The sequence below is a fragment of the Pseudochaenichthys georgianus genome, chromosome 21, assembly GCF_902827115.2.
Source record: "Pseudochaenichthys georgianus chromosome 21, fPseGeo1.2, whole genome shotgun sequence".
In the NCBI taxonomy this organism is placed as follows: domain Eukaryota; kingdom Metazoa; phylum Chordata; class Actinopteri; order Perciformes; family Channichthyidae; genus Pseudochaenichthys; species Pseudochaenichthys georgianus.
Window position 1 is genome coordinate 29687277 of NC_047523.1, and position 120747 is coordinate 29808023.

The window sequence follows — 120747 nt, forward strand, 5'->3', positions numbered from 1 at the left end:
GGTTTGCCGATGTCCACTTTGCATGTGAGTGGAGGAAATTCATAAATGAGCTCCGATGTTTAATATGCTGAAGAAAACCCAAAAATGTTGGCATAATGATTAAAATCAAAATGGAAATGTGGCTAATGAAGAATAAACTTGAAGATGCTGTATTTCTAGAAGAGATTTTGTGGACATTTTAACCATGATGGAGACGAGACAGAGCCTTGATACAACCAAAACACGACACAGCCTATCCGGGGAGAGATATCCAGACAGATGGCTTTTAGGTGTGGACGCCCAATATAACAGTTTATAAATAAAACAGTTGGCCTGTTAAATGTTATTTTCCAAATTATTTTCTCTAGTCAGCCACTGTTGCATCTTTTTCTGCGTGACAAAAACGAAATAATCTTAGCACTTCTGGACTGAACACTATTCTTGCACTCTGGTGCTGTCTTGTCATCGTTGTCCCTCGACATGCTTTTTCTTTCTTGACAGTCAAGCTCTCTCCGTCTCTGGGTTGTTATTTTGGTTTGGTTTCTCCCCTAAGGCCAGGCTTATCAGACAGACCCTGAAGTATTGACGCCAAAATCCCAGTCTAGTTTCTATGCTCTTCCCAGCAGGTGGCTGCACACACACACACCAACACACTCACACACATACACACTCACACACAGAGATTTCAATGGTGAAGTCCTAAGGGATAACAGTGAAGGAAAAACACAAAAAATAATACCACTCCTGCCTTGGCTCATATGGAATTAAAGAGCTTTCTGTCTTCTGTTTCAGATTCCTCTATCACCTGCAGCCATCCTACCAACAAGACAGATTTTTAGCCTGTGGTCCATCACAGCAGGCACACACACACACACACACACACACACACACACACACACACACACACACACACACACACACACACACACACACACACACACACACACACACACACACACACACACACACACACACACACACACACACACACACACACCACACACCACACACCACACACCACACACCACACACACACTGCAGATGTCACCGCTGGGCTGATGAACATGTATGGCTTCTGGGTCTATAGATCAGATATAATTACATTCACAGTAAACATGCGACAAAATATATTTGTAATGCTTAACACACAGCCGCTTCAATACAGCAAGACAACAGTAAAGTGTAGCAGGATAATGGAACACACTTATAAAACATCGGTTCACAACATTAGACACTCAATGTGAATTAAATTCTCAGTCATCAAAGAGTGACAATCTGAAAGTCAAAGGCAGTATTGTACACTGAATACATTTCACAATTCAAGAAGATTAATCATTTCTGACTGGTATAAGTTCTTGTCATAAATTGTGAAAGAAACATAACAATAAATAAAGCATTGCTTTCCCCACTGTACATGCGGTTTACATGTGTTGTAAAATGCATCTGAGGAAGAGCAGCAGATGGTCGTTTCATGTCCTGATAGCATCTTCCTCAGTGTTCAGACCTGAAGACAAAATCCAGGAGACCTATGGGAGATAGTCAGGCAGAGATATAAAAAATACAAACTAACTACCTGTGGCATTTATTCAAATGGAAGACAGATAGAGGGGCAGCTGAGAGTTGAGATAAGGAGAGTCCATGTGGAGTGGGTTTTGGTGTCCTGAACACCTCGGTGTGTTGGTGGACATTCAGAGGACCACTGTCAGCTTTCGGTTCTCATGTAGGGTAAAGCATGACAGACAAAGTTTCAGTATGAATCAAATCTAAAATATTTATGATTTATATATAACTATATATTTAAGGTAAATACAATAACTGATACTGTCTAATTTTATGATCATGGATTGTATTGTCATTTGGTTTACACATGCAGGGCACCGTTAAAAATGAATTATGAAAACCCATATGCCTCAAATGTTTGTTTTCCTTTGTGCTGAAAAGCACATTTTATCATGTTTATTTATTAAAATAAAAGGTGCACATATTATGCCTGCTTTACTGTACATCAGATTGTTTGCATTGTCATTGTTATCATGTTAGCAGGAAGACATATTGTCTGCATGAAAACCAATATATTAATCAGCCATTATTCTTTACCATCCTCTAACTCTGAACTAAAGCATTTGACGTTATCCCTTCCAATGATCCTTTTACAAAATGCAGACACACTAAAAAGGCATCGGGGAGAAAATCAAATGCCAGCTTCAAACAAAGCTATGATAAGAAACGGAACGCATGAGAGATGGGCGGATTGACAGACGGATGGGAAGATGGAGGATAGATGGAGAAGGAGATGGAGATGGAGTACAGACAGGAGGTGAGGAGGCGGAAAGCAGTTTGAGAACTTCCTTAACTGCGTGTTTCAGAGGGGCAACTGGGCATGTGTGTTCGTGTTGTGTATCTCCATGTGGAAAGCTCATAAATAGTGTAAATGTGTGTATGTGTGTGTGTATGTGTGTATGTGCGTGTGTGGGTGGTTGGAAACAGTATGAGTGTTGAGGATTCTGGTTCAGACATTTTGAGAAAATCACCAGAAGCACAAAGTAAAAAAACTGCAGTCTCAGGAAACATGCGACAGGATTTTAAACTAAAATGCTGCTTTTTTCACAGCACACACTCTGGCTGGTTTCTGCATCACATGACCTTCATTGTAGAGGGAAGCAAAGTCTTCCAGTAACATGATGTCATCTCTGAATAAAACATGTTGGAGTCGAGCAAGAGTTCTCTGTTGGAGGAATGATCTCATCGTTTTACAGGAAAAATCTTCTGAGCTCAAAAAGATTTAAAAGCCATGGTGTCATCGCACCATATCACATCAGATCTGAAAATAAACTGTGCTTTCATTTAAGATGTGCGCTTGGATGTGACTCATAACACATCATCAAAGATTATCTAGTGCTAAATAGCTCCAGCAAATATCTAAATGTCATGTTCCCCTGTTTGCAATCATTACGCCCGCATTAAGCTAATGGACTCCAGCTTCATATTGATCAGAAGAAAAATAACATATTTCCTAAATTATTTCCAAAATATTCCTTTAAAGCACAAATTAGTTTGTTTCCCCTCTCCTAAAGCTACATGAACTCTCTTTGAGGTTTGCAAATATCAACAGCTGGGAGGAAATAAGGGGATCTTTTTTTGGTGCGTAATTTCATTTAATTCATTTTGTTCCATGTGAACTGAAATAGCAAGACTTTTCAAAGCATGTTTTTACGTGGTTTTGGCTGTAGGATCTTTGTACCTTGTTTGATTGTCTGCTTGCCAGTGCCGAACACACACACACACACACACACACACACACACACACACACACACACACACACACACACACACACACACACACACACACACACACACACACACACACACACACACACACACACACACACACACACACACACTCACACTCACAGAAATGCAATAATGACCATGCGCACAATGTGCAGCCAGCACAAGAATAGCAGCATATAATTATCCGTGAGTTACGTTAAATCAAACCCAAGGCTAGGCTAACGCACCCCGTCCAAACCACCAACAAAGGTAAATAAATATAGAAAATATTAAAAGAACCCTGAAACCAGGCCATCTAACACTTGAACCTGTTCAATCAATTTCACTGCTGATCATTTTAGTCAAGCAATCAAACTAATGAGAGCAAAGAGGAGAAATTAAACATGCAGTAATTACAGGAGAACATCAGAACCTCCTGCTACACACCCCGGGCACAGGAAGTGACACGTGAGAGAGCAGCACTCGTTAATTACTATCGACCCTCCACCGCCGTCCCAACAGGCGTCAGCCGCAGTCGCTCACCATGCTAAAATAATTAATGCTGTCGCCGTCATCCCCGGTCCCTGTAGCCATGGCGATGAGAAGATTTCCCCTCCGGGTATCCCCCCCGGTTGTCAAGCAGCAGTTAACCAATGAGGAGTCCGTGCGTGAGTGTGTGTATGTGTGTGTGTGATAGAATATACATTTCAGTAGTGTAGCTTTTAAGCTGCAGGTGGAACGGTGTAATAAGGTTATATGTCTTTCGAATGATACATCCTGTGACTTGTATCAAGTAAGATTCAACTTTAATCAACAAAATACAAATAAAGTTTAATAAAGTCAAACCTCGGACATTGGAGAAATCAATGGCTTTGGTTTCCAAGAGTATTTTTGCCTTTTGAACAATGGATCCACAAAACTCAAAGCAGAGAAACATGATTGGTTTGATGAGTTACTATGGGATGTATATGGACGAATACGACAGCCAAAATCTAAACCAGAGTAAAAAGCTAGTAGACAAAAACAAAATATATTAAATGAAGCGTTAAATGTAGATTGCCTTAGATAATTTGACCGCTTTCTGTCTTTATATAATCACCATAAAACCTGAAAACTGAAGGTGTCTCAACCTTCAGCCATTGAATTTCTTGAACATCAACACATGTGTTTGTGCACAGTAAACACCCTAAGTGCCACTCAGCACCATTAAGTTCAGAGCTGATGTGTTTTTCTTTTATAAGAGGCTGCAGTTGCTGTGAAGGTCCTGAAGCAGATATCACTGTTGAATAACAGGCAGCTGATCAAATCTGAGTTACAGTCGAGATGAAAAATAGATATGACAGATCCTTTTACTTTGCACAGTATGACTACAAGTAATTTTGTAATCACGTAAAAAGGAAAAATGTTTCGGGGCATTTAGTATTTAACTACTCTTTCATTTTTAATTTCCTTCAGTCTTAACCTTAAACAGAGTCAAAACGTAAATGATGTTTAATCTATGTGCATTCCTTCAGTATATAAGCGTTCACAATGTGTGTAACCTGGCTAAGAACAAAGATAATACTTCACCAGTTTTCCGGATGTAGTTCGGAGGCTTCTGTGTCAGTAATGCACCGTTGTGTTCTTGTAGAATATGTCATTCAGAAACCATAGCTGTAAATTAGCCGTTGTAACATCCTAACATCTTTTGTTTTCAGACTCCACAAGATTTTAAAACTTGCTGCAAAGATTTTCTACCATTTAGTGATGAGAGCATCCGTGAGGACCAATGCTGAGTGACTACATTTGGGCCACAGTTAGTGCTCTAGTTCAACCAACCATGTTGGATGGGTGGAGGTCAGGCCTCTGTGCAGACCAATGTTCTTCCTCAACAAAAATATGTATGTATGGACTTGGCTACGGGCATGCAGGCATTGATAATTAGAAAAATGAGAGGGAAAAAAACCTAACTGTGAAGTTGAAAGCACACTGTAATCGAAACTCGTTTGTATTGTAACTCAACTGGAAGTGCAAACAACAGAAACAGTGTTCTACAAAATGTACACAGCATGTCCTACAGTCCAACATATTGATTTGGACAGAAAGGTATTGTGACATTTAGAGCTGCTTTACTTTCATGTGCAGCACTTGTTCTGCCTGTGATCATCTTGCTCTGTTTCAGGTCACATTGATTTGTGTTTCTGTTCTCCACAGTAATCTCCTACACTCCCCACATGTCTGAGCCGTCCTTTTCCTCTTCTGGCATATCTGTCTACTGTGTTGGCCTTTATGGAATCGCAATGAATATAAAAGCAAACAATGTGTGACTTGAAATGCACTTGAAAAGGATTACTGAACACTTGACATTTCTGTGTGTGTGTGTGTGTGTGTGTGTGTGTGTGTGTGTGTGTGTGTGTGTGTGTGTGTGTGTGTGTGTGTGTGTGTGTGTGTGTGTGTGTGTGTGTGTGTGTGTGTGTGTCCTGGTGGTCCTCTGTTTCCTGTTGGACCCTCTAATCCTTTTAAATCAGCTTTGTTAATCCCACTTTCTTCTCACAGCTGCTGTGGCTTCATGCAGGCATACAAGAATCCCTGCTACTGTGCACAGAGCTGCATGTTCTGCCCGCTTCAAAGGAACACAGCATTCTTGGTAATTTACTTGTTTGCTCGTTTGCAGGATTAAGATTAGAGTATTGATATGTGTTTCCTTTGCATCCAGTCCAGAGATAGGTTCAGAAATACTAAACCCATTAACATTAGGCGAGAGGTTCACCATGGAGTCAAGAATGGATCATGATCATGTTATTCCGATTTTGGGGGAAATGTCATGGAAAACACGTTTGTTGCCTAAATGTACCTTGAATGTCTTTAAAAATGCATAAGGTCGACGTGTAGAGTAACATTCCTAAATGTTAAAACGATGATTAGCTAAACAAAGATGTTACACAGCTAGAGATAAAAGGAAGGATGCGAGATACAAAAGCAGCACCACTACTCCCCTGCATTACCACTGGGATTTCTTTTTTGTTTTGCAAATTTGCCCTTTTTCTCCTTCACCTAATCTCTCTCAAATATTCTCTTTAACTCTCCCACAACTCCCCTTCCCAAAGACCTGTTTATAGAGGCAGTCTTTGAACCCTGACAGTCTTTATAGTTCAGAGGCTGTGAGGTGGCAGCTGCTAATGTCAATGCTAATGACTCTTTCCAAACCTGGTGAGCGCTCAACACTCCTCTGCACTGCCAGCTCTCAGGGGCCGAGGTGCCAACAGACCTGGATTTTAGTTTTAGAGAAGTTACACGGGTTGAAGGTTTTGGGGAGGCTCTATGAATGTATTCATAAAAAACAAATCAGCCCTTAGTCGCTATGCTTTCGAGTTTCTGCAGAAGTGACTAGAGAGGCTGCATTCTTCAGCTAGCATGTCAAAACCAAATTAGCATCCGGAAGCCCCAGGGACACAAACACTGGGAAGCCCCTGTTTCCCCGCTAAAGAAAACCTCAGTAGTGACACAAAGCTGCAGGGAGAAAGAGAGACAGAGCATAATGAGGACTGCTCTTATACAGAGTGTCTGCAGCTGTTTCTTCCTTCAGGCTCCTCCTCTTCCTTCAAAGGATGCCCTCTGTCCTGAAGAGGGCTGAAGGTCAGCTGAACCTGCATGTCCTCCCAAATTCAACAGTACATAAAGAATTCAACAGCATCGTCATGAAGCTTTCTGAAAAGAATCACATGAGGGTGGAGTGATCATGTCAGGGTGGGGCACAAAGGAGAGGTAGGTTTAGAGTAGATGTCACCAATGAAAGAAGTAGAAGAAATCAGAGTTGTTCACCGTTCCCCTAATTACATACTGTAGCTGCCAGCCCTTTCATGCAGCAGACATTCAAGGTAGTCCTTCGCCAAGATCATGGTGTGATTTATTTTGTTGTTTTTTTCCAATTCTGGGAACAATAAGCTTTAGGGCTTTCAGACGTCACATTGGTTGATATTTGTTTTTGTATTCTGCACAATGAAAGGTCAACTACATTCGACGTCAAAGTTAAAGATGATTGAACTTTGAGTAAAGTGGCCAAGTATAACGTTTGAGTGGTGCAAAATGCCCAAGGTATCACTGCCTTGATGTTCAACGTTGCTACTTTCTGCATTGGAAAGCAAAGACAAATGCAAGCACACGTCATATCTGATCACGTCTTGAGGGCAGAGACAAAACCCAATACTTTCTGAATGCCTTGATAGCCATCATTGGTTTAAGGATAGAGGCCTTACCTGAACTACTGATCTACTGAAGCATCATCTCTGGGGTCATGTTGGGTGGTTGCGTAGGCCCGGCATCCTCCGTTTACTCTGCAATGGTTTCAGTTCACGGCTTAACAATCAAATACAAACTGAAAGACTAATCTAAAATGATTCATGGGCGATGGCTCTCATTCACAGACTTCATTTACCCACCCAGCTCCTATTCGATTAGACCCACCTTCTGGATGTTTGACAAACATCAATGACAAATGAGAACCGTTGAACGATTTCTGATTGCTACTACATAAATATGAAAGTATCCAAAAAGGCGAATTACTTATGTCAGCCTGAGTCCATCTTCCAACTCTCAAATCTACTGCTCTGAACTGAAGGTAATTATTAATGCTATACAGCTTCAATTTAGCCCAAAGTACTGCTAACATGCTTCTTTGATGGTTACTGAGGCGTTAGATTGTCTTCCAGTTGAACAAAAACACTGTATTTGTGTAATTGCTCGAGATAATCTTCTCGATATTGCAGCTATACTGTAACCTAATTGCACACTAATGACATTGCGGCATTGTGATTGGATAAAGGAGTCTTATATTAAATACAGACATTTTTTGTATCACTCTCAACAGTTTCCTAATCCATGTGTCTTCACATTAAGCAAACAGGTAAGTGACACATTATCATCTATCATTTTCTCATTGTCATTTACTTCTCGGAAGGAAAATAATAACGACTTCTCTGTCCATGGAGTTTTCCATTCAAACTTTTATCATCAGTTTCAAATGCTGTGTTACTGGTGTCTTTTGGTTCTTGTTTTGAATTCAACTAAACAACCCTGGCGCATTTCAGACTCAAATGTATCTTCAGTCAATTTATGCCGAGATGTAACCTAGTTTTCTATTCCCCTGTTAACTCTACTGTTCTTCACAATTAGCGTCCAACACTAACTGGCTCTTAGTAAGCAATTAGCGTCCTCTTCCACAATAAAACACTTTTGTAATACCTCCCTCCCATCTGAAAAATACATAACACATCAAAGCGATTCAATTATTTGCCCACAAAACACAAAACAGAGATTATAATATTAAACGAATGAAGATGCAATAAACAGCTGAGCTCAGATGAGTTCATTACAAACAAGCTGGAGTTACAAGGAATATGCCAAGTGAAAACAGTATCACTGCTTCTCAATGACACACATTTGATGTATTCTTAAGGTTTAACAAATCAGTTTTAATGCTTATCCTTCCTCGTAACATATTCGTAGAGCTGTATTTTCAATATTTTGAGCAAGTGCTTGCTAGCAACAAGTCATTTTCTGTCTTGCCATTGTCGGTGCATTGCATCACTCATTTTCACTTGACCATCACCAACTACAAATAATCAGAATTAAGTGAAACTATCAGAAATCATTTGTATTGCATCGCTTTCATGCATCTGCACGTTAATGGGAGCATGCACGATACAGACGAAACAGATGACAACTTATATATGCATTGGTCTTAATCTCTATCGTCCAGAAACAAGAATGTACGTATGTCTCTATTTTGGCTTAATATAGCACAACAGTTGGACCTGAACTCCCGATTATAGTTTCTGAATAAGGATTTGATCATACATGGCAAGCTTTTAATAGCTCTTATGGAAGGATGGGGTTTTTTTTTTTTGCAGTGGCTCTTCCAGGAAAAATAGTCAGAGTGAGACAGCAGCCTCACACAACGTTTTTATATTCAGATGAGAGAGAAAGAAGAGACACTTGTTCACTGCTAATATAGCCCACGGGCCATGTATTTTTCAGACAGCGCGGGCTCGTGCCCTGCTCATTAACAGCCAGAGAGACATGATATTAACATGGAAAATAAAAGTTATTGGTTATTACAGTGTTTGAAGGCTGGTTAACTAAGAGAAAAATGTCAACAGATTCTCAGCCTAGGGGCGGACAACCCAGTTCAAAAGCCACCATCTTTTTATCCTCCAGTGCAAAACTCAAACACAGAAACACTAGGCAGTTGCATAGCAATTAGAGCAAGAATGAATCAATACCTCCTAGGATGTGACACAGTGAAAAGGTCTCCTTTCACAAAAGCAACGCAGTATTAAGCTCGGTAAGATGATGGAACTCTGGCTTGGTTATCATGCTTCAGGCAATCTAGACGATCAGTGTCAATGCGCTTTTTAGACGGATGCACTGTACTGTATGTTTCATGCAACTGACTGGGGTTTAGGTCCTGCATTAAAACACTGATTTTTAAAGTATTGAGCAATCACAAACTTTAACAATGTCATCTTTGTCTCACCTTAATGAGCTCTTAACTTTAATATTGTTGCAATGTGCATATGATCAATGAGAATAACCAACATTCAAATCAATAATTGAGCGTTTTTTGGGGCACCCCATACTTTTCCAGTGTCGTTCAGTGTTTTGTTTGTGATTTTTACATTTTTGAGGGGTGTTCAAAACATAATCGACTTTTAAATTGGTTTAATGGAGAAAATGAAATGCTTGAAGGTACAATTTCCAAAAAGGCTTTAACTTTGAAAATACTCAGGACTGTCACAACAGTTTTTTCAGTCCTGTTTGTAATTGCCCTTTCTACCTTTTCTTAGTCTGTCCACCCAACCATTTCCCCAGGTCCTTTCATCTCTATTAGACTTTACTGCCATTCTCTACCGGTGCAGTAAATGCACCTGAAGTCACCTCCTCCTGCCCACCTGTCTTATTTCTCTCAGAACCCCAGCTCTTTCTCCCCAGTAAGTTGCTGGATGGTCTCTGTTGCGGTGCCTTGCTTTTGAGCCATCTGTACCTGAACCTGTATCTCTTCCTGAACTCTTGTCCATGCATGCCTGCCTTTCTGTGAGCATATTTGTTCTTCTTCAATAAATCACCAAAGTGTACATGCACACCTCCAATTTATGCATTTTGGTTTATACCCTGTTGCCAATCTTTGACCTGCCTGAGAAACCACATCAAACTGTAGATAAATTGTAACACAAATGTTGAGTGATTTATTCTTGTTTACCTTTGGTTGATAAGTCTGAGAAACTTTGAAGTTCAAACTTCAATCCGAGTGAAATAGCTGCTTTTCTCTGTGCCACAGCCTCATTATGTGTTTTCTGCTAAAGGTGCGACAGTTTGTCAGTTAATGTGACTGAAAGCGTTGACAATAAATTGGGTTTTGCAATGGCATATATATTTCATATTTTTTCACTGACTTTTTTGAACCACATTTAAAGTCTTATACAAAAACATGTTTCCTTTGTTGATCATGTGACTCCTCAGCCCTCACAGCACAACATGTGACAGACACTGTGGTTAATGTGGGAATGGGAAAGCTATACATTTTTGTAAAAACAGGAAATCTAACTTTCTATGACTTTATAACAAAACTGACATAAACAGACAAATGCATACAGACATGGTCACTGCATTGCTCAGTTTGAAGGGTCTACATGTATAGATAGTGTTGTGATCTGATTGAGAGAGTGTACCTAATGTAAAAGAGTCAAAGTATATATAATAATGTCTTATTAGGGTTAGGGGTTTGCTTGTGATTGAGCATTTCTGCATTGTGATGTAGCTCATTTTAGTTGGGTGAACACTTGTGTGGCCTCTGCAAACAGCTTTCATACACAGCTGAGAAGAACAGCAAAGGTCTGAAAATAATGATCACCCTCTCCATACAGGCCACATTAGCATCATAATAACCCTTAGGATATGTGTACTGTGTGTGTGTGTGTGTGTGTGTGTGTGTGTGTGTGTGTGTGTGTGTGTGTGTGTGTGTGTGTGTGTGTGTGTGTGTGTGTGTGTGTGTGTGTGTGTGTGTGTGTGTGTGTGTGTGTGTGTGTGTGTGTGTGTGTGTGTGTGTGTGTGTGTGTGTGTGTGTGAGCCAGGGTTGGAGGGGAAAAGGGTCAAACTCCTTATCTCCTCCCTCTCTCTCTCTCCCTCTCTCTCTCTCTCTCTCTCTCTCTCTCTCTCTCTCTCTCTCTCTCTCTCTCTCTCTCTCTGTCCTTTCCTAATCTATATCTCTCAATCTTCTAGACAGATCCAGATCTAGTATCTATCTCCCGGCAAAAATGTAAAATACAAAGACATTTATAAAGCACTCTTTTCCCTTTTGGTTTTTCCCCCTCTCTTTCTGGTATTTCATAAAGAAATCTCATACATTTAATTCAATTCTGATATACAATATTACTTGATGTGATGTATGCTGATAATTGTAATTGAACAAAAGTTGTTTAAAAGTGTGATTGCAACATACGAGTAGGGGCCCTGGTAAAGATTTTCTCATCCCTTGTGTTGGCATTATTGTGTATATTTTTGCAACAATCAAAACATCACAACTGCTCTTTATATCCCCTTCCAGTTACTACCTAGAGTGGACTGAACCACTAGTGTGGAGGTTTACAGTGTATCTACATTCAAGCAGTGATAACGTCTAAACGAATATGTACATTTAATCCAATTCTGTTCACAAATAACAAAGCTAGTAAACAGCTAAATGTAAATGTAATCCCCAAATTCAGAAAAATAAATGTAATCAAACACAGGCATTATGTATGACCCCCTCAAACACGATGGAGAGCCCTGCACAGACGTTTGCCTCGTGACCAGAAAACATCTTAATAACAAGGTGAGACAACACAACCCTGTTAGCCTTGTATTAGCTTGAATGTAGCTTGGTTGATGAGTTTAGCATGCGATCAAACAGAATATCGTTGAAATGTTTGTGGTGCTTTCCTTATGGTTTGTGCTGTGTGTAGAACTGACAGTATTCCTGTCTTGCTTTAGGGTAAACATTAAAACAAACATAACGTGAAAAACAACAGTTAATGATAAATAATTGAGTCTGTGGTTTATTTAGAATGTTTCTTTTCCTCCAATTCTCCCTCCTCGTATTCCTTCTTGTATTTTAAAAGTTATTTACCATTTTAAACCCTAATTCACAATGGGTTACATTTAATCCATTTTAGAACCTGAAATGTTGTGCAAATGTCTTTTGTTGCTTAGATATTTTGTAATTTCCCTCTTTAACATTTCAAAATGTTCTGTTCCTACAGTTCCTGAGATGTCCTCACACCACGTTGTTGATGATTCAAGTCAAGCAGCATGACAACTTGTATATGCGTTGGATCATTAAAAGTCAGGTAAAGTTTAAGAGACTCAATTTATTTTATTTTATTGATTGATTCCCATCGACTCCAAATAAATGATATTCGCTAAGTTTTAAGTCAGGATACAGCTTGAAAAGGTCCTGCAATGTTTTCTATCTTACTCTTTTTTGCTATAGAGTTCAGGTGCATAAGAGTTGCAATTTATATGCATAAATAATAACAGCAAAGCTCCCATAACATTTTGTCCATTGTTTTAGAAATTGTATTCATGCGTCTTCCCCAACCAATCTGGGTATTCTTAAAAACAACGAGAGTCAGAATATGTCTCAGTTGCTGAACCTTCTCCCGTTTTGGTTTTGAGTGATTACACCATCCCTCTCTATCGAACACAGTCTCATACATTCATAGACACAGACACACACACACACTCACTCACACACACATAGTCAGCAGGGGATGTCAGTGTCTCTCTAATAGTGTGATGAACTGTCCTTGTGTGTCTGACAGCTTCCTTGCTGTCAGTAAATACAGGATTTATGGAGTACAGTAACTGGCCTGAGGCACTGCAGTATACAGTATATATGTGTGTGTGTGTGTGTGTGTGTGTGTGTGTGTGTGTGTGTGTGTGTGTGTGTGTGTGTGTGTGTGTGTGTGTGTGTGTGTGTGTGTGTGTGTGTGTGTGTGTGTGTGTGTGTGTGTGTGTGTGTGTGTGTGTGTGTGTGTGTGTGTGTGTGTGTGTGTCCTCACACTCCAACTCTCTACATTATGGACAGCTATGGACTGAGTGGATTACATTCAGCTATGGAGGATTGGAAAGGAGAGGCAGAGTCTGGCAGTCAGGGAGCTTTTAAAGACGCCCAGACATTTGGGAAACATGCTGGTTTTTTCCATACCCCGAGTCAGACGCGAAAACGTATATCAGTTCCATCTGTTTGTTCTGTACTTAGAGCACCAGGATGTGTTAAGCCGCATGTCACAAAAGAAACTTCAGCATATCAGTCCACTATTTATTTGTTTCGCTGCAACTGGAGCTTGTAATTGAATCTGAAATGATTGAATTGTCATTTGGCTTTGACTATCTAAACTAGTGTTTCTATAAAACATTTTGAGCATCCAGCAATTTAGTTATTTCCAAATATTCGAGGAAACTCATCCTTGATGGTGTGGATTTGGTCAATCTTGCCAAAATGTTGCATTAATCCTCCTTGAATACTCAACAATCGCATGTTTTTATTAGTTCAATTCTCAATATGTAAAGATGATTAAACCGTTTGTAGTCATGTAACTTTACCCTTATGTGCATTGTGTTGCATTGTGATATGTTCTGTAATGTCAATGCAACATGTTCAATATATCCACCGATAACCTTAGTGGTGCAAGATGCCTACACTGGCAGGCCTACATACAGCATTTTGTGGTAGCATTTTAAAGGGCTTTTCATGAAAAGTAGGAGGATGAAGAAATGATACCTTTTTATTGTAACTGTGCTGTTACAGTGAAATGTTGTTTGGAGCAAGCGTGCAGATGGCTAATTGAGAATAAACATAGTAAGGACTATAGGATATCAAAATAAAGAGTATATACACAGCGTCAAAGTGACCAGAGGCGGAAGAAAGTGGAGCCAGTTGTGCAGTGAGTTATTGCATACAAAAGATTAATGCATTTGAGGAGGGAGGGGGGTGAGGTAATAAATAAAGAGACAAAGGAAATATGAGAAAAGAAAGGATGCATTGTAGGTGCAGTAATTTCTTGTTCTGTATAGGCTTATGGATTTTACAATGGTAAGTGTATGAGTATCTGAGATCAATCAAGCTCATTCCGATATACAAATATGTCTACATCTTTACTAAAACAATAACAGCATTCTTTAACACCTAAATCTGACTTCAAAATACATTACATGTAGACGTACTCTGTATATTTGATACACAGTCACCTAAAAGCGTTGACACATCTGCATTTTCTTAACTGTACTGACGATTTATCTTCAAAAATTAAATGGTTGATGTCTGTTGTCCACGGTGCATGAGCGATGGGACATTTGAGCAGACCATCGCCTGCAAACTCACATGAAAGCTAACTGCAGTTTACTCCCATTCACCCAATGTCATTTTTAAGCCTATCCAAGTAGAATTTAAAGTAAGTGTGTTTGTGTGTGTCCATCTATCTTCCCTCCTCTCTCCTCCCTCCAGTTTTAAGCCCAGTGCTGAGCCACTAATGGAGGACAAGCCTGTTAGAGCAACAAGCCACGCTTTACTAGCAGCACACCAGGGACACACACACAAATACATATATACACACAGAGAAACTCACACAGACAGACAAAAAGCTCACATGTATTCTTGCAAAAAGATAACACACAGAAATGCACCAAAATCAGAAGACACGCACACAGATGAAAACAACAAGCATTGAGCTCCATCATAGGCAAATATAACACACACACACACACTCACACACACACACTCACATACACGCCAGACGATAAACACAGCCACATGCATCCCAGTAGAGTATACCACCATAGCAACAGCCCGCAAACAGCTAATCTATTCAGTGATGCAGCAGTCGTCTCTCAGCGTGAGCACAGCCTCCAATTATACCTTCATTTGTTTGTCAGTGGTTTTGAAGTCGACATGAAAACCAGCAGAACGGCAGCTCCTGTTTTAGAAGTGCATCAGACTTAAGGGCCATTTCTCAGACATCATACAACGTGGCTTGATTTTTTGGAACAAAAAAGAGGGATTGCATTGTTGAGTCTCAAATGTTGTACCAGGAACCCTGAAGGCGGCTGCACTCTGTGTGACAACAGTATTCTTGCAGCAGGTTTATTGCATGTGAGGGTCTGATGAAGTCCTGGTCCCAGTATGTGTCAGACTGTACAGTTTTTACATGACACATGACACATTGTGCTTTGGATGTATCGTGAGGGGCCCTATGAGAACTGAATTCAAATATCTCCCTTCATACAGCTGCATAGCTTCCATGTTTTGAAATTGCAAAAGAGAAATCACTGCATCCATTTGTCATCATTAGTTTGTTTAGTATATGTTGATTTTAGTAGATGTAAGGTTAGAATTTAGTCCTACATTTCTGCCAATTTAGACAAAGCTCTGAATTGTCCATCTGAGAACATGTGAAGTGCTTTCGATTGACACACACATTTCACCTCCAGTCATCTGACAATAATCATTTGAAGTGAGGTAGTCCAACATTGCAGATTTCCTTTAAATGCAGTACAACCATCCTTGGATGTAGATTTAAAGCTTGCATGATAACTGCCTTGATATGGGCTGTTTTTCAGGGGGGAAACAATAAGTATTTGGTTATATTTATTTTAGATGTTTAAGAGAACAGAAATAGGACGGAGAACAGAGTAAAGGAGGTAGGAAATGTGAGGAAGGAAGGAGGGTCTTAGAGACACAGCAGTGTGTTAACGGGAGCCAAGCATGGAGAATTGGACTGGATTATCCGCCTGTGCGATTTCAATACACAAACGCAGGCGTATATAACCATGCTTAATAAGTGTCGGGCTAATGCATTGTATAATCTCCTCTAAATTAATATGTTAGACACAATTGCCTGGTAATTAATTCTTGTCACAGCATATCCAAATAAGAAGATTTATTCAGTTCTGTCAATCACAAAAACCCTGGAGCCTGAGGCAGATTATTGCCCAGCACGTCAGCCGGTGTAGGGTTGATGATGTGTGGTGTATGTCTGTTTGTATGAAAATCTATTTCCAGGGCTTAACGAGGGCTGGTCATCAAAGCGAAGGTCATTTTGAAGACGGGATGAAGGGAGAGGGAGCAGCCTTTTTGTTTTACGATTTCATAAAGAACATAATGCCTCCACGGACTCTTTAACCGTCCACCATCTACCCACCACTCGGTTAAATAGCTTCTCCTTTACCGCAGTTCCCTTTCTCCGTACATACTTCCGAGGATTCCCTTTAGGTGAAGTTGCAGCTACATTCCCACAATCCACACAAAGATTAAAGCATGAAGATCCACACTAATTCGTTTTATTTCTGAAGTGTGAGTGAATTGTGCCCTCTATCAGTGCAATTAATGACCAGTGATGGATGGACAGTACAAACAAAGATACTGTGTATGCAGTTTTTGAATATATTATCCAAAATACCACAGTTAACTTTGCATTTATGGTTTATATATCATCCCGCTACATTCTGCTTACACAGTGGATGCACTATATGATACCTATTGGTTATGCATGCTCATGTATTTAAGGACAATCTCTAAACGGTCCACTGTATGACATGTTTGTATCATACATGTATCATGATGTCACACTTTTCAGATAAAATAGAGAATCCCCCGCTATCAGCATTGATTCCCATCGCCAAACATGGTTTTGTTTGACAATGCTTTGCAAGACCAAGAGGACATAAGGGATTATTAACAGGATCGAAGGGACCACATAAACATACAGTATATATGTATACAGATATATACATTCAGATTCACTATTGGCTTATGATACTGGTTTGAAAATATGCACACTAACACACACAGGCCTGCAGGCTTGTGGTTTTTCTTTATTAAAAACTAGAAAGCGCAATTAGCTGCAGAATATACTTAACCCTATATCGCTCCCTCAGCTCGAGGATATATTGCTTCTTCCTTTCATTATTAAAAACATCACAGGCATGAGAGGAGGAGGGGATCAGACAGGAGATATCACAGCGACATGTTTAGCAAGTGGAGGTTGGGAATGTGTGTAAGTCAATGGTAGAAAGGCAGGTGTTCCATTTTTTTTGAATGGGAGATGAGATGCTTTTTCTCTTTACGCTGTGTGTGAGTATTTTGTGAAGATACGGAGACACATTGTGATTAGTGTTTAGAAGATCGTTTTACCTTAGGGGTAAACCTTAGGGATTCCATGGCAGTGGAAGAAGTATTCAAAACACTATAAAACGAACTACAAAAGTCCTTTTAAAATACTACCTATATAAAAAGTACAGAAGCATTGGCAATACAATCTACTTTACTCTAAAAGGTACTCCAAATGCAGTGTGGCCCATTTTAAGTATTCTATTGTATTACTAAATCATAATGAGCTGTAAATATGAAAGTGGTACTTGAAAATCATAACCTATTCGGTCAGTGGGTCCTTACTTTTAACTACTTTTTATACTGTTGGGTAGTTTAAATACAATACATAGTAATAGTAAATGTAAAGTAAAAAGTACAGCATTTGTAATTGATTTCCTAAATGTGTGAATATAAAGCAGTGTAATTAGAAACTTTAGTACAAGCACCTCAAAAGTTTACAATACTTAATGACATTTACTCACCTACTTTGAACCACTGATTTATTTCAACTGTTATAGTATATTTAATATAATATTTTGTTATATATATATTTTATTTGTGGTATTGCTATATAAATATATTTGATTTGATCATCAATCAGTTCATGGTTGATTTGCTGTGTTAGTAAGCATTTCAATTAACTGACAAATAGGCCAAAGACAGAGTTGTGTTATTTCATTATTTTATCCGAGTCAGTGGAAACAAGTTTTCATGACCGACGCACTGAACCAGAATGTGAAGGTGAAAACAAACCTTTGACCTTTATGAGAGCACATGCAGAAGCCACAGGATGTAACATACTAATAAATGACCCAAATAAACAATATTTCTGTTGTGTTCCATTGCTACAGCTACTGTGCTGTTCTGTACTGTACTGACCCAGTTTCCGGTGATATTCTGAGCTCTTTGGTCCACCGTGTTGCTCATGGTTCACAGCGTGTGGTTTCACCTCCGGTTCTCTTGAAGCAGACAGAAATGTTCTGCTGCATCCTGAAGTCCAGCTCAGTGATCCCGCTGTGACTCTCGCAGCAGAACACGGTTTCTGTGTCCTCTCCTCCTGCCGGGCCAAAGAGAGGGAGGACGTTTGTGTATTGTTTGGTGTGTTGTCCGCCTGGACTCAGGGTTGCGTGCACTCCACGTGTGTGATGTAGTTGTCTGGAGGCAGGAGACAGCTTTAGCCTCTGGGCCCGCTTCAAGGTCCTTCTCAGCTCAGTAGCTCCAGTTTTCTGTCCTACAAACTTTTTTAGACCAGCTCTGACTTGAACTATGACCTGCATTTTTATTTGTATGCCATGCCAAGCCCCAAGGAACAACGCTGGGTTGTAAAAACATTGACAATAGGATATGATATGTTTACAAAATGTAAGGAAAGAAAGTAGCTAAACTTGATGTTTTTATGAATATATCGATTTTTTTGTTGGAATGTGAGGCAGGGATACACATTTTGAATGTTGTAGGATTTAATAATTAAAACATTCTCACTCATTCTTGCCCAGTTGTTGTTGATAGTCTGCAGATAACATTACAGTCTGCTTGGGTAAAGGAGAGTCATAGACGGCCTTCTTATTCAGATGCTGACTGTCTTTCTTAATTATTTAAAGTACTTAATAATTTTAAGCATGCATGGAAGATTTATAACTAGAATAGAAATGTGTTTTGTCCTCAGTCCTTCAATATGTGCTTCTTTTGGAGTGTAAAGACTGAAAAAGGTGCCAGTGGTTGGGGATAGTTGTTGCCTGTTGGGTTATTGAGTTTCAGATCAACTTAAGATCTGTTGGATCTGCAGCAGTATCCTCATAAAGCAGCATGAGGAAGTCATGCTTTCATGAATATCTGCCACCATTGTGACTACAAAACCCTCTGAACACCTCAGAAGTCTTCAGTCAGTTTCCCGTATATTGTATCTAAACACTCTTTCACTGTTGGTTTACTCAAGATGGAATTAATTGACGAATGTGAAAAACTGAAACTTTCACAAAGCCTGAGGCTCTGCACCAGCCAGTGGAGCTGAAGAAGGCTCCAGGGGGTGCAGTTGTACGTGTGGAAGATTAAAAAAACTGATGTAGTTGCATCTGCACAGAAACTGCAGCAGACAGTGACCAGAAACCTGGATACGATGTTTACAGGCTTTGGTTTGTTTCTGAGGAAACAGGATGAGGGCTTGAGTTTCTGGAGATAGGACATACAAAGTATTATGTCAATATATCGTTTCCTCTTTGCCTATATATTCTTGAACAGTAAAAAACGACATAGTCATCCTTATTTCAAGTTTAACCATCCTAGAGTTTCAGCCCTGATGGTGAAATAATTTGCCTCTTTTTTTACCCTTACTTTCCTTTCTCTCTCCATGCAGTTCTTCTCTGTGCCAAAACAACACAACAGAGTGATACGATTACAACACTCAGTGTGTGTGGAGCTGGGCTGAGATGCCCAGATTTGAAAAGGTTGTGTGCTATACACACACACACACACACACACACACACACACACACACACACACACACACACACACACACACACACACACACACACACACACACACACACACACACACACACACACACACACACACACACACACACACACACAGCTTTTATATGTGCTGCTCTTATGGTGATCAGTGGATTGAGCCAGAAACTGAAAACGTGACATTACTCTGGAGATCCATTAAGTGTGAAGTTCTTCCATCCTCCTAATCCTCTTTGTGTTGTTTACATTTGTTCACAACCTTTATTTGCTAAAACAGAGACAGAGAATGGTGGAAAAAGCCAGAGTTTAGGTTAACATTTAAAAAATTGATGTCAAAGTGGTTATGGCAGTTGTTGTAGTAGTATAAGTGTAATATAAGTTGTTGTTGTAGTGCTGGTAGGGATTTACCCTAAATTATAGGAACAAAGCATAATAATTATTGTTTTGTATTTAAATGTGAATCTCACAAAGATGTTGCATGTGAGTGTGTTAAGAGCCTCTTACAGGCACTCAGTAGTTGTATTGATCCATACTTCTCCAACCATCCACCCCCACAACACACACACACACACACACACACACACACACACACACACACACACACACACACACACACACACACACACACACACACACACACACACACACACACACACACACACACACACACACACACACACACACACACACACACACACACACCACACACACACACACACACACACACACACACACACACACACACGAACAGACACATTTTCGCTATCTACTCCCTCCTCCTTCCTCTCTTCCTTCCTCTGTTCCTCCAGTGGCAGACAGAGCTGTAAAAATCAATGCGTAAAATGTCCTGAAACAGCCGATCTAGAAGCCATCTGGCACTTGGAGTCCTCAGAGACCAGCAGTACGTCCCCTGAGGGCACGAGACACACGAAGAAGAAGAAGCTGACATGGGGGAGAGGAAGAAGCCCAGGCATACAACAACACAAAGAAAGTGTTAACTCAATAACAGGCAAATTGTCAGTGGGCTACACATCACTGGCAGTTACATAAGAGTTAAGTTACATGCAGCTTATAGTAAGAGTTAAACCTATTTAGCATGTAGCCAGATTCGGATTCAAATAAGCAATAGGCATGGGCAAGAAAAAACAAACTAAATAATGAACTATCCAAAAACAAGTTCTTATGTTCTTCCCAGACATATAAGGTGACGCAGCTTTACTTTTGAATAACATCCCCTCCTTCAGTGGAAGCGTTTTGTTCCTTGACAAAACAAAGTGCCAGCATGCTTCACTCTCTTGTCAACATTTGAACAGTAGCCTATTGTTTCTTTCAGTTTCAAGTTTTTGACCTTTAATCATTGCGTCCTCATTAATCCAATGAATGTAATTTGTAAGAGCTCGATGTGTTCTAGGTTCATGTCAGGCTTATTAATAGTGTCAGAGGTGGAGGTAGGTTTCAAGGAAGAACAGTGGGACTGAAAAGTGGACTCTACGAACAAAAGAAGCAAGCAAGCATGAAACAAATGGAAAGAAAAGAAAATACATGAAAGAATGACAGCAAGTGTAAAGAATGAAGAAGTGAAAGTAGAGTACAGGAGGACATAATCAATGAGTAAAAAGAAAGATGGGATGCAAGACAAGGAAAGACAGATGCCAAGATATAAAGAAGACAAGTAATAGGGAGCAGACAATAAGAAAGTGTGAGGGTGAGCAACAAAGAAGCTTCAGGCTCAATCATCTTCTATGAATTTAGGAATGCTGCTTTAATGCAACTCGGCAGCACTTCAAAAGTTTAGAGAGCCGGTTGGAAATAATGTCTGCCATCTGATCCTATAAAAGGTTTTATGATCCGCTATAACAAACCAAACAGAGGAAACATCCTGTCTGACTGTCCTCTGAGTTCAGGTTCAGGCAGTCATGTTGGTATTGGAGAACAACTCAGTGAACCTAAAAATCCCTGACACCAAACCAAATGTTCCAAAAGCAAAAAAAAACTGAGTGAGGTTATTTCAAACTGTTTCTTTTACTTCATTTAAGGCAGTGCTGACATTTTTGAAGCTGTGTGTACCTTCAAAAAAAGTGTATAACCGCATTGCACAGACATAAATGTGTCTATTACAGGGCTGGTCAGCAACAGTCAGTGAGTTGTTCATGTACTTAGGAAACAAATAAGCTGCAGTCTCTCAACTCTGATGGATGACTGTCAGGGCAAAAGAGCTTCACTGAGTATACATATGTAAACGTTATGTTAACTGTGTGTGAAAAACTTGGAATAGACTGTTATCTTGGCAGGTTTCTTATATTAAAGATGGAACATGACTGACATCAATATTTGTTTTTCTTATTTACCAAAGGTGATATGATTATAGCTGTATTAGCCATTTTTGAATGATCTCATTTCAAACTGGCAGTAGTGTTCACAAGTCACAGTTTCCATAGTTTCACATCTTGAGTCATTTCCTGTAATACGGTCATCATTAGCAGAGCTCGAATATATATATATATATATATATATAGTAGCCTATATGGTGCATATTAGTTTATTCAGAGACATTTGGCAACAGTGAATTCAATTGCAGATAATACATGCACTCATGGAATGTAACTATAGGTACATTTACGCAAGTACTTAAGTACAAACTTAAGTATTTCTTATTCTATGCACTTTTATACACATACATTTCAGAGGCGAATATAGTATTTTTTACTTTGATAACATTAGTAAGGTGCACATTCTTAATACAAAATATAAAGTGCCAAATATAGTATGCTGTGTTACAAAGTAGCTACAATTATTCCATCCTTACTTTTAGCAACATTAAAGTGGTAATGATTATATTCAAGTCTGCTGAAATACGCAATTCAAAAAGGAGTAGGTTTACTTTTAGTATTTAAAGTATATTTTCAAGTTTTATATATTTATAGTTTTACTTCAGTAATATTTTAATGCATGACTTTTACTTGTGATATTATGTAAGTCTTACTCCACTGCTGAATGAATACATATTTATTATGGGGCTTTCGAAAATGCTAATGAAAGTGGATTTACGTGTAGAGAACAAAAGGAGGATAAACTGTTGTAAAGTGAACAGGTGGGAGGATCGTGTTGAGCTCTTCCCTCCTCCACTGCATCCCTGTTCTCCGCACAGACACCACATGGAAACCACATGGAGGAGTAGCTGTGGTGAAGCTGTCACACCTCAGAAAAACAACACAGCATCTTTTCTCCGACATCAATGCTGCTGCTTCTGCCGCTCAGCTGTTCATTTCAGCACATTATTAGGCATTTTAACATCTTTTTGTCGCGTTTTCCACGAAGCAGCCGCGCTCGCGGTTTCCTCTCCGCTCGTGCAGCCTGTAGTGACTGAGCGGAATGCTGTCGGTTTTATATAGGCCTCTAAAAATAACTCACCCCTCTTCGCCATGTTCCGCCGGACTGACAGCGTCCTGCAGCCAATAGCGTCCCTGAATTCCTGGAAACCCCGCCCACTCCCTCAGTCTCAGCGCCTCCTTAATTGGACGCTAGTGACATCATCAACCCTATTTACCTTATTAGGTCACGCATGAAATTGACTGACAGGTGGCTCCTCCCCTGCCTCCCTCCCCTCTCGCGCCGTTCGCCTGGATTGCAGCGCGGTCCAGTCTGCTGCTGGAGGAGCAAACCTGGCAACCTGGCAGTTTGTACGGAGACCGATTGGCAATCTGGCAATGCGGAAATAGATCTGGCACCCCCGAGCACGGACTGAGGAGAGAGGCGTGACAGAGCGAGTGTAAGAGGAGCGGGGTTTGCATTTAGAAAGATAAAATATCCAACTATTTCTTTCCGGTTAGCTTTTTTTGTTTCTTAATTAAAGTGCTCAGGTGCGCTCTTCTGCACCAGCTGGGATTTTTCCAGCGTTTGTTTTTCAACCTGACAAGTCTGAGAAGAAGGAAAGAAGAAGTGCGCGTTTCATCGTTTGGATTCCGGACTTCTTTACTGACTTTTCCTTTTCTGCGTCAAGCATGGATGTTTTGGCGAATTACAGTATTTTCCAGGAACTCCAACTCGTTCATGACACTGGTTATTTCTCTGCGATGCCTTCCCTGGAGGAGAACTGGCAGCAGGTCAGATATGATGCGTTTTCTTTCTTTTCCGGGAAATTGAAGGGGGTTTAACTGGGATGAAATACTATGTGTGAGCTTGTTGGTGTTTTCAGTGTTTTGCATCACTAGAGCGCTCCGGAGCGCCAGCAGCAGCCCCGTGTAGTTGCGTTAGTTTTTTTTTCGCTCAGATCGCGCACGGCAAGGTCCGCTGACAGGAGAACACACACACACACACACACACACACACACACACACACACACACACACACACACACACACACACACACACACACACACACACACACACACACACACACACACACACACACACACACACACACACACAAACACACACACACGGAGGAGGAGGAGGAGGAGGAGGAGGAGGAGGAGGAGGAGGAGGAGGAGGAGGAGAGAGGAGAGAGGGGAGAGAGAGAGAGAGAGAGAGAGAGAGAGAGAGAGAACACAGACAGAGCTTTATACAATAATGGTACTAAATAATGGACAAACAGTATTTTAAAATGCTTAAAAACGACCCATACGAGCGAATTATCCCTTAGATGTACCTTAAACCTACTTAGGGCTTAATTAAACCTCTTAATCATTAATGTAAAAGCATGAGCATGACGTTGTGAAATCCCCCATGATGATATTCAGATTGAAAAAAAAAGGTTTTAAATGCTGCAGGAAAAACTGAAAAAGCTAAAAGAAAAAATAGCTTTTTCTTAAATATTGACATTTTGGAGATAAGAGGTTTAGGGCTTCACTTGGGTATGTTAAGGATCAAACCTGTTTCTCCACTTACTTATCCCATACATATTTATGGTATTGGTAATATGAATGGCTTTTTGATTAAACTCAGAACATCCAGGTGGTCAATCTGAAAATGATGCTTCCTTTTACCAGGGGAGACAGACATGTAGGGCTCCACGTTGATCTGATAAGAAGCACATTTCAGCTGTTTTACCCCTTTAAGTGTCTTATTTGTTGTCGGATATTTTACCTTAACATTAATATCAGAACTTTAAGGTGGTTGTGGTTGAAATACTTGGCTCTCTTTTAACTTTCCATCAACGTTTTTGTCCTGTTGTATTGAACGGAGAGAGACTTGATGCTGCATTTAATTGACAGTTGAGACTCTGAGCTGATAGAAGGTGAAAGTGGTGAGTGAGTGAATTTGTATTTCAGTCTGAGCTGATCATGGAGGACGCCGCTTTTAGTGTGACTGATCAGATCGATAGACTGGTCAGTCAGCCTGGTTTGCACACACACACACACACACACACACACACACACACACACACACACACACACACACACACACACACACACACACACACACACACACACACACACACCCAATGGCGATGGAAGATGGACACATGCTTAATAGCTAGTGACGTGTTCTTAAATAATATATCCACATCTGCCACTGTTTGTTTGCAGATAATCCCACTGAATTATGCATTATCAGCCACTATAGAGCACATATAGACTGAGCATGAGCGCCCACAGTCTTCTAACCTTTATCTGACATATCAAATATTTACTGTACTTGTAAAATAGATTAAAGGAAAAATATGTTGATTTTCTTTGTACCCCAGATGACCACGTGGTCTTTTGGTGGTTTGTGTGAATAAAACATACCCTTTCTCTGAGTAGAGTAAAGGTTTCACAACCTGAATGAGGAGTTAATGCAGGATTTATGCTCAAAATACATAATCATTTAATAACAGAGAATCAGGCGATACACATATTTGCCCTCAAGTTCCTCTCCTTGAACTTGAGAAATCGAAGCTGTTGTAAGCTATATTCAGCCTTGTGTGTGTGAGTGTGTGTTGCCACCTTTATATGCCATTTCATGTGTTTATAGACCTGATGAAGCCAAGACTGCATATCTGCTCTCTGACTGTCTTACTGACACAAATTCCTACTGCCTCTTCCTATTTTTAGTGGACAACAGCACATAGTTTCATCCCTTGTAACCCATTTTTCCCATCTGTAATCATATTGTTAAATGATTGAGAGGTTCCATAGAGTTTTAGGTTTAGATGTCACGTCTTATTTTCCACAGAATTGCTGGATAAGCTGTTTCAATGGATGCCTACAGGAATGTAGAGCTGGAGGGGGGGGGGGGGGAGTAATTCCACTCAGTTCATCCGCAGTTTTATTTACAGAAAAGAGTTGTACATATTCAGCCTAATACATAGACTGTTGAACTAAAAAGAGAGTACACTGTAAGGTGTCGTTTGAAAGCTATGTGACACCAGATTTGTGCCACTAATGCCAAAAGTGAATGAAAGCACATGTTTTTTGTGAGTGACTTTGTCGTTTATTTGGATCCCCATCAGTTGTTTACATGACAAATACTAGTGGCAATAAAAGGTATCGGGGAGAAATTTAAAACTGTCTTCTTGATGGGGAATCCTGGCATTTCTATGAATGCTTCGTGTGTTATAAATAATAAGATGAGCTAAACTATTCATGTGCACAGATTGAAGCACGAAGACGGTGTTGTTCCTTGTTTTTTTGGATAGCATTTTTCCTTTGCTTACTAAGCTAAGCTAAGCTCACGACATCATGGACCTGTCTTAAAAAAAAACGTCATATATATTCCACCTTTCAAATATTTGAAATCCTATGTGGGAGATTGTTTTTTTTTATTTTTTAAAGATGAGCTCAGTTTTTCTGGATGGAAAATGCTGTTATTGTGGATGGAAGGCCAAAGCTGATGAAACGACGTTCTGTCAATTGTATCCGCACTAGTGGGGACAATCTCTGAGAGAGGAGAGATACACACACACAGAAACACGTGCACAAACACACACACACACACACACACACACACACACACACACACACACACACACACACACACACACACACACATACTGAGACTAGGCACACACACCCACACTTTTTCCACTTGTGGTTCTTCTGTCTCCCTCTATTCCGTCATTCACTCCAACACACACACACACACACACACACACACACACACACACACACACACACACACACACACACACACACACACACACACACACACACACACACACACACACACACACACACACACACACACACACACACACACACACACACACACACACACACACACACACACCACACACACACACACCAATCTCTCTGTTTCGCCTGTCTATCAGCCTTGTTGCCTCTGACAGTATGAGCCCACATTCTGCATATAATTGCTGTGTCTATGCAGGTCTGGAATGATGTTATGGGCTTTGTGTGTGTGTGTGTGTGTGTGTGTGTGTGTGTGTGTGTGTGTGTGTGTGTGTGTGTGTGTGTGTGTGTGTGTGTGTGTGTGTGTGTGTGTGTGTGTGTGTGTGTGTGTGTGTGTGTGTGTGTGTGTGTGTGTGTGTGTGTGTGTGTGTGTGTGTGTGTGTGTGTGTGTGTCCAAGGAAAAAATGGCAAACCCAGACTTCCCAATTAGATATAATCAATTTATTTCAAAGCAGAGCCATGCCAAAATTGGATGAGCAAGAGGGAATAAGTGACAACTAAGGGTTTTTGGTAAATGAAAGCTGGAGCAGAGGTTTAGGCTTTGTGTGGCTGTTGTGAATACAAATGAGCATGAGCAGACTCCCACAATACAGTAAATGGAGACAACATGCAGGTAACCATCCTCATTGAGATGCCTAACGGTACTTGGATACTAACTGATTCCCTCACAGTGTCTGTCTCATCCTGCCTCATGGTTTATGTACTCTGTGTCTGTAGTTCTTTTCAAGCTGATTGATTTATAAATGTGGTGTCGTTACAGCACTATGCTAGAGCTCCTGTGTTACTGATATACAGTGTCTCCATTAGTCCTGACAAGCCTGCAACCTATAGCCCTGCATCTTCCTCTCTAGGGCACACCCTTAGTATTCTGCACATTCAACCATTGCATGTGCTTCAACCCTCACATGTAGAAATACTCACATATCTCACCAATAAATACTATGTTCAACATTAAATCATCCAATTCAGAACCAGCTAAAAGCCCAGGACACAATTAAGATATGGCCCCTCGGGCAGAGCTTATTCTCAGGTTGTGTATCGCCCCTAAAAGGTGCATTATTTAAAACCTTAACTCTTTCTTACACTGTACTTTACCTACACTGCGAGATAACTCAGGCTGAGCGTTTGACCTATGGACCTGCTGGAGTATGCTACACAGGCTGGGAGGAAATACTGCCATATGGCTTAAACCTAGGTCAACACATCCCATCAGGCTTTTTAATGCAGCAAATTATTTAAATGTCTTGTACTTGTGTAATCCACATTCTCCACTTGCAGACTTCTAAAGACAGGATACACATTACCATAGTGTATTGCAAAGTTATGGATAAAGTTAGCACTGACTCCTCAATGCTTCCTGTGGAGATGGTTTCTTTGATGGATTTAAAGAGGGGTTTAGTTGATTGAGTTTGTGTTAAACGTTGGTTACCCGTTGCCCTAGTCACTAGTGCAAAGACTGCTGCATAAACCTATCTCTTTCTCTCTCCCTGTGGCTTGAAGCTGGCTCTGGGAAGTTTGACAAGATAATGAATTGCCATGTATGCGGCAGTTTTTCACATTTCACAGCCCAGTAACTCTGTATGTAGGGAAGGGGGGATAAGTGGAGGAAAGAATGAGGGAGAAATAAAACACCAGTAGACACAATACACGAGGTAAGAAGCATACATGCAGGTCAAAGTTTGTCAGCAAAGAGCATACTTGTTTTAACTCCATCTTCCTCTTGTCTCTCTCACCATCCGTCCTGTGTCACCACAGACACACACTGTTGTGAAATTGTCTGTGGTGCACAGCTGCTTCCTCATAGTCATAGCAGATGAGAAAAAGAGGAAGAGATAGAAAAAAACAAAGGAGTGGAGAGGAAATGAGGACAGAGATGACAGTGACACAAGGAGAGAAGGACAGTGAGGTGAAGAAAGGATAGCTGCTGATTATGAAATGAAAAAAACACAACCAATCTCATCATGTGCTGAAACATTGCACCAATCAGTAGGAAAGTGTATTAAAGAAAATGAATGGGAGCAACTTTATTATCCTTTCAAATTGAACGATACTGTTGCAATGAATTGGCTGCTTTTCTTATACCGTGTAATCTGTTTGCCTTTTCAGACTCGATTGCTCACTTAACCTGAATATGGAAGCGTAGGATATCAACACTTTGTTCTGTAGTGAAATACCTCAATAATAACATGAATTGCAATGACATTAGATACAAACCCAGGTCTTTGTTCCTTTAATGATCAAATCGAATGACTTTGGAAACTCTGACTTCTTGTCTCTTGTCACCAGTAGGTCAAAGCTTCCACTCGTCCAACACTAATGACTCATTGCTGCACTTTCTGCAGACTACCAAGAATCAACCAGATTAGTGGAAATCCAGCCTTAAGCAGATGTTTTATTAATACGTGAAAACTGGTGCATTGCTCCTTAGCTGAATCAATTGTATAACGGCCCGTCCACACAGCGGCGTGCGTTGACGCTTCACCATTCACTTTGAATGGGGTGACGTCACTTTTAGCCGAAATGCATCGTGGGAAGCGACGCGGAGCGTAGCTGGCGTGGCTCGCTGCAAAAGTTGAGCAATGTTCAACTTTTGACGCCTCGGTAGAAGCGTCAGCCAATCGTATCATATGCCAGTACAAGCTCTAGCCAATCAAACCGCTGCTTGTGTGTCAGGGGCGGGAGATTCATGTGATTGGTTGTTGGTCGAGTTTCAGACACGCCCGCCGGCAAGCGTCAGCGCACGCCGCTGTGTGGACGGGCCGTAAGTGTTTATATCAATGTTATTTAGATGTACAGTAATAGCCAGCAATAGATGTCTTGTTTTTCAAAGTGGGATACATTGTAGCTGTCATAAATGAACCATAACAACAACTTTGAATTACAGCTACAGTATGACATGGTTTTAACCTCTCAGCTTGCAGTGTCATTGTGAACTGAACTGGCCCGGCTCGTGTTGATCAGCAGAACTTCTGGCCTGCCTGGTGTCAGTCCTGTGATTGACTGGCACCTCGTCCAGTGTGACCTGCCTCTTGCCCGCTGCATGCTGGGACTGACAGCAGCCCACTGTGATCTGAACAAAGCTGAACAGAACATTGATGGACGGTTGTCTCAAAGTTGATCCCAAAGCACATCATCGAGAGCTATTTTAGTATTTAGTGCTTTTAAGTTTGGAATTATATAACTTGCTGTTCTACTCTAAATGTAGAGTTAAAAATAATACAAACAACCTCTTGTGCTGTACAGTGGTGATCACTTTGTTGTTGGGAGTGGCAGATGGTTGACAGGTGGGGGTTCTCAAGTGGGCACCTTGCTTCCTCAGTGTCGTTGATTAGCTCACTACCTCTCTGGGGGGCTCAAAGGTGGATTGAGGCCACACAACCTGTCTGAGGTTTCTTATTTTCTTTCAAGTAGAAGAAGCAAAACCAATGTTTTCAACTTAAAGATTCTGTATTCCAGCTACACTGTCTTTCTTCTTCTATAACATGTATACCATTCCTAAATATGTAGATATTACAGTCATGTGACAACCACAATTGAAGCAAGACAGAATAAAGTGTTTGTAGGTGTAAAACAAGTCAGATTTGTAAAAAGATAAGCCCTTAGGCACAAACATGTCTGAGCTGGTGCCAATATTCTCCTCACCATGAGCTGCTCTAATCACCGCATTCATTCCTTTTCTTTCATATCGTTCCCTCAAACACACAGTTTATTGTCTTCTCCTCATAATTTGAAATCACTCGAGTAAAACACACACACACTCGCCAGAGAACCCATAATTCAGTAAGTGAATAAGGCACTCAGTCTACGGTGGCAGAGATTAGATAAGAAAGTGAGCAGTCAGACTGCCGCAGCAGAACAAATGAACTGCACTCGTGATGGAGAGAGCTTATACTGTGAAAGCCAGAGCCCTGATCTTTCAAGATGAGTGGGTTTTTTTTATGGAGGGCAGCTCTCCAGAACTATTCACCATGGAGCCCGATTACTACAGTTTATGAGGAGATTTACCCATTAATCTCCCCATGCTTCAAGCACACTGTGGATATCGGCTATTGTGTAGACTTTCTGTATCAATAAGCAATGTATTAGGGGAACGTTTAGGAAATATGCTTGTCTGCTGTATTACTTGCTGTCAAATAGGAAAACTGATATCAGTTTTATGTCTGTGGCCTGAGTAGAGGTAGGTGTTTAGCCGAGCTCAGCAAAGACTGTGAGCAGGAAGGACTGCTGTCACAGCTGCAGTGAGGCTGGCATTAGGACTCAGTCCCCGCAGCATTTCAGACCACAATCTGTTCATTGCAATAGAACTGCTGCAAACACTGGACTTGCTTGCACTTGTAAAGTAAATCCCTTTTTCTTTTTTTAATACATTTTAAATAATTAAAATGTAATACCTTTTTGGCTGTTGGTCGAAAGAGCAAGACATTTTGAAAAGTCAACTTAGGCACTAAGATGTTTCAATTTCACTATCTTTTTGTGCTAACCAGCTGGAAAGTCGGAACAAATGGAAGCAGTGCTTGCAGTTCAAATTAAGACAGCAACTGATAGTCCAAATAAGTTCCCTTAAATGAATAGTGCTAACTTTTTAGTGACAGAGAGCGTGTGTAGTCACTCATGCAATATGTGTGTGATGTGCAAAATAAGTGTGCTGTTACAACTGCAGCTGATTGCACCAGTTCTACACTCTCCCATTGATTGCAAGACACCGATTGGAGATGAAAAGCTATTTGATGTTATCCTTTAGGTGCTTAGATTCTATAATGGGAAGCTCTGGAATGACCAATTCAGTCAAGTATGTTTGACTGAATGGATACAGGCTCTATCTAGGCCTATCTTTTATTTATAACTCTGTATTTACTATTATGGTACCGGATTTGCTGGTCAAACACACTTGTGTGCAGGAAGTTATTTCAAAACAGAACAGCTGACAGTGTTTGAATGTATTCTTTGTTTATCAAGAGAAATCCTCCTGGTGATCACATGCTGAGCTGTGGTGACACACACACACACACACACACACACACACACACACACATACACACAGGTGTCTTGTGTTGTCTGCGTGTGTGTCTCTACATCCTGCTGAGCCAGTGTTTGCAGACCGATTGGCTCTGGGATTAAGCCTTGTGACCTGGCCTCCATCCAGCCCTCTCTTTCCCTCGTCCCTCTCTCTCTCTGTGTCTATTTATTTTCTTCTCCCTTTCTCCCCCTCCCTCTCTGCCCCCTGTTATCCCCCTCACATCCTTCTGTTTATGCGCATTTTGAATTTAGAAAACTGAAGGAAAGGAATTGAACAAAAGCCCAAATATAGCAAAAAGTTTCTGCTGTGGTCTGAGGTGGAAAAACTGATGCATCAGCAAAGACGAGACGAAGAAGAAAAAACACATTTTGCAAAAAAACAATGAAATTGTAAGACCATGCTTCCTTTTCACATTCTTCTTCTTCTCTTTTATTACTTCCAGAGGAAGAAGAATATCAATCAAGCCGACAAAGTCATGATCTGTTAAAATAATTCATGATATCAAGAATATCAGCGGCGTCAGCATGCCATGCAGAGCCAGGAAAGTCACTGTGACTCTTTTCAAACAGTTATAATCTCCAAGAAAAATCCCAGCAGCTGTTAATGAGCACACTGATTCAAATTTAAATTTGCAGACCTCTTTTTATGAAATTGTATAAAAACATTGCCACATCTAGTCGAATATACACCCTCTTCCTGTCTCTTTAGTTCTTAGCTCATGTGCTGAACCAACAGCTAACAGGGCAATCAAGTGTGTGTGTGTGTGTGTGTGTGTGTGTGTGTGTGTGTGTGTGTGTGTGTGTGTGTGTGTGTGTGTGTGTGTGTGTGTGTGTGTGTGTGTGTAGTAGCTTGGAAAGGCCTACAGTTGGCAGTACACAATCTAGGTTACACACACAGACATTTGTCGCTGTTTTCACCAAGATCTAGTAGACTGCTGCAAAAAATTAATTACACCTTGCATAGTTTTGCTTTAAGTCTAGTATAAGGTAAGTTAGTCATATTTAAGTCCACCAGAATTTCATTAAATGATTGATGTAACCTTCTGAAACCTCTCAGAATGAGAGCATGGCTTCATGTTTGGGTTAACTGTGTGTAGCGGGCGATCACAAGGGTAACACACAATGCAACTGTTTCCATAACCCCTAAATGCTCCCAAACATTTTCCTTGTAACTGACATTGTAATTGTGCCAAACGTTTTGCCTTTTGAATCTGTTTCCAAAGGCTGTAAACAAAGGCGAGCAGCTTGAACTCCCTTTAGATGGAGCTTGTGTTTTTCAGCAGAGGAAGTCAAGACGACAGGAAGACGCCATTAACCTTTTTCAACAATGGTGAATTATTCTCTGCCTTTTCAGTGTTGCCGCTCTTCAGTGTTCACGGGGTCTGACATCAGGTACAACTTTCAAAAGTGGAAACAACAACTCATTTTATTGTCAACATTAACATGTCATCACAGTAGAGACTACTAAATGTCAACCTGCAATAATGTTAAGTCTGTGTTTGTATGTGTGTGTGGAGACGGTACAAGTGACAGAGTTGCAGTGAGGATGAAGCCTGCCAGCGTGCGTGTGTGTGTGTGTGTGTGTGTGTGTGTGTGTGTGTGTGTGTGTGTGTGTGTGTGTGTGTGTGTGTGTGTGTGTGTGTGTGTGTGTGTGTGTGTGTGTGTGTGTGTGTGTGTGTGTGTGTGTGTGTGTGTGTGTGTGTGTGTGTGTGTGTGTGTGTGTGTGTGTGTGTGTGTGTGTGTGTGTGTGTGTGTGTGTGTGTGTGTGTGTGTGGAGAGAGGGACACAGTAAATGGGTCACATGCAGTGGAGAAGGATGACCTTGGGAATTTGTCCTGTTTTTCTTTATGAGTCTGCTGCCGCTGTTCTTTGTCTCAGAGACAGAAGGAGGTAGAGAAACAATGTCAGAGAACTAAGAGTCGACATTTAAAGCTAGATTTCTTGAGCATTCTTTTTCAGTAATTAAAATGGGTTTCTTCTCAAAACCAGAAAGGTTTGTACTGTAACATCAGAATGTTCCTTAAGAGTTCCTTGTGGAGTTTTGGACCGTCTAAGTCACACTCACTGATATGTGTTGAAATGACATGATATGCAGGATACATGAGGACTGGTCGGACATTTTGAAAGTTTTGCCCTCAAAAGATGGCTCTGCACATACTTAGTTTATAAACCAAATGTGTATTCAAATTCAAAAACTCTTTTGAATACTATAGCAGCAGCTTTGCATTCTCCTGCAACATTTGCTGCTGTCACGTTATGCTTTCATGTGTTTCATCCAGCTCTCATTGGCTTGATCAACCTAATCTGATGACTGGACATCAAACGAAAAACTAAAGCAGCTGCACGGCCAGAAATGTTAAATGTCTTAGTCACTAATTGAATCCACATTATTTAATTTCCTGTAATTTCCCGCTTTAGCATTAAGTGATCTGAGTCATGGTTTTGGAATGGACTGAAATAGGTACTTACTGCCTAACTTTTCTAATCACTAATGTCATTATACCACCCAATATTCATTCAGAATATTATAGTATTACATATAAACTACTGTTGTATTTCATCTTTGAGTTGGGGTAATCACTTTCCAGGTCACCATTTTGTCGTAGTTGCAAGTTATACAAGTATTTTTAAATAAGGCCAGCTGTGAGCTGCTGTACTGTATGGTTGTGGTGTCTGGCCCGGCAGTGCCATGCCATACTGGGAGAAGTGGGTCGTCAGCTATTTTAATCCACAATGTTGCCAGCAATACCTGAGGGAATAGACCAGTGCTTTGTGTTTGTAGATAAATGTGCTGCCAGTCTATTTGCACATGTACACAGACGTAGAGAACGGCAGTGTGTGTCTGAGAGTAAAAGAGCGGACTAGAAAGAGAGTCCACAATAATACATGTTAAATGTTAAATTATGTCAGGATTTTCATTTTGGTTAAATCTTCTTTTTCAGTTTTAGTTGTCAAAACACATCCTTGTGCATTGCAGCACTTTTCTGTTATTCTGACAAAAAACAGGCAGAAAATATTTGTTTTTCGCATCTTACAACCATTCCTCTGCTTCTGTGTCTCTGATTTGGTGTGGTCGAGTAGCTGACCAAATAGTACATGTGTTGATATTAACGTACTGTATCTTTTGGACGTTTTTATTGCCAGATGATTACACAAATAAAACGTAGTGATTCAATTGGGGGTCATAAATGCTACCTGTTAACCAAGGCTAGTTTCTTGGCTGCTGCATTGAGGCCCTGGAGCAACTCGTTTTTTTAATACGTTGCAGGTGGAGAAGCATAAAAAAAAGAAATGGTATCATTGATTGTATTTTAAAGATGGCACCTTGATATATGACCAGCAATTGCAGAGAAAGTAGAGTTTGATTAGACAACTGTGAAAATCAAATCAAAGGCCTTTACTCTCACATTTATTTTAGGTATAAAATACCCCACCCCCTACTACTGTTGTGCTACTACTACTACTACTACTACTACTACTACTACTACTACTACTACTACTACTACTACTACTACTACTACTACTAGTCCCTATCCCATGCAACTTTGAAAGGTGTCTTGACAGTTTGTATAATGCTACTTTGTGGATGACGGCAGGATTGAGTGTATTTACGTATTTTTGACCCATTCGCTCAGTATGGTTCAAACATATTGTAAGTAAATCTTTCAACTTCAACTGAAATGACTAGTTGGTTAATACATTGGTCTATTGACAGAAATATACAACTGTTAGATAATAGATGAATCGTTCCAGTCTTTCTTCGTGCAAAAATACGTGTGTGATTCATTTGATGGGAAGACTATAGCTGAATTTCTGTGTCTTTTTCATTGACAACTTCACATCTCTGAATTATGACCTTTCATTGAGAAAATGAGCAGTCAAAATGTTTGGTCGATATTTGATAACTAAAATGACAAATAATATTTGTAACTCTATTATGATTCAGTTTGCATGGATAGTTGCCCCCGGTTACAGCATGGAACCAGGCCCCCCCCCCCCCTCTGGAGGAGAGCCTGGAGGGAAGAAAATAAGATGTTTTTTCTGATTTGTGCACATTAGTGTGGACAAAGCAAACTTCACTTAGATGCCAATTGTCGACGTGTGTGTGTGTGTGTGTGTGTGTGTGTGTGTGCGCGTGTGTGTGTGTGTGTGTGTGTGTGTGTGTGTGTGTGTGTGTATGTGTGTGTCTCGTTCGTGTGTGTGTGTGTATCTCTGTGCGTTCGTGTGTGCATGTGTGGAGGGGGGGATGAAGCGCGGCATTTGAATTATTTAAGGATGAACTGCAGGACACAGCAAAGTGGAGAAAGAGAGGGTGTTTCTCTCTTACCCCCAAGACAATTTCTAATACACACACACACACACACACACACACACACACACACACACACACACACACACACACACACACACACACACACACACACACACACACACGGGCATGTATGAGTCATGCGTCCACCCGCCATGCTTTCCAGCAAGGCCAATGAGATCAGTGGCTTCCTCAAAACACAAAGACCTCTGGAGATAAAGAAGAACGAGAGAGAAAGAGAGATAGAGACCCTGGTGTAAAAAAAAGGTGTTATGACAGTATAAACCTCCCTGAAGTCACACACACACACACACACACACACACACACACACACACACACACACACACACACACACACACACACACACACACACACACACACACATATTGTGCATCTACCCTTTTTAAGGCTCTCCATTGACTCCATTTTATGCTGTTTGTCTTTTGATCCTTATAAATGTTTTTTATGACGATATCTAAAATCTTTCAAGTCACAACAGTTGATATTGTTCAATGTGATTAAGATGATTTAAAGTGCAATGATGCATTTGCCTCATACGTCTGTGATTACTGTTTCTTGAGAAAAGTTCTATCACATGTGGATCCTGCATTGTATTGATTATTGCGTGTCAGCGTACAGAGTATAATAACTCATTTGATTATCATGATTTACATTAGTCTATTCCAAACAGTAACATGAGTGAATTTAATGAGTGGAATATAAAAGAGGCATCAGCTGCTGGCGTGTCTTAATGGATTGACCCTTTCTATATATATGTGTGTGTGTGTGTGTGTGTGTGTGTGTGTGTGTGTGTGTGTGTGTGTGTGTGTGTGTGTGTGTGTGTGTGTGTGTGTGTGTGTGTGTGTGTGTGTGTGTGTGTGTGTGTGTGTGTGTGTGTGTGTGTGTGTGTGTGTGTGTGTGTGTGTGTGTGTGTGTGTGTGTGTGTGTGTGTGTGTGTGTGTGTGTGTTTTGTAGGTGGGTGGGTGTTTTTGTGTATTTTGTGGGTGGGTGTGTGATGGTGTGGAGGAGGGAGGATGTGAGGGATGAGGTCATTGTGTAGTGTGAGCATGCGTGACTGTATATGTGAAACAAAGGCCTGGGACTGTGTGTGTATAAGTGATGACTTCACTCTTTATGCATTTATTTATGAACAGTGTTGCATATTAAACTATGTGTGTGTGTGTGTGTGTGTGTGTGTGTGTGTGTGTGTGTGTGTGTGTGTGTGTGTGTGTGTGTGTGTGTGTGTGTGTGTGTGTGTGTGTGTGTGTGTGTGTGTGTGTGTGTGTGTGTGTGTGTGTGTGTGTGTGTGTGTGTGTGTGTGTGTGTCACATTCTAAGTGAAACACTGAAGAGAGAATTTCATTTTCTAGTCAGTATAGTCAGTATTTAGGAAACACTCACAACTTGAGCTAGGTTTAAGGGACAGTCAAACCCTATTAAAACATCCTAATATTTAAAAAAAAGTAAGACATATGTTTGATATTATGTTTCCATTACAGTCAACTGTCAAACATTGGCCAGGGGAAATTTGAAATATATTAGTTTTGAAATAATTATAACATGCATCTGTCTTAAAAGTAAGTGGAAAGCCTGTTTATATTTGTTGTTAAGCATCTAATGGGACAATTCAGCCGCTCATGGTGAGTTGTAGTACTTTGTAAAATATGTTCATTCAGATTTCCAGCTGAGCTTGGCTGAAGTGTTGATTTAAATCTTCTCTATCTCTGCTTTCCTTTGGTCCGTAAACTGCCTCATCGGCCGGTCAGCGGTGTTGTTGACTCTCTGCCTCTGATCCACATCAGCAGCTCCTCTGAACACTCTCCTTGTTAGCTCTGCTTTTATTAAGGTGCAGAAAGAAGCTTCAGGAAGCAATCACATTATAAAATACCAGGGTCCTTTTTTCTTGGATGGGTTAGAGCAGGGGTTCTCAAAGTGCGGCCCGCGGGCCAATGGTGGCCCTCGGAAAATGTTTCTGGTGGCCCGCGATAGTTAATGTGACACGCTGAAATGCATGCGTTATATTTTAATCCTCCATGGTTCGTATCTAGTAAGAATTAGAATGAAATTTAAGAATGGTAAAACTGCACCCCCTGGGTTGTCATTCCTAAATTATGAATGACAGCTTGTGGAAAGTTTGCTAGACTACTGGTTGCATGGCAACTAGGCATCTCGCGAGTTGCGGTTAAGCGGAAAATCTGTTGTAAATGATCAGAATCAGAAACGGGAGTTAGCTAGCGATTTTAGCTAGTCACTGTCTGTAGATAATCCAACTTTGTGTCCTCTGCAAGTTCTTAATGTATACTGTATGTATAATTGGTTAGTACAATAAAGAAAGGATTTGTTTTGGAATTATTTTGTGTTCCGTTTTTTCTTGGGCGGCCCTCAATCTAATATTGGGTACCTAAATTGGCCCTCACTCATCAAAACTTTGAGAACCCCTGGGTTAGAGGTTCTCCACAAAGCTATAATGACTCAAAGAAGTCTCGCTCAAAGGATCTGTGTAGGATCAACTGAGCACAGTACAGGAAACAGACATTTGAATTATATTTTATCTTAAAAAATCAACTGCGCTTTCTTAGAGTTCTGCCCTTTGTGCCATCTCATGTGCTGTAGTGCATGCAGAGATACCGTGATCATTTCTTTTAGTCTTTTGATAATTGCGTAATGGCGACCAACAGTGCCAATAACAACCTGAAAACACTTCCTCATGCTCCTTAATTGGTGAAAGTTGGAAGTCCACTATATAAGCTAAAGAAACATATATCAATGCTGGATATATTGCATGTCATTGTTCCACCACTGGCCCGGCCACACTGTTCTCCACATCTTCTACACGTGACAGTCAGGCATCTTGATTTAAACAGCAAACTCACTTCAGTGTTGGAGTGCAGCATCCAAAAGGATAGAGCACAGATCAATGGTGGTGGACAGGGCTGCAGAGGAGATGGTGCACTGCAGGTGCACGAGGCATGGAAAATCCCCAAATGAATGCCAGACTGACATCAATGTGAATCCTCTTAATTGTCACAGAGACATTTACCTGCCCTCGGATTTGTTTTGTTTTTAAACATTGCGCTTGATCTGGACCGAATGCCTGAAGTGTTTCCATCCAAGAGTAACCGTCAGGGCTGAGTCCGTTTGAAAACGCTTAGTGTTGACAATATCAGAGATTTATTCTATAGCTTCGAGACGTGATGTTACAGTATAATGTTATATGTTCTATGTTCTGACAGAGAGAGTACACAATCTGAGCATCCTGACACACACACACGAACACACACACACACACACACACACACACACACACACACACACACACACACACACACGAACACACACACTGTCACATAGTTGATGATGTGACCTCACAGAGGAAAGGTGGCGATGCTCTACTTCTGCACTGTTATTGCTGGCTGAGTGCACCAGACTGTCGTGTGTGTGTGTGTGTGTGTGTGTGTGTGTGTGTGTGTGTGTGTGTGTGTGTGTGTGTGTGTGTGTGTGTGTGTGTGTGTGTGTGTGTGTTCTCTTTTGTTCTGCCCTTTCTCCTCCCATCTATCGTTACGTCTTTGTTTCAGTGTTGTTCATCATGCCGACTGCTATTCTTTGGCCCTCATCGCTCTGAGTGATGAAGATTAGCCTGGCACATGACACACACACACACACACACACACACACACACACACACACACACACACACACACACACACACACACACACACACACAATCCAGAGTCTTATAACAAGCTGTTAACCCCCGTTTATAAGTGTGGCCTTTGAATCAGCTTGGTGAAAGGGAGTGTAATCCCTGCCGGACGATTTAAGGTAATCTCCATATCCTGATTAGATTACACACACACACACACACGCACGCACACACACACACACACACACACACACACACACACACACACACACACACACACACACACACACACGTTGTCTGTAAAGGACTATAATGGACTGTTTCAAACCAAATTCTACAGAAATTAACATATGTCCTTTTTTTCTTTCATCTCTGCATTTGATTTATTTTTACCTCTCTCTGTGCTTTTAGTTTTTTCCGAGTTTTGTATCTTTTTTTCCTTCATGATCGCACTGTCAGGATTCTCTATGAAGACTAACATTGATGTCTTTGTTGGACTTTTGCCTTTATGTTTTAGTAACTGACAGCACAGCGAGAACTTCATCAATGCTTTTATCTGACACAATCTGCTTTATTTTTAGACATTTATTTTTACAACGTCCATATTCACCCATTTATTTATTTTTGGGGAAAACTGTTTACACTTTCACAACCTTTAAGAACTAGCAAGCTCAAGCCATATTTTACACATTAACTAGGGTGCCTGCAAAGAGGGTCTGTATGCAGCCCAAAGGTTATGATTATGGTGCTTAACAGGCAGCAGACTGTACGTGCCAGTAAACGTGCAAACACATCAGTATATACAGAGACCCAGCAAGTATAAACAGAACCGTATCTGTGTCCATCTTTGGACAATATTTGCAGCTTTGCCCAGAAGACCTATAACAACTGTTCTTATTTAGGCTGCATACTGACAATAGCTCTGCGCCAAAACATAGACATGTGATGCTGTTTCTCACTGTTTAAGCACAGAGGTGGTCTCAACGGAGAGACTTTACCGGTGCTCTAATTTGCATAGATATTTCTTGTTAATTTGTGCAAAGTGTAAAGCTGCCAAATGCAGTATAGTTACTGTATATGGTCAAACATCAATTGTTCAAATCAGTTGGGTCAACACTGTGGTTAAAGGTTAATAGACGTTTTATTATAACTCTAATGTATTTATTTGCTGTGGTTGTTAAATGTAATCTACTCCCATCTGTTCTCGATATAATATATAATCACCAGTCTGTCAATTGTTTGTGCTGTGACCTCCACGCATGGAACTACTGACTCCAGTGAGCAGTGGGGAGGCTGTTGTTTGCACACTAGCCAACTGCTGACACACACACACCACACACACACACACACACACACACACACACACACACACACACACACACACACACACACACACACACACACACACACACACACACACACACACACACACACACACACACACACCACACACACACACACACACACACAGACAGACAGACCCAGCAATCATTACATGAATGTATTCTTCAGACTGCAGGCTGTCAGCAATATACCAGGAATACATCAGGGGGTAAAAGTCAGCATGTGTGCTGTAGTATGCAGTCTGTTCTCTCTCTCACACACACACACACACACACACACACACACACACACACACACACACACACACACACACACACACACACACACACACACACACACACACACACACACACACACACACACACACACACACACACACACACACACACACACACAGAGCACCATGGTGCTGACATCATATATAAACACCATCATCATGCAGAACATCACTTAACAGCTTGTGGTGTCTGTTTGTGTTTGGGGTGATGTGTGGGTGATAAAATCAAGCTTGTTGTTCAGAGTAGCAGCCATCTCAACTCAACGATCGTCACCAACAATAGCCTCATTTAAGTGCATGAGAAATGGGCGATGAGTGACAGTTCACCTAATGACTGCTGTGTTTGATAACAAGCTCTCTGCCAGTGTGGAAGTGAAAACAGGAAGTTGGAGCTGAAATGGAAAAATGATTAATAACATGTTGTATTTACTTATTGGGGGTTTCATATGCATGCTAAAAAATACTTTTAAGTAATTATTCTCTGATGCGTCGGTTGAGTAAAGTAATCTTAATTTACTGATGTAAATGTTACATTTCTCTGAATAGGACCATCATTATTGAACTATGACAGGTGGTGTGAATACTCATGCTCCTCAGAGGATAAACCCCAATGATCTGATAACCTCCTAACCTTGCATGTAGTGCCATCGTCATGTCAAATTCTTCTTCTTTAATCAATGATATGAAAGGATTGATTTCCAAGCTAAATCATAAAAAAAACATTTGGTACATTATTTGAAAAAGACATTGCATGAGAGAGTTTACAGTAGTTCTGTTATAGTAGATATTATGTAAATGGTATACCTCATAAGAACTGAAATTACACCATTTGTTCTTTTGGTTCTTCCCCTTATTACAGTAAACACGTACTGCAGTATGATTGTTGTCTGTTCACATTGAGAATTCTTTGAATGTACTGCCCAGTGTTTCCCATTTGTCTTAACTCCATAGTACTTTCCAAGTAACAACTCACCTTGTTTTCAAAGCATGTCCTCCTGTTTGTGGACAGAGCATACTGTAAGTGGAGCACCAGTAGCATAACTAGCTTATCTACCCGAACCTAGTATCCACTAACTCTTCCTCTCTGGGAGCAGTGGCACGGTACGGACACAGAATCAGGGTAACAATGTTAAGCTTTGGTATATGTAGCACTGGTTCTGCCCTCTGACAGTATCTGCAGGCTTCAGATGGCAGAGAGTGATGCTTCTACTTCTTCTCCGTGACACCAACACAAAATAAAAAATGTCCGTGAACTCGGTCACGCAATGCGGGCCGCCCTGCAGGACCCTCCACAGGGGGGCGGGACGGTAAAGGCCATGCTCAACACAGCTTGACTGACCTTAAACAGGCTTCTACCTCATCTGTCTCTCTCTCACACACACACACACACACACACACACACACACACACACACACACACACACACACACACACACACACACACACACACACACACACACACACACACACACACACAGAGAGTTATGGATGGCTTGTCATATTGTCACACGCCGTAGAAAATGCAGCAGTAATATCAGCATTTCCCAGATTGAAAGGATCCTAAGCATGCTACCTGCTGACAGCAGCTGATACTGAAGTACAACTCACCTCAGTCCACAAAGCACAAGTATAAAAGTAATCAAATGTACATTTGCATACTTATCATGATTGCACCAGCTGCCATGCACACACTGCGGTATGTCTTTCATACACCTAAATAAAGCCAGAAGCCCCCTGTGGATCTGCAGGAAAGATATAGCGTGTGAGTGTGCGTTTGAGTGCACGCACATTCACATGCACGCTATCTCCTCTCTGGCTAGTTGGCAGAAATGCAGTCTCATATCTCAGCATTAACATAATGTTCTACTCCACTGGGTGCATTGGGTTTAGTGCAGTGTTGTGCAGCAAGGCTGGTGGAAACAGAAATCACACTATCATTTCTTCATCTTAATGTTTTAAAATGTGTTTATTTGATGTACACAAAGTATGTGCTGTGATCATGATAATTTCCTTTGAACATATTACCATATAAGCATTTGCATTAAAGAAAACACTCAGGCAGCAGCTTGGTTCTCTGAGCTTTCACTTTCTCTAAAGAGAATCAATTTCGCATATTTCTGAGACATTATCTAATGCAGCTCTTATGAAGCTAAAATGCTATCGTTGCTTTTTTCCTCCAATTCCCCACTATTTACATCTTCTGTAGTTTAAACCGCTCAGACTCTGATGCTTCCCTTAGATCTCCACTGTAGTTCTGCCCTATAGTTATATATAAACAAGTATTGCATGTATTTAGTTATTAATATGCTGGGTATACAATAAAATATGAACCCTTTTAATAGTTTTCTCCAAAGATCATCCAGGATTTCTTATAGAAACAGAGTGGATTTAAAAAACCATTGTTAAATAATGCATTAAGATTATTTGTATGTGTCAGTTGTGACCACAGGTCATTTCAATTATTCATAAGATGACATCAACATTGAACAATTGTTTTGTTTGTGTTTTTTTTCCAGATTATAACTCGAATCCACTAAATGGTCAAGTGGTATTTTAAATACATTTTGGAAGTAACCCAGATTCACTTTATGATAATGATGATGTAAATGTGCTAATTTGCATGCGCTGTCTGTCCCGTGCTACAACACCATCAAATATTTGTTGAAATGGTGCTCCTTTTAGTGGTTAAGAAAATATAGTGTGTATATATTAATCTTTTATTCAGTGTTCATTTAACCCTTTGTGGGTTCTTTGAGAGTCACACGGTTTCTTTTGACTTATTTACAAAGGATTAGCATTCTGTAAATGTACCTGAGTCCCTAAGAGGAGGCCACATGTATCCATCCATTCTGTCTGTGGATAAATGGAAGGATTGAATCTGACATTTTGTCAACATTAGATATGTAACGCCAGCAGGTGGTTATGATAAAAAAACAATTGAGTTTTTAAAAATGAAACTATGAAGCCATGTGGAAACTGTTCGGTAGCCATACTACTGGGAATAAAAGATGATATTGATAAATGAATTTCCGGCTCCAAGACGTTCCCCAAAGCAATATTGCTGAACTTGTAAACGGTGGGGCAGCACGGATTGATTGGTACCAAATTCAGAGCCACAGGGCAGATTTCAGACCTGGTCCCAGAGTGTCTCGGCCCTGACAGACAGGGGAGGGGACAAATGAGACTGTGTCAATATTGAAACAGGCTAATGGGCTAATGAATGTGGAGAGTTCTGCCTAATGTTCCCAACAGAGCTCCTAGCAAAAACCATTAAAAGCACTTTTATATGACTAGACAGGCACAATGCAGTAACTCGATTTATGGGGTACTTTCATGGTCAATTAGGAAGGGAGAGAGAGGAGAGAGGCCTGATAGGGGAGGTTAGTGTGTGTGTGTGTGTGTGTGTGTGTGTGTGTGTGTGTGTGTGTGTGTGTGTGTGTGTGTGTGTGGTGTGTGTGTGTGTGTGTGGTGTGTTGTGTGTGTTTGTGTGTGTGTGTGTGTGTGTTGTGCACGCGGTGTGTGTGTGTGTGTGTGGTGTGTGTGTGTGGTGTGTGTGTGTGTGTGTGTGTGTGTGTGTGTTAGTGTGTGTGTGTAGTGTGTGTGTGTGTGAGTGTGTGTGTGTGTGTGTGTGTGTGTGTGGTGTGGTGTGTGTGTGTGTGTGTGTGCGTGTCCGCGCTTTCGCCAGACTTCTGCTGTTGTTGTCGCATATTGTCCTGACATCTTGCTATTGTTTTCTCACTTCGTCCTCAGCATGTGGAGTGAACAACTGCTCAATAAACATGCAGACATTTAAACATCCTGTTTAGACAATCTGTCATGTGGAATGGCGGACATATTGACTGATTGTGATAAAAGAATAATATCATTTTAAAAATAGTGACATGGGGAATCGTCCAGACCTCCGTATGTCAGACTGAATAATAAAGTTGGACCTTATTTTCCCTATGGACCCGTTTCAATCACCTTCTTGATTAACTTTTACAACAACGGCTCACTGCGCCTGTGGCCGAATGTCCTTTTATCAAAAAAGAAATTCCAGATAACTCCACCCTTGAGGGTCTTAATTCAAAGGACAAAGATCAGACGTGCAGAGGAGAAGTCGGCCGCTTCCATCGCACGTAAGCGACACAAAGGAGTGTTTCTGTTGAACTGGTCTGAAGATGTTTATTCTGCATCTGCGCAAGTGATTCATATTTATACGTGATTTGCTTTTAATGAGAACGGTATTAAACCTTAATTTGACCAACTATAAATTATAAAAGTTTAAGCTGAAGCTACCAGAGCCAGGTTGTAAAGATTAGCAATATCCAGCAGCTAGCCGTAAAATGAATCCAGGAATGTTTGGCAGGTGGATGTTTACGTTGTCACCCCCGTTGGCTTTTCCACTTATTCAAACCATAACAAACAAACCATATTGACCCTAAACGTTGTTAACCTAGTCTCCATGTGCTTGGTCCGCTCTATGTTGAGATAATGCCGTTAGCTGTATGGTGTATGATGCTCGACTGCAGACCATGTCTCGTCTCAACAGTTGAGCAGGGTTATCTACGATTGGGAAGCTGAGCTAATAACAATATTTCATAATTTTCTCACTCTATTTTTTCCATCCCCTCAAAGGTCAGTGCAGTTGAACTCTCGAAATAGGTCAAATTGACTTTATCAACACCGGCAAATCCACCAATCACAGTTGAAATGAAGATTACGGTCCTGCAATTTAGCCTTTACGCTGGAGGGAAAGCCTTCTATTGGTGTGGCAGCATTTCAGACAGATTGGTTCAATAATTAGCGTGACTCCTGATCTATACAAACATGTTGTGGAATCTGCATTATGGGCATTAAGGAAATAAAACATGTTAATTGACTCACTAGATGACCTATGCTCCACAGAGAGCTTCAGTGAGTCCTTTGGACCCTCAGTTGTGACAGCTGTGAATTCATTCCGATATTTGATCTGAGGTGTTTTGTGGAGATCATGTGATGCATCTAAAAAAAACAAAAAAAAAAAAAAAACACATTGTGTCATGTATATATTTTAATTGTAGGGAGCTGCTATTAGCCAGGAACACTTTCTACACACAGCTTCAGTCCCAAAATGTCGATATCAGACCCTCAAATCCTGAACCTGAAATTCATTCTTCAGTAGAGGTGCACTCAGACATATTCTCTAGCTCAAACATACTGCTCTCTGTTTCTCACACGCAGACACACTACACCTCTCCAACTCTCTCTGTGTTGCGTTACTGTAGTTTCCCTCAGAGAGTAGCTGCGGCAGAGTCAGTGGAGGATATTTTTAGTTTGCAAAGAGAAGCGAGTCAGGTACTACAGTTGCCCTCCTCTGATACATTCAGAGGAAAACCAGGTTTGAATGAAATGGTTGGAGCATCAGTTCAATGTGCTGCCCTAAAGACTCAATGAACCTTAGGGTGGGAATTATTTTATAGATCTGCCATACTGACGTTTTGTAAGTCTGAAAGCTACGCAGAAACGCTTGATGTGTTGACTCTCGGTGGTTAAAATACCAAACATATTGTGGTGGCTTTTTATTTAATGATGATAAAAGAAAATGTTTCATGCATCTTTAACTATACTACACAATAATGGAGTAGCATTTGTTTCAAAAATCAACACACAAGTCTCCTCTCAAAGCACATTTATCTGTTTTTACTGTTACATAAATTATGACAACATTAAGTATTTACAATATCAAACTCCAAGTTGTTATGGCTGAAGATTTGAACAGACTTCCCCAAGAGGAAAGCACTAACAAGAATATTTCTGCTGCCAGTGTGTTAATGATGTGCGCCATGTGAAGGAAACGTTTCATTTATTTATAACACAACATTTTTAGTCTAGTGTTAGATTTTGTGCTGCGATTTCACTGGGGAGGCGTCATGGTTTTGTTTTGAAATTGTTGTTATTTAAGGAGATTTTATAAACACAGATTTTTGACAACTCAATCACAACAGTCATGACATTTGGAAACACAATGCTGTGGTTCGAGCATTAAGAACCATTTTCTCATACTCATATGTTTACGTATTGGAACAACCTGGCATGATCTATTGCATTTACAATGGAAAACCTAAAGGAAAGGGATTGTTTTTTAATGGTATTTGTTATGTCTGACTGACATGGGGGGGGAGGGACCCTGCCTCATGACCATATCACTGCTCCATAGTCGGTTGAAAGCTTGACAAAATAACAAACAAATTGAAATACAAAACTACAGTATATTGTTTGGCTTATATATATATATATGAATCGTTTTTCTGAACAGTAAGGGCCCTTTAAAACAATTGCAGCTATAACACTCATTGCCTGCAGGTTCTACATGAACGTCTCCATCCTTATTGTTGTTTTTACTATTCATTTACTCTCTGGTAGCCGGTGCAGGTTGGCATACGGTATAGTATGTTGAGAAAATCCAAAGCCTGTGAAATGCGAATGAGTGACTTTGTGAATTACTGCTGGTTCACTGAGGTGTTTCATCCTAGCTTAACGTCATGATGTTATTTTAAGTTCTTGCCATTCCTTGTCCTCTATCAGTGACCTCATGGGGTTTTATCAAACCACTTTGCACAAGTGTCTCTTTCCCGCTCCTGTTTACTTTAATGTGAGTTTCAGAGTCAATGGTTTTCCTAAAGTCAAGTGTTTAACATTCACCTTCACTGGCTGTTGTGTGAATGAAAGTGAACAAAAGCACTTGAAGTGAAACCACTCGGTGTTTCAAGTATCTCAAATACACTCCGACTGATAGAGACTGTATTTACATGAGTAGAAAAACAATGACGAGATTTATTGTAACGCTTTACTCTCACATTAGATAAGACGTTGTTTAATGATCCCTGTGGGGCAATAGAGTCGCTGCAGCAGAATACTGACAACAATAGATCATGAATAAGAATGTAGTTAATGGGGGGAGTAATTATATCACGATAAACTACACCAACAAGCCACAAGTCTCAGATGGTTATGACAAAGCGTTTTGGAACAGATTATTTGAAATATTACAGAAATAATTTGTGAAATAGGACTCCTGTGTGGACTCACTGCTCTTAGGATAAAAACGAATGAAAGCAATACAAGTTCAAGTGGCACTTAAGAGGCACTACACATTTATAGAAAATACCTATCCGTGTATAGGCTGATTTAAAGTTTAGATGTGTGTGTGTGTGTGTGTGTGTGTGTGTGTGTGTGTGTGTGTGTGTGTGTGTGTGTGTGTGTGTGTGTGTGTGTGTGTGTGTGTGTGGTGTGGTGTGTGTGTGTGTGTGTGTGTGTGTGTGTGTGTGTGTGTGTGTGTGTGTGTGTGTGTGTGTGTGTGTGTGTGTGTGTGTGTGTGTGTGTGTCCTATGTATATGCACTGTCTAGATGTGATGTGTGGACAGCAAGCCCATCATTTTTCCAGGCTAGACAAATGCCTCATGGTGGAGGACATGCCGTCCGAAATGACAAATGACCGGCAGACACAGACAGAGAGAGGAGCTTCATTAACAGACAGCACAGCACACAGAGGAACAGATGATTCTGCCACAGATTTCAATCCCTCCATCTTGGCCAATTAATGAAAAAAAGCTAGGACACACACACACACACACACACACACACACACACACACACACACACACACACACACACACACACACACACACACACAAAGGAGGACAAAGAGAGCGAGAATGGCCATAAGCCTGGTTAAGCATTATTAAATTATTCCTCAAATTAAAAGGTTGTACCTGCCTTGTCCTTTTAGAGCGGTGTGTGTGTGTTTGGGTACATGTGAGTGATTAAGCTGTTAATTAATTTTATGTCCTCGTATTTAATAAGCGTGGACAGTGAAGATGGAGTGTCTGGTGATGTGCAAGTCGTGTGTGAGTGTGTCTGCGTGTGTGTTCTGGATAATGTCTGTTTTGTCTGAGGGGGAGAAAGAGAGGAAAAGCAAATGCATTACAAATCACTGAATGATTAATTGGAAATATTAATTCACAAATGTATTATAATATAAAGACTGTTTAAGCGCGATGGAGTCATATGATGTTTATTGTTCTGATCATTCAGTCATTGAGCTAAAGTAACAGCTGTTGACAGTCTGACTGAAACGGTAACAGGACAAGTTCGCCTCCATAGTTTTAATTCAAGTAAGGCAACCGGATGCATTTTATCTTCAATTTACTTAATTGTGGAACCTGTTTGCAGGAGTGTGAAAAGGAAACCAGTGACAGTTACTGTTAACCTTTCTAGAAATCATTATCTGGATCTACCTGAGACGAAGACAATTATATTTTTGGGTTACGTAGCCCAAGGGTTTGTTAATTAACCATACTAAAGTGACTACTTGATGCCTTAGCTGATTCACTGAGACGTGATAACAAGAGATGAATATAAATAAAGGGAAGGAGGGAAAGAGAAAGGTGAAAAAAGTGAATGAGAAGAAGTAAGAGGAGCAGCTGACCTTTGCTTTGTAAATGAGGAAGGAGGAAGTTAAATGTGTGCCACTAAGAGAAAAGACAGGAGTGTTTATAGAGGTGAGAGGGAGGAGGGTGCTCACAGGCATGACGAGAAAGAAGATGGAGGCAGAGCAGCCACACAGCAGGAGAGTCTGAGTGCTCTCCTCCATCAGAGACTGTTAATTAAAATTTCATTGGCTGAGGCTGGAGGTCGGAGGTGATGCTGTGTGTGTGTGTGTGTGTGTGTGTGTGTGTGTGTGTGTGTGTGTGTGTGTGTGTGTGTGTGTGTGTGTGTGTGTGGTGTGTGTGTGTGTGTGTGTGTGTGTGTGTGTGTGTGTGTGTGTGTGTGTGTGTGTGTGTGTGTGTGTGTTTGTGTGTGCACGTGAGCAATAAAAGCTCAGAGCCTCTCCTCTTCATGCACTCACTCACTCCTGTACGCTCGCTCTCATTGGCTAATTATCTTCCTTTGTCTCCTGAGCGCACTGCTTTCTAATGAGCTACTTGCTTTTAGTTACTATTACTATAGTCACCAGTTTAATTAGCTGTACAGAACGACTACCCCATTTATTCTGCTTTACTTCTGAACTCGGGCTGTGCAAATGCTCAGAAATGTACGCTTTTGAGTTAAATCGTATAGCTTTTACCATGGTTAGACAATTCATTATTCTCATTTACAGAATTTTTTCTATTGTGAAAACAGGAAATATCTGATCCTATGTACAAAATATATTAAAAGTATAGCCTTTATTTGTATAGCACTTTTTATGTTTTCATGGCATATATAAAAAGTCAACCCAAAAGCAGCAACAATTTCCACAAATACAAAAATAATAATAATATATGGGGTAAACCGATACAACTTAAACCAGCAACATACAATCAGGCACAAATCTTATTACACATGAAATGCCAATTTCTTCTAAACCTAGTGTCAGACTTTTGATCATTGATCAGACTCACAAAGCCATGCTAGACTTGTGTTTGCGCTCTGGTCATTTATTGTTAATATGTGTTAGCATGATGCCATTTGAGAAACTAAATAACTATTAGTTACAGTAATTGAACACAGATAGCTAAATTACTGATTGAAATACTTTTGTTTTGCGACCCAGACAGAGGCATGTTCCTTTTTTCCAGACTAATAGAGATGTCTCCTCGTTCCTCTAGCAGGTCTCATCTCCATTAACCTCTTTTATTGAAGCCTCCACCTGCTTTTCAAATCAAACCCCTCAGGACTCTCCTCTGTTTGTGGCGCTGCTTTTTCAATTAACTCTGAGTGAGAGGATACCTGAACACACTGTCGGCACACACAGGTGTCGGCTCTGTCACTGTGACAATGTTGTGCTGTGTGTCTGTGTCACTGCAAAGGATGTCATACAAAACTGATTGATTGGGTGTGTGTGTGTGTGTGTGTGTGTGTGTGTGTGTGTGTGTGTGTGTGTGTGTGTGTGTGTGTGTGTGTGTGTGTGGTGTGTGTGTGTGGTGTGTGTGTGTGTGTGTGTGTGTGTGTGTGTGTGTGTGTGTGTGTGTGTGTGTGTGTGTGTGTGTGTGTGTGTGTGTGTGTGTGTGTGTGTGTGTGTGTGTGTGTGTGTGTGTGTGAGAGCTTTATGGGTTTCCATTGTTCATTCTTCACTGATTTTGAAAACCCAACAAGTCAGAAGACTGGTTTGTTTAACATAAATAGGGTTGGATGTGTACTGTATACTTCACTTCCCGTGACAAAAATGCAACCTGAAGTTCGATTTGAAAAGATAAAACAAGATTTTCATTAAGCTTATCCAGATGTCTATCATTTACATGTTTCTCACCAGACCCATGCGGCTAAAGGGATTTTCTTCATGCAGGCAGACTTCGCTGTGTAAACTAGTGAGGATAAAAACACTGATGCGTTAAAGCTGAACGGTTAACAGACTGCGCTGTTAGCCTGCAGTTTGGTTGAGTTGAGCTCAGAGTTATCTTGACTGTGCATCATTCTGTTTCTCTTGCATTGTTTATTTGATGGTTTTATTGATTCACAAACATTCAAGCGGAAAAGGATAGCTGATCATTGATGAGATGGGTTTGTCTGTGAAGTGGGTTTTTCTCTCCATTCAAACATCATCTTTTTGCAAAGTATTGTTGATTTGTACCTTTTCAACCAGGGTGAAGGATAAATATTGTCCCAGTATGTTCAGGTTCAGTCAACAAAAGACAGAACCAATTAATAGAATTTAGCAAAAATAGCGATCCCCACTACAAACTTGTTATACAATTTTGTCTTAAGGATATTTCAAATGTCAACTGTTGTCAAGATGTTTTTGGCTGCCATACTATTAATTGGCTGAGGTATGACCTTTCAGATTCAATCAGTTAAACAACTTTCTTAACCACATAAGAGCATTGCAATGTTGAAAGGCTTGTATTGAAAGCCGAGGAAGGTCCAGATGCTCTCCGTCCAGCAGAGAGATGTTGGCGTCTTACCGCAGCTGGCTGTGTCGTGCAGGCATGAGGCAGTGCGTGTCTCCAAAATGGCAGCTGTCCATAAGCAAGCTGGGGTTCGGCCTCCATGAAAGGTGTGCTACCCATCCCTGTCCATATATGTTTGTATACAATGATATTCTAGACCATGCTGTGCTTCTAAGATAACATAAAGAAATGTTTTCTGGGGAAAAACTTGTAATGTTTACACAGAGCAACAATCTCAACCCCATCCAACAACACTGGGATGAACGGGAACACCGACCGTGAGTCAGAGTTTATCGCCCAACATCAGAGTTTGCCACACTAATGCTCTTGTGGCTGAATGGGAGCAAATCCGTGCTGAAACCAGAGGGTGGAGGCTGATAAGGCAGCACATACGTGTCCAAGGTTTTGAAACGACATAACAGCAACAGAGCTGGCCGTTTGGGTTTCACCAGCATCTGTCTCTAAAGCCGAAGAACTACTGTAACTGCACTATGAACATAATAAAAGCAAACAGATGCTTCAGCACTCGCCTCAAGTTCAGAAACATGTTATACTGTTTTCCCAAGGGTGTTGGATTTATCGCCATACGTGCTTCATAGATTTAAGCATTCACTTCTTTCCCTAATAAAACAAGAAGCCACGAGTCAGATAAAAGTATTCTTAATTATAATTCATCTTGAGATTATCTGGTGGGGAAGACATTTTGATTTAAAACATTGGAGGCAGCATCAATCCTCGGATCCTTCAGAGATTCAGACTTTAACTATCAGCTAAATATATTTGAAGAGGGATTCTACACCACGTGGATAAGGAGGATATTAGATTGATGTGCTTTGGTTTAAGGTCAATGCATCCTGTTTTGTGTAATTTTAATCCGATTGCAAGATGTGATCATTGTGAATTCGCTCAGATGCTGCTTCAGTGCCTCAAACAGCATCTTCACAGGAAGCTTCACGCAAACTGCACTTCAGTTTGGAACAAAGCCCCAAACACACATCCGCTCTGCAGCACTGCTGTTTGCTCAGACATAAAGAGGCAGCTCTCTGCCAATGCCACCAGTTAGATATCGTACGCATGAGGCATCGCATATTCACACGCATCAGTTAAAAGTCATTATGCCCTTCTCACTCTTACTAACACACACAACCGCCGTGTACACAGCCGCATCAGCAAATTAGCAGAATAAAGAGCCTCTTTCTGCCTTTTCCTTTGAGTGGCTAATTAGCCATCAGAGCCCGCTGTGTGGAGAGAACGAGATCCATCAAGAGGTAGAGCTTCAAAGAGCAGTTTATGGAAGCCAAAGTACTTTAATTAGGACCTGTTTGTATGGGAAAGCGAGGGAAAAAAACATAATTTAAAGCCAAAAGCTGTATCATATAGAGGGAAAATAAACAGTCTCTAATGCACACGCAGATACAGAGAGACAGGAACAAACTAAAAGGATAAGAGTCGAGGAGATGAGATCCTCACACAGAGGATTTCTACAGCAGAGACGGGAAACGGAGTCTTCATTTACTCAAACATCAGTTTTGTCTTGTAGTCATTGAGGACGTTTATAATCAGCTATATTTAGGATGAATGAGAATAATGAGAGGAATATATACTGGAGTGTTGTGTCCTGTATGTGTCGGATTTAATTGCAGTAACATTCACTTACATGAATGCGATTAATGAAGACCTGTCACAACACGTCCACACAAGGAAAACACTGTGTTGCCTCTTTAAACCAATTATCAACATATAACATAAGTACATTAAACAACTGATAGCCATTTTATTTGAACTATACAGTAGCAAGAAAAGGCAAAACATAACCATAATATGACTCCAATCGATTATTCTTTGAGTGTAAAATATGTAGTTTGTATTCAGTAAAAATCCCTATTTGACTTTTTAAATACTTAAACACACAGTGAGTTGAAGTGAAAACATAGGTGAGCAATCAAATTGTATATTTAAAACGGCCATTGTCATTGTCCACATGGGCCTCTGTATTTAAAGGGGACCTATCATGCAAAATGCACTTTTTGATGTCTTTTATACATAAATATGTGTCCCCGGTGTGTCGGGGAACTCATGAAGCGTCAGAAAATAAAACCATCTCTTTTCCTCCGTACCCAAATCTCGGGGCTACAACGGAGCTGATCCAGATTTGCGTGCGATATGACGTAATATCGGAAATGTGGACCCACGGCCCTATCAGAAAGTTGCTATCAGAAGCAATGCCTGACTGTTTTGGACGTAACATGGTCGGTGTTTACATTAGCATCGCTAACACTCAGAGCTAACCTGTACTGGAGAGCATGTGTGTGAAGAAGCAGGAAATAAAAAGGAAATAATCCTTGATCATCCATGATATGGCGTTTCATCACGGCAGTGTTTAGTTTGAACAGTAGCTGCCGGGTCCCGCATGAGCTCAGCCCCCTCCTTTTTTATTTATCAATTATTTAATTTTTTTAAAGCTTCATACCCAAAATCAGCACTTTTGAAACAGGAAGTGAAATAGAGGGATATGAGGCATGGCTAGAATGGGTGATCTGTTTGGTATTTTGAGCAAAACACTTCAGGGACATGTTTTTTATATATTTGTATATATCTGAGACCTATCCTATTGCCTAAAAATAGCATGACAGGTGACCTTTAAATTTCGTGAGCAAGCTGATCCATCAGGCTTGGACAGTTTTCAGTTCATTCTTACTGTTCAACAACATGTGAGGTAAACTGATGGTGATGCAAGTAACTTTTGACAAGCAGGTAGGTGATCGTTTTAGGTCGACACATTTTATTTTCAGAATTGTGATTTTACTAGTATTACTACTCAGTTCTGTGGTGGTCTCTACTCAACGCCATAAACATAATGATGTGACTCCCTGTTGTCTTTGTCTGGTGAAGCTGTTCATTGTGTATGTCCGGGCCATGGATTCTGTTTTTCATTGGAAAAACATAGCAACCATTCTGGAAATATCTGACTTGTTCTAAGCTGTAAACCTGAATTGAAGCAGATCATTAAAGGAAGTGTCACTTTACACAATCACGCTAATGGCTTAATTTCACCATTGTCCTAATACGAATGTTGGTAATAGTCAAATAACTGTGTGCTGCATGCAAACACAGGCGGAGTATCTCCTGCTGAACCCACTTCAGTCTGTTTGCTGAGCGCCGTCCTCGATGATCTTTTGTCTGTCAAAAGCTCTTAGCGCTTCCATCAAGAGCCCTCTGCTCTCTGCATTCATTATTAATGGACCTCAGCAGGCACAGAACACACACACACACACACACACACACACACACACACACACACACACACACACACACACACACACACACACACACACACACACACACACACACTCACACGGAGGCAGGACCTGCACATCACCAGAAGCTATTTTAGTCGCAATACTAAATCAAACGTTAAAAATATAAAGTGAAAGAAGCATTCATTCAGGGAACAGAGAATGCAGAAGAACAAAATGGATCCATTGTTTTTCTATCTTCAGTTATGTGTAGAATAGATGATCATATCAAATACAGAAACAAAAATAAAGTAACCATATTGACATTTAGAGCTTTCAATGTTTTTCAAAGTGTGACATGCAATGGTCAACCACAGCTGACTTCACCTTAGTAGACACACAGCATTTGCTTTTGACCTTGTTTGACATTGACCTACAACAATGTTACATAATTAAATCAAGCAAGATTGAAAACCATGAAATGAACACTGTCGAGATAATTGTGTGAAATGAGTACTCTAACTGCAACTACAGAAACCAATTTTCTCTGTACATGTGAGCTGTCATATATGAACACAGAGTAACAGCCTTTATTGATGATGGATTTCTCACACAGATTAAACAATATACACTAGTACCCTATACAGTAAATTAGTACATTTAGGAAGAGAAAACTGGTTTTACACTGCAAATGCATACATTGTAAAATACATTTTTGCACACTTTTAAAGCTTTAGATTTACAGTATTGCCATTCTAATCGTTTTTGCCCCTATTTTTCACCCCAATTAGTGTTGTATGAAATACTAAAGGTACTAAACAGTACCCATCATCTTCAGTGGCTGTGGAGGATTTGCCAGCCAGTGAAATTATAGCTTTGGCATATTCTGAACACCTCTTCGTTGCAATCAGGAACACAACACTGCACCTCATGTGACATTCACATCAAATAATACAGAGTGTAATTAAGAAAAGCCAAAGGGGAGAACATTTTCCCTTCAGACTCTCAGAGATAAATGTGAGTAGGTGAAATTGGGAATTTCTAGCAGCTACAGAAATGTCAACATACTGCGACAGTTAAACCCAGTTGAAATCTATTGTTAACAGGAATACAGTTAATTCCGCTAATTAAAAGTGAATGCATTATATATTTGTGGGTTTGCTTGTTAGTGAACAAATCTTTTGATAAAAACAGCTAATTAAGTCTCATACTACAAATCTTCAAATAAAGTCTAATTGTATTTAAAAGTTGGAATACCAGGAGGTTTTCCCGTCCCATCTTTCCAAAGATTGAATATAGTTATTTATTCATAATTTCTTAGTTTTATAGAACTCTTACCCCTAACTGCAGCCTCTAGTCGACTTCTTTCGTAAAAGTGTTGTATTTACTAACTTATACCTCTCGTTTTCTGTTGGTGGTCAAGATTATTTATTTGTTTTTAATGATGTTTTAAGTAGAGTTTGTGAATCAAGCGTTGAGGAGTTGTAGAAGAAAGTCAAGAAGCAGAGTAAATTATTACTATGGTTATTTATGGGATTGAGTGTAACTGGCCCTCTGTGTGTGTGTATTCGTATGTGTGTGTGTGTTTGTGTTTTTCACTGTGACCTTTCTACATATGGTGTGGGACTGAACAGGGGGACAGGAGGTGAGCCCTACACATGCTATCAGTCTGAGCTGTTAGCCAACTGACACACACACATACACACACTCACGCTGCAGGCCATACATGTCATTGTTACCTGATATTCATGGTGTGTAGGAGAAGCAGACGCAGGAGAAGGTCATACATGCGATGTCAGAGGCGATGCGTTCACTGCCAGTCGTGGGTTTGATTGCCGCTCGTTCCTCTTCCACAGCCTCAGGCTCTCTCTACCCTCTGTCCCCCCCCGCCCACCTCCAACAATCCTCAGCATCAGTCCAGCCCCCGCCAGGAGACACACAGACCTTTCTATTTTAGATTTCTAGTCCAAGTGAAAACAATGGTTCATTGTGCCGTCAGAAACACCAACAGAGTTTACTGTATCAAAGAGAGCCGATATCCATGATGATGAATAATCTATATAACACATACAGTACAATGTATTACTCCATTGAGCCGGGAAAGTACTGGAATAGTTTAGATAGAAGAAATAAAGATTTATAACTCCACATTCATCTCCATAAATATGTTTCTTGTGTTGTGCGCGCAGCAACAAAACAAATCATTCAAGATAAAAATGTAATCTCGCAAAACCCTAAATTCAGGGCAAGAACTGCTTCAACTATATATCATAGTATTCCTCGGGGTGACCTTTACGTCCTCAGAGTATCTTGTAGCTGTGTCAGCCAGATGGCCAAGTTACCCAGATGTAGGGCTGCTCGATTATGGCAAAAATCATAATCTCGATTATTTGGGTCAATAATTGTAATTACGATTATTAAATACGATTATTCATTGACTTTGAAAACATCCATTTATTGGAGAAAAAAAATGTGAAGATAGACATTTGTGAGATATTAGTTATATCTCACAAATGTCAACAATTAACCAGTTATATCATATAACTGGTGTCTGTGTTTGTATGGAATAAGACAAAGCAAGTGAGCCTTAAGTGTAGTTTATTTTAAGGGCAAGAATGCGTATGCATGCTCTAACTATTGTTTTTTTTGTAAGTTAGTGTTTTAGTTAAATGTATATTCTGAACCACTGATTGGGAACAAAAACTAGTTTTAATAACGATTAGCTGGAGATTTACATCTGCATCCACATTATACAACAAAATTAAATGAGAACTTTGATTTGATTTCCTTTAGGATTTGTAGCTGATTAAACCACGTGTGTTTGTTCTGTTGGGTTTGCAATAGCCCTGGGACTGTTCTTTAGTCGATTCTGCAGATAAATGTACTTTAAAATATAGCAATGAATGATGAAAGACTTACAGCCGTGGTAAAATAAAGCTGTTTAATTTATTCTGCAGATATCCTGATGTCTGATTATCTCCATTATTGGTTTATAGATCCATTAGCAGTGACTGATCTAATTTAAACAGAGATATAATAACCTCCTTGAGCACGCTTGACGCTTAGATATTGTATTACACACAACAATTACTCAAAGGAATATGAATGCGAACACATCAAAGCAGCAATCTGGAGGTTTTCCTCACAGCACTATCCGCTCTGTAAAGACATTGTTACTTGGCGTCATCTCTGCTTCTGTACATGTTTGATTCTCATTTTCAAGTTTCCTTATGAAGCAGTGTCACCCCCCCAAAGAGATATCTTAGATTTGTATTCATATGCAAACTAGCATCCTGAGGAAAAAATACATTCTTTTAAAGGGAAGAAGAAAGGGACTAAAGGAGGGAGAGGGTAGTTCATCTTATCACCACTCAACAGATGTTCAGACCAAATGTGTTGGTTTGCCTGTCTCGTCGTCACTGAGGCTGAGCAGAAGCAAAGCTCCAGCGCTGGCTGCTCTGAATGCACCAAGTCATCCAGCTGCTGCTAAGGAAAAATACAACATTTCTATACTGGCTCTAATTTGCTCTGATGTGGAAGGAGCCAAAGGATCAGGATGAGAACCCTCAGCTGCCAAAAGCCTTTGGCCACACAGAAGAAAATTAATTCAATTTCAAGCAGATACAGTGAAGGCAGGGTGGTGCTCGAGCCAGGTAGCTTGAAAAAATAGCTGAGTGGACATTTACAGAGCTGTGGACTGGGCCTGCTGTCTTTTTCCCTCTCTGTCCTGAGAAAAACAAAGCATCACAAAAACTCAGACGGGATTGCTATGAACTCTTCAGTGTTTTTACTCTGGGTTTTCCCTTGACTCTCTTCCTGGTATTCATTTTAAACTGAAATGTAATTTAAAACCGAGAAGATCAAGATCATTTAAGTTTTGGATGCTCTTTAATTTTTGAGATTGTTCGGTAGTATAATGACAGTTATCTTGAAGAGTACTGTGTCTCTGAGCTGGAACAACTACACTTTTAATTTGACTGATTCACTATGCTTCAGAGTGCTACCTTGTGCAGAGTAGTGACATTCATATTTTGAGGTCATTTAGTTGTTTCTATCTCCGAGCACAGCTGTCGGAAATGTGGTTGTCAAATCACGTCAATTATCTTCCCAAAGTGTTCAATGGTGCTCTGTACTGTGAATTATCCTGTTGGCCACTTGTTGAGTCAGCTGCATATTGTTGTTGACAGCTTTTGCCAGACAACTGGAATCTAAGCTTTGATCAGGAAAAGTCACAGAGAGAATCAAGCAGCTGCACTCTGTATCCGGTTTAATTTGTTTAGTAATGGCATTTCAAGGTCAGACTTTACGTATGACAGTTGGTCGCGTTAATGAGGTTTGGAGAAGATGTCTTTTCAGTTCATAAACTAGTGTTCATTATGGGAACACTCAAGTGTATCCACACATAAAAAAATCCACCGGGTATTTCTTTAGGGAATAGGAAGCAGATGATGGTTTAGAAACGTTTTATGCAGTTTAATTCAACCCTCTTTATGGGAACATCGGTCAGCATCTTCATTGAAGGATGCAATTACATCAAGGAAAATATGTTGGAAATTGGAGTTAACCATGTATTTAACTATAGATTATAGATATATAGTTGTGTGTTTAATGATTAATTCTGGGAATATAACTAACACTGCTGCTCGGATATCTGATTTCCCACCATCTGGTTTGCATCTGTTCTTTGTAAAACCTTCTAAACTATCACATAGTAGCTCACATTGTAGCATTTAATAAGGCTGATTCTCAGTTAACATTTTATATCAAACAGCTGTTATTGTGTCTCTGTTTATTATGATCAGCTATAACAGATACGTGTCTTACTTTCCCTGTGTGAGAGGGAGGACTGGTATCCGAAAAAGCCAAGTGTTGCAGATGTGAGAGATCAAAGCTGGAGCTGGATCTAACAAACAGTTCTGTGTACCTCAAAGGTCTGTTGGTAGTTCAAGAGGAGGGCAGTAATTACGGAAGACATAACAAGTTTTGAGGGGAAGGCTGTAGCCTCTCGGTCAGAAAAGTAGGTTAGTGAACTTAAGGTTTCTGGCTCAAATCCTTTGAGGTAGTGTGGCGGTGCCCTTGACCAAGACACTGAAGCCCCTCACTGTGTAGATGCTGCTCTACTGCCAACATCTGGAATTGTAGCTGCACAGATGTCTCTGTTTTCTCTGGATAAAGGTTGAATAAACAATTATGGAAATACCTGCTTATTTCCCCTTGTTTCTCTTTCCTCTTCTTCCCCTTGGTTACCTTGTTTGACTTTTCCTTCGTCGTCGTGCTCTCCTTCCTTGCGCTATCTTGTGATATAACTTCTATGGCTGGTTGATTTGGGTGAGCAGTGGGACACAGGCAAGGCCTCCACAGTTCAGGGCTCCGGAGAGCTTGTTCCGGCAGCAGAAATCAATCACGGACTAAATCCCTCCTCTCATAGGACTGCCATGTGCCAGGTGACATGGTCAACAGCTGCAGAGAAATATAAAGCCTGCAGCGGGTATTTGAATTTAAATAGAGTAAACAGCTCTGAAGAGGCTGCAGTCTGGAGAAAACACCTGAATACACTGATAACAGAACTCACTTTATTGTTGATTTGTTTAAGCATATACCAATTTAGATACATATAGACGTTTGAACAAACAAGACGTGAGACTTTGACATGGGGATTGCCCTTTTTGTGCCAGTTCTCACAAACATTTGACATTTTTTAATCATGACCGTTGTCTTTTTTCTGGTCTATGGGTGACTATGAATTGTTTGAGAAGCAAACGGCTACAATCAGAAACCCTGGAAAGTCATTGAAAGTCATACAAAGAGGAATGATAGAAGAGTGATGTACAGTGTTAAACTTACAGTGTGAAGTTTAATAACATGACCTTCTTTGCAAATTAAAATCTGAGCAGTAATAATAACAAATCATCCCACATACTAGTTTGTACATACAGAACAAAGGTGTACTGATATCGGAGAACTATAGAAAATAGCAGAAAGCGAGGCCAAAACGAAATGGGGTTGAAGTTGCGGTGAGGCTTTAGAAGTAAACAGTTGACATGATTGTATTAGAAGACTGAAGTCCTGTTTAACCAAATGATTGTATATCAGTTGTCAACCAGTCGCAGATAGCTAATATTGAGCTATTTACCTCACTTGTGACCAAAGGCCATTTAAATAGTCGTAATACAGCCTCCTGTGAATAGAGATTGTGTGAGTTGTAAAACGTAAACACCAGGTGTGAAGTGTATTTATGTCTGACTCTTGTTTCTATGTGCTTCCTTATCTTGCAGACATGTCTAGAGTTGGAGCGATATCTACAGACGGAGCCCAAGCGGCTCTCGGAGATCTTCGACGAGGAGCTGGACTGTCTCTTAATGCCGAACTTCATGCAGGGTGGGGACAGCGACGAGGAGCTGATGGACCCGCTCCTCCCCAGCCTCCCAGACCAGCCCAGTCCGCCCCCTCTCCTGTTAACCCTTCCCAAGGTCCAGGCCAAAATCCTCCACGTGGCCAGCAAGACCCAAGGCGAGGCAGGAACTGAAACCCTCTCACCGAAGGACCAAGTCCTGGCAGGAGTCAGTGCCGCACAGCTCAGCGCTGCGGTGACCTCCCTAACACCGCCTTCGTCACCAGAGCTCGGTCGCCACCTCGTCAAACCCACACAAACACTGACTGCGACGGCAGACGGCACACTAACGCTCAAATTTGTGGCGAAGAAGGTAGGGTTAGGAGCAGCTAAACTGGTGGCAGCACGAGCGTTACCATCGCCGCCGAGCCGAGGAGGAGCCCTCAGCGACGGAGAGCAGGGAGGAGGAGGAAGTCTGGGAGGAGACATACCAGAGAACAAGAAGAGAGTCCACCGGTGCCAGTTTAATGGCTGCAGGAAGGTTTACACCAAGAGCTCCCATCTGAAGGCACATCAGAGGACTCACACAGGTAAGGCCTCCATTACAATTACCTTCAATGTACTTTATAATCATCATTTCAGCTGAGGAGTCCATCACGTTGGATTTGAAATGAAAAGATGATTATGAGGTTCCAGTGCTGACATTAAGCAAACATTTGACTAATTCACTTTGATATCGAGGGAGGATTACAGGATTTATAGCCCTTTGTATTCAGCAGACCCTTTTGATCGAATTTGTCAGTCAGCAACCAATTCAAGAAACCAGTATGGCTTTCAAAAGTATTTTTCCAATTGCTAGCATTAATCATTTTTGGAAAATTACGCTGCCCCCATGTGCAATCTGCGTTAAGGATGGTGTGAAATTGGCCCCGTGTCCCCCAGATTTAAGGACAAAGCAGCAGGGCAACATATAACATACTTGGTTGTCCAAGTGAGCCACATGACCTCAATCAAACTGATTCTGTGTGTCACCGCTGAAGACCAGACTCCCGGCAGCAGAGCCCTGAAACATGAAGCAAAGCTGTCTGTAATGCAGGCCTGACAGAGCGTCAGCTGGGAAAATACCAAGTGTCTGATGATATCTGTGAGACTTGAAAACAAATATTGAAGATAATGACCTTATTCTACTTATCCTAAAACCCTAAAACGTGCGTACCCTCAGCATTTTAACCTCATGTTCAATTTCAAACCCAATGTGCTGAACCAGAACCAACACAAAGAAAATCATCATTATAGCATTGTTGAATGATGATGTGCCCAAGCTTCAATTAAGGATGTATCATATAACACATGTACATCACAAAAAAGGTACATTGTGCTTGTTGAAATTATCAAGAAAACCTCTATTTGACTTTTTAAAAACACATTATGACCTCTCTTCCATTTATTTTGCTTCTGATATGATCCTCTGGATTTACTCATTTCCTCATGAGCCTTGGTATTTCAGGGCCAAAAGGCTTTGTCTCAGTAATCGCCTGATGATTGATAGACTGGTACTAAATGACATTGGCAATTCAGCTGTGTCCAACTGGGTCAGACATGCAGCTTTAGCTTCTAACTACTGCTGCCCTGTCGGTGACCCTCAGACAGAACACACACCAGGCTAATGTGTCCGGGGGCTGTTTGCTGTGAGCGCTCAAAAATCTGGGCATGTGGAGAAGGGCTCTGGATGGATGTGGAAACATGCGTGAAGAGTGATTTGACTGTTGCAAATGTTGATGAAGTGCTGATTTGCTTGAGTTTAAACAGCATCAAGTAACCTGAACTCAGCCTGAGGTTTACTTGACAAGGATCAGCCTTATGTGTTTCTCTGATCGCATTGCTCACAACACATGGGAATTGAACATATTGCATTGGTATACCAAGCAGAAGAAGATTTTAGAAAACCTTTTCAGCTGATTTCCCCAGTTGACACACCACAGTGGAGTTGAGTTCAGGAAAGCCCCGCATTTCGACTAAAATAATGCAGACGGATTTGTTAGTAAGCGTGGTATTATTTCTCAATATCATTGATGAACAGATCCATACGTTTGAATCTAATCAGATGTCAAAACACAAAAAAGTGTTTTACAATACTAAGAAGGATCTGTGGAGAGATGTTACAAAGATAATCACTATCATCATTGATGACGGTAGAAATATTGCATGCATTTATAGGCAGCGCCAGAGCCTGCTGTGTCAGCTGTGTTAAAACAGTGGTCTGATTACAATCAATGAAGAGGCTGCTTCCTATGTCAGTGCACAGTCTGCTGCACCTGACTTTAAAAGTAAGTTCGTGTTTTTAGGAGAACTGAACATGACTTGTTTTGATGTTGTGCGAAATCAATCAAGACACCATAGAATCGAAACTCTCTGGATTTACTTTTTAGCGGTTATCATTTTGGAGTTTGTTTTCCATTTGATTGTCATTAAGAGCTTCAAGTGACAGGTGCTAGTGTATCACATATTTTCCTTACTTTCCAATACATTATTTGATTTGTTTTCCAATCAAAATGCTCTCTGGATGGAACATGATTTAGCCTGTGTAACTGAGGCTCAATCCATCAGTTATCTACAGCAGGAGGTAGACCTGTACCACCTGAAGCTAACATTATTCAACTTTAGCTTCAACAGCAGGGTCATTTACTGTATCTTGAGTGGTTCATGGCCTCCAGTTGTCCTCATCCAGTGTTAGCAGTTTCCTTGCTGTTCGTCAGGATTACAGAACATAGCCTGCAGACCCTCTACTGTATTAATACGGGAAACCTTGGCATCATTAATCCAGCGTGTTACAGGCTTTTATGATCCCAGCGACCGTTGCATGGCTTTAAGTATAGCATTACATTTCCGGGCAGCACCTAGCATGGCCGGGGGAACCCACAGCTAGAGCTTTAGTATAGCTAATCCAGAATTGAGCAGCTGGATTTGTGGTAGCGTCGCCGCGAGCTGCAATATCTTTAATCTTCTGGTTATTTTACAGTCGAGTCATGCTAACGAACGATGGGCATTTAAAGGCAGAATCCTTCACTGACAAAAAAAAAGACACCCTGGAGACACTACAGCTTGTGTGTGTGTGTGTGGGTGTTGCGTGTGCTTTTGTGTGTGTGCTCGTGGTATGAATGTGGGGGCGGTGTATTCCCTCCCGATGTGTTCACTACAAGCGCAGCACTGTGGTTTAATTAGCTTAATCCTCTTTTTGGGTTATTATGACCATAAATCATTGAACATACATGTAGGGAGGGATTAACGTAGCATAGACTACAGGGAGGAGCAACTGCAGAAAGCCTGCACAGCATCAATGCACTTACTGCCACATAGTTCACACCAGAGGCCATTAGAAACATCATTACACCGAGCACTGTCAGGAGTTTACTGTTCATGTGCAGCAATTGCACATAATGCGGGTAATAATAATCCTCTGTTCATATCCAAAACAATCTTTGTGAGCTGTAGCTATGATTGGAAGTTTATTTTCTCGCACTTGTTTATTTTCCTGTTTAGGAAAATGGGATTGTTATAACATTAATAGATGTACATATTAATTCAGTAAATCTCCAAAAACCAAGTCTGTTCTGAGCCGGAGCCCGACTTTTCTTCTCTCTATTTGTTTGAAAGTCTGTATCAGTCTGTGATATCTTATAAAGGCCTGGAGGGTACAATGTGGCACAAATGTCCACTTGTACTCAATAATTGTACTTATTCTATTTTTCTGTTAAAAGGTCACAGGGAAAGGTCAATGTGACTTCACGACTGTCCCATTCTTGTTTGATATTTTTGATATTTGATATACTTTATTAATCCCCGTGGGGAAATTGTTTCTCTGCATTTGACCCATCCTGTGTTAGGAGCAGTGTGCTGCCATTTTGAACGGCGCCCCGGTGTCTTGCCGGGACTTGAACTGGTGACAGTTGCCAAACCAAGTCCCTATCGACTTCGCCACCACCGCCCCAACAATCTATCTCAGGAAAATATTGAAGGAATACTTCAAATGTGGCTCAAACATCCACTTAGACTCAAGGATGAACTGTTTAGATCAAGTTAATCAAAGGTCAAGGTCACTGACAAATCCCACACAATGATTTAGCCATAACGATCCATATACTGCTTATGACAACCGTCACACAAAAGATAAACGGGGGGTTTTTAGACTGACATGGACTTAAATGGCAACTTGACTGGAGGATTCATACAACAACGAGGCAGTACGTTGTTCTCTTTAAACATGAGATGGATAGTAATTTAATCTTCCTGATAATCAATAAGCAGGATAAAACAATATTATATAGCAACTAGAAAAATATAAAGCAACTGAGATACCAGAACAATGAACCGTTTTAAAGGAGTGTAACAGTAGTGTCTTGTACTTAAACAAATGTTATTTTTCCTGATACCTGATACAATATTTTGACAACACATTGCAGATCACAGCTCAAATGCGTGGAGCTGCTGTCAGATGATGATGTGCAAATAATCAGAGACAAAGCAGATGAATAAGACAGAGACATGCTTAGAAGAGGAAAATACTAAGACTGGAGACAGGTTGGAATCTGCTACCCTAGCTCCTTTTGTGAAAAAATACACCTTCCAACAACTCCATAAACAGGCTGTCTGCTAGTGTAATAGTTGAGTGGCATTTCAGACAAAACAGAGGAAAACCCAAAACAACAAAACTGACATTCACCATCCATCAAGTGTGTTACAATTTTGACGTAAATACCCAGCATAGCGTTAATGGTGCAATACAATCCAAATGTTTTTACTATAAGATTCCTCATGAAAAGCAATTGTTGTAATAGATTTAAGTACAAAGTTACAGAAGGATCAATCTCTTCTATATTTGAAAATAAACCAGCTTTGTTACAACCACATATTTTCTACATTAAACTGTATCGAACACAAAAAACATGTCTAGTAAAATGTTTCCTAATAAAAAAAAACACCAGACGTCTCAGCTAGAACTTGATTGAAGAAACATTCTCCAAACAATTAAATTGGCCACATTTAAATTAAAACCAGCAAAGGATTTTAGTTGATGTATAGTTGTTGGACATTTTTTAAGACCAGAAGCACTTTCCAGCAGCTGTTAAACCTCTGATAGGTCACAGTGTTGGATGACATTTAAAAGCATTCTTTGACATTTAGGGTTTGCAAAGAAAAATGAAAACCTTTTTGAGAAACATGACTGATTTATATAGCACTCAGTTTTATTGTATTCCTCCAGTAAACGTGTGCACGCGTTTTGGTTCATTAACAGTTCTTGACCTACAAATCATGGATAATTTACTGTGTATGTCTTTGTATTAAACCAGGCGGCCATCAGTTTCCATTTAATTCTATATGGTTTGAAAATCAATTAACACTACGATAACATTGAAGCTGAAATGGCTTGAGTTGTATACTTCGAGCGATAGAACTATTAACAAAGCACTTATATACTAATAAAGGACTGGCTTATCTAAAGCCAGTTGAGTAGCACTTGAAATGTTTTAGCTCTATGAAGCCTGATGTACTTATATGATTCTGTTTTCTTCAAGTTTATATTTTGTTGGTCGAATGCACTTATTGTAAGTCGCTTTGGATAAAAGCGTCAGCTAAATGCAATGTAATATTTTATCATGAGAGAACAATGGTTTTGATTTTTGTAATAATTAGATTAGGTACATATTTAAATGACTGCACTGAATTACCTCACAGTGATAATGACATTTTGACAATAATTAATGCAGGTTTCTTGGTCACGTTAAAGGTTTATTTAGCTGAAGAAAGTTTCAGGTTTGGGATGTAGAACAAAACAAAAACATTGAAATCAGACACATCGTTTTCAAAATGGCTTTATGTGTACAATTATATAAAGATTGTACAATTATTTCATATATAGTTCATAGGTTAAAATAGAAACAAATAAAAACCCAGCTAGAGGTTGACTTCCTGAAACCTGAACCCCCCCCTCAGCAGGTGCCACAGCCTCATGAGGATTGAGGAAAAACCCTGCTAACCCAAGACCTCCACTCACATATAAACCTCCACACACCCCTCTACTAAACCAACCTCCAACCTGCTCTCTCTCACTCTCTCCCACTTGCTCATTCACTTTGGGTTGCCAAGCAACTGCATCACACTCCTCCATAATTGGTTGGTGCCTGGTTGATTGTCCATGCCTGTTAATCTCTCTCTCTCGCTCTCTCTCTCACACACACACACACACACACATTCTCGCCCACCCCCACCACCCTTCTCTCTTTCTCTCAGTTGCTAGGTGACTTTATCACGCATCCTTGCCTTGCCGTGCTATAATTGGCTGGCGTCATGGTTGCTGTGGCGTCAGGTCTGAGCTGGCCTTGCTTCATTCCTCTAACTGTGTGTGTGTGTGTGTGTGTGTGTGTGTGTGTGTGTGTGTGTGTGTGTGTGTGTGTGTGTGTGTGTGTGTGTGTGTGTGTGTGTGTGTGTGTGTGTGTGTGTGTGTGTGTGTGTGTGTGTGTGTGTGTGTGTGTGTGTGTGTGTGTGTGTGTGTGTGTGTGTGTGTGTGTGTGTGTGTGTGTGTGTGTGTGTGTGTGTGTGTGTGTCTGCGTGTGTTATAGCATGTATGTGTGAATGTTTGAGGGGGGTCCTATTGAAGGAAGATGGGGTTCTGTGGCCAATTACTGAAGACGAGTGTGAAACGGCCGCCTGTCTGGCACCTGCGCCCCCACTCATACCCCATATCACACACACTGACACACACAGGCAGGTTGAGAGTGTAGCTTTTCTCAAACAGGATAAGCTGCCAAGTGGTTTGCTATTGTATGTTGAAAATATTGGTCCTGTATTCAGTCCTGAGCCTCTGAGGAGTGAGTAGGAGGATTCACACATTCAGATACTGCTGCTGAAGACTCAACATGGAGGCTTTTTAGTTCGTTACAGAACTAGAAGAAAATCTGTTCAGAATCCAAAAAAAAGTAAAGCTCTACTAGAGAATTGGGGGCCTTGCTGTTGTACCTTCTCAGTTGGGTAGCTTGCCAATTCTTTGCTTTAAATGTACCGGGGAAAAAGTGTGGCAGTCTAAGTGTCTTAATTCATGTCTTTTAAAGGCCTTTCTTGAGGTGAATTAGAAATAACAGAAGTAGAGAAATACCAATTAAATCCATTAGACCATTAGAGCCCAACCGAAAACATCAGCAGGCCAATCAGTCTGGTAGAAATACATGTTTGAGTAACAGCAAAGTATGAATGTGTGGCTCTCAAATGATATTGACTAGACTTGAGTTACTCACAGTATCAACAGTATGGTTCATTTTTCAAGTGTACATTTCTAGCTCAGACATATCCGATCTGGTTCAGCCAAAAAAGAGAGAATGGGAACCACTCTTTATGATTCTCAAGTATTGAGATTGAGTATTGGGTCTAAGGATAGAGGGTGTCGTTTTTCTCATACTGATATTCTGAACAAACTGTGCTGTTGTATTTGCTGTAAAGTGTCTCTACTGTAGGCTATTTTTATTATATGTACAGCACTTTGGCTCGACCAAAAATCGTTTATAAATGTGCTATAAATAAAACTTGATTTGATTTGATGTTGGACTTAAAGATCCAGTGTTAGTTGGACTCTATTGATAGTCCATCCTAACAGGTTCAATGTACTTGTCCTGGTCGTGCTTATAGTGCCAATACAGCATGTACTGTTTGGCTGCATAAACACTTTCTCCAGTAAGATCCCAAAGATCTTCCTCTAAGTCCATCCTTATCCTCCAAAGTGAGTCTTATTTGGTGTTTAGACCACTGCAACTGGTTCCTCTTATTATTATTTTTTACATGTGCAGTTTTACTACCAAAACAGACTTGTGTAGAGAATATTTCAGCTATTAAAAGACCAATAAAGGAAAAACTTGATGACAAAACCCATGGAAAAGCCAGTGATAGAGGCTAGCTTGGAGAGGTCTTGCACCCCAAAACATTCGAGACTGTGGGTGAGGTGGCAGAGGAAAGTGTGTCTCCAAAAAATCACAATGACGGGACATCGACAAAACCCAGATCCCTGTTGGGGAAATCAGAAACCGACAGCACAAGATTTGACTGGAGAATTTGAATATGCAAATCCAGGAGAGCATAGCTCAGGATCCTAAAATAATTAATTCAATCCGAGAACGAGTGCGTCACCTTGCACGTTGTCTGTGTGGTTAAAAAACTGCTCAGATCAAAGAGACATAGGAAGTGATGGGAAATAAAGGGAGAGAGGGCGTCACTCACAGTTGGATGTTCCTGTAGCACATCATCTTTTACCTGTCGTTGCATCACCTTGCTGTCAGAGCTGCTCTCAGCTCAGATTTAAGTCCATGTGAAGGTGTTCTTCTACAGCTTTGGTTATTCTGGCACGATTATTCAAGAAGGAAAAGCAATCTCACACTTGTTGGTATGGGATGGAGAAGTTATTCCCGTGCTATGGTTGAGGGAATTATAGGTAAACAGCACAAAAAGATAAATTGGAAGCTCAATCTGCATTGAAAGTTGTATTTAAATAAATAAATAAGTATATTCTATCAGGTGTCAAGAAGATGCCTTTTTGGTGTTACCAAAACAGTTCAGATTGGCAACAAAAATGTCTTCCAAACACAGAAACACATTTCAGTCGAGCTACAAGGAACAGCACTCGGCTTCAAAGCCAGATTTTGAAATGGCCCAAATGTGTAATTCCAACATTCGGGTAAGCACATGATGCCATAGGGGTGTAAAATACTTTTCCCTATGGGCTTACATTGGGTCCAAGTAAATCCATTTTCGAGTATTGACATTTTAAAAGTGATTCTTTCAAACATTTGGTGAATACAGATCATTAGAGTGCTTGCTCTACAGGCCCCATGGATGTGGAAATCCCTGTAATATATCACTTGGTAGTCGAGACATTTTAGCACCACTGAGCTACTTCCATAGGAATGAGCAGGAGCCCAGCTCTCTATCTAATTATCTTTATAAATACATAAATACATGATATCAGTTGTACAGCCATACTCAGTGAGTTCAACAGTAGACCTGGTTGAATCTCTGAAAAATCTTTTTGGGTTGCAATGCAGAGAACTGGACCCAGGTTGTACTTAAATAAAATGAGTTTTGTGGCAGGGTTGAGTTTCATTTTCATTTTCAATCCTGATTAAAAATGGAGGCACTTGTGACACATCTTTTTTTATTGTATCCAATTCTGTTTCCATCACAATGTGGAATACTTCAACATTTCCACATTAGTTCCACTTTGTTTTCGACTGTTCTGAGTTTGTGTTTGTCTCCTTAAGAAGATGTGTGTGTGTGCTGTGATGGCAGTGGAGGGGCTGCTGGGACATCTGGCTAACTGACTGTTAACTGCTGTATCACTCCCCATTAAGAATCATTTAGACCCCAATTATGGTTACCACCCCCCAGTTCACACACACTCACACACAAGGGGTCTGCAGTGATGTTTGGCCAGATTTAAAGTGTGCTGTGGTTCAACTTTGCAGCAAAAGCTTTGCAAAATCAGCCAGCTACACTTGGCTTCGGCCAGTCCAATATGTGCACACTACTGGTAGATTACTTTGTAATGTAGGCAAACAAGTTCATCCTACTGTTTTGTTGTCAAGATAGAGGATAATATTAGGTTGTTGTTGTTGTTGCTGCTGCTCTACCAATTTAAGACTAGAAATGTTTTGGCTTAAGTTTATATTAACAATTTTTCAAACCCAACGTATTCAAATTAGTACAAATGAACTCGTCCAAATTCAAATTAAACACACCAGCTATATGCACAAACGAGGTTGTGGCAGAAAATACATTTATTTGTTAAAGACTCTGAACTGGAGGGTGTTGAATGTGTAGCACTATCCCACAGTACAGTGTTGCAGTATAATACATCATATAATATAATATGAGTTGTGTTTTCATAGATCTGTTAACTTATATATTCTTAAATTCAGTTCTAATATAGTCTTACTTTTTAGGTTAGTATATGATTTTCCTGATTTATTTGCTCATCTCACATATAGACCTCAGAGAGAAATGCACTCTTGAACAGGCAGTCAGACATCATCACGTCCCATCTGAAGACAGTCTGCTCCCACACACACACACACACACACACACACACACACACACACACACACACACACACACACACACACACACACACACACACACACACACCTCTAGCTAGAAGACACACACACGCACACACAGCTGGAAGGCTTTCTATCACGGAGAGATAACTACAGGCTGAGAACAATACACCATCTCTACTCCCATCTGGTGAAGTGGGGGATGAAACTTCATTTACATTTCAGATCCCACCACCTCAGGGTGTGTGTGTGGCTGTGTGTGTGTGTGTGAGGGGAGGGGGCGTTCTGATAGCGTGAACAAAACGAGATTCATTTCAGGGTGAATTTAGGATTGTGAATTAACACGCCGCAGTGCTGAAAGACTTCATTTACAACTAATTGAGTATATTGGCTCATTGAAATGGCTGTTGCGTTAAAGATGGTCTGCCTGCCCGGCCCCTGGGCTGTGTGTGTGTCTGGAAAAAGCCAGGGGTGGTTATATTTATATTAGTGAACAGCTGTAGTTGACACGTGTGAAATTAGATGTAGAAATTATAATAAAATGTGACACCTTCTCCTCTCTCTCTTTCTCTCTCTCAGGTGAGAAGCCCTATAAGTGCTCATGGGAGGGCTGTGAATGGCGTTTTGCCCGCAGTGACGAGTTGACACGACACTACCGCAAACACACCGGAGCGAAGCCATTCAAGTGCAACCACTGCGACAGGTAAACACACAGGCATCAACAGAAACTGTGAGAAACATGTAGTGAACTTTACATTTGTGGGACATTGGTGCCCTTTATCTGTCATTTTTAAACCTGCATTTGTTCTCAAGTAGAAGTAGAAAACATTTGTCATTGGCCTTTTTCACAGAAAACGGACTTGTCACAGCAGGAGAAGCTCAGGTGTGAATAATGCAATTTACGAGGGTGCTTCAGTTCAGGGTCCTGGTTTTGTCCGTGACGGCTAATTGGACACTAATGATTATTAATGTTATTTGTAACACCTGTGCACTTTAGTCCAAAGGTCTACTGTGAAGAAGGCCTTTATTTTCAATTACGTCATTAAAATATTTTAAGAAAAAGAAATGGAAATGTCCATCCGAATTCTCCACATCCCAGGGTGAAGTCTTTACCCTTTATCTTCTAAATAAACGTTTAAAACGTTTATAAGATAAGATAGAACACATGAAAAGAAAAGAGAAGTGTACAAAATTGGATTCTACAGGATTCAGGACTTTTGGAGACTAAATACTGAATGTGAGTCCCTTGTGAAATTTAGAAGAGATGTGATCATTTTTTCTTAAACTCATTTCCTCCTGCAGCAGCTGTGCAGGAGGATCTAAGGGGATTTCTTATCTGGACTCCTGAGAAATAAAGGTTCAAGACTGTAGCTTGTAGTGCAGTCAATTTAATGATAAGAAAAGTTATTATCTAAATGAAGTTCCTAATGGATTCCCGTTTTCCTGCAGCCATAGGAATGCATGTAAATGTTATTTAGATATGGGCTTATTATTAGCTTGCTAGTCATGTTGTCCTGCCAGTGGAGGAACATTTTACTTATTGATCTTCTGTCAATCTGTTTTTTCACTGCAACACAACGCAGTTTGACCTCTGTGTAAAACAAAGGTAGAAAAAAGGATGAAGGGTTGTGTGTTTCAAAATGAAAGCAAACTAATCTCCTTATGGACAAAAGCCAGGGAAGTATGTATGCGTGTGTGTATTGTGTGCGCGTGTGCGCGCTTACTCATGCCCCTTTGCTGGCAGTTAAATGGATTCTGGCTATTGGCAGACTGGTCGCAGCTAATTGAGTGGCACCAGATGCCAGCTCCACTTTAACATAAACACTCTGTGAGAGTGTGTGTGTGTGTGTGTGTGTGTGTGTGTGTGTGTGTGTGTGTGTGTGTGTGTGTGTGTGTGTGTGTGTGTGTGTGTGTGTGTGTGTGTGTGTGTGTGTGTGTGTGTGTGTGTGTGTGTGTGTGTGTGTGTGTGTGTGTGTGTGTGTGTGTGTGTGTGTGTGTGTGTGTGTGTGTGTGTGTGTGTGTGTGTGTGTGTGTGTGTGTGTGCCTGCACTACGTTTCTGATGAGCAACACACACACATGCACATACACACACACACACACACACACGCACGCACACACAGACACGCGTTTGCCCTAGAGGCAGTGTAATTGGCTGTTGTGGATTCCCTCTAGTTCGGGTTTTAGACATAAAACCCTCCAGAAACCTGCTGGAAGCTTCTAATCCTGGCTGAGAGCTGGGACTGTATTAGCTCCTTCTTGGCACACACACACACACACACACACACAGATGCACAGTGTGTAGAGACCCACACACACTTGTGCATGCAGAACGCAGAGACGTTTGCAAAGTCATACATGAGCATCTAAAGGTCCAGACAAAACAATGACACACTTAAATACACAATGACACAGATACAGGCTGTGTTATATTTGAGGCTCTGCGTACATCAAAGTCTGTATTGTAATCTGAAAGAGTATCAAAGTGGAAGAAGTTATTTTAGGCTTCAGCGTTTTATTTTCATGTTTTCGATTGACAGTGTTGGTGGCAGTGTTTTATCTCTATCACACATCTTCCCTTCATCAGAAGACTGTGACTCTTAAGATGTATTCCTACTAGAGCTGCAAGATTAGTGCACATTTTTTATAATCTATTAATTGTTTCAATCAGTTGAATTTTCATTCAGAAATGGCAATAATGTATATTTCAGTCTCTCAAATATGAAACTTCCAACGTTTTGTTGTTTAAATTATGTTTAACTTAATATCTTTGTGTTTTCGATTCTCAAACGATTAAAGACCTCATCTTGGATTTTGAGGAGCTCGATGGATCATTTTCACAATTTTCAGACATGTTATAGACATGAACTAGCATTGAAGAGATAAAACCAGAGGAACTTTTTCAGAGCAACATCAAAGCAGTCTCTGACAATATTAATGCTACTAGCTGCAATTCAAAATACTTGCTGTCTAAAATCTTTAGTCTCATTTCACACATTTCCAATATTTCCCTCTAGGTTTGTTAATTCTTGAATTACAAAGTGGATGGAAACACAATTAACACAGCCAGGATGTACCTCACTTTTTACAGTAGAACACACACACATACACACACATCTGTGGTGGGTGGAGCCCAACAAATATTACCATGAGAATAGCAAAAAGTGGCCGCCATGGAGAGGTTAACATTAGATAGACTGTTCAATATGACACAATTTCTCCTGGGGAAACACACACACACACACACACACACACACACACACACACACACACACACACACACACACACACACACACACACACATACACACACACTGCAGTCTGTCATTAATCCTGCCTAATCAAGCGGGGACCCCCCGATGTTTCCATGGAGCCGGGAGGAGGAGGAGTGATGAGGAGGAGGACAAAAAGAAGTGAGGAGGAGGAGAAGGGAGAGTTTTGGGAAGGAAGAGTGGAGGATGGGAAGGAAGGAGGAGTGGGATTGGGGGGGGGTCAGGGTGGTACCAGCTGGTCCCAACGGTGACACAGTAACTGGCATGGCCATCTGTCCAGCCACACACACACACACACACACACACACACACACACACACACACACACACACACACACACACACACACACACAGGTGTACAGTAGGTACCACATGGTCAGCATAGGGTTGAGGAAAAACCAAAATATATTTCACAGAGAACAGAAATGAGAGCAAAGGTCAACTGAACTGCACACACCATTCTCATTGTAATGCTTTGAAATCTGAATCTTTCGTTAAACCCTTAGGCACCAAGGATAATGAGTAACATTATGAAGAATAAAGTACTTCCAAAAGATGGTGCTGTTATGAGCTTTCAGTTTTATTTGAGACCACCAGAGGAGAGGGGGGAGGTTTTTAACCACCACTAAAATACATTTGGTGTGTCAGATGATTTCTCTGTAGCTTCAATCAGGCGGATAATGTCACATGTGTAATGAAAGTGTACATGCAGATAATAGCAGCTTTCTTGAGAGTATTTCAAGGTTTTAATAATAATTTCATCCTGCTTGTCAGAGATCTCCTTTCAGTTGAATTCATGAGGAAACGTATCATTATCATTTTGCAGTGAAAGCTCCAAAAAGGGTTGTAAATGTTAATTTTGTCTTTAAGTTTCAGCTTTTTGACTTGTTACCTTATTTTCCTGGCTTGTTGCAGTCTAAACAATGGGGTTTCCTGAGGGAAACAGTAGAAGCATCTGTGAGACAGCAAATTGTGCTGCAGCGTGAAAAAAAATTCTATTGTACTTTTGGGTTTTCAGCTCTGTCTCTGGATAAAGACACACACACACACACACACACACACACACACACACACACACACACACACACACACACATGGAATAGCCTTGATTGATTAATAATGAATAAAGGCCCCTGGCAAATTTAATTTTTTATTTCTCATTTTATTCTTGCCCACATTTTGTTTGGCCTCTCCTTTAGTCATATAATTTGTGATTCATTTTATTGGTCCTGTTCAGTTTAATGTTCTCACAATGGGGTCATAAAATTAAAATACTTGTGAAACTGCGACTCTTATATTACACATCCCCAGCACCTGATTTTATTTCTCCCACACCAGGTGCAGTCACTGCTGAGTTAAATGGCCCGGCATTAGAGAGTACTGCCAGACTGTCTGCATTAGTGTCCATGTTCACGATGCATATCTAATTAGTTTCTACAATAGTATTCTTCTCGGAGCTTGAGGACTGACTACCGAGCGGTGGAGGTCTGGCTGTGATCTATGGTCGTGTTTGAGTCAAAATCACTGAGCCTGAGTTAGCCCATATGCGTCTATGTCTGAGTTTCACTTTGTGACATAATAAAGTAAGACTATTACTCAACTATCTTCAATCACTTTATTTAAGATCAAGTGGTTAAAAAAGCGTTCCTGTTCTCTGCCATAACACTGTGTGTGTTAATCCATGAACACTATTATTCGTGTGGAAATTATACTTTACGCTTTCCAATAGGCTCGGTTAAATATGACTTTATAGAAATGTATAGCAGCCATTGCAGACTACTTTTCAGGAAGTGTCTCACTTGATATCAAATAAAAAAAATACTTAAGGGAATGTCTATATTTGTGTCACCCGAGGACAAACTGACACGGCTAGCTAGTTTGTTGTGTTAGCATTTAATGCTCAAGTTAGCAAGCCATATCATTAAACTTCATCAATAGCGGTTCAATGTTGTTTGACCCAAAGTGCTAGAAAAACATTGCAAAGACAGTTGTGATTTTCCTGATAAATATTTGTGTTACAAGGTCTGTTTTGGTATCTTCGGCAAACCTTGGCTAGTTAGCTTATGTAGCTAACACATGCATCACTGGACATTCAGCTTTCCAACCACCAGAATGCCAACTCTCTTTGAAGTTGACACCACATGGAAATACTGAATTAATATTCACTACTGTTTAAGGTTAGAGGGGCCTGGGATTAAGAATATTACCCAAAAAATAAACAAAGCCAGTGGGTATGACAAAGGGGGAAATTCACACAATAGCCAGTGACATTGATCAACAAGAATTGCTCTATTTATCACTTTGTGCAAATCTCCAACAAACTGTAATGTCTTTGTAAATGTATTCATACTGTGAATTATATACTATTATGTAACTAAGCTGTTTCTCTTTATCAACAGTGTCCTATTGTACTTTTCAAGCATTTATTCAGATTCCTCTAAAGATTCCATATCTCTTATTTACACTATTTTTCATACATAGTTTGGATGTTAGATTTCTGACATGATCTCTCTGGTCTCTCTGCAGGTGTTTCTCTCGGTCGGACCACCTGGCTCTGCACATGAAGAGGCACATCTGAGGGCAGAAGAAAAAGGAGTGGGAGAGGGGAAGAAGCACGAGGAGGAAGAGATAGGAGGAGAGAGGGATGGGCAGTGGAGCTACCAACCGCCTGCCTCATTCACCCCCTCCATAAACCAGTCCGAAACAACGACGCCTGCAGGGCATCCATCTGAGGGGGCCGTAAAGATCAAACGGACTGCAGGCCCTCTCATTGGAGATGGGGATAGGAGGAATACGAGGAGTAGCTAGATTGTTGTTTTTCTTTAAAATTACACACTCGCACACTTGCAATAGTGAACACGCAACACACTCGTCTTTGAATGCATCATCCCGGTAAATCCCAGTTGCTCTCATGTGGCTCTGGAGGCTTGGACACTGCCAAACCAACATAAACTTAACTTGCTTATTTAAACATTACTTCGCATTTTTTCTTTTTATGTAGTCAGCGTGTTCAAACCATAAAGTCACTTTAGGTGAGGAGATAGTTCAGTGGAGAAACTTAAAATATCCATGTAGTCAGTTCTTCGTGTTTTACCGGCTTTTAAAATCATATACTCAACTTTCTTGTTTGTTTTGTGTTTCTCATACACGAAACATAAGAAACCATCATCTGCCGCAGTCAGCTTCAGTAATCTATGTGAAGAAAACAACAACAAACAACAAATCTGCAGGAGAGAGACTGTACGGATTGACTATAGCTGACAATCGAACCCAGGGCTCGTCTGGGTGTTTTGGTGCACCCTTGGGACCTGGTCAGCGGGTGCTGCCACAGCTCTCAGGCTCTCCTCCAGTGGGTGTTTGCTTCTCTCACCTTCACTGAGACGCCTGCCGCCTCCGCAGGCCATCTGACAGAAATGCGCAGCGACACTTTCTTCCCTTTTTTTCTACTTAGAGGATGATAATTCTTCTTATTGTTGTTATTACAAACAATGACACTTTGTTATTTTCTCTCTTGGAGAAAATGTCTTAAAACTCACTGAATTGCTTTTGAGAAAAAAAAAACTGAAAAACTAAGAAGACTTCAACAGAATGTGTGGGATGAGAAGGGGAGGGTTGTTGGTCTTTTAATCCCCGTGTGCACCGGCTCTGCTTCTGCCAACTGTGAGCAACCAGTGGATGAACAAAAAAAATACAATCACACCTACTCTCGGAAAAGGGATTTGTATTTTTTGGACTAAAATAAATGCAGAGAGCAGAGAGGTCTTCATTTTGTATGCCTCTCTTTCTGCCTGTGATTAACTCCAGCTGAAATACAAAACCCTTGCATTACGCTTTGTGGTCTTGCACTCTACCGGAGTGAGGCAGAGAACTCGCTTGGAACCCATTTTTCTTATTTCTTCGCTTTTTGTTCATTCTGAAAATCATCCTGGAGCGCTTTCACAGACTCTGAGATTTCATCTTTCCGGCGGCACTGCAGGGCATGAACGTAGGATGAGGAGCTGCATTTCAGTAACTCACGTGGGACTTAAGACACAAACCACCCTTTGTGTGGTGGTGCCGAATAGAGACGGTCACCTCAGCCCAGTCAAATTTGCCTGTTTTCGTATCCATTGACTGCACTGAATTTTTTTCTATGTTATCTGTGCTTTTTTTCTACAGCTAAAAAAGGAACACAAAGAAAAAAAACTCATAAAAAGACTTGAAAAAATACGACACAAAAAACTATTCTGTCTCGCACTACACATTGTATACAGAACAACCACACATACTCCTTCAACACACACTCACACACACACACACTCACACACACACACACACACACACACACACACACACACACACACACACACACACACACACACACTGCAGACTTACACTGCAATTTCTTTGCTCACGGCTCCTCTTGAGATAAAACTAATAAGATTTAGGAAAATAATTATTTAACTGATGAACAGAGTTGGAAAACAAAACACTGCATGGCAGGCTTTATTGATAACACACACACACACACACACACACACACACACACACACACACACACACACACACACACACACACACACACACACACACACACACACACACACACACACTTCCTGAAATTATATGTTCTGCTCCCAGATCTTTTTTCACAGTAGGAATTTAGCAACTGTTGTTTGTAGAAGAGTATCTTAGCTCTCGGCTGGAGGTAACAAACGACTTCAATCTTTTGAAGTGAGAAATCAGCTTGTTCTCAGTTCCAACAATCACCCACATATCCCTTGCTACAGTTTGTGCCTCTCATTTAATCAGCGATTTTACTTCAGAAACTCTGGTTTAAGTGTTTGTTGCAATGAAGGGTGTAAACCAAATGTTTCACAAATCTACAGCAGGTCAATAATCCTCACCAACCTCTCTATCCTTCATCTATGTAGGCTACAGTGAATTAGAATATATTTGCCCTATTTCAATTATTGAAAAAGCAGACTGGGTTGTTGGAGGTTTGAGTCATATGGTCCGGTTACACCATCAATTATGTTGGTAAAATTGAACGGAATCATGACAGTTAAATATTTTAAATTGTGGGAGAAACGTTAGTCTCTGTTTGGACATTTTGCTTGGTCACACCAACTAACAAAATAATGAAGTAAATAAACTAATTTCTTCAAAAATCAAACATCACCTACTGGTTCTTCAGAGCTAAATGCATTTAATTGATCTATGACCTGAACTCAATCAGTAATACTTAAATCTCTGATGGAAAAAAATTGAAAATGAGAGGCAACAACTTTGAGGAGCTCACATCCACAACGCCTGCTTCCTTTGCTTAATGGTTGCAGAAAAATAAACTCGCCTTGCAATCTGGGCATTACTGATACCGCCGACATCAACACCAACACTGACGCTGCTGCTCCATCCACCCACCACCAACATCATGCCCTGTAGCGCATGCAAACATCCTCGCTGCTGCTGACTGCTGCAGCTGGGTGAGGGTGCAGGGATCCTGAAGCTGGCGGGGGGTTTCACATCCCAGCGTGCCCAGTCAGTGTGCCAGTTGGCCTTGCCCGATTTCATTAGGTGAAGCAGTGAAAACACTCCCCTTAGAGGGTTTATGGTGCAGCTTTGAACAATCGATACCAAAAACCTCCAGCGTGGAACTGCCCTTTAGCCACGGGCAGAGTCTCCCCGCTCAGGAGAGATCGCCTCCTTATGAGGCCTCTGTGTCCAGCGGCAGCTTTCTCTACTTACTCTCTGTTTCTAAATACAGCGCAAAGCAACCCACTCGGAGATGAATCCAGTGTTTCAATTTTTATTTCATTTCTTTGTTCTGTTACAAAAGCTATATCGATGGTTGTTTTCTTCAGCTTGGATGATGCAAAGTCATGCCAATATGTTGAGACATGCAATGGGATGTAGAAAGAGCCCTCCAATACAAGACGTACAATCAGAGGGATGGGGATCGTAGCACTTTTGTGGGGCTTTTGATGGCATGAATGTGTATATGTGTGTATGTATGTGTCCCAATTAGGCATACTGTGAGGGGAGCAGGGATTCAGCAGAGGGGTTGATAACAGATTTTTAACTGCTGAACATGTGTGGGAGAAATGTTGCTTGATATTTTCGCTGTTTGTAAATGCTTTTAAACTAAGCAATGGCTGACAATTTGTTAATTAGGTTTTGTTCAGACCCTTCATTTGTTCATTAATTCATCCATTCATTTATTCATGAGATTCATTCATAGTCAGAGAGCTGTAAGCTTGCACTTCATTTAACGACGCTCTCAAATGAAACTCCTCTCTATCAGGATAGTTTAAATTACACTTGTGACTTGTGATGCGTTTCTCAGAATAAAATCAACGATACACATTTTTCATAAAAAATATCAAAACCATTTCATACTCGTGCTATTTGCTGAGCTGCTAAAACCACAAGAGAATATACTTTATAGGGAACTGAGGGGATTAGTCAGTGTCATATTGACCTAAAACTCAAATTAAATAACGATTCAAATGTACCTGCTTCTTTAAAAAGAAAACAATTAATAAACAACAAAAACATTTGCTTCAAGTACACACAGTACAGTGATATATATTTTTTAGGGATAACACATTGAACAAGTTTGCCCCAAACTAAATATATTGTTCATATAAAGAATATATATACCATTTCAGAGCACACATTACAATTGTAGCACTGGCCAGCAACTAAAATGTCCTTCTCCCCTTGAATTAAAATGTTTTGACATCTAACAGATCTCAAAGTCAGTTCGGATACAATTTCCCGTATTGTTCTCTTTGTGTAGAAGCAGGTTCTTGTCACAGTGTTGCTCTGGGTCTCTCAGGGTCCTCCAGGCAAACTAGCAGCCGTCCCACAGCTCTGATTAGCATTAGCACTCCAGGGTCTGCCGCTCTGGTTGCAATTCAGCTAATGAGATAGCTCTGGGTCACAGGGAAACTGAGTGGTCCGGAGAAAAATAACAACAGGGACTTTGAGCCAGACCAATTCCAGCGTTCCTTACCCAGTGGACACATTTGATGTGGAATAAACAAAAGATCCCGTTAGTATCGAGAAATTACAGGTGAAATGTGTTGAAGGGGCTAAACTGTGTTGGAAAAAAACAATTAAATCAGCCCCTTCATTTGATCTCATGGATTATAGATCAAATAAATGACAATGTATCTGCAAAGGCCCTAAGGATATTTTATCCACTCTGTCACAAACCCCTCCTCCTTCACAGTTAAAGTGCCATTCATCTTTTCCTCCATCTTCACCCCATCTCCTCCTCTCTGTCCACAGCAGTTGTCCATGCACTATCAGCTGCAGGATTGCTGAATGCACACTTTACACACATTTTGCCCAAAGATTTGCATATTTGCAAGTTAACTGCTGTGAATGTAGTAGACGTAGAGGAACTAGCCGAGAGGCAGAGAAGCAGAAAAGTAGTGTAGAAAAAAAGGTGGAGGAGAAGGGATTGTTTTTCTAAAATCATGGTCCCTCCCATTACATCTTAATTACCAGTACTCTCGAAGTCTTCATGCTTCATAACATTCTCAGTCTCTTATCTGTCAGCTGTTCACAAATGTAAAATAATGTTCTCATGGTCTTATAGGCAGGAGTGCGGAAGCTTCAGTTTATGTTGGCTTGTTAGCACACTGCAAATAGTAAAGTCATTAAAAGACACAGGAGGGCTGGAGTCTTGGGAAATGTTAAACTGTTGAGTACATAAGCCAATGTTACATCAACAATGTAGACCATTTCCATACATCCGATGGTTACATGGTTGAAGTCTAAATCAAGAGGGAGAGTTCTTCTGAAGCTGTTTTCACACCGACAGGGAAGTCCACATTTGAGAATGGTTTGCCTAAAACTATGAAGGTTTTTTAAATTCTTGCTAAATCTGCATCCTAACAAACAGTGTGAAAACAGCCTTTTGATGTCCTCTTTGACCAGTCAGTTGTTGTGTGACATAGTCCTTTAGAGGAATCAGGCTTCAGTTTCACAGTTTTCTATCACTCTAGAAAAGGATTGTCACTTCTGGCAGCTTTTGTAAATAGCGTGAGATCTTACACACAGACCGCTCTGTGTGAAACTATGTGGCAACGGCGCCGTCTCAGACACTTCAGCGTTTCTATAGATCTGCTTTAGTTCACAGGAACATTGCACTACATCTTCATACTTAGCTATCGCACTCTCCATGTGCACGCACTGCTAGCTTAGTCTGTTGGAGCACTCTGTCAAATATCCACTTAACATTTGTTACACGTCCAGGATGCACCTTACAACCAAGAACCAATTTATGACAAGTCCACTGCTCATAGACCAGAGTGACATATTGACTTAAACCTCCACTGAAAAGCCTTTTTCATCACCGTACCTCTGGAGAAGTTTGTTGTACATTACAAACAGTCATGCTGGGACTTGGTTGAACTTTCTTGGTATCTGGGACATCCCGGAGTGACTCTGTTCGTCTGTAACTTCTGTGTTTGTCTATGCTTAATGTGTCAGTATATAAGAGATTCACACATCTTTACCCCTTCCCTTTGTCTGTATATTTCACCTCATCCATACCAAACCCTGTCCACCATAACCACAAGCAGTCAGAGCCCTGTGTGGCCGAACACACTCAAAGTCTTCAGATATCCAGCTGTTCGGGAAGTTCTCAAGAGCAGCTTGGGTGCTTTAAGCAGTTATTTGGTGAGACTACTAAAACTTCTCCACATTCACAACTACATATCCGGTCGATAGGTACAGTTTAGGTTTGGTCGACCGATCCTTGTAGGGGCTTTTCCATATGTCAGATTAATTTATCTGTTAGATCTTACGGCCCGTCCACACAGCGGCGTGCGTTGAAAGCTTCACCTGTGTGTCAGGAGCGGGAGATTCATGTGATTAGTTGTTGGTCGAGTTTCAGACATGCCCGCCGGCAAGCTTCAACGCACGCCGCTGTGTAGACGGGCCGTTAATGCCCGATTCATTCTTTTAGGGTATAGCTCGAGAACTACTTTCTGTTGTACTACCAGTTGTTTGACCCCTCTAAGTCTGTGCAAAAGGATTGGTATCAAAACAAATGTGTTGAACTAATCGACTGTCCACAGGATTCTTCGGTGTCGAACTACATTTCCTGAATTTTTTTTCCAATATTGGTCTTATATTCACAATTTTGCCCATTGTTTCTGTCAGTTATGACAACATGTTGCTGCTCACCAGCTGCTTTTCAGAGATCTAGGATACTAAACTTGAGGTTTTAGAAATGTGCATGAGGATCTTGCTTGCCCAAGTGGATATTGTAGTGAAACTGTATTAAATACAATCTCCAAAATCTCTGCAATGCTTCTAGTGAGTAACATATAATTTAAAACAATACAATTTATTAAATTAAGACCCACACTCAAATGTGTGTGCTAATGGTATACAAATATTTTCCTGAGACACAGAATGATTTTGGTGCCAATTATTTTGCCACACATTGGGGGAAAAGTGAACGATCCAGACTTGTAATTTAGTGAAAGCTGTGTTTTATCACCTTCATATCACCACAGTGAACTCAAACCATATCTGTAAGACGATCACAACTATATATATCCTGGGATGAGTCGACATGTAGAGGAAAGAGAAGACAGCAGGTGTGTTTCACCATCACAACATCCCGTCCTGCAGGGGCTCTGCTACTCCGATAGCTTTCATATCAACCTTTGATCCATAAACCTTCACTCCACACCACCTTCCTCTCTCTGTTACCGTCACCTCTGTTGACATTTTTTTTTTTTTATATTGAGTTCTCTTGTTTTATTTACAATGTTTTGCTGTACAAAGTGTTTAAAATATTATTTGTATTATATGATGTTAGTATGGTAATGTTCTTTATTAAGGAAGAAGAAAATTTATTTTTGTTACTGGTCTGTTTCATAATTCTTTTCTAAATTGGTATTGTAAGATATCTATGCAAGAACTGTTAAGTGGAGCATTTTTATTTAAGAATGTAATATGTGTAATAAATGGTAGAATCTGGACGTGGCTCTCTTGTGTTTTTTTGGGCGACAATTCTCTTTATTGTACAGAGTCAGAATTGAAACGGGAAGACAGAAGGGATGACATGCTGCAAAGTGTCCTGAGCCAGATTTAAACCATGGACCTCCACTTAGGGACCAAGCCCCAGCACATTGGTCGTCATTCAGGCCCGGTTCTACGGGGGTGCATAAGGGTGCATTGCACCCTCAGTTGAGTCGTTATGCACCCTCATTTGAAAAACGAAAAGTGAAAAAAATTCTAAAGTGAAAAAAAAAAAAATTCTAAAGTGAAAAATATCACATATATAATAACAATAATAATAATTGTAGTACTAACAAGAATAATAATAAGAATATAGTCAATGATGGACATCAGAAAATGGTTAAAACAACCAGCTCTTATCGCCAGCAGTAACACTGCATCTACTGCAGGTAATAACAGTTCAGATCATGGGGACATTACGTTACACTGTCGAGTACCCAACTCGCCTGTACAGTGGGGTAAGGCGCTCATTTTGCAGCTCATGGTTTCAAAACAGAGATTGGCTGGAATATTCATGTGAAAAAGATGCCATCTTCTGCTATGCATGTAGACATTTCGGTTCAAGTACGTCAGATGCCTTCACCACAACTGTACCAGAGTACCAACCGCTGTCTCCTGGTACTCATCTGAGTAACTCACTCACTAAAAATGAAATACTATATGACAGTAAAACAAGAATGCAGTTTGAAAGAGGAGTGATTTGTAAAATATCCATAAAGAAAAAGTAAATCTGTTTACAGTTGTGTTTCATATGGGTGTTGAGATGTATCCATAGATCTCTTAATTTTGCTCTCAAAGTGCACCAGATTGATGCTTTTAACTTCAATATTTAAAAAAAAAAAAATCTTCCCGGGGGAGTATGCCCTCGGACCCCCCAAGAGGAGGTGAGGTCCCACCCCCCACTTATAAAAATAGCACTTTACCCCTGCACCCTCTCTAATCTCAGATGCACCCTCAGTCATTTTGTTCTGGAACCGGGCCTGGTCGTCAATTATACCATTCGCTTTAAACAGCGGCCTTTGTGTTTTGTTTTAGAGGTGAGTATGAAATCTCCTCTGTGTGTTTCCTCTTGATTCTATGTGGACATATTGCTGGTATGAAACAGCAGTAATACATCTACACCAGACTGTTTAAGATACTTCATAATTTGCTTCATATGAGCTTCAACTTAACTTTAAAGGGGACCTATCATGCAAAATGCACTTTGTGATGTCTTTTATACATACATATGTCCCCGGTGCGTCGGGGAACTCACGCAGCATCAGAAAATAAAACCCTCTCTCTTTTCCTCCGTACCCAAATCTTTTAAAAACGGGTGTACAACGAGCGGATAGAGATTTCCATCCGAACTGACGTCGGCGGACCCACAGAAAGTTGCTATCAGAAACAATGCCTGACGTGTTTTGGACGTCTTTGTTTACATTAGCAAGCCTCCCGTAAGGCCCTGACACACCAAGCAGTCACCAGAGGACTCGCCGACGCCGGCTGTTGCGTCGCCCTGCGTGTGTCGCACGGGAACACACCGCAAAGACTTCAGTGCATGAGTGGCAATAACTCTCCTTACCAGCAGGCGGAGGTAGTGTGTATTTGTCATTCAAAAGAGGCAACAACCGGAAAACAGAGAAGAAGAACAGACCACCGTGATATAAACAAACAACAAATAGCATGTGCGTTCCATTTTCACTCTCGTCCATCGAAAACATGTTTCGTGCAGCACTGGAACTAGATTTGGGTTCTGCCCGCTCTGTATTAATGTCATATTGACAGGTTATCATGTAGGCGTTGATAAAAGCTCATTCTAATGTTGTGTTATGTGTGTATGAAGGTACGAAATAAAGTTTTGCATTGCCTATCCTGCTATTTGTATTTATTCTTTTAATCACACAGCGATAAAAAACAATAACAATGTGCCTACATAACTGTCAGTTGCAGCCAGGCATGAAAATCACTCACCTTTCGGCGAAATTCGCCATTTTGAATCCAAAATAGGTCGTTTGTGTGATTCATGTAGATCTGCAATAAAAATATTGTTGGGGTATGGGGGGGTCTGGGACCCGGAGTAATCTGCGGCCGCGAGCTGTTATGTGCCATCATGACACGCATGGTGTTCTTTTTTTATATATTATAATGCAGCGTGCGCTGTGTGCTCGAGTCTTCCTGCCTGTCGGCTCTGCTGCTCCGCGATGATGGTCTAGCTTCAGCAGCCACATTACCTACGGGTGCGTTCGTTAATATTAACTGTGCGGTGCGGAGTCACTGTGGTACAGACTGGACCGCTGGTGAACAGCTGTTAGAACGGGCCGTTCAGGCGTTCAGAGCAGAGCTCCCTGTCGGAGCGCAGAGCGTGATGTGCACTGAAAAGTTTTTCTGTCGCAATAGAGAGGCGAAGTCACGCCCATCTACTTCCGGCCCATGGGACCCCGGAAGCGAAAAATTAACATTGAATTCAATGGAGAGAGAAAACGTATCTTTTGATCCCGTTTGAATTGTGCCACGAACTACACATATGATGTTTGTCAATCTTAAACAATAAGTTCCATGTCAAAAAAGTCACATTTTGTCGTAAAACTGTTGAAATATAAGACTATGAAAAATACGCGACTACAAAGACTACAAATCCCAAATCCCATTCTGGCTCGCGTAAGTGATGTCACAGGCGATAATGCTCCAAGTGGTTGCGACTCGTAATTAAAGCGAAGAAGAAGAAGAAGAAGATCTCATAACTGATTTATTCCCTCCAATAAACAAGAGATTGCTAAAAATAAATTCACTTTTACAAGATGCCTGTGTGCTTTGTACCAGGTTGTAATCACATAAGTGATCATACTTATAGATCATAGCTCGTTCTATCGCTTCCCGTCTGATGAAAGGACCAGGAGTCGTTGGACCAAACATATCAGGTAATACACATGTTGTGCATGGAACACAGTCAAGCTAGCTACATAGCTAGTAGCGAGCACGTTAGTTAGCATCACATTACTTAGCCTTGTCATTTGTATTAGCCTTAACATGAAGTGAACCCAAATGTTAAACAGTAAGAGTAGTCATGATGTTAAGTATTTTGTGAAACATTTGAAGAGGAGCCTATCGCCAGGTGCTAAGGGGGCGGGAGGTAGGCTAACGGCAGATTAGCATCTGCGATCTTTTCTACTTAATACTATCTGCTCAAATGGTTAACATTGAACATTAAAAGATCAGGCAGTTCAGGGAGAGTCGAAGGAAGGAAGGCAGGCAGGCAGCTTTGCATGACATGTATTTATTTATAGAAGGACCATGCATACAAAAACATTAATCTCAGCAAAGAGAAGAGATGCAATATGCCAGATTATAGCTAATAGCTAATTTCCATCTGTGGTCCATTCTTCTGGACGTGTTTCATTGTGATGATAGTGAGTCAATCTGTTTGTTGGAAAGACAGTAGTTGAGTGATTACTGATAGAACATTATTAAAAGAGATAATTATTCAAAGTGTTGTTACTGACCTTTTTCTCTTTTATTTTCTTTACCTCACCTGTAACTGCTGAGACCCTGAGGAACATGCACACTGGACTGACCTGCTCTGGCAACCTGATTTCCACTGTACGTAATAGTATTTGGTTATGGTATATTATTTATATACATCAAAGGCACAATGCACCCCCCAGAGACACACATGTATTGAGTGTGATATTGTGCATAGGTCAAGTGAAATCATCTTTACACACTAGAAAACTGTAGGAGCGGCAACTTGTTTTGAAATTGAATTTTTAATATCCGATAATGAAGTTGATCTGTTTTCTTTATTATTCTCTCTTCCCAGCTCCATCCATCACCGTGCTCTGTTCCTGCAGGTCCTGCTTGCTAATCAATGCTTTATTTTTTTACACAATTACAAATAAAGTCAATGTATTGTATGACATGAAGTTGTGCTTCATTCGGAGTCAATAATAAATTCATTCTGCCTTCAACTGCACAATAATTGTGGACTGCACCGACATCCATGTAGCTGCCCCCCAGTAAGATGAACCAAGCAAAGAGGGTCACTATCATGCCCAAGGACATCCCGCTGCATCCGCGAAAGAGGGCTTAGACTGACCTAAGACCAGCACACCCAAATACAACGGCTCTTTTAAGAGCCACCTACAGTTTCAAAGAGTTGCAATCCTACGTTATTATAATGATTAAACTGGTTCATGTGTCACTTAGTTTACTGAACCGTGATGAATGAAAGAAATGAGTGAGGTAGTGGTTTACTGAAGTTACAAAGACATTAATATATGAGTAACAGGTCAGTGTATACACAAGCTTCTGTCAATTATGGATCACTCAAACTATTTATATAAAAATATGTAATAAAGTTCTAAAACAAGTATTAGGTATATTCCTTGATAGCTTTTGGAGAAGGTTGTTTTTAAGTTTACTAAAATCTATCGTTTCAACTGTTTCACTTTATAAAAAGGAACAGGTGAGTAGAGCATTATTGAGTTTCTTATTCTGTCAGTAAATTATCCAAATGAAATGTTTATCATTATTTTATTCAACCCTAAACAAATTGATTGTACCTTTTTAATAATGACCTTACATGGTCGGCAAAGTTAAATTAACTTCAGAAAATCAAATCTGTTCTGAGAAAAAACTAATAAATGTTTAAAGATAGGAACTTGCCATCCCACTGAAAAACAGTCCGTAGAGATTTAAAGGCATAGTTGTAGTTCAGTCCAACGTTTCATTTGGATTCATTTCTCCAACAGTCAACTATTTTCATAAAGAATATATATATTTTTCAAAGTCAACTTTATTGTCAATCTTACTCAGTTTGTGTTTATAGACAGAGATCAAAAATACTTTTAAATCAAATAAAATTATACAATTTACAGATATGTATACAAATATATATATATATATATCCTATATAATGATGATGGTGGACACTTCACCTCCAGCAGGGCAGATGGCTGCACAAGTCCATCGGGGGATGCTCCCAAAACACCGACTCACTCACAAAGAGACCAGACTCGAACACTGTCTCCTGATAGGCCTGCACAAAAGCCTTCACCCCTTCGGCCTCGTTTACAACCCCCCAGTTGACAGCCATGACTCCGTCCAAGTTGTACCCCCCGAGCACCCTCTTCATGAGGGACGCGCATGGAGTGGATGAAAGTCCCGACCGCAGCACAGCACCAAACTTGCTGGCTGTCAACCTGCCCCGCCTGTGTAACTGCCACTTTGTCCGCTGTCCTCCGGTGGCTGTCTGGATGGCAGCTTGCTGGTCTCTGCTCAGTCGCATTGAGGCAAGAATTGCCTCAAGCCCCCGACCCCCTTCACCAGCTCCGGCACGGTGACAATGGCCTGATGTTGAGGCCGTGGCTCTGGCTCAGGTGACAAAAGCCATGCCATGCCACACTGTGCGCCCCTCAGTGCAGACCTGAACCAGTCTACATCCTGAGTGGCGATGTCTCTGGCCAGTGGGTTGTATGTCTCCTCTCCTCTGGTAAAGTTGAGACACCGGCTGGACTACTTTGGAAGTGCCAGGCTTCCTCCACTGGCACTCAACATCTGTGGAGCTGATCTGCCACATGGCACATATTGCCAATGCTGCAGCGTGGCTGCATTTGTACATCCCCCGTGCACAATCACAGACAGCGCTCTGCATCGTGCCATCGTCTCCCATGCAGATCTGTACAAATAAAGAAAGTACCATGTTTGTTAGCATGCTATAATAGATTGAATGAGCAATAATACAAGGATGGTCCGGATCTGGGGGTGGGAGGGGTTATTTTTCCATAGTTTTGTCTGATTGTTGTTATTGTTTGTTTTTTCTGTATTTTTTGTAATGTGTGTTGTACTGGTTGTGATTGTACATTGTATTTTTCTAAATGTGTATGAATACCCATCCATCCATCCATCTTCTCCCGCTTATCCGTGGTCGGGTCGCGGGGGTAGCAGTTCCAGCAGAGAGCCCCAAACTTTCTTTTCCCTGGCGACATCAACCAGCTCTGACTGGGGGATCCCAAGGCGCTCCCAGGCCAGCGAAGAGATATAATCCCTCCACCTGGTCCTAGGTCTACCCCTTGGTCTCTTCCCAGCTGGACGTGCCTGGAACACCTCCCTAGGGAGGCGCCCAGGTGGCATCCTAACTAGGTGCCCGAACCACCTCAACTGGCTTCTTTCGACGCGAAGGAGGAGCGGCTCAACTCCGAGTCCCTCCCTGATGACCGAACTTCTCACCTTATCTCTAAGGGAGACACCAGCCACCCGGCGGAGGAAACCCATCTCGGCCGCTTGTATCCGCTTGTATCCGGGAGGGGTTGTGTATGAATACATTTTTGAAAAACATTTGATCAACAATAAAAAAGGATTTGGTCAGGATCTAGACTCAGTGTGTAATTTATTAATTAATCAATGCTCTCTACATTAGGAAAACACATACCAGTGTACCCGAGGGAGTCACACACAGCTGTGCCTGGATAACCAAACAAATTGACAAGATAACCAAAACCCTTGAATCTACACACAGCAAATAAACTCAAATGACACAACGAGATGTAAAAGGAGATCACACATACAGTATAGTCGATATAAAACTGGCCACTTCAATCTGAAGAGCAACTAAAACAAAACACGGGAGTTTACCTTGTTCTTGTGAACACTAATGTTATCCACAGCACACACAGACCACGAAGTTCTAAAGGAGAACACTAGTTACTGAAACAAAACACGTTAGTGTACCTTGTTAGCTAATGTTAGCTAGCTGACATTAACGTTACACATTGCACTCATATTACTCACCAACATCTTGTAAAGCCGGTCCCGCTGCTCTTACAGAACCGAATAACTCCCCTTTCGTGTATGTACAGCTCTCAACGTGTCCAGACTTGTAGTCACCTCGTTTTATACTTTTATTCTCATTCTGAAAGAAACAGGTGAAATTTGCTAACGTGACGGCCATCTTTGTGATGGTGACGCGTATTGTTCGAGACCAAGAGACCTGTAGTTCACTCAGCGGTTTCACACAAAAAAATGTGTAACTTCACAGTTTTACGACACATTTTAATTTTTTTGACTTGCAAAATATTCTTTTAAATTGACAAACATCATATGTGTCATTCGTGGCACAATTCAAACGGAATCAAAAGATAACCCTTCTCTCTCCATTGACTTCAATGTATAATTTTACGCTTCCGGGGTCCCATGGAGGCTCCCGGAAAGGGAGGGACTTCGCCTCTCTATATTATCGTTGAGCTAGCTAGCTAGCATACATTGTCACTATCTGCAAACGTTAGCTTTAGCCTTCGTTTTCTAATAGTTTTTTTTCATAGGCTATAAACGGAGGTGGTATAAGTATAGATCTTGTACTTGAGTAAACGTAGAAGCACTCAGAGCTTGTACTAGAGTAAAAGTAGAAGTACTCAGATCTTGTACTTGATTAAAAGCAGAAATACTCAGATCTTGTACTTGAGTAAAAGTAGAAGTACTCAGATCTTGTACTTTATTAAAAGTAGAAGTACTCAGATATTGTACTTGATTAAAAGCAGAAGTACTCAGGTCTTGTACTTGAGTAAAAGTAGAAATACCAGAGTGTAGGAAGGAATACTCTGTTAGTAAAAGTACTGCATTCAAAATGTTCCTCAAGTAAAAGTAGAAAAGTATTCTCATCAAAATATAGTGAAAGTAGCGACAGTAAAAGTAGTCGTTGTGCAGATTGGTCCATTTCAGAATAATATATATGATATGTTTTATAATGATTGATCATGAAAGTGTTCTCAAAGCAGGTGAAGGTGCAGCTAGTTTGAATGACTTTGTATACTGCAGGGTAGCTTGTGGATTTACTCCAGGTGGAACTAAAGTCTGATTCAACACTTGATTAGATTTCACATCATTCATCCACATCTGTAAAGTAACTAAAGGTATTAATACATGTAGTGGAGTCAAAGTACACCATTTACCTCTGAACTGTAGAGGAGAAAAAGTAGTAAAACATTGAAATACTTAAATAAAGTACAAGTATCTCAAAATTGTACCCAAATATAGTACTTGAGTTTATGAATGTAGTTACTTTACACCAGATGCCATAAAGATAGAAAGACTAAGCCTTGCACAGAGGCATGACAATAGATTTTCAAAATGCTCAACAGTGCTGCCAACATTATAAACTGACTGCTACACAATTAAAATAAATGCTTTTATATATTTCTATTAGATGTGACTCTTTAGCATTTCTGTTATTATTAACACTGCTGCTTTAGTTGTTCTGACTGCTAACATCCTCTGTTATTCCTCATTTTAAAGCCGATATTCCGTGAGGTCGAGGGGCTCGGGTCCTTGTCACCTTTTCCATACCTGATGAGTTTGCATCCCTGATAATACTTAGTAAGGAGGCCATAATATTTTTGACTTGTGGCTGAAGTTAAGTTTCTCCAGCTCTCCCCAGGTTGGCAAAAAAATGCATCTCAAAATGCATCAGATTGATGCTTTAAAATATGGAATATTCAAACAATTATTCCGGGGGAGCATGCCCCCAGACCCCCCTAGAGGGATAATATACTTCTCACCTTTTTCACCCCTGACCCGTTTTCATGCCTGGTTGCAGCCCTAGCATTAGTATTGTTTATAGTAACAGCTACAACATTAAAATACTTCTAGGCAGATTGAGGAGGATAATGGGAGAATGAACAGAGGGGCAGAAACATCCGTCTGAATAATAATAACTTTATTTGTATAGCACCTTTCATACAGGGGATTGCAGTTCAAAGTGCTTTACATCAGTAAGAAATAAGATATAAAATCAGTGTAAAACAAGCAGCAAGAGCAAAGCATAAAGTGGGATAAAATAATGCAGATATATTTTATATATATATATATATAGTAATCCCAACAGGCCACCTTGTTTATGGTTTGATTCAGTTTTAGTAGTATATAAAATACATGAATGAATGATGAAATGAGCACATAAAGTGCAGACATACTATAATTATATTGAGGTACTTGAGACTGATCCTGCAACTGTATAGCTCTGCACCACAACAGTTCGAGAATGAAGAAACCATCACTTATGAAAGGCTACATGTGAATAGAGGGGCAAAAACGGCTTGCACATTTACATTTCAATCTTGAACAGCGGTAGACAGTATCTCATTTAGTATCATCATTCTGCGCTTCGCCGGAGGCCTTCGAGTGCTGAGTGTGCTTGGCCTCTCTCCGAGCGGTGCCGATGTGGTGCAGATGGTGGATTCTGCCAGGGGAGTGCAGGGCTCAGCATCAAAGTGGAAGGACTCCTCGGTGGTGCTGGTCCAAGTTTCACTGCTGGTGCCACCGAGGGTTGATTCTGTAGCCACCGGACGGACGTTCCTTACATTTTTTTAAATAAATTCACAGTTAGTTGGATTTAATACCATGGCTTCTTAAAACTGTTTACTAAGCATTCATAACAAAACAATACCCTGAAATGTGTGTGCCATTAGTTTGGGGTGTGGTCAAGTGTGAGAGGCACATTGTAGACACATTGCGATGCTCTATTCAGATGCTAAATACATACTTCTAGAAGATTCAGAACACTATAAAATATAATCAAGACATATTTTATTATGTATTATTATAGGTTAAGATAAAAGCGTTATTGATCCCATGGTGAATTTCATAAGCTACCCAGTCATGTAATTTCAATTAGCTCCTCCTTTACCAGCTGCAACATTAAGGTGATGAGCACATCAATAATTATAATACAATAATATATATATTATTCTGTTATTATATATATTATTTTTTATCTATTCGTGTAATATTATATTTTATTATAATGTTATGTTCATTGTGAAGCACTTTGGCAAACCCTCTGTTTTTAAACTGTGCTATATAAATAAAGTGTATTGGATTGGATTGTTATTGTTATATTTAACACTGTAACCACCAAATGAATGAAAATAATGTTTTTGTAAATGAAAGAAGCAAGAAACACTTATTTGTACTCAACAAATCAAATAGTTACCGTGATGTGAGGTTCGAAGTACTCTCCTTCCTTCTTGTGTAGGGCTCTAAAAACTGCAGCCTGGTTATGATCCACTGCTGTCTGCCAGTCCTTTGTGCTCCACAACTACCCGAAGGGGCAAGTTTCCTGTACCGGGTGTACTGGGTTCGCAGAGAATCCCACGTCTTCCTCAGCTCTTTCTCTGAAGCACACAAACGATGTAAGCATTGTGGCTAGTTAGCATGTCCAATTCATATCTATATGCAGTGCCAAACTGCACAGCTAGCAACAAGATAACAATAAAACACAAGGTTGAAATAACAAATTACATTTCACGTTAACATCACTGTACGCTGGCAAACAATAAAAAGCCAACAGTATCTGCTAAAGAGCTCAATTGATGAAAAAGATAATCTTACCCGAGAAACCAAGTTGCGTTTCAATCTCTCGCCAGAGTCCGGTTTTCACTACTCGGTTCGAGTACCTTATCTCTGTGATGTCGTACAGAGCTGGCCTCTCCTGGATCAAGGTGATGAGCAGGTATTCGTTTCCGTCATTCCAGATCGCCATGATGAGATGAAAATGAATAGCAGTCTGTGTGTGCCTTCTTAAATCGTTTGTTTACGTCCCTCACTTCCGTTTGGCTTCTCATGCACTGATTCGTTAGCTGAACAGCCAATCATGGTCCGACTGCCTGGCCGATTCATCGGCCAGGCATCGGGTCAGGCAGTCCAAATAAGGCGTGTCACGGCCGACGGTGCGGGACCATGTGCGGGACACACCAAATTGAGTTTGGGCGACAGGACATGCTTCGTCTTCCGACTAACGAAAACGGCCGAAATCGGCCTGGTGTGTCAGGGCCTTAACACTCAGAGCTAACCTGTACTGGAGAGCACATGTGTTTAAAAAGCAGGAAATAAAAAAAGAACTCACCTTGTGATAAACCTGCCAGAGAAAAAGCATTTGAGCTCCATACTATTTCAGAAATAATCCTTGGCGTGGTTTAAACAGGATGGCGTTTTATCACAGCAGAATTTAACTTTATATCTGTTAAAATTCTGATCAGGCATTAGCTCCACCTCCTCTTCTTTCTTTTTTTTCAAGCTAAGGGCCCAAAATCTGCATTTCTCCAACAGGGCTTCAAAAGAGGGGTTTGAGCAGTATGAGGCATGGCTACAATGGGTGATCTGTTTGGTATTTTGACAAAAAAATGTTTTGTATAGGTATGGCCCTACAATATGTTTCAAATATAGCATGATAGCTCCACTTTAAGTTAAATAACTTTTTCTATCAATTGACTAATCATTTAAACTCTGGAAAAAATGCACGGAAACCAATCAATTTGGCTCAACAGGAGTGGACCGGATGAAAGGGATCCACAGCATTGACTTAATTGTCCTTTTATGTGATTTCACAACTAATTATAAATGTGTAAACATTTCCCTCTGGAATGTGGGGCCTCTGGACACCTAAATATAACTTCCATAAACTATCAACAATGAAATCCTTTTTGTTATCCAAGTACACCTGAGTTATGAACAACTACTCAAAGAAAAACTCTTCCTTTACAACTTGGTTCTATTCCTTCAATTCCACCTCAAGCTCACCAAGGCAGGCAGTTCTTCTAACATAACCTTCTAGAAAAAGACTGAAATTGCCCCTGCATGGTCACCCAGATGACTTTAATTATAGTACCGTTGAAGCACATTATTCCTTCGTAATGGCCATTTAAGGCAGATGGACACATTCTGTCCAGCCGCTGGCAAGAGTGCAGACGTACGGAGAACCAGCGCCGCATTGCTACAACAAAAAGGCCCATATTCTCAACACTGTGGGTAATTTAGGTCTTTATTACAAATTAAAACAATCTCATGAATATCTATAGCTCTCCCCTGCCTGTAAATGGCTTCTTCTAGCCTGCTTATAGTGTCCTGCTCTTTAATTAGAGCTAACTTGTCACTGACTGAGCTGACACATGAACCAATGACACGCACACTAAATGAGGTGATCAAATAATTAATGGCTAATTGGGGATCAATTAAGCAGAAGCAAGGGAGCTCATGTGCAGCATATCTGCTCTGAGTTTGTCCTCCTACATATAAATTGCTCATTAACTAATGAAAAGGGTCGAAATTGTGATTGTATTTCTCTGGAAGGACAGGCTTCATTTTCATTGCCCTGATTTAAATCATCTCAACTGGTTCCTTGGCTTTACTGTAAATATAGGCTTTGCATTTCCACACATGTTAATTTTCTTTGCTTGCAGAGTGCTTAAGAGACTGGATGGAGACATTTCAGTTAAGCCAACACGGAGGATTATTATCATTTCGTAGCAGTTGGCTGTGTTGGCTAGAAAATAGGAATTCACAATGACGATTAGTGTGGGCATTTTGAAGTTCTGCAAGCTTATTCACTTCTTGTCAGAGGTAAAGAAGGGAGGCGAGTGAGCTGTTTATAATCTTATTCAGCAGCATTAGTCTGTGTATCTTGCTAAGTGTTTACAGAAACAGCAACCGTCAGCTCTCTTTAACAGCAGAAATAAACAGAAATGTGGTGAGTTGCCCCGTGGCATAATACTTATCAAGACCATGTCAGCTCTTTTGAGTGACTCTTAGACCGCACTGTCCAGCAACACCTACCATATAATGCGGATTTGTACTTAAAAAGCAAATGTATCAGGGCAGCTGTGCACAGAACAAAAGCAGCTCTGAATTTATCCATGATTACTATCTGTCTCTTTAGCTGCTAAATGTTCCACAGTGCTCACCAGCTAGCCGCTACCTGTGTCTGTCTGCTGTTTGGTGCTCAGCAGGTAGTGTACTTTGGGTCTTTGGAGCTTTTTTGTTGCAAAAAGCTGCCTGCTGTGGCCAAAAACAACCCAATGAAAGTGGTGAGATTAAAGCAAATGGTGATGTTGCAGGCCAGACAGCTAAACGATGAGATGGAATTTGCTAAATAGCTCCATAAGGCTGGCCGCTGTTTTCACATCATCATTTCATACACTGGTATTATAACAAATATCAATTAGAGTTATCTGTTTTATGCTTCAGGAAAGAGTGCGCTATTATTGGTAAATGTGTTGGGCAACTAACTTGATTCGGTTAAAGAAAGTTCATTCATTGTTTAAACACAAATGCTAATTGTAGCTCCTGATCTACAAGTAAAACATGCTGCAGCATCCACCATAGAGACATACTTAACGCTTTACTTCCTAAAAGGTACATTCTTCCACACTAGCATGACCTTCAATAATGAGGCACAAAATCATTCAATATGGACATAAGTCCAGGTGATACTGGGCCAGTTGTACTACTACTTTAGTGTGTAGTGTCCCTCACTGTTGGGTTAATCCTTATTAAAGCTTAGCAAAACAATCATTTCAAGCCTAATTTCTAGGTTATCGTGTAACTGCCACAAGCAATTATGAGCGGTAAGAGTTTCCTTGAATTCATGAGTTTGACCGCTTCTTAAATGCCGAAAATCTGCACAGGCTTCATGACCTGTAATTCATAACTCTGGATTTTAGTATGGCAATTCGATTTTAACGGTGAGAGAACAAAAAAAAACTTTTAAAGTGCTCCACTAAATGTGAATTACTGTTGATTGATTTACAAGTTATACAAATATGTCTACTAATTTGACCTTATCTCCCACAGAAACACAGCCACTGCCTCTAGGAAGTGAAAGAAGTACGTCTGCTCCAAAGGTGAAAGAAATCCTCTCTGAAGGAATCATGTTAAAGGTAAATGAGGTCTACAATTAAACCTTATTTGACCTTATTATGAAGAAACGCTAAGCCCTCTCTTTGTTGCTCTTGGACAGGTGTGTTTCTCTGACGCTGGTTTCCTGGTGTTCTGGGTTGTTCCAGGCTGCCAACCTCAATACAGCTCCTGCCAGCTTCTGGAGGTGGAAACCCTGATTAGTTGTGACTTTGTCTTCCTGCACTTCAAACACTTGAACGCTTCATGATAGAGCCACGGAAATAACGTTTCCCTGAATGTTTACTGAGCTAAGTAATTTCCATTCTTACTAAAAAAGCACGATTCTTTACTAAAAATGTTCATAAGATGTATATTCTCATTATATATTCTGCAGCTTGCATGCATTGTGATGTTAATTGGGTGGGGAAAGGCACAATAACTTATCTGAGCCTCAGCAGCTTAGTCTGCAGAGGTCAAAGCTCAAGAGTCTGGACTCCTGGGGTCAGTGGAGCAAAGAGAAGTGGACTGTGTAACTTCTGTCTTTACATGTTCAGATAGATGAACTAATTAAAGCGAGTGTCTGCAGAGGTCCACACACAATCAAGTATTTAGCTTATCTGCCGCTTACAGCCACTCAGGAGGTCAAACACACATTAGCCTGCTATCGCCGCTAATCTCTGTCTCCCTGTCAGTCTCTGCTTCCTCCTCACTCCACTTCAGTAGCTCACTCACTCACGGACGCATGCACACACGCACACACACACGCACACACACACACGTACATAATGCTGCATTAACTTACCAGCTTGTGGACAGTTTCCTGTAATAAACTGAGTTCTTAAATGTCATGTAACAAGAAAAAGTTTCCTAAATTCATGGTCAGTTGTGCATGACAAAAACACTTCCCATACAGTTAAGTGTCATGTTTACTTGAGTTGAAATCAAGAAAGTCAAGTCAATTTCAAGTCAACTTAAAATATAACACTAAATATTATTTCCTCTGCTAGATATAGAACTATTTAGTAAAATTCATTCACAAAATTCACAAAATACATATAGCTTATAGACATTACACTGCAGCAGCATGCTCTAATGTAGTCACACCTTCTTAGACGTGTGTCCCTTAGTCCCTGTTTTGTGCTGCAACTGACACTGTGTATGTTCTTTTGTTAGTTTAAAATCCACAAATCCACGTCGATGACTTTTTTTTCAAGTTAATACTGACTCAAAGACAATGATCCCTTTCAAATGCATTAAGTTTTGATCACTTCCAACTATATGCCTGACATATTAAACCACATTAAGCCCTCGTTTTAACTTAATTGAATTTAGCCGGATTTAGTTTTTATTTTAGAATTAGACTTTCAGATAGTAAAGTAAAACCAATTCTAACATCCCATCACAATTTCAAAAAGTTATGTCACATTGAGAAAAGATGGAATGGCAACAAGGATACATTTTACCCTTTAGTTGAGATGTTTTAAAATAGTTTTCCCCACATTTTTCTCATTTATTGCTTTTTTTACGTAATAGAAATAGCACAACAGCCAGTAAAGGTGTTTTGTGTCTTGTTTGTTTTTGCGTTATCTTACTGTCCTCATAAGGAAATATCTATGCAGGGTTTCACAGCAGGAACACACACATGCACACACACAGCGTCAGCCTCCCGGAATTACATTGTAGAATTGAGATGTAATCAGGTTACATTGCATCTTTATCTGGAACAGTAATCTAGGATATGGTCCTCTCTGTGCAGACAATGAGTGCTGTATGTTCTGCTTATCACAGAGTCAAATATCGAGCCGTGCTGTTTCTACCTTCGTCTCCCTCTGTCTCAGTCGGAGCTGCTGCCGTTTGGTTGACTTTATCACCGACTGTACTGTAAAGCTTTAAATTATTCAGTGCCTGCACAGATCGAGAGAAAGAGAGTGGGGAAGGGGGAGAGACATTATCTTTGACAGCAGCCTCTATTTTTCTCCTCTTCCGTCTCACTGCACATCAGTTCAGACAGTGTTTACCAGAATAAGCCGCGTCCTCTTTCGTCTTCTTTGCCTTTCCTGTGGATGCTCTCTCATTTTTATTCAACAGCTGCAGATTATCAGCTGCCTTGCTCACATAAAACAGGTTTACTGCAATAGAGTACTTGATATCCTTTCAACGTCTGATTCACTAAACAATTTTAAGCTCACAATTTTGAGATTTCATGTCTCCAAAGTGCACTCTGCCACAGACATTGGAAAGCTTTGACAAGCTTGAAAATACTGTATCTGGCCTTAGCTCCACTCCAGGAAACCCTTTTCCTGATCATTTTGTAATAGAGTGTTCAATAGGTGTTTCTATATAACTCGTTGGTGTTATTTTACTGGAGTGTCCAATATAGTGTCCTATAGTTTCTGAGCCATTTCCTATTTCCTCTTCTTTCTGTCTTTTTCTTTAGCAAAGATATTGTGCGTCCATTATGTGCCATTTATTCTTTAAGAATAATAGAGACACAGTTTAATTTGTACAGTTAATTCCAGTTGATTCTTTCAAAGTAGCCTAATGGTTTGGATATCCGGCTGTGCAAATACTTTCTATAGAAAGCATTTAGTCAGAGTATAGCAAGTCAGCTAGCAAAAATGAAAATGTGTCTTCAGGCAAGCATAACAAATTGAGATTTCATTTTAAGCTTTTCTTGCAAAGAAATTCCTATTTCCCTTAGCAGCAAATTATATCCAGGAAACTTGCTGAGGAATTATTAAGAGCGTTCGGGCAATAAGCGTTCCCAAAAGTTCTGTCATTAGTGTATCATACCTTTTAGTGTGATCTATTGTCCTGTTGTACTTTCTGCAACCCGGTCTCAGCAGAGTACCACGACAAAGGAGCCTCATTCACTTTACATTGGGTTTCTTTGCGTGGTGCAGACACGTAAATGTAGCAAAGTTCGTGACTGCACCACGCACTGCGGTGTTAAGGAGTCGTGGTGGAGTCACGCATTCTGGTGAGACCAGGTTGACTTTCTGCTGTACAAATGAACACAAGAAGGTTTATTAGCAAGTCACAGAAACACTGGCTTTTTCTCTGAGGCATCTAGTTTCACAACCATCAGTGTGAACTGGTTTTAGATCTGTAAAGTTTCTGGCTAAATCCAGTGTACTTTATTTACTGTGTAGAATTTAAATTCCATTATAATAAAGATGAGTTTGTGAGCAATTTACTTTTATGACCACAGGCTGCACAAATGGGAACATTTAACAATCACTTTAATGGAAATCCAAACATAGAGACATCAGATAAATATATAAAATCTATCACATCCGAGCTTGTGGAGCTCTGTTAGAAACATTTGATGATGTACAAACAGGCTAGAAATATGGATTTTGTTAGGACAATTATGCTGCACTTTATTTGCCTCTAATCAGAGCCTTACCAACATCAAAATGTTATCGTAACTCGACGGAATAATGCCAGAAACAACAAATCAGACTGGTTGCATAGAAATAATTGTCCTTTAATCAAACCAGCTATCGACTCTCCCCAGATAAAAGTTAGTAATGATAGTCCTGCCTTTGATTAGAGACCTGAAAGAGCATCTTGGATTCGGCCTGTCCGTGAAGCTAAAAGCCTGGAGCTCTTTGTGTCCTTTCTGTCAGTCTCTATTTCATGTTTGATGATTATAGACTCTATAATCATCAAACATGAAACGGTATAAAAAGAGTGAACTGCGAGCTGCTGAAGGGCCTGGTTCTCCTCACAGGAAGACGGTCACACAGAGAGGGTGTTTAGATGAGAACAATAAGACCCTGTCCTCGTTCACACACACATACTGTCGATAGATATCCACAAAAACAAACAGAAAAGTTATTGTTTGAAACAATCAAGTAATTATTTTTTCTGGCTGCATTTGAGACTTGTCACTTCACGGTGTTAATAACAGTCATTTAAATGTCCCCTCAGGCATTTACTATTCAGGATCGACAACACATTTCCTTTGGGGGGGCATGATTTATAAGATTTTGTTAATATTTTTAGTAATTTTTCAGCTCAATGGTTAATGATGCAGATCAGTTCATATTTCATATCCATATGATATTGTAATGAATCCTCACACTTCCTGCATGCATCACGAATAAACAAAGGAAGAGCTTCCTTAATGTGTTGTAATTTTTTTTAAAGACAATTTATAAAACAAAAAAAAGTATATGAAGTGAACTCCAATAAAATAATCAATCAGGAGGAACTGAAGATGGAGTAGCTGGATGAAAGTCAGATTGGTAATTCATTATCTTTTCTCTTGTATACCCTTCAGTTCTCTGTGTGTGTTTTTGCACCTGGTGCATTCCTTTTGTGGAAAGGGAAAAGGAAGAGGAAGCCTGAACTCACACACACACACACACACACACACACACACACACACACACACACACACACACACACACACACTCGTATACAATCTGTTTCTTCTGAGTCAAGGTCTCAGGTCATTGTTGGAGGATCTGCTGTGATAGAACTGGAACAAAGGGCACAACAACAACACAAGACTCACAAACACGACACAGTGCCACATTCAGAATGTGTGATAACTGTATTTTCCCCAGTATATCTACATATATCTTAAACTATAAGGAATATAGTTCCTCATGCTTCAAGCTCTTGTACTGTGGTGATAATAATCATATATTAGCTGTAAAATGTACCAAAATATCAAACCTTTTTTTAACAATCTCTGAGATCTGGAACCCTTTTTTCAAGAGAAACCTGTCTTCAAAAAATAAACATACATTGTTTAAGAGAAGACAAGTGGAACGATAGTCACATACATCAATTTTATGTTATTAATTGACAAAAACATGCTTTTAAGCGCCATAAAACAAAGCTGGACACTCAAGAAACATAAACAATACAAGTCATTTAAATAATGTAAAATAAAACAGCCCTAATTTTAATCTCGGTAGAAAAAAAGATATTGACAGTTTTACACTTGTATGGTAATTATTTGGCAAAACAATGTTCTCATTCATAACACTCCGTTCGATGTCTCACTATGGGATGCGCCTCATCGCGGAGCAAACAGAAGCATCAATCTCATTACGCCAATCCTGATTGGCTGGTGATCTTGACGTCAGCGTCAGGGAATTCACCCCCTATAAGTAGCTTGCGCTACGTCGCATGCGTCATTCAAACACCTCTTCTCGCTTCAGAGCACATCTCTATGGTAGCCTTTTTTTCTCGACGACGTACCTGTTACGAGCGGGTCCTCTCCACGCCATGCGGCGAACAAGATGGACGCCTCTCTCCCTCACACCAGAGGAGTCAGGGACTCGGAGGCTCGACTCTGCGGCTGCGAGTTGAAAATATCAGGCACAGACTCACACCAGGTCTGCTCGTCCTGCCTCGGGCTGGAACACGCCCAGGAGGCTATTGACAACCCCGGCTCGTGCGGGCATTGTGCCCGTTTCACCATAAAGAGCCTCCGCCGACGGTTAGCACGCCAAGCTAGCTTGTCGGGACAGGACCCCCTCATGTCCGTTGATTTGCCGGCTGGCAATCAAGACGCGGGGGCGTCCGCCGCAGAGATTGAGCCCCTCACTGTGTCGATCTGGGGCTCAACAACAGCGGCAGCTGCAGAACCGGAGTCCCGCGCCGTGTCAGGCTGGGAACCGGTGGCGGCAAGAGACACGGGAACGGAGCCCCACGCTTTACCAAGCTGGGGCTCCCGGCACCATGGTTTCGCCCGCGGAGGATGTCCTGGAATTGGATTACATGGAGGACGAAGAGGATGCCTCTGAGTTCCTCCTGTCTGATTTTGATGAGCAAGAAGACGATATCTTCGTGTCATCGGCTCAGGCTGCAAAGCCGGGAGCGATGGCTGCTCTCCCGGGCGATAGCACACCAGCTTCGCCCTGTCTGAGCATGGACCTGCAGGCCGTGTGTCAGCGTGCCGCGTCCAGGCTAGACATCCCGTGGCCCGAAATGGCCAAGGAGACCTCCAGGTCTGTTACGAGGGGAAACATTTTCCCCAAGCAACGAGGACAAAGAGGCAACTCCTTCCGGTCTTCCCGGAGATGTTGGATGAGGTGTCGGTCTCGTGGAGAGACCGGCCCTTTAGCAACAAGGCCCCAATCCAGGGTGCCTCCTCCCTAGACTGTGACGGTATGGAGAGGCTCGGCCTGCTCCGCATACCGCCTATGGAACCGCTGGTGGCAGCCCACCTCCTACCGAGGATGGGCCCGTCACCAAGCAGGAACCCCACGCTGCCAGCGAAGGCGGACCGATTCCAGTCGACCATGACTGAACGGTCCTACAGAGCCGCAGCGTTGTCCTCGCTGCTAACCGCATACCAAGCGGAGCTCTGCGAGGATCTGTCGAGCAATCCTGGACCGGCCGTTCTGGATGAGATGGCCGCGGTCACAGACATTTGTCTCCGTGTCCAACGCTGCGCCGTCCAGGTCACGGAAGGCAATGGGGATTATGGTGGTGCAGGAAAGAGCTAGATGGCTCAACCTCACCAACCTCCCAGACCGGGAAAAGGAGGATGTGCTTGACATGCCCATCGTTCCCGAGGGGATTTTCGGCTCCGCTCTCGCCTCCATGCAGAGGAGATGCGAGTCAAAAAAGAAGGAGGACGAGGCCCTCCACCTCTGCCTCCCTCGAAGGGTCCAGCCGCTGCCTTCACAGCGGCAGTCCTTCGCCCAAGCTGCCTCGAACCCTGCTCGGTTCAAAATACCCAAACAGCAGAGGTCGCAGACCGCCCCGAGTCCCCAGCCCAGGCAGGAGACGAGGGCGAGTTGGCTTAGAAAATCTCCGGTCCCGGCTACAGCCCAGGCGCAGCCAAACCAGAATTTCGGCCAGCAGTCGAGGAAGAAGAAGCGAGCGGCCTGACAGCCCCTCCTTCTCTCCTCTGTGACAGAGCTGGAAGTCCACGGTTCCCCAGCTCTAGATGTGTTCCCTCCGCCTCGAGAGATGCCTCAACATCATCCTCAAGTCCGCAAAAACACATGTCACAAGTTTGTTGTTGTTTCTAAAATAAACCATTTTCCGCTGACACATCCAGGCTTCAGGCCAAGGGCGCAGCTCAAAAAAATGAAAAGAAAAACAATAAAAACAATAAACAGTCCGTCAACTGTTCCCCTTCTGAGAGCAGCTACGGCTTCTCTCAAAAGGCGGATTATAGACGGGTCTGTGAAGGCACCACCGTCACGCGCATGCGCAGTATCAATGGGGATTGTCGAAATGGGGCACCACCGTGTTCAGACACTAGAGGGCCCCATAACACAACAAATAGGGACTCCGGCAGCCGGATTTGCTGTGTCCAGTCCGTGCTTTACGCACCTATATGGACAGATCAAAAGAGTTTCGTCATAATGACCAACTCTTTGTCAACACACTCTCACTCCCTAAGCGTCCAATAGCGACGTTTGGTCAGTGTCCGTGGCGTCCAATTGTGACGCTCCTAGGCTCCTTCAGCGTCATAAAGGGACGCAAATAGCTTTCAACTGATTGCAATGTATTCCCATCTGCGTCGGGATTTGACGCTCATGGAAGCACGGCATTCGTTTATGTCGGCTGCCCTTAAAGGTAATGTGAGCGTCCATTCCCAGGAGTAAAGGATGGCAGAAGACACTACACTACCCAGAATCCCCAGCTATCGTTTGGACGACACCATGTGCTCTGTTTGACAAACCCCGTGATAGTCCTCAAGCTCTGTGATTGGAGAGTGTGCTCCGAGGGTTAAGCCGATTCTCGAACAGCACTTGAAATGGGATGGAACCACGGCAGACTGTCCAAAACTGGATTTGAACGGGTCCACCGCGTCCCCCCTCCCCCACCCCCCCCCCGTCCCCAGAACTACACATGCTGGCTATTCTGTTTCGCAACATGTTCTCTATGGCACGTCTCTACTGGGAGTTGTAGTTTTAAAAGACGTTTTCATATTTCCCATAATAAGAAGTTGCCGGTATTAAACTGTGTACATCCCTGGAGGTTTAGGGGACAGGAAACACTCACATTTAAAACATATAATTAATAAATGGGTGAAAATTGCTTGTGCCCATTATGGGCAGTATTAATATATATACCCACACGCCAGCTAAGGTCAGAAGAGCTTTATTTAACAGCTGGTCTTATGTGTGTGACCCCTGTGATAACATTACATTACATTAATTGATAAGCCTGAAACATGCACTTGTCAAGGTTCAGAGGCACATTTTGCAAATATGGCAGTAGCCATCGATCAGCTTAAGATAAGATATACTTTATTGATTCCAAGTTGGAACATTTGCGTTACATCAGCATGTGTAACAGTTAAATATGCAGTGGTGTTTATTTGTAAATCATTTAGTATAATCACACAAATTCTGTGTTTTATATTCAACAATTCTGTGTTCTTTATTTATTGATTGTTCAATACCTGACAAGGCCGGAGATGAAATATCTACATACATCTATAAGAGTATAATACATTATGTATAATATCAGTTAAAATAAGTGCTTCAACATAGTTAACATTGCTGGAGGTATGCACACATATTGATAGATGTCTTGTAATGCACTATTGAGGAACCTGCGACCCAAGTTTTTCATTCAGTGCAGAACTACACCATAGTTGTGTAGGCCTATATGATATGTCAATAAACCTTAGAAAATCTTTAAATCTTGAACGGGATGTGCAAAATAGTCATTACATACAGTCTTTAATTAACTATTAGTAGAGAATAACGAGTAATGAATATACTTTATAGGGATCCTATTAATATCTAATAATAAAAATATTGAAATTCAATAACATGCTTTAAGGTGTCCCTTTATATCAGCTGTGCACCTTTATGGTGTAAATACAGCCTATCTACCAATTGGATCAAATATAAAAGTGAGCCGAATTAGTGTTGATACTGCAAGGAGACGTATTGTGTGAAAAGAAATGTAAGATGTTGTTTAATGGCTGATATATTTATGATCCACGTCACGTTTTCAGTTCCTCATGTTTGTCTTCTCATCAGGGCTCTATAAATACAGAACTACGGCAGATATGTAATATGTAATGCAGCCGAACCGTAATCGAGATAAGCTCGTCTGGCAATACGGGAGCTACAATATCCCATAGTGAGACATCGAACGGAGTGTTATGAATGAGAACTATAGGTTACTTACGTAACCCCAGTCCTCAGAGTAACATGAAGTGAGATGTCTCACCAAACGGCCCTCCTTGCTACGGTGAAGCGAGAAGAGGTGCTTATTTTGAATGACGCATGCGACGTAGCGCAAGCTACTTATAGGGGGTGGATTCCCTGACGCTGACGTCAAGATCACCAGCCAATCAGGATTGGCGTAATGAGATTGATGCTTCTGTTTGCTCCGCGATGAGGCGCATCCCATAGTGAGACATCTCACTACATGTTACTCTGAGGTCTGGGGTTACGTAAGTAACCTATAGTTTCTTCCTGTGGTAAAAACTATTTAAGTTCTTAAATCAAACTCCAAGTTTACATGCTAATTCAGCAGTACTTATATACTTGTACAGTAATAGTTTTAAAAAAATTCAACAATATTTATCCGATGACATTCTGGCAGTCACAGCTGCCAGTTTTTGGTGTCAAAAACAAAATAGATCTTACAAAGATTCTCACAGTGAGTCATTTAATTCAGATTGTCCCAAAACATCACTTAATGGAGCTTCAGCAGTCAGACATATATTTATATAAGTTATGTGTGTGTGTGTGTGTGTGTGTGTGTGTGTGTGTGTGTGTGTGTGTGTGTGTGTGTGTGTGTGTGTGTGTGTGTGTGTGTGTGTGTGTGTGTGTGTGTGTGTGTGTGTGTGTGTGTGTGTGTGTGTGTGTGTGTGTGTGTGTGTGTGTGTGTGTGTGTGTGTGTGTGTGTGTATGTGTGTGTGTGTGTGTGTGTGTGTGTGTGTGTGTGTGTGTGGTGTGTGTGTGTGTGTGTGTGTGTGTGTGTGTGTGTGTGTGTGTGTGTGTGTGTGTGTGTGTGTGTGTGTGTGTGTGTGTGTGTGTGTGTGTGTGTGTGTGTGTGTGTGTGTGTCCTTGCTGTGTCCAGAGGTGACAGCAGAAGCTTTGGTCCTGTCGCTGCTCATCGCTGCTTCACTTCCGCGGCGCTCACAACGTGTCAGTGTTTCCGTTCCACATGGGGGCCAGTGGGGCATCATTACCATCTGGCTATAAGGCTATACTGATGTCAAATATAGGCCAGTGAACACACAGTCACACACTCACACACACTTACACACACTTACACACTGATCTTCCACACAGTGTGCTGTTAGCACTACGAGAGCAACAGGGGGAAGGAGGCGACGTGGACATGAGGCGAGCCGCTCTGACAGTCCGTCCAAATTGACTGCTTCCTTCTCATTGCTCTGTGACATTCCCTCAATCAGCACTGTAACACACACACACACACGCACACACACACACGCACGCACACGCACACACACACACACACACACACACACACAGGGGCACCGTAAGGAGTTGAAAAGTTAGGACGATTCTAAGGGCCCGTGACTGACAGGGGCCCAAACCATTTTAGAACATTAAGAAAAAAATGTTTAAGTAACCAATGTGATATATTTTCATGGGGCCCAAAATCCCTGATGGCGCCCCTGCACTCACACACACACACACACACACACACACACACACACACGCACGCACACACACACACACACACACACACACACACACACACACACACACACACACACGCATGATCACACATGCAGAGTGATATCTTCCAGCAGCCCTCATTGTCTTACTAGACTATCTATATGAGTCATTCTTCCCCTAGCCACAGCTTCCAGTAAAAATACACCCACAAACACACAAAGAAACACACACACACACACACATACACCAATGTGTCCCTCTTTATTCAGCAACAATAAAGATCAGCACACGTGTCCTGTTGTGACAAAAAAACAGGTCAGCCATTCAGGAAAAGGTTTTTTTTTAAGTCTGTTTATAGAATAAACTACTATCCATTTATAGAAAGAGGATGAGTTTAATGTGCTGACAGAAAACCTCATTTGCAGTCTTGTTTAAAGTCAGATTAAACATGTGCTTACTGATTCTTTTGGCCATGTGGGTGTAGCTTTATCCAGTTGATATAACGTTTTAAAGTTAACATGGCAAACTTGTTACTAAACAGCTACATTTTTACACATCCAGTATTGTGTTTCCGACCACGTGGCTAATATGTTTTTGTCTCTTGTAGCTCCGTTTTTGGTCTCTTCAAACTCCTGGGAAAAATATCTGTCTCTTTAGCTGCTAAATGCTCCATTACGCTCCCCTGCTTGTCTCTTACTGGTCTGCTGTTTATGTGCAGTGGCTTTATCAGAGATGGTTTGCTGCTGCTGCATAAAGGTTAATGAGACTGGACCGAACTGTAAATGTGCTGCAAAAATAAAACGATACGTTATTAGAGGCTTAAAAGCTCCAAAGAGCTGCAAGTATTATCTGCTAAATCTCTGTGGGTCCTGGGCACACATGTGGGACCTCATGGGTGAGTCTATGTATTCACTGCAGGATATTGATTGATGGAGCATTCAAGTAATTGGGAAACTTTCCATGACATTTTAATATTTATTTTTATGAGGCCAAACCAGGCCGAATGACGAAAGATTGCATCCTATAATCATCAGAATATTATTTAAAAAAAGAAATATAAATTGTTTTGGTTTCGCTGGAAACAGATGAATCTACAGCGCTTATTATCCCTGGTGGGTTTCACCTTGCCCAGCAGTCTTCTGAGAGCTGTTGGTCTCATTAATCTGTTTTCTCTCCACTGCCTGCTTCCCCTCTTTTTTCCTCCTCTCATCCCACCGCTCCTCCTCTCCCCTTTCCAGACAATGATCCAATTAGCTGCTTACTGCGGTGGCACCAGTTGCCTACAGATGTCAGATGCCTGAGTGTGTACGGTGTGTGTGTGTGTGTGTGTGTGTGTGTGTGTGTGTGTGTGTGTGTGTGTGTGTGTGTGTGTGTGTGTGTGTGTGTGTGTGTGTGTGTGTGTGTGTGTGTGTGTGTGTGTGTGTGTGTGTGTGTGTGTGTGTGTGTGTGTGTGTGTGTGTGTGTGTGTGTGTGTGTGTGTGTGTGTGTGTGTGTGTGTGTGTGTATAACTGCCTCAGTATTTACCAGTATGATACCCCTGCAGCTCAGTAACCTTGCTCTGAGTTCTGACTCCATGCCTCACGCTGCTGGAGTGCAGCGGTCTTTAAAGGGTGCATGTGTGTGAACAAGTTCCTTTTCTTTAATCAGCTACACTGCTGTACAAGTCATGGATGAACCCACGCTGCAGTCACGGTAATATACCATGTAGACACTAATGTGGCTACATATGGAAGCACAGTTTATGTGTGAAACAGTGTTCATGCATTTTAATATTGGTTTCTCAAAGCTTAAAGCAAAAATGATGAACTACTACAAAATAACAGCTTCAAAATCATTTTGATGCTCCGAATCGCAGGAATGCCACAACATATAAAAACATATATCTTTAAATGATATACACAGAACCTAGATAATGGGATGTGTCTAAAAGAGCTCAACATGTTTATCTCTCTCTCCCTTTAGTAGATATTTTATTCATGGCTCTTCCGTGCAGTCAACTTAAAGTCAAATTACATGTACAGTGTATAACATTAGCTTGCAACAGGAAACAGGAAGAAGTGTGTTGCAGCTTGTTTTTTATCAACATAATGAGGAAATGCCATATATTCGTCCCGTACAAATCAGTAAATTAAAACTTATTTCGTTATTTTTCCCGAGAATATCTGTTTGCGGCAACTAAAGCAGGAGTAATGTTTTTACCATTAGGTTCGAACACTCAGAGGAAAGTAACAAGAATTAGGAACAATATATTCCACACAACATGTACGTATTTCTGAGATATCTCGGTGCAGTAGAGCCCAACGAGTCTGGGTCTACTGGGTCTGACTCCAGCATCTTTCCACATATTCTCATCCCCCCCGCACCTGTCCTCCAGATGCCCTTAGCGTGTCCCCACCTTCCCCAGTCACCTCATCTCCACCCACCTGCACACCTGCTCCTCATTACCTCATTACCTCATCCAGTATACATACCTGCTCTTTGCCCCCCACACCTTGTTGCTAGGTAGTTTATTTTTGCTTTGTTGCTGTAGCTTTCCAGCTATTGTTGCATGACAGTATCTGAGTCCCTATGGTGTAACCTTCCTGTATTGTGTTTGTTGTTTGGACTGCCTGCGGGTTGACAAACGTAAGGATGGTTCGTTAATCATGGCCTCTTGGAAAGTCCCGTTAACTTGCAGTAGCTATTTTGTTTTGTCACAATGATCTTTGAAATTGATATGGCAAACAGGTCAAAAGAAAATAGCTATTTCTATGATTTTAGCAAGCATTTGGAAGCATGTTTCTGACCACCGTGAATCTAAGTCTAGTTTCTATTTCCTTTTGCTGTAGTTTTGTTCACCCCGAGACAAATGTCTATCTCTTCAGCAGCTAAACAGTCCTCTTTGTTTACTGGACAGTCGCTACATTTGCCATTTGGTCCAGGTATGTTCACAGTCAGATGTTTAACCCTTTTCACTGAAAAAAATGTCTGCTGTTCCAGAAACTAAACTATAAAGGTGAGAGTGAACCAGAATAATACAGGTTACAGGCTACACAAACCAAAACAATAACCACTAGAAGAAATATAGAAATATATATTTTAGCTGACTTAAAAAAGTTTGATCTGCTGTAGTTTAAGAAGTCCAAACATATTTATTTATTATATATTGTATGCTGTATATTATCAAAAAGTACTTATTAGTGATTTACTTCAAGTTTCAACAATCAGTATAAGAGGTGTGATGTGTATTCAGCAGACAGTATCGCAGAGTCCCTGGCTTGTCTTATACATCCAAAGTAAATGCTTTAACCACGAGTGCAGTGATCTGAAGGTTAACATCCTTTCAACTGTGTTTTGAAAAAGCTCAGTTCTGCACGTTGAAAAGCAAGGCCATCCATTCACCGGGAAGTATATTCTTTGAAAAGCTTGGGGGTGTAATCTGCTCGCTGAGTGTTGATTGAAGGCCAACTCCTCATTTTAAAACATACCAGTGTTATTATGCATGAAAGAAATGTACTGTATTCCATGTTTGTTTGAAGGTGCATTACTGATGTATTGTCCATCAGTCTCTTCTCTCTTCCATCTTCTGCCTTTGTCCTCCTCATTTTCTCTCCGTCCTCCAAATCTCTTTCATCAAGGTCCCCAGGTCAAAGGGAGCAGCAGCTGCTTGAGGCTGTTTAGGATCCTGAGGGTTTGACCTCCGACCTTTTGTGTTACAGCTCCGTGCCATCCATTTACACTCAATTTAACACAGCAATGTGAGTGAAGACGGATCAATGAGGGAGCATGCCTAGAATTCAGTAACATGGCTTTATCCCTGAACAAAGAAGAAGGAGGAGGAGGGGTTGGTTGATGTTTATAGTCTCATAATAATGTCATGTTTGAGGATGGAGGCTTTCAATATCAATAGATATTGTTTAATGTTTTATTCAGAGTTTTTGTATACACACGTCTCACAGAGAGATCATCTGTGATCAAAACACAAGATGCTCAAACTGAAGGAATAATGCTTGTCTTCAGGAGTAGTGCGGAGTGGTTTTACATTATGATCGAAGAGATACATTGATTATAAAAACAAACACAAGAGGCCACAGCCATGCTAGCAGCTCCGCCCGGTTGTACAAAGGCATTGTGGTGTTTTAAGCTACGTAATAAAACAAATACTCATTCTGACCCCCACATTGGGAACCACTGCCTTTATTGTAAATGCCTCAGGCTGTAGTTTATGTTTGGTGAAATTACACACCTTATCAGGGCCGAAGCTGCCATCATTTATTGATTTATTTCTAAATTAATCTTCCTGCATTAACTTGAGTTGTTGATATCAAGGCAGATACTTTAGAAAGGAGCTTCAATTACATCGTTTCATTAGACCTGGAAAAAAAACATATATTAATACCTGCCAAATATTGAAACAAGGCCAGGTTAGGGCGATGTGTCTTTCAGTTCCCATTGGTTTTTGTAATTTGGGAATTTGGGTGTGTGTGTTAGAAATTAAGTTTATTGTTGTAGTCAAAAAGCAATTTGACCTTTTTCATGTGGACTTGATCCCGCTCACACCACAGGATAATTGGACCTTTTCTTTTCATTACTTATCATTTTGAGGTAGGAAACATAGATTTAGAGCACAGGCAGTTAAATAAAAACAGCTAAGCCTGCATGGTTCTTTTGTTGCTTTTTCTGCATTGTTTTCACACAGTGAGTCAGTGTGTTTACCATTTATGTATTGTCTATAGATTAGATTTTGCAACAAAACAGTCTTTAATTAGACCTCTGCGTCAACATCATCTTTGTCGGGCTTGGAATAATTATAACCGCAACAAGTGGAATCTGACTGTTGCCTAGTAACAGCTGTGAAAAGTTACAATACAGAAAACATAGAGAATACTTTTTTTGTTATTATCATTATTTGATTCTGAATGGTTTGCAGGTGTCTGATAAGTACACAACATATTTTGTATGCAAATGATTTATATCTGCGAGTTACCCGTGAACCACATCTAAAACTTGTGCTGATTATTTATTTAAATGAATACAAATTGTCATTTTAACAGCATTGTCTTATCATACCAAAAATCAGGAGGGTTTTCCTATGTGGAGTGTGCATTAATTATATTCCAATGTAACTATATACAAACAGGGTGTAAATAGCCAATGTGGCTATACATTAAAAAAAACCTGGTGCAAATAACATTGTTGACTATATTCACCCGGGTGCAAATAGCATCTGCCTATATTTTATATATTATGTTTGTTTTGTATAGCTTTACGATGATGCATTTTTTTATTTGAATGTTGCCGAAACTAACTCGTCTGTGTTTTTGATGGGAAATTGAGAGCATCGGAGAGGGGTACCTTAAGAGAGAGAGAGAGAGAGAGATGAGAGAGAGAGAGAGAGAGGAGAGAGAGAGAGAGAGAGAGAGAGAGAGAGAGAGAGAGAGAGAGAGAGAGAGATGTAGTGTCATTGTCTACGTTTGGTCATAAACAAGCTTGTAACCCTCAACTAAAAACTCTGAGTGGTTCTCATTTCTGTTGGCTTGTCATTAATTATCATGTCTGTGTGGTGTGTGTGTGTGTGTGGTGTGTGTGTGTTGTGTGTGTGTTGTGTGTGTGTGTGTGTGGTGTGTGTGTGTGTGTGTGTGTGTGTGTTGTGTGTGTGTGTGTGTGTGTGTGTGTGTGTTGTGTTGGTGTGGTGTGGTGTGTTTGTGTGTGTGTGTGTGTGTGTGTGTGTGTTGTGTTGGCAGACGAGTGTGAAATGTGCTAATTACCGTGACCTCCCACAGATCCGGGGAGAATACACTCATGACATCTGAATCCTGGTGAGCCTGAGGGACAGGAGGGTTCCTGGAAGTTTGTGTTTGTGTGATTTAACCCTGTGTTAACCCTCTAGATCAGAAGAACAAAGTGCATATGAGTTTGAGGTTAAATATGCTCTTAAAAACATTACACTTTTATGTGTATTAATATTTGATTGTATTTATTGCAAAAATTCAACCATTTATTTATTGACATATTTACATGTGTTACAAATGATATAAATTGTAAAAGAATCCTGTTTAACATTTATTGTATCAGCATTACATCTTTAACAAGGACAACTTAAAATAATTAGGATTGTATTTCACCCACAGCAAAAAAAACTGTTAATTACTGTGGTCACAAAGTCAGAAACAGAAACATTTTTGGTATCGTATCACTGTTTTATGGATCTACAAGTGAAGCAAGATTGAATACAAGGAAACAATGAATTATCTTTTCTGTGAGTGCATTGCTCCTCCATATGGAGGGAGTTTAAAACAAGCAGATGGGCAATGAACTGCTTCATCACACCAATATGCAAGAACCATATTCACCATGCAATGTTTGCCCTCGCCCACAGAAACAGCCCGGCAGCAGTGATATCCAGAGAAACAGTATCATTATGCATTAATTTGCTAAAGAGATACTGCATTCATTGTAATCCTAATATGGTCAGTTAAGCAGACATTGAGGTAAACTATCAGGCTATCCTTGTCAAGTCAGAGAGGAAATATAGTAGCAACAACCTATTGTTTGTATTGTATGTTCACAATAAATCAGATACTGAAAATGGCTGTATCTGCAAAAGCATTAAACTCTGTAATGTTATATTATTAAAAAAGACAAACCTCTTTTTGTTTTGACCCTGTGTTAAGGGAGTCACAAAAAATAGCCCCAAAAAGCATCAACAATAACTTTGAACTGCTGAAAGATATTGAGGGACATTTCAAGAACTTCTGTAGCGTGATATTCTGCACAAACTGTGCTGTTGTATTTGCTGTAAAGTGTCTTTACTGTAGGTTATTGTTTATTATATGTACAGCACTTTGGCTCGACCAAAAATAGTTTAAAAATGTGCTATATAAATAAAACTTGATTTGATTTGATATAATTACGGCTTTGAGTGCAGGCATTACTGCGCATACCATTTCATTGAAAATAAAATGTTAAGGCTGGCATAAGTCTGTATAGCAGTAGAATCAGCCTAGCAATGATAGTATTCACAACCAAACCAGCAGATAATGTCATCCGAAAGAGCGTTCGGGGGGAAATAAAATGGGTCCGAGAATTGAGCCTTGAGGAACTCCACATCTAAGTGAAGATAAATGAAGCCCCTTTTCATCAATTGATACAAAAACAAGAATGTGGTAGGAACCGTGACTCACTGATATGAGGACTCAATGTTTGAGTCCGGAGACGAAAAAGTTTGAAGAAAAATAAACTTTAATGGATCAAAAACAAAGAAACACTCTTTACAGAGGTGGAGTAGCAGGAATCGGAGCTGTGGGAGCTGCCTCCAGATGAGAGAGAAGCCCGTGGTCATGGAGCTGTGTTGCCAGATGGTTCACCTGTGAAGTCACGGAGGTCTGGAAACCCTCCTGGCGATCTGAAAGCTCCTTAACTCCTTGGCTAATATTCTTTAGCTGCTCCTGGTGTTGATGGATGATGTTACCCTGTAGGGACAGGGCGGTCTGCAGCGTCTTGGGGTTGGCTGAGTCCATATTTTGGTCAGTTCGTTCTGTTAGGAACCGTGACTCACTGATATGAGGACTCAATTGCACAACCCGGAGACGAAATGGTTTGAAGAAAAATAAACTTTAATGGATCAAAAACAAAGAAAACTCTTTACAGAGGGAGTGACAAAAACGGTCACAAAACAAAACGCTCCCATGGAGGATATCACAAAAGGTACTTGGTCTCTCTCTCTCTCTCTATGGCTGCTTGGATCTGACTTCTTGGCATGACGAACAAGACGAACTGACAACAGACAAGGGGACACAGGACAATATATACAAGAGGTAAGTGGGAACAGGTGGAAACAATCAGGGGCGGGGCAGACGCTGACGATGGCGGGAAACAAGAACCAAGGAAGTAAAGGCACCTGGAATGAGACAAGGAGTACAAAATAAAACAGGAAGTGAAACAAACAAAAACAAACATGAATGTGACAAATACATAACAAACTAACATAATTGACGGGACACAACAGAATGTCAGTGTTACACTTCCTTCATGGCCAGTTGTTTCTAAATATGTATGTAATTGCTGGTACCATTTCTTACATAGCTACAGTTAATCAGGGTTAACAGTTCTCAGTTAATATGTATTTTTATTTTTGTCATATTTCAACAGCTTAACTTTTGTCACATTCACAGCTTTCTGTCATCAGGCTGTCTGAACATCGGACTTGCTCTGCTCTTCCAGTTTTTATTTTCCGCTTTAACAGACTGTTGGGCCTCTTCATCTTTTTTAGAGCTGCTAGCTTTCTTTTTCTTCTCACTGCTTTCACCATCCCCTTATCATTTCTCTTTGATCCTTCCTTTCCCTCACATCCACATCACAGTCTGTCGGTTTGCATCCTGTTTCTTTGTCTCTGTCACATCAGGTCTTTTCTGCAGTCTCTCAATGTCTCTTTCTGTTTCTTCACCTGCGACTATGTCACACTGAGGTCTCTGCTCTTTCTGTCTCTTTTCTTTTTCTGTTTATCTTCACTGTTCTCCCCTTTTCACCTACTCCTCCTTCTCCTCCTTCTCCCTCTACTCTGTCTCTGTTCCCCTCCATCACCTCCTGGGTAATGACAGGGGGGACAGGTGGAGACAGACCATCACTACCACCAGTCGACACACACACACACACACACACACACACACACACACACACACACACACACACACACACACACACACACACACACACAGATGGTGGACAGGGGTCCCTGCCGGCCAGCCTGTCTGTCTGGTGATGGGGTGTTGTTGTGTTGTTGAGGCACTCAGCCACACATGATTAGCTAGACAAACACACACACCACACTCGCACATACACACACATATGTATTCCATTCTACGTAGCACTATGGGCCTCAGCGTTTAAAACAGGTCACCTGCTATTCCAGTTGCACACACACACACACACACACACACACACACACACACACACACACACACACACACACACACACACACACACACAAAGAAACATACCACACAGTATCAAAGGGCTTTGAGACTGTCAGTACTGATTATACATCATTTTGTTATTTTTTCTCTGCTTTATGTTACATTATCAGTTTACTTTTACAAGATTAAAGGGAAAGTGTCTGACAGAAAAACATCAGTAAACACAGTTCTCTAATCCCTGTTTATTCTATAGACTAATTAGCCCTTTATGTTTTCTGTTTTATGCTGTCTAATCAAGCTGGAATTACTGGTGGATTCATAATGTCTGAACACAGTTTCATTGACTCTGAGAGTGTGAATGTTGATGGATGTTAATCAGATGGATGAATGTGTAAATGATGTTTGTTTACATGTATTAAGTTATCAGGTTACATCCAGCTCTCTCTAGTAAGCCGATTATCATATGAACAAGGAATCAGGTTTTATATGAGGTATAAAATGGAGATGATGATCATTACTTTGTCACCTTCATATGACAGTGACAACACAGGAGAAAATGTCTGACAGGAAGATTGAGACAAACTGATACATCTATACGTCCTGCTCTCCGCTCTGATGATCAGCTCCAATGTATTTTCTCTGGCATCAGTTGGCAACACGCCCATCAGTGACCAGCTGCCGAGCAGGCGCATGACACCGAAACGACGTGTCACCTTCAAACGTCAAAACTTGTCACATATCAGGCGACATGTTTAACACGTAAGAGGCAGTGAGTTTTAAAGGTTGGAACAATGTACTTAATTCCCAAACTGGTGTGTGTGAGTGGGCATTGGAGCTCTTCAGTGTGAAAGACAATTATTTGTGTTTTATTGTAAACAACTTCAAAAATTAGGTCCTCTTTGTAAAGTTATAGCAAAACATAACTATTTTATTTTAATCTACTTTAGTAATTGTGGTTTAGGGCTTGTACTGTAATAGTATGACTTGTGCCCGCAGTTTGCAAACAGACAGATGATGTCGATCAGATGATGTTGTTGGATTAGATCTTGGTGATTTGGTGGTGCTGCAACAAGAACATTATTAATGTGTGGTGTGTGTGTGTGTGTGTGTGTGTGTGTGTGTGTGTGTGTGTGTGTGTGTGTGCGTGCGTGCGTGCGTGCGTGCGTGCGTGCGTGCGTGCGTGTGTGTGTGTGTGTGTGTGTGTGTGTGTGTGGTGGTGTGTGTGTGTGTGTGTGTGTGTGTGTGTGTGTTTTTTCCCTTCTTCTCCACAGTTCATCAGCAGGAGCTGTCAGATCAGCATCAAGCCTTGCCAGTCAGATTAAGGACGTTACAGAAGCAGCAGCATCCTGGTCAACAGCCGAGCGGCTGCAGATATATTTCACAAACTCTGTTTATCTCTTCTCTGTCTCTTTCTCAGTCTCTGTGTTTGCATCTCTGCAGGACATTGCTGCTGCCTGCTCAGGTCCCAGGATGGAATGGAGGTAAGGCCAAGGTGAGTGAGGTTAACGCCACAGTTTTACCACAACTATAAATCATAGATCGTGAAACGTCCCACAACAGGGTTACATAAATACAAGACTGCAGTTCAGGCGGTGCAAGACTCTTCCTGTCTATGCCAGCTGAAATCTTTGTTTGATATCACTACTTAGAAGAAAGCCCTCATGAAAAGATGATGTACTACCTTAAATGAACAGTCCGATATTTTGAGTGATGTGCTTTTTCACTTTTTTCCAAGAGTAAGATGAGATAATCAATAGTTTTAAATATAATGCAGGTGATAAAACCAGCACATATGATAATGACTGATTTGTAATCTATTTCTTCCATCCATTTGTACATAAGAACATCTAAAATATCTGTTCTTGAAAGAAATATCATCACTCCTACTTCTGTAGTCTGGATAATGTCTCCCAGTTCTGTACTGTCCTTATGTTTATTTCCATGACACCCCGGAATATATGTAATACATTACATTAGCAGGCAGAGATATTTATATAACAAACCCACTGCTAAATCTCACTGTCATGTGAGTTTGTGTAACATAAACGTGTTGTGATTCTTGAAGATCAATCGTGAGGAAACATGATCTTTCTGCCAGTCTGGAAGAGGGAGCAGAGAGCTGAAAAACTGCACAGTTACAGCACAGAGGGTTTTACTGAGCGTGACACAACCCTGAGAC

At 40.9% G+C, this 120747-nt stretch overlaps 1 protein-coding gene across 1 annotated transcript; it reads left to right on the forward strand.

Annotated features, from left to right (window-relative positions):
- The first annotated feature begins 23471 nt into the window (after nucleotides 1–23471).
- Nucleotides 23472–85390, forward strand: klf7b (Kruppel like factor 7b). The gene is made up of 4 exons (XM_034109844.2): nucleotides 23472–23985; nucleotides 61984–62629; nucleotides 72713–72836; nucleotides 77930–85390. Exons 1-4 carry the CDS (start codon nucleotides 23884–23886, stop codon nucleotides 77979–77981), a joined length of 924 nt encoding a protein of 307 aa, XP_033965735.1. The 5' UTR covers nucleotides 23472–23883; the 3' UTR covers nucleotides 77982–85390.
- Nucleotides 85391–120747: the final 35357 nt, after the last annotated feature.

Bases quoted from the DNA above. Each gene is read 5' to 3' on its own strand.
- klf7b (XM_034109844.2), top strand. From the start codon at position 23,884: ATGGATGTTTTGGCGAATTACAGTATTTTCCAGGAACTCCAACTCGTT. The intron at 23,986-61,983 runs GTCAGATATGAT...CTTATCTTGCAG, and splicing joins TGGAGGAGAACTGGCAGCAG to ACATGTCTAGAGTTGGAGCG. The intron at 62,630-72,712 runs GTAAGGCCTCCA...TCTCTCTCTCAG, and splicing joins ACATCAGAGGACTCACACAG to GTGAGAAGCCCTATAAGTGC.